Source organism: Danio rerio, chromosome 1, assembly GCF_052040795.2.
Source record: "Danio rerio strain M-AB ecotype USA chromosome 1, GRCz13ab, whole genome shotgun sequence".
Lineage (NCBI taxonomy): Eukaryota > Metazoa > Chordata > Actinopteri > Cypriniformes > Danionidae > Danio > Danio rerio.
The window spans coordinates 24757693-24879331 of record NC_141021.1 but is presented as its reverse complement, the minus strand read 5'-3'; the positions used below and the strand labels follow the sequence as shown (position 1 = coordinate 24879331).

Sequence of the window (121639 nt, the reverse complement as noted above, 5' to 3'; positions counted from 1 at the left end):
TATTAATCTGGGATCGTCACAGCGGAATGAATCGCCAACATATTCAGCACATGTTCTACACAGCAGATGCCCTTCCAGCTGCAACCCATACACATCTCAATCACATCCATACACACTCATTCACACACATACACTACGGCCAATTTAGCTTACCCAATTCACCTAGCGGGGGGGGGGTGGGACCCAATTCACCTAGCGGGGGGGTGGGGAGGGGGGAAACGAGCACCCGGAGGAAACCCACGCGAACGCAGGTAGAACATGCAAACTCCACACAGAAATGACAACTGACCCAGCCGAGACTCAAACAGCACCCTTTTTGTTGTGAGCTTCTTCTTCTTTTCACGCTATTTAGGCTATTTGTAAAAAAAATACTTAAATGTTCATTGAACTTTAGTTCTCTCTTTGGAGGTTCCAGAACACTTTGAAAACGTAAATCTACCCTTACGCTTAATGAGAACACTCAAAAAAAGAAGAAAGCATTTATTTTACGTTCATTTAGATCATACTGCAGTTCTCAGTTACTTTTGTTTATTATAAAACGATTTAATCTTTAAACATCATGTGAATGCGAGTAGCTGTGGTTACTGTAACGAAACTAAGGCGTGGAACCTGCGCGTGCTTGTGTTTGTTGTGCTGTTGCGCGTGCTGCTGTTCAGGGGAGGGGCCATGATTACACTGCAGTACCCGTGACTCCTAATGTTAGACGGTAGTCACGCCCCGGGTAAAAGACAGGTGTCCGGACTGGGGGCACATGCCGTCAGCGAGTTGTGTACCGCGGGGTGGTGGATCACCGATGGCATTATTTTGTGAGCTGTGCGCTCACCGGGAGCAGCTTCATGGCGGAGCGGTGGGGTGTTCGCCGGTCGCTGCAGCATGCAGAATGCTTTCGGCTGTCGTAAGGACACTACCTTCAGGATCACGTAAAGACGACCAGGGTGTTGCGCAGCCCAGTTTGTGATTGATCAGCGTGATCTAACGGGTTATTATGGCTTCCAGCTCTGGTAAGATGAACCATCCCCCCGGCGGCAGCGGTGCATGCAACGGGACTGCTATTGCGGACATCCCCAGTGTGAATGTAGAACAGGAATTGTATGATTATCAAATGCACACGAAAATGTGCAAGAAAATAGCACAGCTAACCAAGGTAAGCGCATAGTTTTTTTTCCCCTCAAGTATCATTTAACTGTTTCCTGGATATCAGATAGATAGATAGATAGATAGATAGATAGATAGATAGATAGATAGATAGATAGATAGATAGATAGATAGATGTACGCGTGCATGTGTGTTAATCACCCTTTCTACTGCACACATTTACGTTACATTAATATTTACATATACTTGGCACTACAAGACAGTGTAGTGTGTAAATATAAATGGTTGACACATCAGAATTTTATGCTGCCTGATGACCCACTGGCTTTTTTAAGGAATGCAACAGGGTTTTAATGTACTGGGCGTCGCATCACTGTATTTCCATTACAGATGCAGAACCTGGCAGAAGGTAATCCAAGACAGTCACGATTTCAATAGACACTGCAAATGCGATTATATGGAGTTTATCATTCAAACTCATGCTACAAATTGCTCATCAAAAAATAACGTGACCCGTGGGTGATCACTGGCAGCAGAAATCAGATTTGGATGTCTGTGTATCCATCAGATCGCATGCAGCATTCAGTGACCCGAATAAGTAAACGTGACAGAGTTCGGCTTAGCAAAAGACAATTCTACTAACGGAACTTTTTTTTGCTTTTACAATTTATGCTTGTTCATTAAACAGGGTTGGATAAAATAATTATTAGGCTATTTTTGTTAAAGTTAGCAGTTCATTCCGCTACGGCGAACCCTGACAAATCAGGAACTAAAGCTGAAGGAAAGTGAATGAACGAATGAATGTTAATTCGTAGTGGTGTTGTGGTTTGTTACACCATTTTTGAACTACACGAAAACTAATCTTGCAGCAGCTTAAATACATTTTTTGATTTATTATATTTTTGGCCATCTTTAGTACAATGTTATTGCTTAAATTAAACACAACAAAACTCAGCCTTCAGAAATCATGCCAAACACTCCTCGCAGACCTCTGGCTAAACATCTGATGCATACAGCACAGTCTTATGGAAACACTTAGATTCTAAGTCGGCCTCTGATTGGTTTAAACATGATTGCAGGTAGGGATGGGATAATAAATCAATGCTTTATGAATCATGGATTGATCTAAAAATAAATTAAATGCAATTGTGATTCTCTCTGTATTTGATTCTGAGATTTTAACTGCAGATGATACTCTAGGCTAGTTTTCAATTGTACACGTTTAGTGAGTGAGTGTGCTTTTAGTCATGTACTGTAAGTGGTATTTGCACCACAGCTTTTATTGCATAGGAGACATGAGTGTGGCTATTTGTAAAGCATAAATCCCCATCTGGTGGTAAAACCTAAGCTTAGAATTGGTTCAAAAGAGAATCACAAGACATTCAGAAAATTTTAGAATAAATGCAGAATCATTGCTTGATTTGCAATGCATCAATTTTGTGTCCTATTCGTAATTTCTTGGAATCATACAGTGATAGGACAATGAAACTGTAACATTGGCCAATTTAGTCTTGGAGGTTTCATGGCCAATGCCATAATATTTTTCACCCCTTCCATTCATATAAATACAAATGCAGCAGATCAGAAATGCAAGCTTGTGCAACAAGTTTCACATGTCTCTGCATTTAAAAGTTCAAGCTTGGTGAACTCTGACCTGTGAAATCACATCCCGTGTTTGCGTTAGACCAATGGAAGATCAAAATATGACCTGTCTGTACAGAAATGTAAAATATGGAGCAATTGCTCTTTTTAAATATCTAATTAACTTGTTTAATCCCGCCCCCGCTCAAACTCTAGTGTGACCATAGCTTAAATTTGACCAGCCTGGTTGCCAATTTTCATTGATTGCACATTCCACCAGTAAAGCTGTGGTCACACTGCGCTTTTCTTCTTATAGACTTCTATTTATACGCACGCAAATGCATCAGACCAGAAATGCAAGCTTGTGCGACAAGTTTTTGTAGTTCGCTGCATTGGAAAGTTCAAGCTTGGTGAGCTCTGACCTGCGAAATCGCATCACATGTGTGCGGGAGACCAATAGAAGTTCAAAACATGACTTCTCTGGACAGAAATTTAAAACATGGACCAATTGTTCGCTTTTTTTAAATGTCTAATCATCTTGTTTAATCCAGCCCCTTTTCGCAGCACCATAGAACAGAATTTCGCACGCAAAAACTGTAGTGTGACCGCAGCATAAGAGCAGAGTGTGAAGGTTTAATTAGCAGAGTGATAGCACAATTAAAACATAAATAAAAATCTGTTAAAACTTTGAATGCACACAACATGGATGACATATCAGAGTACAAAAGAGGACAAATTGTTGATGCGTATTGTGGGAAAAAAGGAATTTATTTTTATTACTTTTGTGTCTTTATTTTTTATTAGTAAAATGTTTAGACCAACAACAGATTAATCAATCTTTCTCTTTTGTATTAGATCACTTATTGACCAGACACACTTCCTCTTATTTACCGTGCTGTATACTTTTAGAGGAACAGCTGACCAGAGGATATCGCAGAATAAGGATAAATTTAGGGTTGGGGCCCTTGTTCAAGAATGCTGTCTGGACATGTCATAAGTTGTCATGATGCTTGTAGAAGTTGTGAAATATATCAAAGATTCACATAACAGTTCTGGTATGCAGAGAGGGGATGCAGAATGAGGAAGTATGTCTGAGGTAGAAGAGCCAAAGGACTGCAGAATGACTGATAAGTGACTAAACCAAAACTCCACCTATTAATATCAGTTGTGTATATATGCTGGAGTCAGGAAATGTATATTAGTTGTGAACCTCTTGAATGTAATTCTTGTATTGCATTGGGGTAACGTAACCCGGAGCGCTGTCATTAAATTATTCATTTGTATCTAATAAATTTCTAATAATTCCTAATATTTACGGCATTGAAGAAAACACTCTCCAGACCTTTTCTTATTGAACACGCATGGAATTGGCTTGATATTCCAACAGTATCTCACTGGTGCATCTATGACCAAGACAGCAATTCTTTGTAATTATCAAGAGCAAGGGTATCCAGTGTAATGTCAGCATACCACCAAGGATCATCAAGGATGAATCACTTTCAACAGGAGTAATTGTGGACGCAAGAGCAAGCTGTCTGAAAGGGATGCCCAGGTGCTAAACTTTGTATTCAAAACATACAACCCCAACTCACTGCATAACTAAAACCTGGTGGAATTTGATAGATTTTTATTTAATAAAATCCAGGTAAAGTTGGATATGTCACCCATAATTGCATTGCAATATTTTAATTTTAAGCAAAACCCGCTGAGTGCCTCGGGCTCAGACATGTGCATATGCTGCAGAGCATGACAGAGTGTGTGTGTGGTCACGTGATGTGCGTTTTTAGCGGTGTAGTGTGGATGGAAGATTTTTTCAAAAGTGCTAGATGCAACACCAGTGTGTTTCCCGCAATTACTCTGCACCTTTTTCCATTTCTTCTTCATTTCTTTGACTCTCGACTATTTTGACAAATACACATTGACGCTGCACACTCACACAGGGCCCAAAATAGAAGCGTGATTGGGTCAGCCCAATGTCAATTAAGAAAAGCATCAATGGGCTGCAGATTATGTGACATGGGCCGGTCTGTCCAAAAAAAAAAAACATCCTGCTTTCAGAGCATCACAGATCAGAGCATTGTCAATTAATAATGCAGAAAAAAGCCAAAGGCTGCTAAGCATTTTATAGGCCGATCAGATCACAAGAAGATGATCAGCCTGGCCCAAAAATACGTTGGCCCAGCGGGAACCTGCCCGGTCTGCCAGATGGCCAGTCCCCCCCAGAATTCTACTACTATACTGTTTCTTTAGACGAAATGGGTCTACTAAAATACCTGAAAGGTACATTAATTAATTTATTCATTCATTCATTCATTCATTCATTCAATTTCCTTCAGTTTAGTCCTTTTCTTATCAGAGGTCGCAAAGAGCTGAATGAACCAACTTCTGGCATATGGTTTATGCAGTGAATGCCCTTCCAATCAAAACCAATTACTGGGAAACACCTATTCACTCTCATGTTCACACACACACTCATACACAGTACGGCCAATTTAGTTTATTCAGTACACCTGTAGCGCATGTCTTCGGACTGTGGGGTAAACCGGAGCACCCGGAGGAAACCCATGTGAACACAGGGAGATCATGCAAACTCCCCAGAGAGATGCCAACTGGCAAGGCCAGGAATCAAACCAGTGACCTTCTTGCTGTGAGGCGACAACGCTAAGCACTGTGCCACCATACCACCCATGTAAATTTTAATTTATATTTTTCCACACAGAACTGCCAACTGGCACAGCCGGGACTTTCTTTTTGCTGTGAGGTGAAAGTACTAACCACTTAGTCACTGTGCCACCCCTAAAAATTAGATCTTTTTTTTTTTCATAAAAAAAAACATTGCTAATAGAATTTTAATGTAGTCTCCTAATTTTTGCTAACCTTTGTAAGTTTAGTTGGAATTAGTTTTGGTTAAACTTTACCTTATGATGTATGATAAATTAAATAGCCATGACTATTAGGGCTAGACAGTATATCATTTCAGCATCAACATGGAAATTTGCAAATCCTCTATAGTCATATCACAGAATCTGCAATGTCAGGTCAGTTTAAGTTCAGCTATAGCTTACTCATCCTAAGGTAATGACGTTTAAGCTTAGAAGGGTGAAAGTTTTTTATTAGCTTGTTAGCTTTGATTTTAAGGCCTGTGACTGTGAGATTTCAAGTGTATTTGAACCATTCGTGTATAAGACATTATAACATTGTAACAAAGATCAACTGCTTATTATTTATACAACAAAGACTATTATATGTTATCTTTTATATTTGATATTGAATTTCTGTACCTGAATACAGTTAGAATAATTTATGCAATATGTTTAATTTTATGCAGATTATTTGTCCTATGAAATCATTCCATCCATTCATTCATTTTCTTGTCGGCTTAGTCCCTTTATTAATCCGAGGTCGCCACAGCGGAATGAACCGCCAACTTATCCAGCACATTTTCACGCAGCGGATGCCCTTCCGGCTGCAACCTCTCTGGGAAACATCCACACACACAAACACTCATACACTAAGGACAATTTAGCCTAACCAATTCACCTGTACAACACCCGGAGGAAACCCACGTGAACACAGTGAGAACATGCAAACTCCACACAGAATTGCCAACTGAGCCGAGGTTCGAACCAGCGACTCAGCGACCTTCTTGCTGTGAGGAGACAGCACTACCTACTCTGCCAATGCATCGCCTGAAATCGTTCCAATCAAAATAAAATTATGAATTCTTTCCAAATCTAGCCATACAAAATCATCCGGTGAAGTTTTGCAAGATATTGCAAAATATGTGACAGAAAAGCAAAACATTTGCAATGTCAGTTTTTTCCAGTATTATGCAGCCCTTTATCTAACAATGTATGAAAAATGATTATCCTCCAGGCCAACTATAACTTATAACTATTAAACACTGATATAACAGGCTGTAATATCTACACACTATTAATGGCTCATGCACCATCATCTGGATCTGTAAATTCAGGAGAATGAAAGTGAGAGTATGTGTATCAAGTTTTATTAGTACAGACCAGTTAGGAAAGATGCCATATGTACTGAGAAGACTGAAGAATATAAGTCATTTTTATTAGTAGTTTTCCTTTGGAAATTGTGTGGATAGCAGTTTTTGCAGTGTTTGATTTAAGAGAGGCTGTACATATGCTTGTTCCTCGAACCTCATTTTCATTCTTGTTAAATAAAAAAATGGTGCTTGCCCTGACTAAAGTCCACTGGGGTTAGGAACATGGAAATGGCAGCACAGTTACTAACGAAATAGGTCAGGGCTCGAAACTTAAACCTGCCACAGTGTATGTATCCATGCGGGTATGTGAATATAAGAGTATGTCTGTGAGCTTGAATGTCACAGCTGTGTGGAATCCCTCTCACCATCATCATGTAAACATACTCCTGCAGTTATCTTTAGCTGTGTGTATGTTGTCTCTCTCTGTGTGTGTGTGTGTGTGTGTGTGTGTGTGTGTGTGTGTGTGTGTGTGTGTGTGTGTGTGTGTGTGTGTGTGTGTGTGTGTGTGTGTGTGTGAATATGTAAGAACAGATGTGTGAGTCATACCCTTTGTGATGCTTGCTAACACTACACACCAAGCCACACTATTTTTACAGACCAGTAGTGTATGAGATTTGATCTACTTCGGTCTTGTATTGATATGAAACTAAATTGTATGGATGAAGAAACCAAATTGTTTGTAGGATACCAGATTAATATAAGAAATATTTGTCAGGATTAACCAATCATTGGACTTACAAGTACCTGTAATATTTGTTACTTCTGATCTTTGAAAGACGTTTAGAATGTTGTTGGAAGCACATAGAGAAAGCAAATTAAATAAAATATATTTTTAAAGCAGTTCTTTATCCATGAATAAAATAGTACTGGTTACTTTCAGTACTTACAGTGTGTTGTTGTCCCATTATCTATAGATTTATAACAAAACAATGTTTACATTATATATCTGATGGTCATGGGGAGTTCTTGACCAGAATATAGCAAAATTTTTCAGTGACAATTAAAAAAAGAGCTCCTAACAGGGCATATCTAGTCACTGATTGCCTTGATTAATCAACCATTCTGTTGTGTTAAATGACCGTAACTATAAAAATCAACTACAAAATATAAAGTTGAATTAATCCTTCTAATTCTATAAAAATGGAAGAAAATATATCAAAGGAACTACATTGTTGCAGTGTAAATTTAGTCAATGAAAAATTTTCTACTGGTGAAAACTAGATGAAAAATAAAAAAAATGAGGTGATGACGACTACAACTATAATAAGAATATACTGACATTTTTGCTGACTAACAAAAACGAGACGAGAATGTGATTAGGGGACGTTTTTTGGAAAATATCCAATCAAAATTAATACAGCATGTCTTTGGACTGTGGGGGAAACCGGAGCACCTGGAGGAAACCCATGTGAACACAGGGAGAACATGCAAACTTCACACAGAAATGCCAACTGACCCTGCAATCTTTTTGCTGTGAGGTGAAAGTACTAACCTCTTAGCCCCCGTGCCACCCCTAAAAATTAGATAATTAGTCCTTCTAATTCTTTTTTTTATTTATTTATTTTATTTTTTATAATCATTTTTAGGGGTTTTCACCTTTATTCGATAGGACAGTGGAGAGAATTGACAGGAAAGCATAGGGAGCAGAGAAAGTGGAAGGATCGGCATAGGACCGCGAGGCAGAATCGAACTCGGGTCGCCGTGAGCACCGGAGTGCATGTGTCAACGCACCAACCACCACACCACTGGCGCCAACAATCCTTCTAATTCTATAAAAAAAATTTCATCATAATTTTAGTGATGAACAAGTCTCTACTGGATAAAACTAGACGAAAACTTAATAAAAATGACAACTACAACTATAATAAAAATATACTGACATTTTTGCTGACTAATAAAAACAAGATGAGAATGTGATTAGGGGACGTTTTTTGGAAAATATCCAATCAAAATTAATCTTGGTGTGTGTGATGCATGACGCACGCACACATTTAAAAAGTAACTGATCCACAGTAGACACAAGATGCGATTACATTATCATTAGAGTAGATTTAGTCAACTAAAATTGTATAACTGTGATGGTTGGGTTAAGGGTTGGGGTAGATGTAGACATTAATAACTGTGATGGTTGGGTTGAGGTAGGTGTAGACATTCTATGATGGTTGGGTTTAGGTTTAGGGAAGATATAGATGTTAATAACTGATGGTTGGGTTTAGGTTTAGGTTTAGGAAAAGTGTAGACGTTAATAACTGTGATGGTTGGGTTTGGGGTTGGGGTAAGTGTAGGTGTAGACATTCTATGATGGTTGGGTTTAGGTTTAAGGAAGGTGTAGACATTAATAACTGTCATGGTTGGGTTTGGGGTAGGTGTAGACATTCTTTGATGGTTGGGTTTAGGTTTAGGGAAGATATAGACGTTTATAACTGTGATGGTTGGGTTAAAGGTTGGGGTAGGTGTAGACATTCTTTGATGGCTGGGTTTATGTTTAGGGATGGTATAGACATAATAACTGTGATGGTTGGGTTTGGGGTTGGGGTAGAAGTTAAAAACTGATGTACAGCGCCATCTAGCCGACAAAATAGTTTAGCTCAATAACTTTAGGTTATGCCTCTAATGTACTTCAAGTTACGCCCCTGTCTTGCAGTTCACTGACAGATCCTACTCCAATGCTGTTCTGTTTACTGTAACTTCAGCAGCTCTGTGCACATGAACAAAAGTGCCAATCTGATTGGTGGAGAAGGTTTTTGAGATTCTCTCTTTAAAAATCATGCTTTAACGCCTGGTGTTTTGCATGTTGGTGTGCACGATCACATTGGCGCCCTTAATTTAGTCAAGGGACGTTAAACATAGATGGAAAACGCTAGCAAAAAGTGTCCCGGTGTGAATAGGTCTTAAGACTAAAACTAAATCAAAATCTGCTGTCAAAATAAACACTTCTTTGTTGAAATCCCACACAGATATTTTTCTCCAGTCAATGAATGATCAGAATACACTGAAAGTTAAACAGCTAGACCATTTAATGTGCTGATATCATAACTGCAGTGCATGCTATTCACAGAAAGTTTTGGTTTGTTGGTGTTATGTGTTAATGTAGTTAAAGTTATTTTTTTAATAAACAGGCCTCTCACACCCAATAATTTTTCTAGGCGTGTCAGAAATGACTTTGTATGCAGTTTTTGAAATGCTGACAAATGGATAGAGAAACAGACACAGGTGCTTCTGTCATTTGCGTTTGTTCAGGAGGGAGAAGGAAAATAAGACAGTGTGTATCAGATTTCATTAGTATGGATTTTAGTTTGGCAAGACGCCATATTTGCAGACAATGAAAACAAGGACAAATAGAGGAAGAGAGGTCTTTCAGCACTTTCTATTTGTATAAATAATGGCTTGCGTAAACACAAAAAACAATCTGTTGTCTTCCTCAGTCTGCTCTTTATCCTAATATTGTTTCAATCGCAGTCCATTCTAGTCTGCTAGATAAGTTATGAGTGCTGTCGCTCTATATAAAGCAGACATTTCAGTCGCACAGATATATGACATTACTTTCCCTTTTATTCTGTGCACCATTAAACATGAGAGTAAATGTTCAAGGTCTTAGAGAGAGGGGGCAAGAATAGAAAGAGGGTGAAAGTTATAAAGGGGAGTCAGAGGAAGTGAGAGGGGGTAAAAGAGTGAGCACAACTTAAGAAACACTGTAGGGTACAAAGAAGGAGAGCAAGATCAGTGAGTGAAGAGAGAGAAAGAGAGAGAGAGAGAGAGAGAGAGACTTCCGGATAGTTTGTCATAGGGAATGAGCAGCACTGCTGTGTTTGCGATTAATGACAGACAGTCAGGCGTCATGGTAGCACACGACCCGCAGGAGGGATGAGTGAGACGTTGGGAATCTGATGACACCCCAGGCATGGGGACTTGTGGGTAGGACGCATTGATGGAAAGCTAAAGTGACACATAATATTAGTACTCTCTCATATGCCTACAGTATGCACTGGGATACACAAACAGCCTGCACAAAAAACACTACAATGAAGGGACATTTTCAACAAAGAGGGTAAAATGTACATGATTAACAAAGTAATAGTGTTTATTTTCTTTTCAATTCATAAAAGGTTTGCAATTTCCGAAAGTCCCTCTATTAGGTTATATTTAAGCTTCTTAATTAAGCCAGAGTTCACATTATAATTTTATACTATATTCAACTCTTGTTACAGGAGATCAACTGCTGTGGAAAGTACTCTGATAGAGTAGGCTCTCATTCGTTTTGTTTTAAAGTTATGAAGCCCACATTCGACAACATAACCACACATTTAGCATGTTCTTATCTTATTAATTTGTGAAAATACTTTTTGTGAAATTAAATCTAAATTCCAACTCTAATGGGCAAAACTTTCATATCTTTGATTTAATTATTGCGAGCAAAATCATCCGTGTACAACAAACATAAAATTAACTAAACTAAACATGAAATCAACACAATTAAGTTTTTGATTCTTTGTTTTCTGTTAAATGTAACATTTAATTAGTATTTTTATCATTAGCAACTTATATTAATAGAATGCCAAGGAAAGAAAGGATAAAAATAAAATTTAAAAACTGAAGGCTCGATTTCTCTCTTTTTTAGTGCCCTTTTCATTATTATTATTATGATGGCAACATGGTGGTACAGTAGGTAGTGCTGTCACCTCACAGCAAGAAGGTCGCTGGTTCGAGCCCTGGCTTTGTCAGTTGGCGTTTCTGTGTGGAGTTTGCATGTCCTACCCGTGTTCACGCGGGTTTCTTCCGGGTGCCCCGGTTTACCCTACAGTAAGAAAGGCATGCGAGACAGGTGAATTGGGTAGGGTAAATTGTCCATAGTGTATGAGTGTGTAAGAGTGTGTATGAGATGGATGTTGACCCCAGATTATTGAAGGGACTGAGCCGAAAAGAAAATGAATAAATGAATGAATATTATTATCATCATAATCTTTTTTCATTTAATGTGTGCATTTTATTTTGTATCAATTTCTATTAATAGAATGCCAGGAAGAGGAAGGATGAAAATGAAATAAAAAAACAAAAGGAACAATTTTCCACTTTTTAGTGCCCTTTCTGGTCCTTCTGCCCCTGTCAGGGCACATACAAGACATACAGTTGAAGTCAGAATTATTAGCCCGCCTGAATTATTCGCCCCCTTGTTTAATTTTTTTTCACAATTTCTGTTTAATGGAGAGAAGATTTTTTTTCAGCACATTTCTAAACATAATAGTTTTGATAATTCATTTCTAATGACTGATTTATTTTATCTTTGCCATGATGACAGTAAATAATATTTTACTAGATATTTTTCAAGACACTTCTATACAGCTTAAAGTGACATTTTAAAGCTTAACTAGGTTAATTAGGTTAACTGGGCAGGTTAGGGTAATTAGGCAAGTTAATGTATAACGATGGATTGTTCTGTAGACTATCGGGAAAAAATAGCTTAAAGGGGCTAATAATTTTGTCCCTAAAATGTTTTTTTTTTTTTTCAAATTTCATAAATAATCAGACATACTGTGAAAAATTCCTTGCTCTGTTAAACATAATTTAGGAAATATTAAAAAAGAAAAAAAAATCAATGGGGGGCTAATAATTCTGACTTCAACTGTATATGACCTTCAAAAAGAAACAGCAATGGATGTAAAGAGTGAGAGAAAAAAATTACAAATCTTCAGAAATTAAACAACACTATTAGTCTTTTTGGCGTTTTAGAAAAAAAACTGGATCCCACATTTTTATCAAATTTTGCAGTTACCAGAGGTGGTATATCTAATTGTTTCCAAATGTAAAGTGGAGGTGAGTCCAAGAAGTCAGTCAGAAAAAAGAGGCTTAACATTTTTCTTTCAGAAACAAAAGATAACTTTTTAGCCATAATCATGCCCTACTGGACAGAAACCATACATTTCAGTTGAGAGTCTTCAGAAAATCTCACCAGCCAAAAATTGCTATCATTATGTCAGGGAGTAAAACACAATCTTAAACCTTAGCAAAGAACTGAAATATTTCTAACCAAAGACTCTGAATTTGAACACAGGACCAAAAAAGATGTGCTAAGGTACCCTCAGCAGCTTAACATTTGTCGCATGTGGGGGAAACCGAGGGATAGAATTTACTAAGCTATGTATTTGAATAGTTAAATCTGTGTAATACTTTGTACTGAATGAGGTTGTGTCTAGAATGTATAAAACATGTATAAACTGATAAAAAGGCATTGATCCCAATCAGTCTCAAAGTTTATCCCTAGGTCTTCTTTCCAAGCAACTTTTTCAAATGAAAAATCTGTTTTGTTTTTAAAAGCCTTAACAAATAAAGAGGTCAGGCCCCTAGCATTTGGAGAGTTTAAAATAAATCAAATAATTTGCCTTCTAAGGAGAAGTCTGGAATATTTAGACCAGGGGTGGCCAACCCTGTTCCTGGAGATCGACCTTCCTGCAGATTTCAGTTGCAACCCATATTAAACACACCTGCCTATAATTATCAAGTGCTGTTCAGGTCCTGATTAATTGATTCAGGTGTGTTTGATCAGGGTCAGAGCTGAACTCTCTAGGAAGGTCGATCTCAAGGAGCAGTGTTGAGCACCCCTGATTTAGACAGACTCTTTGTTAAGGTGGTGTGCTGAAAGAAGTAAAGCAGAAAGAGAAGAATGGAAAGCACTTTTTTCAATTGCTAACCAAGCGGGAGTGTCTGCTCAAATAATACATAAATAAAGAATCCTGCCAGTACGTTAAAATCCTGCAATTTGCTGGTAAACCCAGACCCCTTAAATGCTTAGGTTTTACACGTGAGTCTTGGATATACAAGCACTTTCAAAACCCCATATAAAAGGCATTATAATGGAGTCATTAGATTTAAAGCATGACTTAGGTAGAAGAACAGGTACATTGTGAAAAAAATATTAAAATCCTGCGAGGCTCACCATTGTAATTGTGTTGATGAGGCCGCTCATTAATAAGGCCAAACACTGCAAGAACACTGAATCTATATGATGGCTAATAGGCATGATTTCACTTTTTTGCCAATTAATGAAATAACCTGAAATATAACTAAAAGCTTAATAACTCCAAAAAGGAATGCACTGGATCTGAAAGATACAAAAGAATATGATCAGCGTAAAGAGATATAACATGATCTACTTGACCTATACTTAAGGGTGAAATCTGTGGATGATGTCTTATTGCAATTGCCAGAGATTCTATGGCTATGGCAAACAACAGGGCTAAAAGTGGAAACCCCTGGCGTGTGCCCCTGTGTAGCTCAATCTTTAGTGATTTGTCAAGATTAGCTAGATAAAACAGATGCACATGGGTTATGATGTAACACACTGAGCCAAGATAAAAACCTATCTAAGTTAAAGTATATAAGTTAAATTCTTTGAAAGTGGCTAAGATATATGTCCATTTAACTAGATCAAAACCTTTTATACATTCAATGCAACAATTGCCAATTTAGAATTTGATTTAAGCTTGGAATAGATTCAATTTAGAAGACATCTGATACTGAAGAAGGAAAATCTATTAGGGAGAAAGCCGACTTGATAAGGGTGAATAATAGTTGAGATACATTTGTTTAATCTAGCTGTTAAAATCTTGGTAAACACTTTTAAATCAGTATTAAGAAGAGCAACTGGGCAAAAGACGACACGTTAGTCTTATCCTTGCCCTTTTTAATAAGTAAAGAAGTGTTAGCAAAATGGAAAGATGGCAGGAATTTCTGCTCAGAGAGTGATTAAACATTCGTAACATAAAAGGTGCAATCTTTACTGCATATGTTTATTAAATTCATTGCAAAAGCCATCAGGTCCAATAGCCTTCCCATAAGAAAAGGCATTTAATCATCTATTATCTCTTGAATGGTAATATTGGCATTCAGCATATTCTGATCGCTTTCCCTTAATTTTGGAAGGGAAAGTGAATGAAGAAAGTCTACAATAGCCTCAGTGGTAACAGAAGTATTATACTTAGTACAAATCCATGTAGAATTCCATAAAGCAATTACTAATGTCTATTGGATTAGTCAAAATGTTGCAATCCTTATCAGCAATACTGTGAATTGATCTACTAGCATAGGAGCTCCAGTTGAGCTAATAATTTGTCGGGTTTATACACAATTTAAAAATGCAGAAATTTACATGTAGAAACGTTAGGCTGGTGTGGGGTTAGGTGGTGGATCTAAGTGAATTGGAAATTTATCCAAAGCGGAATTCAATATGCAGTTAAAATCACCATCAACTATTCACCTTATTCTCCGCCGACGAGCGGGCGCTGCCATTTGAATCTTTTTGGCTTGAGACTTCCGGTCTCATTCACTTTCATTCATTATTTGACGTAAAAAACTGCTCGTTACCCTGCTTGATGTTGCAATTTGATATTTCCTTATTATATTATTCTACTTGGTCTGTATAGTCATGCAAACATTTGTTTGTAGAGCAAATAGTTTGACCGTTTTCTGCCTTTTATTATTCCTAGTCATTTCTCCCATAGGCGACTGAATCGGAAGTTCTAAGACAATCGCAAAAACAGGCGCACTTCCGCATTTTAGAATAAGGTCAATAAACTGAATATCAGGAAAAGAAGGTAGAAGGTTAAACACCTTACAAAAAAAAGCTGTTTTGTCATAATTATGGGCAAAGCAATTCAGGAAAAGTAAAATGGTTAGAACCAATTAAGCCAGTGACAAGAATGGGCTATTTTATATCAATTTCTTAATGAGAAAATTCATATATATATATATATATATATATATATATATATATATATATATATATATATATATATATATATATATATATATATATATATATATATATATATATATATTTATATATATATATATATTTTTTTTTTTTTTTTTTTTTTTTTATGGGGTAAAACCTTTAACTGCTTTTGTATTAAGAGTTCTCCTGTGTAAGTGTGCATTACTGGATCATTGATTTTGGCATTTTAGATTTTTTAACAGATTGATAAAAAAATGCTATGTCCATACCTTTAGAAATACTGTTGTTGGCTATTCCAGCTCCTTAATTTCTTTGGTCAAACAAAATGCACATATCAAATCTTAAATAACTATCTGTATCTAGTCTATAATAATAATAATAATACATTTTTGCTATGATGCGATTTTCTTAAACTCAAAGCACTACTCAAAGATCTACTATAACAAACAAAAAATGCAGATGATTACATGCTTGCCTAAAATCCCAATAAGAAGCCAAAAGTCATACCGCAATAATTAAACAATAAAGAACAATAAATAAGAAAAATGTTACAAATTGCATAAAAGTGACAGTGATGATCACAAATGACAGTAAAATCACTGTAAAAATGTTTGTTTGAACTTGTTCAGCAAGCAAATATATTATTTGTTATTTATTTTTAAATAAAATGCATTATAATGAATTATATACCTGGAATTAGTAAATGCCAAGCGATACCACTGTGAAAGTGTAAATGCGTACGAACATCAGTGCTCAAATCACACTAATAAGTTTAAAACGACCATGTGCAGAGCATAAACATAAACACGTAATAGAAAGATACATTGCAGATAACTGTGGGGTAGTAACTGATTTGATCTGAGTGAAAGAGATTGTCAGTAAATAACTGTTGGACTGTTTGATTAGTGGTTCATATAAAACATGTGTTGTCCAGCTGTGTATGACTTATATCTATGTTTGTGTGTTTGATGTATAGGTCATATATTCTTTAAACACAAAAAATGAGGAACAAGAGGCAACTCTGCAATCATTACGCCGTGTTGCTACAGAGACGCAGGGCAGCCTCCAGCCAACCACAGGTCAGGATGAGGAAGAGGAGGAATCAGCATCTATTTTAAGGACACGCCTCCTAGAGCTGCAGGCCACCGTAGAGGAAGTAAACATAAGTGGTCACACATACATATGAGGGCTTTTCACACTTGATTCCTTTAACCTTGGTTCAGTCTGAACCTGAGTTAATGAAACACTGCCTTGTCTTGCTCATGTTTCACATTGCTCATACTTTACGCAGGGTACACATATATTTCTGGGTATTCATATGCTGACGTTTCACACTTTACAACACTGATGATTGGCTTAACATTTGTCAGTGCATAATTGCAGTGTCAATGCCATTGATTGGATAATTGCAACCAACTATTGTAGCCGTGTGTCCACCAAAACATTTCAAAATGCGAGTGCTCTTATAAAAACCAACAAGTGTTTCTTTGATGCAGCTTTTTCAGTAAAGAGTCATGCTCTTTGGCTGGTATGAGACACCAAATATCCACAGTTTTTAACTAACTAAATTGTCTGTCTGAAAATGTCAGCAAAATGTTCAACACTTGATTTCTCTGCCAATTTTAGTGTGCTTAATGTATGGAATTAATTAATACATTTTCTTAATGCCATTCTTGAATATATGGCTATATTCAAGATAAATTAATTCACAGGTAATTCTCGTACATGACTTTCTTAAACCTTTTGTTTTAAAGGTCAATTTCAAATCTTTAGATGTTCAAAATCGTTGTGATGTGGGATTAAACCATAGAGACCCCAGAAAAAACCAACACTGACCAGGGGACCTTCTTGCTTTGAGACACTGACTACATTAAAATGAACAGTAATCAGTAATTAAATTATTTACCTTAATCTGAATTAGACAATAATATGATTAAGGAGTTTGCATGATTTGCTTTTTGAATGTACCTTTCATGATCCCATTTTACATGTTATGGAACATAATTGGACTAACATCATCGTGTCTTCATACTATACACAATTCCTTTAGAATTTCATGTAATTTCGGGTGTTTTTTTTTTTTTTTTTTTTTTGACTTTAACTGCAGTTTGCTACTTTTACTTTCATTGATGAACATTTAATGCATGCCCGCCTTGACAAACAATATTGGATGTGAGTATGAACTGCTGGAAGAGTGTTGTTTTAATAGAATTTGATACCGCACACCGTATGGGGAAAAAACTCCACACTTTGGGATGCAGATGTCTGTAGTCCTTTACTGACTCGGTGGGTGCAGAGAGTAGTGTCCAACAGCCGTGTGTGTATGGAATATCCTGTCGCAAATGCGGTGAAAATTCTACAATGATGGTAATAGTGTGCGGTGTTTACATGTCTGTTCTGCACTTCAAGAATGCGACTATAATCAGCATTCTCCACATGTCCTAATTCGATTTCAGTTTAGTTAGATTATGACTTCAATCGGATGAAGGTAATCCAAAATCGTTGTTTACATGGTAGACTCTTACTCAGAGTTTTGTTTTAATCATATTATTTGTGTCCATGTAAACTCAGTGTGGTGTTTGATCCATCCTTCCTACTCTGTGATTGGATGGCTGGTTCAAAACTGCAAGCTGAACTGCCGCTCTAGGCTAAGGACGGTTATGCCGCCCTCAACCCTTAAAGTGACAGCGGGTGCTGAGGGAGCTGTCGCTGGTGCCGCCCTTTCTATTCTGCCGCCCTAGACGCGGATATAATTGAGGGCTCGGGTGGTAAGGGTAGTGACGCTGACGCCGCCCTAGACGCGGATATAACTGATGGCATGGGTGGTGCGGGTAGTGTCGCGGACACCGCTCTAGACACGGAAATAACTGAGGGCGCGGGTGGTGAGGGTAGTGTCACGGACGCCGCCCTAGATGCGAATATAACTGAGGGCGCGGGTGGTGAGGGTAGTGTCACGGACGCCGCCCTAGATGCGAATATAACTGAGGGCACGGGTGGTGAGGGTAGTGTCACGGACGCCGCCCTAGACGCGAATATAACTGAGGGCGGGAGAGGTGAGGGTTGTGTCGGGGATGCCGCCCTCTGTATTCTGCCGCCCTAGGCGGCCGCCTAGGTCGCCTCTATGGACGTGCCGGCCCTGGCTGCATTTTACTAAAAGTTGGCTATAATTCAGGTCTTCGGGCACATGGTAAAATCCCAGAAATAGACATTCATCTAATCATCACACCATTGACATTGTCAAAAAATGATTTTCTCGACTTGAACCCAGGGGTTACATTTTTTTATTCCCAGTACCGACAAGAGTTTTAGGTTTAAGGAGTGTGAACAGTGGTCTCTTCTACCCACGGCAGAGGTGCTTCGGTGTGTGTGTTTACCACTCACTGCTTCGGATGTGTGTGTACTAATGTAAATCTAATTTAGATCAAATTCAGAGTACTTGGCCTTCACATCACTTCACTTACACTAACTGTATTGCCAACTGTACTTGTTTCAAGTACTTGTTTCAGAATTTTTGGTCTATAAAGATAAGGCTGCATATTATTAACTGCAAATCATATGTTCCCTATAGCAATTAAACATTTTGTCAAAATGATACGTTTTTTTCTGTGACAAGTTACTTACATTTTTATAGCCATGTTTACTTTTGGAACTTTTTATTTAGAAAACTTGATCCCCATTTGACAAATTAGTCATAAGCTCATTTTTTATACATCATTTGGCAATTTATATTGGCAAATATATATTTGTGCAACATAAGACATGAGCTTTTGTCAGCCAGGGTCACATATAAAAATTTTAAAACTCTAACTCTAATAATTTTCAAGTAGCAATTTATTTCCACTCAAACGCTTAAATGACTATTCACTGCACTCTTTTTTCATAACTGTCTAAAACATATGAAAATTACATTATTGCCTATTGGTTGCTAAGCATCAAGTTGTAACATTCACTGCATTATTTCATGCTGTACAAGTTTGGCACTACAATGAGTGGAAAACACCAGATAAAACCCTGAGATTATAGCTGCGTCCCAAATGGCACACTATACACTATGCACTCATGCACTATGTACTTATGCACTTACACACTCAACAGGATAGTATATGTATAAAGTGGCGTCCCAAATGGCACACTAATGTTTTTTTACTAAGCGGAAATTCACACCGTTTCCCTGATGACGTTTGACGGTTGCCAAATCAGTGAAATAAACGACAGAGTTTTCAAATAATACCTGCCGTGAGCATTGCCGCATTCACCATCGGGAGGCGCTATAATCACTCTCGTAGGAGAATTTTGCTTTCACCATTCAAAATAAATAAAGTTATTCAACATGTGCGTCCGATAGCTCCGCTCCTTCCGCTACGTAAGCAAACCTGCGGTCCTTGAGTGCGTGAAGTGTCCATCATTACACACATTTTAGCGGCTGAATGAGTGCATCATCTGGGTAATTAAAGTGCACTTATTATTTTCAGAGTTTTCAGTGTGAACACACTACTTACACTATTTATACTACAAAATGGCGTAGAATAGTGCATAAGTATGCGATTTGGGACGCAGCTTATCATTTTCTGTTTATCATTTTCTACTTTTTTCTGTTTAGAAAAATTCATAATTTACTCACCCTACTTGTTTAAAAAATGTTTGAGATCCTTTCTCCTATTGGACACAAAAGAATCTAAATCTAATTTGAATGTTGGAAATTGGCAGTTTATAAGTATATATATATATATATATATATATATATATATATATATATATATATATATATATATATATATATATATATATATTATGTTTGTATAGGTTTGACAATGAATCTGATACACTTTATCACTACAAAATTAACCGACTTTCACAGTTTGTTGGGATCTCCACAGGGTCAGTATATATAGCTAAACTTTTGGTCATTCATGGCATGCCAATGCCAAAGTCATTTTCAATGGTGCCAGAAGCAAAAATTTTGGGCTGTTAATGATATAAAACATTTATTGTTCTCTGATGGGTCCACCTTTACTGTCTTTCCCACATCCAGCAGAGTTACGATGTGGAGAAGCCCTAAAGATGCATACCACCCAGACTGCGGCATGCCCTAAGTAAAGCATGGGGGTGGATCAGTGATTGTTTGGCCTGCAATATTATGGCATTCCCAATACTTATGCTAGAGATCACGTCACTGCCAAGGATTAACAAACTATTCTGGTGGACCATGTGCACCCAATGGTTCAAGTTTGTATCCTGAAGGTGGTGCTGTGTATCAGGATGATAATGCACCAATACACACTTCAAGACTGGTGACATAGTGGTTTGATCAACATGAAAGTGAATTCTACCGTGTGCTGCACAGGTCTAAACATTATTGAGTGTACTGGAGGATTGAGTCAGGAAACATTTTCCTCCGCCTGGCCACTATTCTGCAAAAAGAATGACTCAAAATCCCTCTCGCCACTGTGCAGGACTGGATCTGCCTAGACAAATTGAATTTTACTAATGAATTATTGTGGTCCAAAACCAGGCAATTTTCTTTAATAGTCCTCTTTGTGTGTGTTTTGTTGTGCATGTCAGTGTTTTTTTTTTTTTTTTTTTTACCGAAGAAAGAAGCTCATAGACATTTAGAAACACATCAGTGAGTAGATTTAGGTTTTTGAATGAACTTTCCCTTTAAATGCAGTGTGAAAAGCCCTACACTTTATCTTGTTTGTATGGACTCAAATAAGTTATATACAAGATGAATAGATTCACTTTCTTTAACCTGGGAAATGTATCCATCTTAGGTGGAGGAGCGTGGTCAGAGGGCTGAAATAGAGTATGCAGAGCGCATAGCTGTGTTGACCCAAGAGACATCAGATCTGCGCAGAGACTACCAGAATCTGCAAACAGATAGAGACAACCAACACAAATTACTGCAACAAACACAGGATGAAAAAAAGCACTTGGAGAACGAGTGCCAAGAGCTACGGAGAGCCAGAGATGAAGAGAGAAAGCGAGAAGAGGAGGAGAAGATGCAAAGAGTGGAGGAGGAGAGGAAGAAAGAGATGGAGGAGAAGAACAGAGAAACGGAGGAAAGGAATAGAGTGTCACAGGAAAGAAAAAGAGTAGAAGAAGAATGTGAGGTAAAGTTGAAAACGGCAAGAAAGGAGGTACAGGTTCTGAGGGAGGAGAAGGAGAGCATGGAGAAACAACTTAAGAGCGACATGGAGGAGTGGAAGAAGAGAGTGAAGGAGATGGAAGACGAGAGGAAGGACGAGCAAGAAGCGGCAAAGAAGGCACTACAGCAGAGCCTCAATGAACACATCAACCAGTGGCACCAGAGAGAGCAAGAAAACCGCAAATCCCAGAATTCAACACTTCAGCAGAGGCTGAGAAAAGCTGAGGCGGATTTGGAGGTTCGAGAACAGAGGCTGAATGAGAGCAACAGACACTGCAGCAAGCTTCAGGAGAGAGTCGAGGTACGCATGTGTACATGAACAGTCAAACATTTACAGAATTTAGGAAAATTGGCAAGAGAATGTTGGTCTTATTGGCCATAAAAACAATGCTTTTCAATCTTTTATTACATAAATATAAACATCAGATTTTTAATTTTATTTTAAACAGTCATCTTAAGATAATTACTTGATAATTAATGGAGAATTATGTGGTAAATCTAAAATGTGCTACATTTTAGATTTACCACATATTTCTCCATTAATTAAAATATTTCTCCATTAATTAAAAAAAAGTGCTACATTTTAGATTTACCACATATTTCTCCATTAATTAAAATATTTCTCCATTAATTAAAAAAAAAAAAAATATATATATATATATATATATATATATATATATATATATATATAGAAACAAATTAGTATTGTTTTATAGGCCAGTTCACATATATACATTTGAGTGACCATGTGTAACTGACCATTCAGCAGGGTGTTTGTCTCAGTGAAAAAGGGCAGTAATTACTGCTGTGACTGACATTTCCGAATCTAATTGAGACAGAGATTAGAGGGATCAGACAAACACCCACAATTACCATCACTCAGACACACACAGCTGTGCAGAAACAGATGGCAGAGCCGACTTTAACAGTCTTTGACAATACCCCACAGATCTGTAGCCAGATTTTCCAGCAACGTCTGAGCAGAACCTGCAGACAATAACAATAATATAGGCTTTTTTTAAGTGGGACACAAAATAAATCTTTCCTCTCGGTGTTTAAATAGGGTAAAGACAAATGATTAAATTAGTAAGAGTTGCAGAATTGACTCTTAAATCTGCTATCACACAGCTTTTAATGTACACTAAAGCAAAATAGATGTGCTTAAAAATGCCAGATGCACAGTGAGATGAGTAACACCCAGTCTGCTGTAGCTCGAAAAAGATTAACAGGAAAATTAATCGGTTGCACCTCAGACATGTGAACTCAGAGCAGCTGCTGTGATGTCATCAAAAGGTTCGTAGCTTTAAAAGTGTTCATGGAAAAGTCATAACTGACTGATTAAATGGGTATTTTTAATCTTTAAGATGTCACGGTCATAAAAATAAATGCTATACATGGATCTAAACTATTATTTGGAAAATATCTTGTTTGTTTAAAGTTACATTAGTCTTTTTCTCACTGTAGTGTCATGTTTGTACATTTAATTTGTATCATTCACATAGATCTAATTGATATTAATTTAGATTTAAAAATTGAATATATATATATATATATATATATATATATATATATATATGTTTAATTTACATTATTGCTTTTTATCTACACAATGTAGTATAGTATCATATTTGTGTATGTAATTTAATGAATTATTCATGTTAAATTAATCAAAAAAAATTATAATATTTTGTTGCTTTTTATCTTAAAAAGAACTCATGGTTCTTGTAGTTATATTTAGTATTTTATTTATGAAGCTATTAATATTTTTTTAAATGTGATTGATGTTTTTTTCTCCAACTATTTCCATGGACACTCCTTCCTTGTGGTCCTTGGGTTTCCCCTGAAATGAAGTCATCTTGGGCTTTAAGGGTCTGCGAGATGATGTTGTTTCAGAAGTTCATAACTGATCTGATTTTTTTCAATAAGTGGACACATTGAGATAATGGAGATCCTTTAATTCTTAGTAAGATGTGAGTAGTGATCAGTTTATTGCCAGGTTGTTGTTATGCAGATGCTAAACAGTTCACTATGGGTTTTTTTTGTGTGTGTGTGTGCTTCTATTCTGGGTAGTTTATTCATTCATTTATTAATTTTTTTGTTGGCTTAGTCCCTTTATTAACCCGGGGTTGCCACAGCGGAATGAACCACCAACTTATCCAGCTAGTTTTTACGCAGCGGATGCCCTTCCAGCTGCAACCCATCTCTGGGAAAATTCTTGGTAGTTGCTTATGTAAAAGATCCTATGGACAAATGATATTCTGGGGTCGTGAAAATCTGCTTAAGAAAGAAGTTAAGAATGTCATAAGAAGACACTTTTCTAGTGCATATTTTAATAAGCTCTATGATATTTTCTTAAGAACATCTTTTTTTTTAAGAGTGACGTTATCTGGTATGACAGCTCCTCTTGAAAACTTACCCGTTACCTGAAGATTACCATCATATTCATAATACACTGTAACTACACCAACGTGCTGCAAACATCTTCAATGTAATCTGTAAATTCTGGAAATTTAATTATCAGAGCCCACATAATTTTATGGAATACGGATTGTCACTTGATCTGCTAAAGGCAGTTTTAACATAGGCACCAATGCTGTTATTAAGCTAAAGTCAGTTCTGTGTTGATTTAGTTTAGCTCAACACTAATTTTTCAAGATGTGATTGAGCTGTAAGGAAGCATTCACTTCAAGTTTAGCTGGTGTAAATAATTACACTTAGTCAAAAAAATTGTAAAAACATGGACATTTTTTAATTATTTTCACATTCACTGTCTAATGGGCAGTTGCTGACCAGATAAATTAGGCTTTTACTTTTTTTTTGGCATCTTATGCTGCAGGAATGCAAAAATTACATATATTTTGAATGCTTCATGAAGGCTAAACATCTTATCTTTGAATATTTAAGACAAGTGGCAACTTACTTCTAACTTGGAGAGATTACGTATAGTTTTCCGAAAAACAAACTTTTCAGGAGTTCAAAAAGTTTGTTTAGAACATGAATGATAATATTTATTTATTAACTTTGTTCAGAAATTAGAAGAATAAATACATTTAATGTGAATCTGAGTCTTAAGAATCTTTCATTCTGAGGACCAAAATTAAGAACCACTTCTCTAACCCCATCCATAATCAACAGTTACGCTTATTCAGTGAATCATTTCTCTTATAGGATCTCGAGGAGCAGTTGGAGGATGGACGTCACCGGGTGGCTGAGGCTGAAAGTGTGGCAAAGAAAGCAGAGGAAGAGTTAGCTGTAGCCAAAGAACGATTATTGCTGCAAGAGAATGAGCTACAGAGCAAGTCAGGTACAGATCAAAGAAAGACATGCCGCACTGTGAAAAATGTGTTGCTGCCTTTAAGTTTTGTGTTGATTCAAGTGTTTTCAGTTGTCTGTCTGAACTGTTATACTTCAAGTTTGAATTGCCTTGAGAGTAGGAAATTCCTTTTCACACAAAAAGTGAATTAATTAAATGCTACAATTTCTTTGCATCATATTGTATATAATTAATTCTACTAATTTAATGTTCAATTAAGAGCCTTATTTATAATAGAAATGTCTACTATCTTTGATTTGTATATAAAGGGATAGTTTACCCAAAAAAAAAAATTCTGTCATCATTCAGTTTAACTTGAGATTCTTTTAAACACTTCCTTTCAAAGATATTTAAAAAAGCTGGAAACCTATAACCATTAACTTACATGGTATTTGTTTGTTCTACTGTTGATGTCTATGGCTACAACAGGCTGTCTGCAGGTTCCTTAAAAGTCTTCAATTCACTTAAAGGTGGAGTAGTGATCTGGCAAAATGCTAATCGGTTAGCATATTAGCTTTGGACGGTAGGGGAGGGATTGTGTTTTAAAGCCACAACTCCTGAAATCATGAACGCGCACACTGCAACACAACAGCAGACAATCCACTAGTTCATGTCATTTGCCAGTTAAGTCTATGTAGTGGTTGGCTCGGTGGCGTGCAGGAATTTCACTTATTACTAAGCCACACTTACATGCTATTTCAGAGCAAATATTCAGAGTAGCATGGTAAACAATATCGGAAGCGTGTCACAGGCTGCCATTGTTCAGAAATGAACTAATGTAAATATAAAAGCAACTTCAGCTCAGTAAAGCAGGCTAGACAGTAGTGCTATTTACTGATGTCTTGTTGTTAAACTAAATATAAATCTACATTATTGATTCTGTAAAATTACCTTATGAAACTGAAAACAGTCACATTAATCTTTCGCCGAAAGATTTCAGTTGCTGAACAACACTTCTGTGCAGATAACCCAATTATAACACAACAGACTTTACATCAGCTCAGCGTGAGGCCAAAATAGTTTTAAAATAGAACATTACCTGTCTAACAGAAATCCTTCAGCCATGGTGTCATCCTTCCTCCAGCGTGCAAAAGTAACTCCAATATTAATTCAGGAATTTAAAAAGTTTTAATTCAGCATTTGATTTTGCCGCAACTGTCTCGTGTGCAAGTGTTGTGAACCCGCGGCACTCATTCAGGCGTGCACGCGCTAATGGCGGATATGCATGAACAGAGATGCACAAAAGCCCAAATCTGCATTTGTTGACAGACAGTTTGTGCTACTTATCGGAATTATGGGAGATGTCGGCCTGACAATATTTAATTGGATGAACATTTTTTTGTTTTATGCCTTAACCAGAATATGAAAATACATATGAACACATTTAGATCATTTACTTTATTCATTTCTATTGGACTGTGAAGAGACTTTCAATCAGCACAACAAAAAATGTTTCTGAAGACAATCACCTACTGCACCTTTAAATAATGTGTTGTAGCTTAATTTATTTTAAAGACCTCTTAATTTTCCTATGTTCATGTTAAGCTATCAGGCACTAACAATCCATCTCAATAAAACTTTAAGCAAACTTTATTCATCATGTTTACTATAATGTCATCAATATGTTTAATTATCTTCCTTACAATGGAACATGGACCAAATATGGTGTGGACACTGACCTCTACAGACTTATATGCATACATTTTGTTTACTATAGTATACATGTTTTTTACAAAGAAAAGAAAGAAAGATGTTTTGTATACAACTAGAGTTTTCTTGACTAGAGTCATTGTTTAAAAATAAATATTTTAGATTTTTTTTTTTTTAATGGGACAAGTACTGTAAAAATCTTTTCCACTGCCCCAAGCGTACCAGTAGACAAAAAATCTTAAGCATTTAGTGTTGTGTAAGTCTGAAATTTCATTCTTAATGGTCTTAAAATTTGACTTAAACTAAGTACAGGTTTTCAGCTTTCTTCAAATCTTTTTTAGAGTTCAACAAAGTAAGCAAACTCATAACAATTTGAGGGTGAGTAAATTGTGAGTACAAATTCATGTTTGGGTGAAAGGCCCCTTCTGTGCAGTTATATCCTAATTGCCCAACTGTTTATCCGTACATCTCTTTTGAAATTATTGTCTTTCCCATTTGGTCATGATTACTAGCTAGTTTCCTGATTGTTTTGCTTTCTTTGATCTAATCATCATCTTTCTGATTTCTGCAGACGAGTTAATGAGTCAGAGTTCATCTCAGGTGAGATTCTCTGCTGAAGTGGAAGACCTGAGGTCTCAACTCAGTCGTCTCAACATTAGAAACAAAGAGCTGGAGCTTCAGAACAGTGGCCGATCCAATGACCATGCCCGCATGCTCAAACAGGCAAGCCAAACCCACATGCTTTAATGATGCATTCAGATCATGTAGGAAAGATTTTATTTACTGGTTGAATGCACCCCAATGCTGTAATTACTCTGCAGTCTCTGCTGCAAAGATAATCTTAAATTTAAAAAAGGAGAAATGTGCAAGCACAGTTAAAGGGGTGGCCCACTACGATATCATATTTGAAACTTTAGTTGATGTGTAATGTAGCTCAAACTTCAATGCAAAGGGAGACATTGGCTTTTACAGAGTTAGCTTAGCAAAGCCTACAGTTTGGGGACTACAAACAAATACATCTAGGCTAGTGAGATCACAAAATGCTTCAGGTTCCGCTTATTCACCACATGCATACAACCCTGTGCAGCAAAGGGGTGTGGCCAGTGGCACTGTAATGTTATAACAGAGAAAGCTAAAATGCCGTTCAAATGCTGCTATTTTCACCGAGCTTGTTCTTTTTCTGAATTAGGGTTTCCAAAGGACATGACACAAAGTGAGTCATGCTTACAATTTAATTTTGAAATCGTGGTGCTTTTCCTGGTGAAGTGGAGCTGATCAACGAATCACAGTGCATTAGGTGTTAGCTAACCAATCAGAGCATCTTTTGGGGGTGGGCCTTTCAGAGGAAGTAGGAAATATTACAGACAGCTGAGTGTTCAAAATAATCCAAAACAGATAAATAAAAAAAATGGTCACACTATACAATGTTTCATTAATTAATATTAGAGAATGTATTAACTAACAGAAACAAAGAATGTGCAATGCTCATACAGCATTTTTTAATAATAGTTCAACATTTTAAAATATGCATGGGCGTCCCTGGAAAAGAAGGCAGCGTATTATGCTCCAAAATCTCGATGTACTTTTCAGCATTAATAGTGCTATCACAGACGTGCAATTTACTTTTGCCTTTGGCACTGACACAATTCAATACCTTAACAGACCCTGGCTTTTGGGCTTAGTCACAGTCTGGATGATCCTTTTCTCCTTTGGTCTGGAGCACACAGGGTTCATTTCTCCCAAAAAATACCTGAATATTGATTCCTCTGAACACAGTACACGTTTCCACTGTGTGATGGTCCATCCCAGATGCCTCTTAGCCCAGAGAAGGCGACGGCGCTGTTAACATTGGACTTTTTTTTAACATTTGGCACAGTACAGTTTTCATTGGCATTTGTTGAAGAACCTTTGTATTGTGGTACTTGACACAGGTTTGCCAAAGTACTTCTAAGCCCATGTGGTGATATTGCTTTTAGATGAATGGCTATAATTCTTGATGCAGTGCCGCCTGAGGAATTGGAGATCATGGTTGTTGTCAGGCTTGTGCCCTTGTCCTTTAGGTACTGAAATTATCTAAATTCCTCCACATTTCTTGAATCTTTTTATTATGTTATGCACTGTTGAAGTTGAAATATCCAAATGTCTTTCTATCTTTCTTTGAGGAACATTGTTTTTAAACATTTTTAAAAATGTCTTACGTATTTGTTGGCAAACTGGTGGTCCTCAGCCGATCTTTGCTTCTAAAGGATTAGACCTTTTTTGGATGCTACTTTTGTACCAAATCATAATGTCAATTATATGTTGACATCACCTGTTTCAAATCACATCATTATTTAACCAATTTACCTGATCACTAGCCATAAATTACTCCTACTTTTACAATGAATGAAGAAATGTTTTTCAATGCTTGAAATTTCTATGAAACTGAAAAAGGCACAACATGCTGCTGTTTTTTTTAATACATCCACTATTCTCCGCAGTGACTAATAATAAAACATACTGTATAAGATTGAATAAACAACAGGAGGAAATCCTGGTGAAATTCCATTCCATATGAGTCCTGCAAGCTTAGAGATAAAAGCCAGAAACACATATACAAATGATTTTTTTAAAGCATTTGTGTGCAGAAAATATATCAAGCAGGACACTTCAGAGGCTGATTGGTGTAGTGACATCCTTTTGAAATTACAGGATCACAGTTTTACATTGCTATTTTCATTATTGCGTGTGTGTGTGTGTGTTTTAGCATGCAGACACTCTATCCTCTATGCGGCTGGAGCTGCAGCGCGCTCACACTGAGGAGATCAGACGCCTTCAACAGGAGGTGGAGAACGAAAGAAAGAATGACAGGCAGGAGTTGGAAGAAGAGAAGAAACAAGTGCAGCAGAAGATGGAAGAAGAAAAAGTGAGGCTGAAAGAACAGCTTAGAAAAGCACTAGAAGAAGTGATACGCAAACATGCCAGTGAGCTGCGACATGCTCACACGATGCTGGATGCTGAGAAGAAGAAGACGCAGCAGGTACGACAACAGGTTTCAGCTGCTGCCATGGAATCTTACATATTGACAGAAATGTTGATTCATTGGCTTTGCTACTAGAATGCTTTATTGGCTCATGTTACTGCTCATATCAATCCGGTTGTCGTAATTCAGTTTAGTAATACAAATATTTCATTTTATCCATGCAAAAGCGACATGTGTACACATCTGTACGAATCTCTGCTTGTGTTACTATACTGCTACAGGGAACATGAACAACTCCTTTGTGACATGCATTATTATACACAATCCAAATGTTGGAACTCAAGGCATTTTGATTCATTTTTAACACTAAGCTCCAAATATGGATCATTCTGAATTCAGAACCATATGGCGCAAATGTCTGCATTAGAAAATGTGGCCCACACTTTGAAACATGCAGAGACTGGCTCTTATTTCACAATACATCAGCTGCATTAAGTTGTGCAGAAGCTAAAAACATTAATTAAATGTTTAGGTGACCCAGAAATGAAATGTGACATTTCTCACTTATGACTTTTATTTTATTTTATTTTATTTTATTGTTTCCTTAAAACACAAAACCTGTGGTTAGGATAGCATTGGTTAGGAGTAAACAAACTAGCACAAAATGGAAAGAACAAAACAAAACTTAAGACATAAAACTCAACATTGTTGTATACAATGAGCACTATCCCGCCCTGAAAATTTCTTTAAGATGGCCATACACATATTTAAAATGACTCGACATATATATTTTTGGAGTAATAGTTCTAAATAAAATGCCTTGTCATGTTATGGCTTTTAGATATAAAAAGTGTACCTGTACAAGCTGAAATATTAATAAAAATAATAATTATATATGCTTCAAAACATCATGATTTCATGGTACAAATGAACTGAAAAAGGTAGACACTTTAAACAAGATTTAATTTATTAAGATTAATCGGTGCAAATGTAGTGGTTAGTGCGTCGATACATGCAGTCTGGTGGCGACCAGAGTTTGATTCAGCCTCGCGGTCCTATGCCGATCCTTCCGATATATATCTATAGCTCATTGTTAATTTATAATTGATATATGATAATACCAGAAGAATCTTACTGTAAAGTGTTACAGAATTGTATACATAAATGCAACATCAGTTTTGGATGAAAGCAATTAATGATAAGAATGTAAAGATAGGCTATATGCCCCTTAAAACAGGATAGAATAAAATAAAATAATAACATGCTAAATCATTATTTAAAATATTTGATGTTATCATCTACTAATTTTGTTATTATGGAGATAAAAAGCACTTGTATTTCGATGTTGGTTTGAATACAGGCTGAGGAGCAGATGAAAAGCACTGAAGAAGACAGAAAGCTTTTAGAGACAGAGAGGGAAGAGCTGTGCAACCAGCTACAACTGTCCAAAACAGAGGTAAGTTATCACAATGTATGCCACACACAAACAGACATCTTCCTTTGCTTTTTCTCTCAAAAACCACAACAGTCTTGGAGATATTGCAAAACATTGTTGACCTACTACTGAATCGGGTCACCATTAAGAAGATCTATATACATATCAAGCTCAGGCTAAGAGAACAGACTCAGTCCTTCTGCTTAAATACACAGAGACAGACTGAGAGGCCCAGAGCTCTCCACATGACCATGATAAATGAGAAAACAAAAGGAACATTTGTAGTGCCCAAGGCACAGGGCTTCATGTAATGCATCATCTAATCTGCCAGCAGGCTTGGAACTAGGTTATGATTACAGAGCACTACTTAATAAGTGATAGATAAGAAAAAGAGTGTTTTTTTCAGTGCTCAGTTGCAGCAGTGAAGAAAATCATTACAGTTCCTTCTCTATATAAGAAAACTGTGTGCTACAGCCTAATTTGCTTACTTTTGTTATGCCCAAGTCTTGAAAATAGAAAAGTAGAAGTGCTGGTGTACCTGATTTATTCTTATTATTTGTGAGTATAAAACAATTGCATATTTTGCAATAATCACGGTGCGAAAGATATCTGTAAAGTTTTATTGGCTTTTATGTCAGGTGTAAAAATTGAGGTCACACTTTATTTTGGTGGTCCATTTGTTGAATTTAAGTTACATTGCAACTAATTCTCATTAGATTATAAGTAGACTATTAGGTTGGGGTTGGGTTGGGGTTGGGGTTTGGGTAAGTGTAAGTTGACATGTACTTGCAAAGTTTCTTAAAGTCAAATTAAGCAGACAGTCTACTAATACTCAAATGGACCATCAAAATAAAGTGTTACCAAATAGACGGATATTTTTTAAGATAAGAAGTGCTTGTGGTGACCCAGTGACCTTTCTTATTTTCACAATTCTAGCTTTTGTGGTATTTGTGATCTCTAAGAGAGCACGAATGTAACAAAAATTAAAATGGTAAATAATTGAAAAGTGAATGGGTGCCACTATGGCTTAGCAGGTAGCACTGTGGCCTCACAGCAAGATTTCTGTTTCGAGTGATGGCTGGGGGTGAAGGCAGAGTTTGTGTGCAGAGTTTGTATGTTCTCTTTTCATGTGGGTTTCCGCCAGGTGCTGCAGTTTCCCTCCACAGTCCAAAGACATGCGATATAGATGAATTGGCTAAACTTAATTGGCCTTAGTGTGTAATGAGAGAGTGTGTGGGTGTTTCCCAGTGCTGGGTTATGGCAGGAAAGATAAATTCTGCTGTGACAATCCCTGATTAAGCAGGAAATTGACTAAGGAAAGTGAGTAAAAAGGGCAACTGTAATTCCTTCATAATATAAAAAGTTGAGGCCAGCAAAGAAGGCTTTCGATGAAGTGTTTTCTTCTCATACAGAATGCATTTATTCACCGAAATGTACTTTAATTTTGAAATATTGTTACAATCTATTCTTTTAATATATTTGAAGTGTATTTTTAACAGCTTATACTTCAGGCTTCAGTTTCTGTCTCACCATTCTTCAGAAATCATTTAGAATTCATGTCAATCATCAGAATAGAAATGTCCTCCATGCAATATATTCTTTACACTAAATTTGTTTCAGTGTAGTTTTTTTGGCTTGCAGATGACAAAATTGGAAGAGATGATTCAGACTCTGGAGAGAGAGAGAGAAGAGGAGAAGGAAAGGGCAAAAAAGAGAGAGAAGGAGTGCGCAGAGGTGGAGCAGCAGTCAGCATGTGGTCTGGAGTGTGTGCGGATGAGAGAGGAACTGGAAAACACACACAGCAGTATGCAGCAAATACAGGTCCCCACTCTTGTTTGCTCAACACACACTTACCTCTGATATGTGGATGGAGTTTTAGAGATGTCTCTTTCCATTACTGCACAGCTGTATCATGCATACTCACAAGCACACGCAGATATGCAGTTCCCTTATGGCAGCACAAGGTTCTGCTGATCTCAGCAGATCTGTTCCACTCAGAGGAAAGACTCCAGCATTCATTCGGCAACCGATTCACTTCTTTTTTCCCCTTAATCTCAGAAACTCTCCATTCATCCATTGATCCATCTGTTCTTGTTCCCCTTTTCTTTTTACGTCTCTCACAGGAAGAGTTTACTGCACAGAAGGAAGTGTTACAGGCAGAGATTTCAGCTCTACAGCAAGAGAGAGACATTCTGCAACAATCCAATCATGGTTTAGAGGAGAGGATCAGGTGTGTTGTATGACACTGGTTATGTTTCCATTCACCTATTTTTATGCCCATTTGGGAATGTCACATAAATACGGAGACCCGGAAGAGACGTGATGGTGGGAAAAATGGTATAAGAAAAAGAAAAAAAAAAAGGTGATAGAAAAGGTATTTGCGTTCCCTCGCAAAGATGTTTTGCTTTCCCTCGCAAAACTGTTTTTCCACAAACACTTCCTTTTCACTTCATGCACCTCAACCCTTCCGTTTTTGCCAGGATTCTCCCGTATTTTACCATTCTATCCCGCTATCATCCTACCCTAGTATTTTCCCATATTTCTCATATATTTTTAACAACCTCTGTAAAAGCGAATGCATGTATAAGCGCCGACTGACGGATGCGCTTGGTATGATAAACTGATGCCAGATCAGCTTCTGTACACCCCATTTAAAGAGGAGCTAAAATGCAGGACACTTTGGGATTTGGGTGTGTGTTTAAACAGACAAATACGCTTAATAACATGTAAACATATCTGTCCTGAGTGTTTTATTTTTTAAACACAAGTAATTTTCTCTTAAATGAGCACAAACAGTTACTAAAGTAATCAAATGCTATAATTATAGATCTCTGCATTCTTACAGTGACACCTCGGTTTTTAAACAAAACAAAACGAGATAATTATTTGCTGCTCTTCACTTGTTAAAAACATGTCACTTTAAATAGTGTGTACAGAAGCTGATCTGGGATCAGTTTGTCATATGGAGCATGTCTGTCAGTCGGCAGTTGTACATGAATTCGCTGATTCAGAGGTTTTTTAGGAAGGGCGACGATCGACGCACAGCTTTAATAAAAAAAAGTGAATACAGACAATATGGGAAAATACTTAATGATGGGTAGCGGGATAGAATAGTAAAATACGGGAGAATCCTGGCAAAAACGGGAGGGTTGACATGTATGTAGTGAACAGCAAGTGTTTGTGGAAAAACATCTTTGCGAGATAACCCTAAAGGCTAATTTGTACTAATCTTAAGTTTATTTTATTAAGTTATTAAATTTTCACGGAGACAGCAAGATACTTTCTAAAAACTATTTTACATATATAAAAATAATCTACATGTATTGCCACATATTTTTTAATAATCTGTAATATATTTGAACGTGCATTTTTTTCTTATTCAACACATGTATGTAGACATTACATAAAGCATGAAACAAGATCATGAATATTTACCTGAAAGTTTTGGAAAAGTCATTGAAACGTCCTGGAATTTTAGTAGTAATAATGTGTATCACTCTTGAATTATGGATGTGGATATGTATGAGGTTGTTGAATGCTTGATTCTGATAGGTGCAAATAGCCTTGACTACATTACAGTTCCATACTTTCATACATTTTACTTTGCCAAATGAATTAAGTTATTTTAAAGGTCCTTACGCAGAAATATACAATGACACAGAAAAATATTTTATCATTAAAATAGACTAGCAGCTTAAATTGTACACAACATTTCACACCAGTGATGTAACAATTGTGTGTGTGTGTGTGTGTGTGTGTGTGTGTGTGTGTGTGTGTGTGTGTTTAGGCTACAGTTTGAGAAGCAGTTTTCTGATCAGATCGTAGAACTGAAGAGAGAAAAAGAGGAAGAGATCAGAAAGATGAACCAACAGTGGCAACACAGAGTAGAAGAACTGCAAACACAGGTAACGCGCATTGTTCTTTTCCCTCAGACTCATCATACACAAGTTTCAGTCTATCAACATTATTTCTCTGTGTGCGTGCAGTTGGAAGAGAGGAGAGTTCTCTCAGAGAAGATGGAGGGAGAGAGAGAGAGACGTTATGGCAATGGAGAGATGGAACGGATGAAGCAGGAGATCCAAAAGACACGAGAAATGAACAGTTCACTCAGAGCGCAGCTTCACTCCACCATTCAGGAGAAGGAGAGAATGATGAGGCAGCAGCTACAGGTGTGTATACAACATTTTGCCATTCTTTACACACCCTCATCTAATTTCAAACCTGTAATTCTTTCTTTATAGATTTGAACACAAAAGAAAATTGTTCTGCAACAAAAATACACTGAAATACCTGATTAATTTTCATTGTGATTATAAGGTTCAAAATTACACTAAAAAAACTAAATCATTCTGAAATTAGAAAGAAGGCTTATAAAGCACTAAATAAAATGAAACATGAGCATGTATTTCAGTTCCCATCACTTCACAACAAACCCTTTGAATTAAATATTGTCACAGAATAACAGAAAGAAAAAAGTATGAACGTATAAAACAAAGATACATTTTTTCTGACATTTTTTATAAACAAAATCATTTGTAAATGTCAGACCTAAACAAATGTATTTTAAAAGCTAGTGGGAAATGTGCTTTACAAATACCCATCCAAATGTGTGTGTTCTTTACAGGTGTTTGAACCCCATTGGTTTTTATTGTTTGGATAAAAGAAGTTGAACTGATGACAGAAGACATTTCTGTGGAAAGACCTCTTTATATCAGCAATTTGTGTTGTCTCTCTGTATTGCAGGTAGTAAAAGAGGAAGATGAGGACGAGGAGGATGGAAAGAGTACAAGAGAGAGGGAAGAGGAGAGGGACAAGCGGGGGTGGCGTGAGCGAGAGGAGGAGCTGTTGCGTGTGGAGAGGTTAAATCACCAGCGAGCTCTTCAGGTCCTGGAAACACAAGCCAATGAAGAACTTCAGGCAGAAAGACAACGCTTGCTCACACAGCACAAACTCCAGCTGGGTAATCGTCACGGCTCATACAGAATGCTTTTTTTAATCTCAGCAAGATATCTAGTCCTCTAAAAAAAAAAACTAAAAACTAGTCGCTTTATATCAAGGAAAGAAAATATGCTGATTGGCCTATGGAAGTAGTTTTCCATATGAGGGCCGAAACACACTAGGGGGCTTCGTCACACTATTCAACGGGCTGCAAGTTAGCTAAAATAAGTTTTAAACAGGAAAAAGTCAAGATAAATTGGGTTCTATAATCTATAATGGGTTCATACGGTCATGGAAAATTCATGGAATTTTTACATGACATTTTCCAAGCCTGAAAACGTTTGGGTAAATCAGAAAAGTTATGGAGAACCAATATCTATATACTTAAATATGGGTTAGTTGTCTTTATTTCTTTTCTGTCCTTGGCCAATCACATACTCTGACATTATTAGTGTGGTGTAAGCATTATCTAAGTCAATTTTACATAGATATACATATAATTTAAACTAAATGGACTGTTGCATGTTTTACGTTATGCTGTAATAAATTTGAACATGCATTGTTTTTAACCACACATATGTAGACATTGCATGAAACATTAGGTCATGAAAATGTACTTAAAATTAAAATCATGGAAAAGTCATGGAATTGTAGTAGTTAAAATGTGTATGTGTATGAAATGCAATTTTCAAAATGTGGTAGTATATAGTATATTTTGTATATCAGTATTTTTTATATCAGTATTTCCCAACCCTGTTCTTGCAGCACTAGACATTTAAAAAAAAAATTCCTAATTAAATACATCTGAATCAACCCATCAAAACATTAGAAGAGCTTCCAGAAACTAAATGAATGGGTCAGATACGGGAAACATGAAAAATATGTAATGTTGGTGTAACAGTAACAGCCCGGCCTGTCTGGCTCAAATAACCATCCCATGTTCAAAGTCACTTAAATCCTATTGCTTCCCCATTCTGATGCTCGGTTTGAACTGCAGCAGATCATCTTGACCATGGCTGTGACCAAAACCGCATATTTCCAAACTGTATAGTACGCTAAAATCAGTATACGAGCTGAGTAGTATGTGCAGGGTGCAGGACCCTAATATTTTAGAGATTCTGAAGTGCGCATCCCATGCATGCTGCGCTATCCCATGATGCTCCGTGAGAGAATTCATGAATGAGAGTGATTAGCGACGCAACTGACGCGTGTAGCTCACGTGACCATGACAAAATGGTGGATGTAGTACGACAGAACTCCATTCATACTGCTCACATTCATACTGTATAGAACGTCTAACAGCCGAGTAGGACATTTAAATTCAAATGCAGTACCTACTAAGCAGTAGGCGGTTTCGAACGCAGCACATGTCTACATGCCTAAAGAAGAGTTACTGCCATGTGATTGGCTAATTAGAAATTTATGTTAATGAGCAGTTGGATAGGTGTACCTAAAAAAGTGGCGTGGGAGTGTATATTTTCATGTAATGCCTATATAACCCAGGAAACAATAATATATTGGGTGTCTTCAAATAGTGTATTTGACAATGGTGTGCCTATGCATCCTAGGCCAAGACCACAAGCACATAAACAGAAAACACAGTCTTTCTCACTACAGAGAATGCAGCTCATTAGTAACACATCAACAAGTAGCATGACACACCAATGTGTTCTTGGAGGGCCTCAGCCCCGCACAGTTTAGCTTTTACCCTAATTAAACACAGGCTTTTTTAAAACCTACAGTTCACACTGTTTTCTTTCAAAATCGTTGAATCTTCATTGCTTTCACATTGCTTGACTATCTGTGGTAGCATTCAGTTGCTGCTGTGTTCACCCTGCATGATGGATCAGCAACTGGATGATGCACACTGCATGACTACACTATATAAACATTTATTGCTGACAACCCGCAAACACACGCAAGAAGTGATAAGGAAACAATCCAAGACCACAGGCTAGACTGGAAATGATTGGCCTACCCTACATTAAGCATTTATAGTAATCTATTATTCAAATGGTCTGTGTGCTGATATACAGGTTAATGGCAAAAAAAGATATGGGGGGAGGAAATTGGGAAATACAGGGAACAAGGACTGTGCATTGTGCAAAGAAAAAAAGATCAATGAATAGCTTTGCAACATGCTGCTGATGTGGCTTACCAAGCAATTGTATCTTCTTTATTTTCTGTTTATTATTATTTTTAAAAATTATTTTAAGATTGTGGTCTATAACTGCTCCCAAAACTTTTGCGGTTCTGTCCTCTCCTATCTTTGGCTGTAGGTGATCACAGCATGACTTGAATGAATTGCAGACAGGTTCAGATATTTAGCTTGGCAAATATTTTATGGGCATCTGCAACTCTCTCTGATCACACTGCATGATTGTCACTCTAAATATTTGCCTCCTATTTAGGGGATTGTCAACCAGCAAAAATTAGGGTTAAATGGTGCAGTGTCTTAAAGCAAGCGTGTTGAAGCATGGTATGAATTAAACTATGCAGGGCTATGACACCTCTAATTTAAGTTTTGTCAGTATAGTTTGTCAAGAATACATACGTTAAAATAAATTAAAAAATTAATCAATATACCATAATGTGTTTTTAAAGCTGTAAGCTGTTGTTAGGGGTATGAATAAGAATTCATGTTAGTTAAAAGACTAAAATGTAGCCTATTCAATCACAATAGCATTCGGAGAAGAATAGCAGTGTATGAAAATATGTATTAATGATATGCTAATTAGCACATTTACAGTTGTTCATTCATTTTCTTGTCGGCTTAGTCCCTTTATTAATCCGGGGTTTCCACAGCGGAATGAACCGCCAACTTATCCAGCAAGTTTTTGCGGATGCCCTTCCAGGGAAACATCTCTGGGAAACATCCACACACACATTCACAGGTTCAAACCAGCCGAGGTTCGAACCAGCAACCCTCTTGCTGGGAGGTGACAGCACTGCCTACTGCCCCACTGCCTCGCCACATTTACAGATGTATTCCAAAAAAAATTTAAGTAGCAAATCTGTTTTGGTCACTTAGCTCAAAAACATAGCATTCATCAATAAATTCAGCAACAAAAAAACTAAACATCTATATACATTTAAAGCCTTGCTATACATTTTTATTTTATTTATTTTTTAGCTTTTTTCCAACAGGGAAAACCAGCAACAATCAAGAATGCCTGATTATATGGTGTCATGGTTGTGCAATAACAAATGCCATTATAATGGAAGTCAATATGGCAAATACAGCCACGAACATAACAAAAGGGCAGTACGCTTGCCCAGAGCATGTTGTTGAATTTTTGAAAGATTTCAAAGCATTTTCCCAATTTATGTCAAAAAAAGATTTGTCTCCAAAAATCACTCAATTTTCTAAAATACAGAGAAAGTTGTGGCCAAATTAAGATTCAAAATCACCTTAAAGTGGATAAAAACATCCCTAACAGCACACAAGGGTTAAAGTACAGATAATTGACTCTTTGCTAAGCCCCGCCCTCCTTAGTTACTGTTGTTATGCCTGTAACGTCTATTACAATATGTATGCGTCGGTATTAGACATTGACAGGGACATGATTAGTCATTTTTTGGCAAACAGGTGAGATGTCTTAGAAAGCCAGACAAAAAAGGACTGTAGTATGCATTACAGTGGTTTATTCATGACATAATAGGCAACCCATTAGAAAATAACTTAATTAGAATTGAAGCTAGGTAAGCCTAGCCGCCTCATACGCTGACCATTCAACAGCTTAGTTCATGCACAGCAGGAGAGGTGAAATAAAAAAAAAATAACTAAATCTAATAACTAAACTGTGATTTCTCTTTTTTTAGCCAAAAAACCTGATAGATTAATTGTTGTGCACTGAAATATAATGTTACTAACCGACAAGGAAACACACATGGACAGTGCTTCTACATGATTCATTCATAAAAAGAAGAGCCAGAAAGTGGAAATTGATGGATTTGTGCTGAATATTAGCATAATTGCTCTAAAACAATGTAAAGTACCTATAACTGTCAGTATGTGTGTGTGCTTTTTATACTGTTTCTATTCTAATTTGCAGTTAAGTAAAACAAAATAAGTAAATTGAAATGGAAATTAAAGTAGAAATAGCAGAAGTGAACCGATAGATTTTCCCTACCAGCAAATATAAAAGCAGACACTAACCCGCTATATTGTCATCACCAATGACTAAATCTTTAAAAGACAAAACTGTATTTTGAATTGTAGCTCTGACATGGGCATGAGGGATTTAAATGACTGAAAAATAGCTGCGGGTGAAGTATATTGATCAGTTTGTGCTCAGTTTGTGATCACATCTCAGTTTTGTTCTGTTGATATGTAATTTTAAATATTCGTAGCTTGAAACAGAGGGAAATATGACTGCTGTTAGTATGACTACTATGACAAGGGCTTAAACGGAGAAGTGCTCTTATTATCGAGCGAAAAAAAACACAGCTGGGAAACATAATCTGCTTTGTATTTTTGTAGGAAACAGTTACAATTTTTTCAGGGTAAGAGGTGTGTTCACTGAATGTGTCAGGAATGTCGAAAACAAAACCAGCTTAACCCCACTCTTAAAGCGCCCCTCACACAGCTTGATCCATGCTGGCATTTCTCCCCTTGGGTTTTAGGTTTTGGAAAGGAAAAAAAAAATTCCACCACCCCGTCTAAACTTTCAGGTACCGGGTATCAGGTTTGCACAATCCACATGCACAACGCGTTGGCTTGTTTCCCTCGCTCAAAAGCTTGACAGGCCTCCTTTGCGTTGCTACGGTTGCTAAGCCACAATTGGTGTTTGGTGGTGTGGCTTAGCGAAGGTCAATAATGCATAGGTTTCAGTTTTTGCTATTCGCGTTGTACAGTAATTGCAGGTTGTAACCAGCATCTAAACAGTGAATTGAGTTAGAGTGTACTTTTCATACAGTGATTAGAGCAGAGATTTTAGCTGTTTCAGTGGAATAAAAGCAATATGAAGAAAATGAACTGAACCACTGAACTGCTGCTGATTGAGGTGCTTTGCTAATGCCCTGTTCCACTGATCCATAATTGGTGTTCGGGGCACATTCGCACAGATGTAATAATTACATAAAAAATGCATTTGTTAGACCTTCACCATACAAAATATAATAGAAATATGTTATATATCATTTATAGGAACTTTTAGGTATTTGCTGGGAGCCCCCAGATTTCCTGTGGCCCCAAGAGGCCATTTACCTCACTGAATGGTCTTTGTAATTTGCAGATTTTATCTTTGTGTGTGTTCTATCAGCAATATTATCCATAATAGGAAGTTAAAGATGTTTAAAAAAACAACTTAGCAGAACATGCATTGTATTTTGCACAATAGCACCATCTAGTGCCAACTAGTCGTGAAGTAAAGCAGGAGTGAAGCCAGAGAGTAAGCATGTCTGATCCAATGTGACGTCCTGTATGTGTGTGTGTAGACAAGCAGAAGGCAGAGCTGACCCAGCAGCACACTGAGTGGGTGAGACAGGTCACCCAGAGACACATGCAGCAGATCGAGGACCTTCAGAACGAGATACACACACACACACAAATGATGGCCCTGCAGCAGGTACACACATACCCAAATAGACACACACTTCTACATCAACTCAAGGGGTGTCTCATCCCATGACTCTCTTCCTGTCTTTTTTCCAGGATCTGAAGCAGCAAAACCGCTTACAGTCATTAGAGAGACAGCTAGATGAGAAGAGCAGCGAGGTTCAGGAGCTGAAAAGAGAGAACGAAGATCTAAAAGAACGGATAAATGCATTGAGCTCACGAAGAGAGGAACAGGATGACTATAAACAAAAACACAAGAGGTCAGTGCCAATATGAAAATGAGCCCAATCACACACAATAAATCAGTAAAAAGATTTATTAAAAATAAACACACACACAGAGACAGAAGGCATTTAATTTTTTTTTGAAAGACATGGTGTAGTGTGAGGCTGCCTTAAGGCTTTAATCCCCATCCTGTTCATCTTATTTAATGTTTATTTATGGAACTATGTTAATCAATGTTTAAAGGGCACCTATGGTGAAAAATCTACCTTTCAAGCTATTTGGACAGACATATGTGTATATATATAGTGTATAGACCATCATATCGGGGTGATATAAACACACCCAGTCCTTTTTTTTTTTCAATTTAACAACATAAAAACGGTGGACCAATTGGATCGGTTTTCAGACCGACCGCAACTTTATGTAGGAGTGCTGTCCCCCCGCCCACCGAATTGATTGACAGCTGCGTGCATTAACATGTTCCAGTAGTCAAGTGTATATGTCAATAAGACCAGGCAGACATACGCAAAGCAACCGGGAATAAAAGGTCTGTTCTGTTCACTAGGATCAGCAATCATCATCAAATGTGATTAAGAGTAAGTTTCACATGTTTAAAGTGTTTTAAAACAGTGCACGTGTGTAATGAAGTACAACGATTTACTTCAGCTTTACTTTATCATCAGAGCCGCGTGTCAGAACAATTATAAAAGAAGATGCTTCAATCCCGGTTTGTGGACATTAAATCAGGTTTATTGTGTACAATAACATAACAGATATCCACACAGCAGTGGAGGTTAGCCTGTATCCTGTCACATTTGAATGCAAAAACAGTGCAAAGCTAAGCGCGCTCTGTCTGTCAGCCTGTCTGTATGTGCGTGTGTATCTGTGTGTGTGTGTGCTCGCACGCACGTGAACTTTGTAACGATATTGAATGTGACTCATCAATGCAACTTCACAACAAATACTAATTAGTAAAGCTCTTACTGTAGTATTTCTCACAAACGCTACGTGAGACCTTCTTCCTTTTAGTATGTCTGTTGTCTGATGCAGCCGAGGGAGGAGATTAAAGCACGCGGGAAGACACGTAGAAACAGTAGGCGGGGAAGACTCGTCCTAAAGGCGCAGTACGACAAAACCACCCCCTGGTAGAAATAAATATAAAACAGGATCTTGTAAAAGGTATAATGAAAAATCTGATGGGTGTTTTGAGCTGAAACTTTATATACACATTCTAGAGACGCAAAAGACTTATATTAAATTTGAAAAAGGGGTAACTTAGGTGCCCTTTAAATGATGTGAATAAATGGCTAACAAATTCTGTCATAATGTAAATCAATTGTCTCTTCAGAGGACCTAAAGGGATAGTTCAGGGATAGATGCACATGAAGATACATACATACAGTGCATTCGGTATTTATAGCGCTTCACTTTTACTCATTTGTTTATGTTACAGCCTTAATCCAAAATGAATTAAATTCATTTATTTCCTCAAAATTCTACACACAATACTTCATAATGACAATGGGAAAAAAAAAGATTATTGAAATTGCTGCAAATTTATTAAAAATAAAAAACCTGAAAAATCACATGTACAGGAGTATTCACAGCCTTTGCTCAATACTTTGTTGATGCACTTTTGGCAGCAATTACAGCCTCAAGTCTTTTTGAATATGATGCCACAAGCTTGGCACACCTGTCTTCGGGAATTTTTGCCCATTCCTCATTGCAGTGCCTCTCAAGCTCTACCAGGTTGAGTGGGAAGCGGTACAGAGTACAGCCATTTTCAGATCTCTCCAGACATGTTCTAAAGGATTTATGTCTGGAGCTGTTGTGAAGCCACTGGTGATGAGCGGTGCTTGGTTTTCTCCAAACGTAACGCCTGGCATTCACTCCAAAGAGTTCAATTTTAGTCTCATCAAACCAGAGAATTTAGCTTCTTATTTTCTGCGAGTCCTTCAGATGCCTTTTGGCAAATTCCAGGCGGGGAGTGGCTTCAGTCTGGCCACTCTATCATGCAGGCCTGATTAGTGGATTGCTGCACTGATGGTTTTCCTTCTATAAGGTTGTCCTCTCTCCAAAAAGGAACACTGAAGCTCCCTGACTAAGGCCCTTCTCCCCCGATTACTCAGCTTAGATGGCTGGTCAGCTCTAGGAATAGTCCTGGTGGTTTTAAACATCTTCCAGTTACAGGTGATGGAGGCCACTGTGCTCATTGAAACTTTCAGAGCAGCAGAAATTTTTCTGCAACCTTCCCCAGCCTTGTGCCATTAGACAATCCTGCCTTGGAGGTCCACAGACAATTCCTTTGTCTTCATGCTTGGTTTTTGCTTTGACATGCACTATCAACCCTGGGACCTTATATAGACAGATGTATGCCTTTTCAAATCAGGTATAATCAACTAAATTTACCATAGGTGAACTCAAATTAAGCTGCTGAATCATCTCAAGAATGATCAGTGGAAACAGAATGTACCTGAGCTCAATTTAGAGCTTCAAGGCTAAAGGCTGTCAATACTTAAGTACATGTGATTTTTCAGCTTTTTTATTTTGAATAAATTTGCAACAATTTAATTTTTTTTTAAACAAGTCATTATGGGGTATTGTGTGTAGAATTTTGAGGACATAAAAGAATTGAATCCACTCCATTTGTACAATATTTTTTTCTGTCATTTCATTTTACTAAACATATTTTAATTTCTGCATATATTAAATTAATGTATTGTATGAATATTTTACATTTTGCACAATCCAATTTATTAATTTATTTAAAAAAATTCTATACTGTTATTTACAATAATATATTTTTAATAATATATTTGTGCTATATGTTTGAGTCCAAAAATTAGTACCCCCAAATGAATATCTTGGGGGGAAAATGTTAAATAAATTTGTAACAGGAAATATCAAGAGAAACCTAAAAAGAAAAACAAATTTAGTTGAAGTTTTGTAGTTTGTAATTGTTTTTTAATACATCTGTTACATTTAAATGTGTTATATTTCTATTCCTGAAGATGTTATGTGACCAAACTCTTATTTTAATGGATATAACGCTTTAATAGAAGCTTAAATGCACAAACATGTGTTGTCTATATTCACTCAGAAACAGTTTTTAAAAAAACATTTTCAAAAGGGGTGTACTCACTTATGCATTATATACGCACTATATGACTTGAGGTTAGTTTTTGGGTGTGCAAACTCTTTTAACCTACTAGTGTCAAACCAGGACACACTGACATGAACGTCCTCATCAAGTAGTGTTTCTAAACAATAGTAAATTAATCTGGAAGATTGGCACAGTTGAAGCACAGTGTGCAGAGATAAGATATAAACTCTGTTAATTGAATTCCTTTTCCCCCCAATTACTATCTAAATCTGAAGATCCATGAAGATTTTGGTTCAAAAGTATTTTAAAGGACAAAAGCATCTTAACAGAAACTGACCAACATTCTGCATTTTAATATTAAATGTCTTGGAAATAAATCTGATTTAACCTTGGGAGAAAATTTAAATATACATGTATTTGTGTCTGATGTGCAGTTTCCCAGAGGAAAAACATGAGGATGGTGAAGCGGATGGGTCAGATCACAGGAATAACATGGAGACTGTGAAGAAAGAGCACAGAATGGAGATCCAGACCATAATATCAGACTTCAGCACCGCCCAAACACGACTACAGGCCCGCATAGTTGCCTTGGAAACAGAGTACCTGCTCCTCCCACATCAATAATGCAAAATACAAACCACACATACATTCAGAAATGTAGGCAAGCTAGGCAATCTATAAAGATGCCTCATTATTAGGATTTCCTACTGACTTTCACAGAATTAGAGAATGTTTAAAAATTCCCACATCTACATACCTTGCATGCTAATTTTACAATAGAGTACTAAAATCATTGATATGTACAGTTGACATCAAAATTTGAAAACAGCTTCTAATTTCCTCTAATTGAATGTTCCTTTGTACTAACTACATCATCCTTATATGAAAAAAAACAGCAGGCATTTTATTCCATGAATTAGACAGCATAAACATCTTGAATTGGATATTTGAAAAAGTATACTGATTAAAATTAGAAACCGCTTTCTGATACATTGCAGTTCTTGGTGTTATTCTGGCACTTGATAGTAATTTCCCTAATTTTCAGAGAATCTGAAACTATTTAACTGGCAGCCTAACGTTACAATTTTTTTTTTACTGAATTTGGAGAATGGTGAGTCATTCTAAAGTGACTGAAACCATCTGATAGCAGGTTGCCAATGTTATTATTTTATTTCTCAAAAAGGCTAGCAGGGTTTCTGCAGGTTTCATCAAATCAAATTTAAGACTTTTTAAGACCATTATGAATGACATTTCAGACTTATACACGGCTAAACACTAATGATTATTTCTAATGGAAATAATAATTATTAATTATAATTAGTAATTATTTCTTAGCGACATTCTTTAATGTGTCAAAACAAACTAGTTGTATATACTATTTTCTCTTTTTTAAAAATGATACGTTTAACATTGTTTAAAGTATAATTGTTGTGGAGGCAATTACGTTAATAATCAAAAATATATGTATTTAGCTTTTGGTTCAAATTGATTGAGTATAATTTCTATTCAATTTAATGCATTTCTGTTATAAAACCTTAAGTTTCGTGTCTTTTTTTAAATATGATTTTTACTCACCCTTCTGTAAAAAGTTTTTGTATGAATGGTAGATAATGTAAAGGGACATGCTGCTTTGTCATTATCATAAGGAACTGTATAAATATTTTAAGTTTTCTTGATTTTATTTAGATGAATTGTTGGTGAATGTATGGATGTCGGCCCGATTGGGTAGCTTTACTTGGACAATTAAGGAAAATTAAGACTGGTTTAAAATTATTTAAGACATACAACACTATATTTCAGTGAATATAAGACTTTTTAGGGCCTAAAATTTAGTTTTAAAATTTAACACATTTTAAGAATTTTTTAAGACCCCGAGGATAACCTGGACTAGTCGACCACTAAAGTCAAATCCACCATTGAAAACAATAGCGAGAAAATTCCCAATGGCCAGTCAGTTTAACACTGCAATTGGACCATGACATCATAGAATGGGTACAGAGGTTCTTTAAGGCTGAAAACCTTAAAATAAAGTTTTCTGTGTATTCATCACGCAATCAGCCAGCAAAATCTCCACTGCATATTTTGTTTAAATAGGACATTTGTAGTATAGTATTATTCAATTATTATGTGTTAACTCGTTTTTTTTTTTTTTTACTTTTAGGTTGAGAGAAAGGGAAGAAAGGGGGAAAAGGAGAGTAGAAGACCTGCATACTATTGCTAAACTACAGGACAAGCTAAGCGAGAGAGACCAACTCATCAAAAATCTCGTGGTTAGACACACAAACACTCAAACCACAGGATGCTGACTCCTTTCTATATCATTAGCACAGTATTTCTCTATTTCAGGAAGACCTCCACCAGCTTTCCCAGCATCCACCTCTGTGCAGTGATGAAATACTGAAGCCTCATGAATCTAGGACACAAGCAGGAACCCTGACACCTAACATGAAGGTATGAACAGGGTTCCTACTTGAAGCCAAATATCAAATTCCCTGATGTTTACTGACTAAAGAGCTGCATTTCCATGGCATTTAATGGATACTTGACTGTTGTTTCTTATTGTTATATTTCATTATCAATATATATGTTAAATAATAACAATGTTAAAATTGAATCTTATTTTGTGATACTTTAATAGCCACAATGAGAACAACAATGGATAATTTACATCAGATACATTTTATTATTAAAAATAATAAATACATTTTAAAAAGGGCAGCACGGTGGCGCAGTGGGTAGCACTCTCACCTCACAGCAACAAGGTCACTGGTTTAAGCTTTGGCTGGGTCAGTTGGCATTTCTGTGTGGTGTTTACATATTCTCCCCATGTTTGCGTGGGTTTCCTCCAGGTGCTCCGCTTTCCCCCACAAATCCAAAGACGTGCTATAGGTGAATTGGGTTAGCTAAAATTGTCCATATCGATATGTGTGAATGGAAGTGTATGGGTGTTTCCAAGTGATTTGCAGCTGGAAGGGCATCCGCTGCGTAAAACATATGCTGGATAAGTTGGCGGTTCATTTTGCTGTGGCATCCACAGATTAATAAAGGGACTAAGCCAAAAAGAAAATGATTGAATGGAAAAAAAAATTCAATGAGTTTTATAAACTTTACATTAAGCTTTTAACTAAACTTATTTAACAGGCAGTTTTCGAAGTGGTCATAAATATGGTATAGAAAAAACAAAACCAATTTTAATGGCAAAACCAACATTTTAAGTGGCAATGGAAAATCCCCGACATTCCATGACTTGGATATTTAACTCTGTCTTTCAATGTCTGGAATAAACTAATTTCAAATTACATATAACAGAAATTCCTTGACCCTTCTGAAACCCTTTATAAACACACACACTTCATCCAAGAGCTTATAACTTTACCAGCTGGTTATTGGCTTTAATTTAAAAATTGGGATTCATTAAAGAGTGCCTTTGCGTTCCACCAGTGCTGATATACAGCCATATCGCACTGCTACTCGTGTAATATTGCGTTTATACAACAGTTCGACGGCACAATCGTGCATATAAATAAGAAAATCAAACATGGAGAGTCTAAAAACCCCTTTTTATTAGGAACTACTTTCTTCCGCAATTCATTCACATCTACAGCTGACGTCAGAACAAAAGCCTTTACTTACTTACCAGTGTCACTTTAAAGCTAGTGTTTTAATAACTCTCTATAGCTTGATGTCTGTACAGACTGTACCATAGTGTGTGTCTGGGGGGGGTGAAATTGCGGGAGTTGTCCGGAAGAAAGAAAAACAAACGGGATGGATGTGGGAGATTGGTCTGAAATACAAGATACTCCCAGGAAAAACTGGAGTGTTGGCAGGTATGCTTACCAGTTTAATAATGATTTTACCAGCTATAGTTAAAAATCAGACTGTTATAATCTTCCTAAGCGTAAGGGCTTATTATGCGGTTCTGTCGCCATCTTGCGGATAGAAAACATCAACCGTCTTTGGTCTACTCTATGGCAGGCTAATGGCCGCTGACGAGCTCTCACAGAAATTGTAAATATTTTAAAATAAGCACTATTCTTATAAATAAACTGCACAGTTGCAATCTAAACTACATTCTTGGCTAAAAAAAAAAAAGCCTCAAAAGTACATTTTGTTTTTTTTACAGCAGTAATATTTGTCAAACTGTCGCGTCTCTGCTTGTTGCTGGCTGTATGTGGGCGGAGTAATACACAGTGAAGGGTAAAGAGGCCTTTGTGTGATGTTACTGGCAAAATATTGCACGGCTATCAGCCAATCAGATCCAAAAACCAGACAGAACTGTTGTATAAATATATATATTGTACTTTCTCCAGTTTATTCAAAATATGTTAGCACTTTTTGTCTAAAGTCTTTGGCATTATGCTATTTTGTAATATGAATCTCCTTTTCACAGAAAAAGACAGTTGAGGATGCTAGCATCCCAAACCTCTGCTCATATGATGGGGGGTCACCCAAGGCCAAATGCTCACCAGTTATGGAGCGTGTATTACCCAGTCTGGAACAGAGTGGGAGAGGGACCCCACTAACCAGGACACACACACCCACCTCCCCTCATGCTGAACACAGAGCCTCTGTCAGACACAGCCGTCCATCATCACAAGAGCTGCGACATCAGCCCCAGCTTAAAATCAACTACAACCAGCACATTAGGTAATCAGCAGCAGACCTAATCAGCTCGTTCTCAGAGTTCCTCAGAGGCACGAAGAGAAACACTGCTTTCTGAAATCCTGTTTTGAGTGTGCTCCAAACTGCCATTTAATTTTGCAAGTTTTCAAATTATTATTGGTTTAATAAAACAAAGCTTTGATAAAGCAAACCCTTGAATTGAATGAAAAGACATCAGACCCTTTATATTAAATGTTATCAGTTGCTAACTGGATTTAATATTACCAGATCACACTGTTGAATTGTTAATGGAATTTGTTTGCACCATTTTTGTAGTCTTTTTCCTAACACTGTTGTTGAATTTAGTTTTTTTCTGATTAGCACTTGTCACCAGTTTACTCACCTGTTTTTTTTTTGTGTGCTTCTAAATGGTGAATCATATCACAAAAAAATCAGTACACGTTTTAAAACCTTTTAGATATTTCAAATACAAACAAGCTTTTATGAATTTGATGATTTTAAATATTTAAAAAAAAGTCAACAACATAGATCAATTTGTAAAGTTAAAACAACTCACAATATAAGTCCAAGTTTAAAAAAAAAAAAAAAAAGGTTGCACCAGGTTAAGAGATAAGTGCCTACTACACTACAACCTCTGGTCTTATGAAGGTATTAAAATAAAAAGATGTTATTGTTTTGTTTTATCCCCTTGACAATGTTTAACATGTAATAATCTTGTGCTTTAGGACTCCTGCTGAGCAGAGGGTTATTGAAACAGGGCCTGATGGACAAGACCCTCAAAAACAGGAGTGGTTCACCAAATATTTCTCATTCTGAGGTCCCACTGAACATTTCGACGACAGGCTCACCAAAGTCTCCTTTTTGTGCATAATAACTCTCAACTGCAAGCTAACACCAAATAAGCTTTTCTACAGGATGCATCTCATTTTAACTTGTTTGACAACAGCAGCAGCACACAGGCCCAATGTCTTAATGTTACAAAATCAAGAGATTATGCACTCAACCAATCATTAGAACAGTGAAGGACAACGATTGCAGAGATGGTGAATGTCAAAGCGCTGAAAAAAAGAATGTTAATGTGCAGAGGCTTCCATTATTGATGTATCACTTGTGTTTTCTTCTTGCACATTATGCCTCCAGCACAAAGGCGATCATACAAGGTCTAAAAAAAAAAAAAAAAAACTGAACAGTTCTCCTTCAAATCCAACATGGACATCTATTCATTTATAGAATGAACTGCCAAGTTTTGATTGCTGGAAATGTGGTGTGGAATGCTGAAACTTTTCCTAATTAAAAGAGAATGCAAGAATAGCTGGTTTTGCCGTACTATGCCAAAAGTGTTACTATGTCAAGATGATGTATCAATAAATTAATTTTTTTTAATTGCATGATTGCACATTTTCTTTATTTGTTTTTTAAATATATTTTGTACAAAATAGTAGAACATTCTATCTGTTCTGGATTAATCATTCTAAATATACAGGTCTATTTACTGTGGTAATTAAAACAGCCGTTTCACTGAAAGAAACTGCATTTCATAAGAGCTTCTGTCGCTGACGGATAATTCATTATCTCTGACTTAAAAGCATTGAGGGCACTCTTCAGTGTCCTCTGCTGGCTGGACTGGGTTTTGTTCCTGTAGTTCATGCTCAAAAGTTTATCAGCCAGATAGTGCAGCCACAGCACGTTGGAATGAGGATTATACGCTGACCAACAGTTTCTGAAACAGAGAGGAAAACTCATCATAAATGCAGAATTAAGAATGAAAGAATATTGAAAATATTTTAGTTTGAGGCTATAGCGCACACACTTGTTTTCTTTCTTCATAAGACGGTAGATTTCAAACTGATAATCTCCCTGACCCATAAACAACTCCTCATCGGAAGAGATGTCGCATGATACAGTCAGTCCATCTGAGGAGACAAAAAAGGGTTTGCAAACATTTTACCATTTATATCAAGTTCACAGCTTCTTCAACTCCATCACCTGAACTTAAACCATGTCTAAACAGTTAAAAAAAGTGTGATTTTGTTATAGTCATAACTTTTGGATAGCATTCATAACGGTTAATGATGTTTAACATAAATACAATAAGATTAATATATAAATGGACACAAAATGTAAAAGCATATTAAAAGTTTGTTTTGGCAAGTAGTTTTAAACTGAACAAGCTCCAAATAAAATCCCTGGTCAAATTCTGCTTGAAATGACATACATGGCTCATCTTTAAATTGCTTGATGGATATTAGGGCCTGTAGTGTAGTGTACCCTCACTGGCCACTTTATTACTAGTGCTGTTTTGGACCCCCTTTTGCCTTCAGAACTGCTTTAATCCTTCATGGCATATATTCAACAAGGTACTGGAAATATTCCTGAGATTTTGGTCCATATTGATATGATTGCATCACACAGTTGCTGCAGATTTGTCAGCTGCACATCCATGATGCAAATCTCCTATTCCACCACATCGCAAATGTGCTCTTTTGGATTGAGGATCTGGTGACTGCGGAGGCCATTTGAGTACAGTGTACTCATTGTCATGTTTAAGAAACCAGTCTGACATCATTCATGCTTAATGAAATGGCATGTTATCCTGCTTGAACTATCTGGATGGGTACACTGTGGTCATAAAGGGATGGACATGGTCAGCAACAGTACTCAGGAAGGCTGTGGCTTTGACACTGCTCAATTGGTGCTAATGGGCCAAAAGTATGCCAAGAAAACACCCCCCACACCATTACACCACCACCACAAGCCTGAACAGTTGATGCAAAACACGATGGATCCATGGTTTCATGTTGTTGACACCAAATTCTGACCCTACCATCCAAATTAGACCAGGCAACCTTTTTTCAATCTTCTATTGTCCAATTTTGGTGAGCCTGTGCGAACTGTAGCCTCAGTTTCCTGTTCTTAGCTGACAGGAGTGGCACCCAGTGTGGTCTTCTGCTGCTGTAGCCCATTCACCTCAAGGTTGGATGTGTTGTACGTTCAGAGATGCTCTTCTGCATACCTCAGTTATAACAAGTGGTTATTTGAGTCACTGTTCCCTTTCTATCAGCTGGAACCAGTATGGCCATTCTCCTCTGACATTTACAAGGCATTTTCGCCCACAGAATTGCCGCTCACTGGATATTTTCTCTTTTTCGGACCATTCTCTGTAAACCCTAGAAATGTTTGAGCGCAAAAATCCCAGTAAATCAGCAGTTTATGAATTACTCAGACCAGCCCATCTGGCACCAACAACTATGACACATTCAAAGTAACTTAAATCACCTTTCTTCCCCATTCTGATGCTCGGTTTGAACTGAGGCAGATTATCTTGACCATGTCCACACGCTTAAATTCATTGAGTTGCTGCCGTGTGATTGGCTGATATGAAATTTGCATTCAACTGCTCGTTTACAGGTGTAACCAATAAAGTGGCTGGTGAGTGTATATCCAGAATACATTTAATGCTGGAAAACAATATCTCCAATATTTAATAAGTGCTACATTTGGAATACTTTAAACATGAAACATAAATATTTGTGGCAAAAAAGTGAAACAAATAGAGTTGCATCTTTGACTGACCGATTTCCAGGCGTGAGAGCGAGTAGTCAATAATATTGACGTGAACTCCTCGTGTCTCAATGCAATGAACTGTTCCATTCAGAATGAATTCGTTGTGCTTGTGCTTGACGTTCTTCACCAGTATGTTCCCCCAATGAAGATCTCTGAAATGTCAGTACACACCATTTGCATCAGCTTATGTTTATGGCACAAACAGTAGAATTTGTATACATTTGATTCTTTTACTCCTGATCTTCAAAACTTACCTGTGTTCAAAGCAAAGCGCTTGCTCGGCTACAGCCAAGGATGCAGTGACTTGATGTAGCACACTTTTGGCCTGGGCCATAGAGGATAGCTGCAATAAAACTAAATGTCAGCTAGCTGGTCATTATATAAAAAAAGCATTTTCACCTTTTACATGCAAAGGTGAAAGTTTTCACAACAGCACCCACATGCTCAACTATTTGCCTTTTTACACCCTGGTAAAGCACAACAACCATTTATATAACGCAGTTATGTGTATATAAACAATTTCCATCAGTGTCTTTAGGACCATAGATAGAGCAGCTGAAAAGATATTTAAAAGAACCAGTGAACAAACTGAAGGGTTGCAAGGAGTTTGGCAGACCTGTTATTGCATAACTTTTTAGTTGTGAGATAATAATAATAATTCCTTACATTTATATAGCGCTTTTCTGGGCACTCAAAGCGCTTTACACAGTGGGGGGAATCTCCTCATCCACCACCAGTGTGCAGCATCCACCTGGATGACGCGACGGCAGCCATTTTGCGCCAGACCGCACACCACACACCAGCTGATTGGTGGAGAGGAGACAGTGATGCAGCCAATTGAATATGGGGATGGTTAGGAGGCCATGATGGACAGAGGCCAGTGGGCAGATTTGGCCAGGATGCCGGGGTTAAACCCCTACTCTTTTCGAAGGACATCCTGGGATTTTTAACGACCACAGAGAGTCGGGACCTCGGTTTAACGTCTCATCCGAAAGACGGCGCTCACTGAGCAGTATAGCGTCCCCATCACTATACTGGGGCATTAGGACCCACACAGACCGCAGGTTGGCGCCCCCTGCTGGCCTCACTAACACCACTTCCGGCAGCAACCTAGCTTTCCCATGTGGTCTCCCATCCAGGTACTGACCGGGCGCAGCCCTGCTTAGCTTTAGTGGGCGACCATGTGAGAGTTGCAGAGAGCTAGCTGCCGGCTGAGATCCAAGTTTAATTCTTTAAGTTAATTCAAAATGACCTTGCTTAACAAGCAATATGTCTAGATCAGTGGGACCCCCCGAGGGGTTGCAGGACAATGAAGGGAGGGCCGACTGGTGATTTTCAAAAATCTATTTTTATTAAACCATAAGAATTACTTTATTTCATCCATAACCAACTGAAGAGAAAAAAAATAGTCACTTATAGTTACTATAGTAGCGTATAGTTACTAGTTCTATTGGATTGCGACCCCTGGGTTAATTACATTACATTAAAGACCCATTGTAAATGGCCCATTTACAGCACTTAAAAAATTAAATGTAGAATAGACTTGGGTCTATTGGTGTTTGTGCGCCAAGGTTTCTGTATTTTTAACCACCTCAGAGGATATTGGGGGTCGTGAGTCAATGGCATTGTTATTTTAGGGGTCGTGGGCTGAAAAGTTTGGGAACCCCTGGTCTAGATGATGTAATCTAAAAGGCGCAAAATAACAGTGTCCACACCTTTTCAGAGCCGTTGCTTCATAGCAGCTGCTAGTAATGCAGACAGTACTGTTTTAACAACAAAAGACTATTTGTGCTGACGCAAGCAGCAAGTAAATCTGCCCCAAAGTGTCTAAAAAGGGGATCATCAAGTGCAACTTCAAGCTGTTGTGTGTCTTTAGACAATTTGGATTAAACTACAGGATATATGGATATCCTTTATACATGTCCTTAAATTTTTGGCAGAATGAAATTGCAATGGAAAAAAGAAAACAAGTTTTGTTAAAGTATCTTAATGTATTTCAAGATGATTGGAAGTCTTATGGCTTTAGAGCAACAAGAGCATAGAGCCTTGTTTACACTAGGTATAAAGATACATTTTGGTCAGTCGGAATGAAAGTAGAGAAGGGAAGTAGAAGAAATATTAAGGAACCTCCTTAGTTATCTAAGTCCTTAGCAGCCATTTCACCTTAATACATTTAAAGGACCCAGAAAGCTCCACTAAGTCAACTTGAACTCAGAATATATACAATTAAAAAAATAAAGCAATTATAAAACTGTTCGAAAACAAACTCCATAATTATTTGTGCAAATGAGAGATTGATAGGTTACAGCAACTTTGAAGTGTATTTGTTTTTGTGTGTGAATTCTTCCATTCTATGTTGAGATTGGTTTATGTTTTTTGGTTTTCTGTGATGTTTTTAGCAAAATAAATGAAAACAACTGGGGTTTTGAAGTTTGTTATTTTCTGCTTATGGGAGATGATGAGATACTGGGACCTTAACAACTACAGCAGCACTCATTGCCATAAGACTACAGTGAAATGTTTGGTAAAACATTTTAAAAACACAATTTCATGCAACTGGGCCTTGGACACACTGATCCCATGGTCGATTGTTGGGCAGCTTTAGCCATCAATAAGCATCTGTCAGGCTAGTTTGTTTGGTGTGTTCCATACACAACCTGCTGCATTTTGTTGCATTTCTCAATTATTTGCACATGATCTGGATTATCAAATAATCAGACATATTTGCAGATTCTTCTGGAGTAATTGAGAAGTACTGTTAAAAATGGTACATAAATGCTGCTTGGTATATGGTGTGTGTATATAACCAGTTCCAAATTCCTGTTGTGGAATGACAATACAGACTACTGCATTGAAAACAGGGTTCTCACACATTTTTCACAGCAAGTTAAATGTAATGATTTTTACATAAATATACTGTTAAAGTCAAAATTCTTAACACTTATATTATATTTTTCTCAATTCACAGTATTTGCTATATTTGTCTTCTAAAAATGCATTTTTTAGTTTGGCTGGAATAAGAGCATTTTTAATAATATTAATTTAAAAATATATATATATTTAAATATTGTTAGCACCTTTGAGAAACATTTTACAGCGGTCTACAGAACAAGCCCCAGTTGTCAAATGACTTCCCTAATAACCTAACTTGCCTAGTTCACCTTGTTAAACCTTTAAATTGATCTTTAGATGGAATACTAGCATCTTGCAAAACAAGTAGAAAAAAATAGTATGTACTCTTACCATGGTAAAAAAAAAACTATTATGCTTAATATGTTGAAAAAAATCTCTTCTTGGTTAAACAACCAATTTCACAAGAAAAGTTAATAATAGTTACTTCAACTGTACACATTTGTAGTAACCCAAAAAAACTTTGATGGCACATTTTTTCCAAGTCCAACATTGAATTACTGACATTTTCTGTCAATTATTACTAAACTATTATGTAAGCAACACAACAGTTTCAAGCAATTTATCCAAAATCCATCCTCACGCAGACACATAATGAACATTCTTATTTGAAGCAACGGTCATACAATTGCCGTGTTCACTTGCAGATTTTTGGTGCAGATGTGAGTCATGTATTTATTGACTAATGTTTATTATATATCTATTTACTTTATGTGTTCATGAAGAGAGGGTTGTCTAGAAACGTGTTGTTTTTGGGATTTTGTTTGAGTTTGTAAAACTAGTTTGAGAGCTCAAATACAGTGCATGTATAGCATATTAAATGCTAAAGCAATGTACTTTAACCCTACTTTGGTGCAACAATTTTATTTTGAGACTTCTGCACAAGGGAATTAAAGGAAAATAGCAAAAGTCACATTGTTATTTTTAGTGACATGGTGGCTCAACATGCCGAACCAGTGATTTCCGTTTTTATAACATACAGCTTTATGAATGTTTTATTTAATGTGCATAGTCTTTGTGTTTTTAATAATTTTATTTTATTCAAGGATGCAGCTAAGTCTGTGATCGATTCATTCGAGTGGTCAATATGGTATATGCAGAAGGACTTTTAATTTTCAGTAACCCAGTTAAAGCGCTTCTGGTTGACTATATGCATTTAAATAAAAAATAAAACGCAGCGTTTAACATCCAATTTCTTTCATAATTAACAATCCTTACTGCCTGATGGATATAGGATCTAACGTAGGTCTTAGACAGAAAAAAGCACTGCATTAAATTCCATTTTTTCACACGATGTCTTCAAAACATACCTATTTTATTCCAGTATTTTCAATGGGAGTTTCTGCGCTTGCCTGCTGATTCTGACGGTGTGTGCAGCTTTTCATCTCACTTTACACTCGAACAACTAAATGAATGCTTCAGTCTATTTAACTGATTATGTTTAATTACATTACAACATCGATGCTGTAAAAGGAACCCTATCAATTTGAAAAAGAGTCACATTAAACGTTACTGAAAAAAAAAAGAAAAAAAAAACAATAGCTGTGCATATGCCCTATATTATTGTTTTATATAATAAAACAAATTTTATATAAAAAAAAGAATATATACATGTTAACATTTTAAAACAGAATAACGTTTTAAATACACACGGCCTGTTTACACAATAGGTCGGAGTTTTAAAATGGCACTTTAGAATGAAAACAATCCATGTCCACACTGTCGTTTCACCAAGCTTTTCTGAAAACCCCTTCTTCCACACTATAACGCTGAAAACGCACACCACTGGACCACACACACACACACGCTCTGTCATGCACCGCAGTGTAGGCTATGCACGCATCTGACTCTTAGATCCAGCAGAGCACTTCGGACAGTTAATTAGGGATGTACCGCTGGATTGCGTCTCCCTATAGTTGTAAAGCGTGATATTTAATTAATCCTGTCTCTATCTAACGACTCTTGTTGTTTTTAATCTATCAGGTAACGTGTCACAGCGTCAGTACACTGCTTCTATCTTTCGCTTTATTGCTTGTACTTAGTAATTTTAGCGAAAACCTTAGATACTGTTGATTGGTCGATTGCTGTTGGTTGTGCACCTTTTTTAGGAACCGAGTTTGTTGACACCATTATAACAACACAGATCACTTTATTCATGCAAGAATTCTGCGAAAAAAGTGATTGACAGGTGGTTATTTGTGTGTAACCTATTTTTTTACTTTATTTATTTATGATTTGGTTATGGGTAAAACAAAATCCATACATTCATACGTTATGAATTTATTAATTATTCATAAATAATTAATTCAACGCTGGCTACGACGATAATGCCATCGTCCATCGTGATGTTTCAAACTAGAAATCGTACGATGTCAAATTGGTCGACATCGCCCAACCCTAGTTAGAAATAAAATATCCATTTAGAATTTTATTATCTAGATTAATTGATCTGGTCATTTTAATAAAACTTTTATTTATTTATTGGGAAAATTATGAATTGTGCTAGCTTTCACAGTATTAAATTGAAAGTTTAGAATTTACATGCGCACACATGACCTCACTCGTAGGCTCAGCCTTGCTCCCTCTTCCTTTGTCTTTCACAGCTGATTCAATTGGAACTAGAGTGAACAATTGATGGAAATGCAGTCATATGTTGTGCTATATAAAGAGCAAAACTAATTTTAACTTGACTAGAACTAAGCAAATGACCATGGAATAAGCAACGGCATGACGTGCATTAAAGGATTTTAAATGCACTTTGCGGAGGCCTCCGCTAATGCGTCAGTTGGTTATTCACTTCCACGTCGTGCAATTAAATTCTTTTAACATGCCAAACTGATTATCCATTACATAATGAAGCGTTTATAAAACAAAACTATCTGCACACGTACCTTGCCATTCATGTTTTCCAGATCACTTCCTCCAAATTCGAACTCCAGGATTAAAAACAGCTGTTCGTCATCAAAGAAATCTGTACAAACATTAACGGACAGTAAATATCAAGATAGAATTCCATAACCTTTTTTGTTAATAATTTTACTTACCAGGTCGATCGTTCTCTGACCCTTTCTGATGGTCAAACTTGTCCCATGCTTTAAGCAGAGCTTCAGGATAACATCCACGGACACAATGTAGGCTAAAAGGTAAATTGACAGCTCACCCATAAAGAAAAATGAAACTTTCTTTGAAAAATGTTGGTATTCATGTGTGCAATCTTAACACTATATAACATTTTCATACTTTCAAGCACCTAACTTCTCAATTGAGTTAGCCAAACAGAGGAATGAATAAATAAGACTTACTTGTTAAGTCCAATGAAACCATCCGACTTGTTAAACTCCTTCAGGTTAAGGCTGCTCAGCTCTCTGTAAGAACATTTTAGATAATTTTGAAAACTGACACAACATCATATTGTAAAATTTGTTTGCTTATCAATGCCTGATGTCCTACTTGGAAATGATGATTTCATGAAGGATTTCCCCAAATGTTTTCTGATGTTCACCATTTACCTGCTGACTGCCTTCTACTGGGATGATCTACAGAAATTATATTTATGTGAATCTGTGTATGCTTTTCAAATCAGACTTTGGTTTACATCTATAGAGAAGTTCACAATTCAAGTTTGTATTCATCCTGTGATGTGACAGACACAAGTTACTATGCTTCACAATGACATTGTATATTACTACTAAATTGTACACTTACTTTGAGAGCAACACTCTCATTGGAATCATTTATAGTTGAGAAGACCTCTCCAAATGTCCCTTCACCAATTTTATTGAGGTGCTTCATGCGAGCAGGAGGGATGCAGTCGCTAAACGAAAGTGGGCCGCTCTGCTGACATTCCTGATACACCTTTTCTGCATCACTGATATCCTCTTGAAATGTAGTCTGGATCAGACAAAGAAAAATTGTTAGCTGAATTTGACCTGGACTTGTACATAACCGTTTATTAGTGACAAAGAGAGAATGCAAAACTCTCGAGTCCTTACCATGGGGGTGTTCATAGTGGACTGGAGCATCTGTGAACTTTTCATTCTGGATGGGGTGCAGAAAGGCGAAGCAAAAAGGTCTAGACTGTTGTCTGCTGGAAATCCAATGCCAGGGGACTTCAGGTGAGACTGAGCAAAGCGCCGTGGGGTGGGAAATGCTGCAAAAACATAAATACATACACATTTTGTAGCAATTTACATACATGCTTAAAGGTTATTGGCTTCACTATAGTAATTAGGCAAGTCACTGTATAACAGTAGTTTCTTCTGCAGACAATCAAAAACATATTGCTTAAGGGGGCTAATAATATTGACCTTAAAATGGCTTTCAAAATATTTGAACCTGCTTTTATTCTAGCTAAAATAAAACAAATAAGCCTAGAAGAAAAAGTATTAAAGGAAATACTGTTAAAATTCCTTGCTCTGTTAAACATCATTTGGGAAATTTTTTTTTTTTAATATTCTCAGGAGCGCTAATAATTTTGACTTAAACTGATAATCGCTTTTATTAATCGTGATTACAATTATGACCAAAATAATCGTAATTATGATTTTTCCCAAAATCGAACAGCCCTATTTTAGGTGACATTTATTACCATACTAACTGCAGCAGAGTATTGCAATACTGAACGCAATTTCTCTCATATATACTTCAAAATTGAACTTTAGAGCTGCCTCGATGCAAACCTACAAATATCAGCCACTCAACATGTACTTTTATTAATGTTAAAAAAAAGGTTTGATAAGTATTAATTAGATTCTAAATGCTTCTAAATGGCCCTATTTAAATATTTCTGTCATGTTGCATCTGAAGCGGACAGACAAATTGCTTACCACTGCAAATCTTGATATGTTGCATGTTGTTAAGACACAGTGTTACAATGCAAGCTACTCTGCTAATGTTTATGTTTGCAATAATTATATTTTTTGCCAATTAAAACTCATTTCGGAGGCTGCTGCTATCTCACGGTCACCTGCATACACTGATGCAGCCTTCAAGACTGAGGCCCCATTTACACTAATAGGTTTTAGTTTTAAACAGCGTTTTAGAATGAAAAGGATCCGCTTCCACGCTGGCATTTCCCCCAGCATTTCAACAATGGATGGAAACAACTTTCCATCCACACTATAATGCGCAAAAACACACAACACGTGACCACGAACATACTCTGGCATGCACTGCAGCGATGAGAGCTGTTCACACCAGCCTGTTCATCAAAGATCTACCGCTGTATCTAATCTCACTATATTTGTTAAATGTGATATTTAATTTATCTTGTTGTCTATATCTAACTACATATTCCCCAACTTTTGTCTTTTGAATCTATTACTTGTTCCCAGGAAATGTGTTTTGGCTGAGCGCAAAGATAAGTTAGGTTAATAAATTAAATAATTTAGCCACAGACACAGATTCAGGATATTGACTGATTGCTTGCATTTATTTCCTATAATGTATAAACTTACTGTATGGTATACTTTTACAATGACCATTGTTGATTATTAAAACTGATATTCTGCAAAAGAAAGGATATGTTTCATATTTTCAAAGAAAATTAAAGGAGGCGGTAATGTTATAGGCCCGTTTTGTTATAAATACGCATAAAGAGAAGATGATGGTCATATAAATATGTAGCTACACAACGCCTCAACATTTTTGGTGTCTGTTAAGTTGCTAATATTAAAATGTAAATAGGCAGTTCTTTATATCACATTTTCATTGTATTGTAGGGATGTAACGGTATCAGAATTTCACGGTACGATAATACCTCAGTATGAATGGCACGGTACGGTATTTATTGAATAATTTACAGGAAAAACAAAGCCATGAGTAAGATAGAGGTCTCTTTGCGGTACAAATCAATGTCTGCATTAATCTAACAAGTGTGCTGTAGTAACAAGTCTGCAATCCCCATGACTGTTTTTAGTCGTATTCCCAGAGTTATTTCACCACAGTCTGGCAGTACCTGCATACTGTTTTTTTCTTTGTCTGTCACCTTTTCTCCTTTTTCGTATCTTTTTAGAAAGAAACCAAAATGCTGCCACACATCCGATTTAAAACCCGCTTTAGGTTCAATCATTTCTAGCTCTTTTTCTTCCCCGCTACTTGCAATACATTCCATTTCCGCATTACTGGATCTGTAGTGACAACAGACCGCAAAGGATGATGGCCACGCCTAGGCTGATGGGAATTGTAGTTCCTGCTACCTCCCGTTCGCTTCATTCGCCTAAGCCAGGGGTCGGCAACCCACGGCTCTAGAGCCGCATGCGCTCTTTAGCGCTGCCCTAGTGGCTCCCTGGAACTTTTTCAAAAAATGTTTGAAAATGGAAAACGATGAGGGAGGTAAATATATTTTTTGTTTTAATATGGTTTCTATAGGAGGACAAACAATCTTAACGTTTTCCAATGCTGTAAAAGTGTGTAGAATATTTAATTTCAACATTTCTGTCAACGAAGATTTGCGTCATAGGCTGCGACACACGTTTCTATCAGCAGGGCGGGATGCCAGGCAGGTAGCTGTTGTAAACAAACCGGCGGCTGTGTGATGCGCCATGGAGCGCAAGTTGTCTTTGCCAAAGATGTACAGCGGGGCACGCTTTCTCATTTTCCCTCCCTGAGAGAATTCAAAGAAGCCCATCCCGATCACTCACTCAACGTTGATTATTTACAAGGTGCGATCGTTGATATGCAAACTGCATTTGGGAGCAGATTTTGCGAGTTGCGAAAGGAAAAAACGAGACTGTCTTTCCTTGACACACACCCCTGGAGATTGACCCTTCCTTGTTGAGCACATTCCCAGGAATGACTCGAGCTGATCTTGAAATGGAAATGGCAGGCTGCGTTTTATTGCACTGTTTGTTGCCCAGATAAGGGGCACGTTGTGCACCTTCATTTTGATGTTGTTTTTTGAATCCTCAAAATAAAAAAAACATTAAAAAATCTGATTTCTTTATTGCATTTCTTTAATTTCATCAAAGCAAAACATAATGCAATAATATTGTAATGAAGTTAAACTTGATCATTAAACATAATTCATTAATATTGTAATGAAGTTAAACTTGAACATTAAACATAATTCATTAATATTGTAATGAAGTTAAACTTGATCATTAAACATAATTCATTAATATTGTAATGAAGTTAAACTTGATAATTAAACATAATGCATTAATATTGTAATGAAGTTAAACTTGATAATTTAACATAATGCATTAATATTGTAATGAAGTTAAACTTGATCATTAAACATAATTCATTAATATTGTAATGAAGTTAAACTTGAACATTAAACATAATGCATTAATATTGTAATGAAGTTAAACTTGATCATTAAACATAATTCATTAATATTGTAATGAAGTTAAACTTGATCATTAAACATAATTCATTAATATTGTAATGAAGTTAAACTTGATCATTAAACATAATTCATTAATATTGTAATGAAGTTAAACTTGATCATTAAACATAATGCATTAATATTGTAATGAAGTTAAACTTGATCATTAAACATAATGCATTAATATTGTAATGAAGTTAAACTTGATCATTAAGCATAATGCATTAATATTGTAATGAAGTTAAACTTAATAATTAAACATAATGCATTAATATTGTAATGAAGTTAAACTTGATAATTAAACATAATGCATTAATATTGTAATGAAGTTAAACTTGATCATTAAACATAATGCATTAATATTGTAATGAAGTTAAACTTGATCATTAAACATAATGCATTAATATTGTAATGAAGTTAAACTTGATCATTAAACAATTCATTAATATTGTAATGAAGTTAAACTTGATAATTAAACATAATGCATTAATATTGTAATGAAGTTAAACTTGATAATTAAACATAATGCATTAATATTGTAAGGAAGTTAAACTTGATAATTAAACATAATGCATTAATATTGTAATGAAGTTAAACTTGATCATTAAACAATTCATTAATATTGTAATGAAGTTAAACTTGATAATTAAACATAATGCATTAATATTGTAATGAAGTTAAACTTGATAATTAAACATAATGCATTAATATTGTAATGAAGTTAAACTTGATAATTAAACATAATGCATTAATATTGTAATGAAGTTAAACTTGATAATTTAACATAATGCATTAATATTGTAATGAAGTTAAACTTGATCATTAAACATAATGCATTAATATTGTAATGAAGTTAAACTTGAACATTAAACATAATGCATTAATATTGTAATGAAGTTAAACTTGATCATTAAACATAATGCATTAATATTGTAATGAAGTTAAACTTGATCATTAAACAATTCATTAATATACTGTAATTAAGTTAAACTTGAGACGGCATCGTACAACAGAGTAGTCACGTGGCGCGTCATTCTCTACAGGATGCACTGCAGGGAAATGAACATTTAATCATGAAGGCTCAGTATGTATTTGTAGCCAATGAAGTAATTTTTATAGTAGGCTAATATAGCTAATATAAATACATACAGCATGTGTAGCCATAATTATAAGGCTTATAAGGCTTTTAATTTTTTGCGGCTCCAGACATATTTGTTTTTGTTTTTTTTGGTCCAATATGGCTCTTTCAACATTTTGGGTTGCCGACCCCTGGCCTAAGCAAACTTTTCTCAGAAATGTAGTTTTATTGAGTCATGCGCCTAAGGTTATATTGAAAAAAATTACTATTGTGGTATGACGGTTTTTACAAAATTGTTACATCCCTATTGTATTGTTAAGAAAGTGAAACAACATAGCCAGGGTGATGTGAATGAGGATACAAACTACATTGTTCCCTTTGAAGATTCATCCAACGTTTCTCCAGGAGTTTGTTTTCCATATTAAATTTGCGAAGTCTGAACTTACAAGAGGATGCAAGACTAAACTCTGTTGAGGCTACATAATATTGAGGAAATTGCCCCATTTCAGACAGGCAAATAAATGTCTCTATCAGATTTCTCAGTTTTCCCCCATCTAACAAACTGACAAAACTGACACGGAGCAGCAGCATTTTAAAATGGAAACAGCCTCTTCAGCAATTTGAAAAAGCTCAGTTTTCGGCGCTCAAAAACTCTGGTGTTGTGTGGACAAATACGCTTAACTGCAGCAAAACTTATGTGTTTTTTTAAAACAAAAATGTATTAGTGTAAACAAGGCCTGAAATGAAGTTCGCTGTTTTCCACCAAGGCAACCCGAGGTGCTAAAATATAATTGGGTAATCTGGCAATGGGCGAGTTATAAAGACTAAAAGACAGACATGGAATGCGTAGTTTTAAAGGAGAGTTGTATTGTCTAGCATTAGTATGACTTTAGCATTGTTTTTCAAATAAACAAGTATGTTTACTTAGCATATTTCCTAAATATCTGCAAGCATATTATGGTTAGATGAATAATAAACGTACGTACAACACCTTTAAAGCATACACTATTTATATTTTTTATAACAGATCAGACCAAATATTGTCCATAACGTCTCTTCAAAATTTGGTTAGTTTTGTGCAACAATAAAAGATTTGTTCATCTCTGCTGAGTGCAAATAAGTTTCTAAATAATAACATACCAGTTTTTTTCTTATGCAGGGAAAGTGCTGCCTTTAGTCTGCCCCAGGAGTGTGTTGTGAGATTGTCAGGAGTGAAGTTGGCCAGAAAAGAAGAGAGATTCATTTGCTCAAGTCTGAGAGGTGTCACAGCCAGACTCATCCCACTGGTGCCCTGCACCATGCCACATGCGGATTCCTGCATGAATTCACAGACACCACATTTCAGTTACAATCAATTTCTTTTACAAAACAATATTTTTTTTCACAAGTGGCCACAGCACAGCCAATTTTCTGTAATGGGGTTACTCTCAATCTTTCTACTATATCAATAAGCTTTTGCTTGGTTGCCAGATGTTGGTCTGGAATAGAACTTATATTATTTCTTTAATTTAAACGTTTTTGTGTGACAAATTGTATGCACTTCATGTATTTTTTGTTAAAAGATTTTTATTTTTAGTAACAAATGTTTTACATTTTCTAAAATCATTCACATCTTAATCTTGATACATATTTTGTTGGTGAATTATGTTTAAAAGTCAGGAAGATCAAAATGAAGTGCTTTTCAAACAAAATCCATTACCATGCTTCCACAGGTAGATCAAAAAGCCGGAACATTGGCCCTTAGCACATGTAACTAAACATGTTATGGCACAATAAAAATAAACTATAAAATAGATTACTTCCTTTTTTACAAATATATATAAACACAACCAGGTTATAAATTAGATAAAACATTTGCAATTACTTAAAAAAAGGTGTAAATATTGCAAAAATATAGTAACCAACCTTTACAAAGGTGTCTGCTCCAGTAGACAACATACTGCCCCATGAACTGTAGTCTCCTGAAGCAGCCTTTGTTCGGCCTTCCCTTTTCCTTCTTTTGTCTTGGAATTCTCCAGCACCCTTCTTAGACCACCGGCTAACATTCAGTCCACTCACACAAACTTTACGACCCGTGCCAGTACCAGCGCGTTCTTTAGTCACAACAGGCGGTCGTGTTTTGCTATTAGCTACAGAGGCAGGTGGAGAGACCGTAGGTAGTTGAAGTGGTAGAAACAAGTGTTGGACAACCGCTTTCAAATTACCAGGAGTCCTGTGATTAATTGGACTGTCTGGCATAACATGCTCTGCCTTCTTTAAAGTTGGGGAAGTGGCAGAGTCCTTGTCAGTGCAGGGTGCTTTTGTCACTCCATGTGGAATAAAAGAATACATGCCCAAGTCAAGACGAGGAATGCAGACAGCAAGGGATGATAACAGACATTCAGCCTTAAGACGTTCAATAAGAGACTGGTTTGCTTCTGGTAAATGGGAAGGGGAGAGTGATTTAGAGGAAGAGAAATAGATGGATGCTTTCGATGGTGTAGAGCAGCTGGATGATACAGTTACATAAGTTTGGCTGTTCAGAATTTCTGCCGGCATGATCGACTCCAAAGAGTTTAAAGCAGTCCTCTCTTCCTGTTTCTTGCTGCAGCCCAGCAGTGATGAATGGTCTGAGATGTTAATTTTTTTGAGCATTACAGCCGTCTCCACTTTGTGACACCTATATAAAATCAAAATAGAAAAAAATGAACAGGAAGCCATTAATTTAAAAACCAAAATTGACCATTTATAAACATACACACACACACACACTACCTGTCAGTTTAGACATACCTTGGTATTCTATAATGTTACAGCATTCCACATTCAAAAATAATTATAAGATCATCAAAATGTTTAAACAGGGTTCCCAGTCTTGCAATGGGTTACATATGCACATGGACTTTTAAATTCCTGTCAGCAAGCCCAAGTGCAACCGATGAACTGTCTTTCCATTACAAAATTTCTGTACAAATCAGTGCTCTTCAGTGCCTGTTGGATATACTACATAAAGGGAGTCTGGACAGGCACTGCACTAACTTCCATTTCCCCCTGCTATGTCTTTAAAATATGAACATTTGTCCATTTAATTGCCACAAATTTCATTTGTATACAAAGGACAATGTTTGAATTAATTATGTGCCATCTGCATTGTTTTATAATAAATAACATTGTATTTGCATATAGAAAGTGTTTATCTGGTGTGTGTTACCCTGATTTGTCATACACAGCACAGCAGTGTGTGACTTACTTTAGACATGGTTTGTGACATTATCATAATGCCCATTCAGCAAAAGCCTATTTGAACAAGGTTATGTTCCTTTTATTAGAAATGAACATGATATGTCTAATGCTGTTGCAAATTTTTTTTACAGTTTTGTTGTTTTGACCATTAAGAGTCATTCATGTATCAAATATGAGGCTCTTTGTTTCAGTTTCCTATTACAAATGGTTATTGAGGTCAAAAAGTAATTTAAAAAAAATCAAGATGTGTATATTTTCACAACAAAACAAAAGGCCAAACTATTACTGTAAATTTAGACAATTCACTACCAAATCAGACACTTTATGTTGCTGATATTCCATGACTTAAACTAAAAAAATATATCTACATATAAAATCCCTGACTTTCGATGACTAGAATGGCTTTTTAAAATTCCATGATAATCTTGAAATTCCATGACTCTTGGGAACCCTGTTAAATGTCAGTAACAAAGTATTTATTTTGCTTTAAAAGCAGTCACTTCCCTTTAAAATCGTCATAAACTTATGCTACCAAATAGCTGAAAAATAGGGTAACATGCTCTGTCTCTATAGAAATAATGAAATAGAAAAATGCTGCGAACGCCTCAGCTATTAAGTTCTTCATGTCCAAGTAGTAACTAACTTTTTAAATGAGATTTACATTTTTTAATATTTGTCAATGAGTGTTTTTGCTCTCAGCTACAATTTGTTTAAGGCTAACAGTTGTAAAAGCTGCCGCATTAAGTTTTTTTTTGATCACACAGTCTTGAAATTATTTGTAAACAATAGATTAAGCCTATGTTTTTTATGCTTATGTATGGTATTTCTAAATGGCATTTAACACACCCACACTCAGTTGAAATCAGAAGAATTAGCAGTGGTCTTGTATATCTATATACATACCACGTATTTGCTATAACTTGTTTCAGAGAGTATCTTTTATAAGTTTGTAAAACCAGTTTTCCACCCATTTGGTTTTTTAAATAATAAACCTTTACTTGCCTCTCTTTTAACTCTTCTTCTAAAGATTGTAGTTGTGACTGTGGTGACACACAACCAAAACCTGTGTGTGTCTGAGCAGACATGGCCACTGAGAATCCTCTTTTATGTTGAACCATCTCTCTATAATCATCTTTCCTTTTCTCAGTTACATCCTTTTCTCCCTCTTTCAGTTCTATGACTCTCTCAGAAGAGACACCTGGGTTTTGGAGCTGTTGCTTAGTGTTTGCCTGTGGAATGATATCGCATTCTTTGACATAGTCCAAACCATTAGAATTGTTGTTGTTTTCGGCAGGTTGTCCAGATTCATCAAAGCTAAGGGAGGAGATCTCACTGATGGAGGGCTCTGGTAGGTTTTTCAGCTGTCTGCAGACTACAGAAGGGGTGCTGGACAGAAGGGGACATTTACTTGGGAGATGCTGGTCATCGCTGTCATTAAAAGATACCTCAGCCAGAGGCACACGGTTCTGTAAGCATTTGCGAGCAGCATGTTTATTTGAGTCATAGTTTTTCATGCACACAGTCTTCCTGCGCTTGTTTTGGAAGGATGAAGGGAGGAAATCATCAGATGAATTTAATGTGTGGTGAAGAACAGCCTAGAACAAAGGAAAATATTTCAACGAAAATCGTCCAGTATTTTCTATTCTAGTATCAATGCTCCAATCAGTATTTTTGCAGATGATACTGGTTAAAATAATTAGCCTATTTTAATTTTGATCGATTGGGTTAAATTAGGGATGCTCATTTCGGTTATTTTTGCTAACCGACAACCGCCGCTCATTAATCGGTTATTACTGGTTAACTGGTCAGATTACTATTAATTTTATATTAAACAAATTGACGTGACTATTTTGTGTCCGACAAATTAAATATTGCATAAAATACTGATTTATTTTTATATGCTAGCATATTAATAACAGAACAAAACAACAGAGCATTTTCACGCACCTGCAGTGTTTAGCACAGAAGAACAGAATAAACTAAATAAAATAAATAGGACTGCCCTAAATTTTTTTCACTTACATAATTAAGTTATATTACAAAACGAAAATACTGACTGATTCTTTTTAATAACCGGCATAGGCTGTTTTTTTTCCAATCATATGTTTTTTTTCTTCCGTCAAATAAAAATAGCAGACTTCCTCAAATCGCTCTCTCCACGGAAAATATGCATTTATTTAATGCCCCGCTGTTATTATTATAATCACAAAACCTTTTTACATTTTTAATAGAAATCATTATTTTAAAGAATATGTCCTGATGTATGGTTTCCTTTCTCTCCCTCACGGTTCAAGTGCGCGCACTGCGTGATGAAAAGACAACAACGCACGCATATGTTGACTTTTTGTAAACAGTTGTGTTGTTTAAATATGATATTGCATTAATCTGCGTACATGCTTTATAAGCTGTAAAATAAAAGGTAAAGCCTAATTGTTGCATTTATGACGCAGATCCAGGTCAACATCAACGATTTTTTTGGCATCAACACGTCTGTTTCAAACAGCAATATTCTTCTTCCATTTTGCTTCTTTGGCAAATGTGTCTGTAAGCACGGGTTATACGTTATCGTCCCGCAAAGTTAAGTATGTCTTGCAGTTGAACAAGTGGCCGACCACAGCTAACGTGTTTTTTTTTCATTCCAAAAACGCGAGGCGCACCTGCCTTTATATGTTGACAAGGAAAAAAGAAGAGAAGAAGCGCGCTCCTCTTATGAAATGACTGAATCAGCTGGGTATTGATTGTGCAAAAGTGTTGCTGTCTATGTTGTTACAATTGTAATATTTAATAATATTGTGATATTCAGGATTTGTACATTCATCCAGCTCTGGATAACTTAAAACAGCGATTAGACCGGCATTAATGCATCCTGAAGTAAAGCGAAACGGCTATAAACTACAACAAGATAGAGTGATTACAGAGACATACAGAGTCATACTTTATCTTTAAATAAAGTATAACTATAGAAACTGTGTTCATCTTAACTGAAAGCTTCTGCGTGTTTGCTGACCTCACGCATCGCGCACCTGTCAGTCAGTCAGCATGTAACCCCAAAGGATTAAACAGACAGCGCACAGCACTATTCACCTTATTCTCAGCTGACGAGTGGGCGCTGCCATTTGAATCTTTTTGTCTCGCGACTTCCGGTCACATTCACTTCCATTCATTTTTTGACGTTAACAACTGCTCGTTACGCTGCTTGATTTTGCAATTTAATACTTTCTTATTATATTATGCTACTTGGTCTGTGTAGTCATGCAAACATTTGTTTGTTGAGCAAGTAGTTTGGCCATTTTCTGCCGTTTATTATTCCTAGTCATTTCTCCCATAGGCGACTGAATCGGAAGTTCTAAGACAATCGCGAAAACAGGCGCACTTCCGCATTTTAGAATGAGGTCAATACGGTAACAGAAAAGTTTGCGCTGTTATAATCCACTTACCTTTTAATACGTTTGGTGTGATCATAATCCGCTATTAAAAACAACAACAACAACAATAACTGAATGTTTTGAAAGGGTAATGTAGCTCTGTAGTTGTCTTGACAACACAAACTGCTGCTCTGGGATGAGCCGCGTGCAAAAGATGCCCCTCTTAACGCAAAGGCGCATTCAATCGGCCCCTTATGCAGTCAAAATAAAAATATATAAAATAATATTTTTATCGTTTAACTGATAGCCTTAATCGGTCACAAACGCACCCTTTCGGTTAACGGTTAATCGATTATTTTGAGCATCCCTAGGTTAAATACAAGTCACGCCTTTTTTTCCAGATAAAGTGAAACTATAAGTTTTAAAACAAGGCTGTTTTTCCATATAGTTGTTATGTGTGGAAAATAATGCACATCACTTTACAGCAACAGAGAAGACAGTAGCATAATTACTTACAATTTGCTTGGTTTGGATGGGTGGCAGTGGTCTTCTGCGACTTGTGACAAACTTGCCCAAATAAGGAGGATTTAAAACTTTCTTGTCATTACTAAATAGACAAAACATCAGTTTATGAATTTACATAGCAGAAATGGTTTACAGATTTATTATTTGTACTGCATTAGAGGACTTACCCAGCACATTCATTAGCAGCAGTTTTGGAACTGACATGGTTTATCATAATGGAGTCGTCATCATTTTCACTGCTGCTGAGATTTAATTGTGTACTTTTTTTTGCCCTCTTTGTGGTTCGAGGCTTTCTCATGGCTGTAGTCTTTACTGAGGGTTTTGCATGTATCTTCTTTCTATAATAACACAGACAAATGAGCAAACACTGAAGGTAAATATAACAGCTGTTCTGTAACATGAGTAATAACGGCTTTTAGAGTTTAAAGCACAAGTGTCAAACTCAGTTCCTGGAGGGCCGCAGCTTACCACAGTTTAGTTCCAACCATAATTAAACACACCCAAGTAAACTGATTGAGCGCGTTAGGCTTGTTGATACCTACAAATAGGTGTATTGAAGCAGGGCTGGAACTTAACTCCACAGGGCTGCGACCCTCCAGGAATTGAGTTTGATACCCCTGATTCAAAGGGCTTCAAGCAAAGTGCTAAATATCTGTTCTGAAGTGTTTTAATATATGTTATATTATTTCAATACAGTCCTGACCTGGAAGGTAAGGATGGTGAATAGTTTTCTTCATCACTTTTATTTTCCTTTATGGCAGCCATCACTTTGGTCTTAGCAGTGCGGGAGGAAGTTTCTTTTATTTTCCTTGGAACAAAGAAATGGATGTGTGAATCTGATATAGTGAATCATAACCACCTGCTTTTCAACAGTCAAAAGCTTTTTCTAGCAAAAAAAATACATATATAATAAATTATATGATATATATACATTCATATATAATGTTTTAATTAGTACATTTTACCTTTTCTTGGGCTTTGGGGTCTCTTGTATCGACTGATCTGATGAAAAAGTGCTTGAAAAAGAGAAAGCCGCTTTTCTTAGGTCAGGGGAGATCCAAGGCTCCAACTTTCGCATTCGTTTACTGTATGTCTTGATAAATACCGGCCCGTTTTTTCCTCTTGCGTTCATCTTGGACGTTTACTACAAAGATCAAAATAAAAATAATCGTTTATTAAATAAAACTCTTGGGTGGACATGGGTTTGACAATTTAGTTCAATAGGAAAAATGGAATAGATGTGTGGTAAAAATGGAAAAAAGTCCCTAGGAAAGGCTAAACTACTAAATGAAAAAAGTAAACATTGTAAGTCGCTAAATTGTAAGAAGTACGAATGTAATGTTAATTGCTCTGCTAATCTGCAATTGAGACACAAAGGTTTTCCGTTCTTAACAGCTCCCTGATAATGTTTTGTTAAACTGCAATAACATAACTAAAATTGCTGCCTGAAAAAAAAAAACACTTCTGACATTTATCGTCTTTTGGCTATATCAAGATATTAATCTTTAGAGATCGAGATCTATATTCTCTTCACATTGATGTTACATAGCGTTAGCTGAAAATAATTCTTTACTGACAAACGTTAACGTTAAGAGAATTTCCAAACCCTAAAGAATTGTCAAGTAAAAAAAACTCCTTTAGTTTGTATAGCAAGACTAAAAAACTAACGCTAAGCTATAATAATACACTAAAAACCAACACAAGTAAGGAATGAAGAGAACATAGTGAAAAACAGTGGCATTTCGCAGTTTTCAAATGTACACATCTTTAATACAATGCCCTAACGTTACATTAGAAACGTTTTGTAACTTAGTTGGTAAAAACAGCACTGTAGCTAACGTTAGTCTAAACGTTCAGTTACCGTCAATTATTCAGATAATTAAAAAAATAAAAGCGTTATGTTTAATGTTAACAGTTTACCTTGCGATCGTGTTTTCGACATGCAGATCCCTTCCAGAGATTATTTAAATAACGTTATAACTTCTGTAAAAGCAACACAATATTAAACCGCTTCACGTTCAAACTGAGAGGAGTCGCTGATTGGGTTCTTCTGTTCTTCTTCTTCTGATGTTTGTTATGGCGGAATGGTAATCCAACGCACAATGTGCGTTATCGCCACCTTGTGATCTGGAGCAAAGAAATTACACTTGCTCACTAGAAGTCGTCCACAGACCCCGAGCATGCGTCAATAGTGCCGCCACGTTTGTACAGTGCTCCCAGCACAAGTGTCATTGTAGTAACGAGGAAACAAAGAAAACAAAACACAAAAGCAGAACATTTCATGGGTAAGATTGTTTTTTTTTTTGTACGTTTTTGTATGATATAAACTTAACATGTAACGTTAATACAGTCACTAAATGCATTCGCCATAAGGCAAAGTAACTGTTAACTCGCACTAAATACTCAGCTCATGCTAGTTTTGTTGAATAAAATCAGCAAACAATGTGAATGAATTAAATATGTCAACAAGATGCTGCGGTACCAGTACTTGTATTATTATTATTGGCTAAGTGAACGAGTATCCCTCCGTTATATATCCGGTATAGCTCCCTCCGTGATAATGAGAAGTGAAAGCAGGAGAGTTTCAGAACAAGGGTTAGATCAAATCAAACAGTGGGAGGATAATACGTTCCCATACACACAAACACATGCTTTTTGTCAGCAATGCGGTCACATGCATCGATGAGAGAAGTGATGTAAAATTATCATTTTCATAATCTAAATAGATATTATCATACTAAGCAGCGGCAAAACTCCCGATCATAGATATGTGTGTATATCTCTGGCTCTGGATAGCCAAAGTCCTCCACTGCACCTTGGTCCCTTCATGTCAAAGAAGCGCTACCCTGTACTAAATCGGCGGCTTCATTGACGTATTCCTTCCAATAGACAACAACAGGGTAAGCGACATCTAATGTAAATACCTATGACACTTGCTTGGTATTCTTTTGTCTGGAATAAGTAGTCAGTGTTTATGATCAGTGAGCATAATTGTGATTAACTACAGTTTATGAAAGAGAGAGAGAGAGAGAGAGAGAGAGATTAAATTAGTGACAATTATATATTTATCAAATAAATAAATACACTACATATAAATAAAACACCTTTAATGTATATTATTTTCATATGTCCTATCTTTTAAAATATTTAATCAATTTCTATATTTTTCTGTTGCATTTGTCCACTCCTTAATGATTTAGAGGAATTATTTCATATTTTTATGCATTGCATTATAGAAACTTTGTGCAACATAAAGGGCACATATTTATGTCCATCTGACATAGTTTTGGCTCAAACTATAACTGGAGCCAAGAATGTAATTGGTTTAAATCTGAATAATGTCTAATGAAAGTCAAATGTCAAACTAACAGTACTCAATACTTATTACAGTACTCAACACGCCTTCGCTGATGGGATATTACCAATTAAATGTAACATTTCCACCAGAGGATGAAGCTTTCAAAAAGTACTATCAGCACTGAAAATCATGAAAACCACGACTGAGCACCAATATTAAACTCACCAATTTAGAATGATATTTGAAGGATCACCTGACATTAAAGTTTGAAGTATGAACCCTGGAAAATATTTTGGGATAAAAGAGTTTTTTTTTTTTTCAAATTAAAGCAATGTTTCATAATATAGATGATTTTTCACACCTGTCCAAATACCACAGGTGTGATACCTGCACTCAACTGACCTTTAACCTTACCACTCAACTGAAACCGATTCCATTCCATGAAAGATTTCAGAATTGTACATGGAAGAACAGGTGCTTCTTTGTTGTTAATATATTGCAATAAACAACCTCGTCAGTCGTCACCGCAGCAATGCTTGGTCTCCATATGTGTACAGAAAGAATATCATTTTTTATTAATTTGTTTGCAAAAAAAAAAAAAAAAACTTGTTTAACCCAGTCAACAATCGTGTGGTGTTTTACTAGCAGATGTTGGATCTCCCTGATGAACACTAAGCTAAACTTTCTTAACGCCAACTAAAAGCTTTACATTCTGACCCAGATAGTACATTGGTTCTACAGCACTAATGTTTGTTCATCATTTCTATATTAACGTATTGAGCATTTTCTTTTTTTATTTCTGTATGGCAATGCTGGTGTGAAGCCCTTACAAAAATAACTGCAGTAAACTGAAGTAAAACTGCAGTATAACAGCAGTATAGAAGTATGACTGCAATAAATTTAAGTATAATTGCAAAATTGCAATACAATGAAGCATAAACACAGTTCAAATACAGTACAATAAAGTTCAACAGCAGTATAAGCTGCAGTAAATTGGGGTAAAAACAAGTAAACTCCGTCTTTACTGCACCTGTGCAGTATGCCAATGTATAATATGCCAATGGTGTGGTAAGAACTGTACTGCACTTGTGTTCCAAAGGGTTTGTTCTTCAACATCTTTCAAGAATATTTTGTACTTTTTCACAGATGTTTTTTGGATTAAAGTAATTTTTTAATAAGAATTTTAAGAGTTTATTTGCAAAAACGAAAAATAAAAAATAACTGTAGTGAACTGAACAGTAAAACAGCTGTAACCTATATATTTTTATTTGATTTATTTATTTTCAAACAAAAATATCATATATAAAAAATACATAAAATTTCTTCTTTTACTTGTCTCTTCTTTGTACATGATACATGTTTTATCCTTTTGGCATCTTTGATAAATTATATGTTTGATTCCATTTTTTACCTTTACATTTTGTAACATAGACCCAAAGGAAAGAAAAAATACATGGAACTGCAAATAGAAAAAAAAAAAAAACATAGTACTGCAAATAGCCATTAATTAAAATTTCATAATACCTTTCTCTTTTTATCCTTTTTCAATCACCTTCATCATTATATTACTTTAATAATATATATTTATACCGTTTTTTTTATTTGAATATTATCCTGACATTGTTTGAGAGTCTGATCTAGACTGTTCCATAGTTTCACAACACAAACAGACATACACAAACTTTTTAAAGTTGTTCTTGTTTTCAACCTCCTGAAATTTAGTTCTTCTCTCAGATTATACCCCCTTGGTCATCCTTCAAAAAACTTTTGTATGCATTTCGGAAGTAGTTTATTCCTAGTTTTAAAGAGCCCATATTATGGGTTTTTGAAAAGGTGGTCTCGGCTCGATTGAAACGAACCCTGGAGCGGTTCGATTACAGTGAGAAACCGATCCGATCCGAGCGCGGTTATATCACAGTGTTTTATGCATATGTAATAGGCTTACGGCTATATGAAGAGAGAGTTATGAGTAGGACGGGAAGTTTCGCGAGTCTCCGGATGCCTGCAAACGAGTGATGATCTCCCGGTAATCTTGCGTCTCCCTCCCTCAAATAGGCATCGTCGCGCACACTTCTCACCCCTCCCCACCGCGTCTCTCCTCAGACATGTCGCGCGCGCACCCTGTCAATCACCACCAAACCCCCACCTCTCCTGACAGCTGAGCGGGACGCTGCAAAATAAACCCTGACACTCTGATCAATGTAAGGAGAGTTTACTCGCACGAGACTTGTTTTAGCTCTTTTGGTCCGTTTAGAAACTTTGCAGTGTGAAAGCGAACCGCTCCAAGAGCAAAGAGCAACAATGTAACAATTGTAATCTCTGTTTCGGAACAACTGAATCGATTCACAGGTGTGAAAGCACCCTTAGACACACACAGATGCCGCTGTGCTCAGCTGGAAATTATTGAAAGTCTACCCAAAGATGAAACTGTGAAGAGTCTGTGGTTGAGGTTTATTTTGCAAAAATACCTCAGCATTATAGCCCAGCCTTGTGCAGTGCCTCGGAAAACTACATGCTTACATAGAATTCATTGGCCGTTTGTTAAAGGAAGGATCAGAAAAGACCACTGATGTAACTTGAGGGACTATGTCAGAACATGGATCAGTGCATCATGGACCAGTTTCTTCCTCCACTTCACAAGTGTAAGTACGTGCGATTAAAATTGTTGCCTCGTTTACTCTAGCTTGCAAATGATGTATTTAGTTGTGTTTTGTCACTTGTAACCGCGTGTACTGTATCAGGTTAACTCTTTATATTCTCATATCGCGTGTAAAGCCACGTTGAAAATGCGATGCATGCCGTTTTGTTTACAGGTCGTCAGCTGTTTCTACACACGTGCAACGGTCAAGTTTCAAAATAGTTCAGCTCAGGTTTGAGGTGAGCTCTAGGCGAACTACAATCACGTCGCCCTCAACCCGAAAGTGCATTCTATGTATTCTGTTTTTTAATGTTTCTGTTAAGGACTTTTGTTTTGGTGTTGTGTCCTCTGAGGAGGAGGGTAATGTGCGTGTGTGTGAAAAAAGAGCAGGTAGAGTGTGAGGGGCTAGTATCAATCTCCTCAGTTCTTCTGAGGAGGAAGGTAGTGTGTGTGCGCGTGCGTGCGTGCGTGCGTGCGTGTGTGTGTGTGTGTGTGTGTGTGTGTGTGTGTGTGTGTGTGAAAAAAGAGCAGGTAGAGTCTTATGGGCTAGGAGACTCTTGTTGATCTCCTCCCCAGTTCTTGGAGTTTTCGCTCAATAAAAATAGTTAGTCGTTGGTATTTTCAAGTCCATCATCTGTATTTACATTCACCTACTTGCAGCCAAAATCCACACCTTACTCTATAAAGCGGGTGTACACTGTGACTACTTTTATATTGTTGATTAGCTGCTGGGCATTTCACTCTGTCTTGCGCTGAAGGCTGTCAGTGTCAACCAATCGGAGCAGACTGTCATTGGTCCAATCAGCGCAACTTAGCTTAGCGCTAAGGAGGTGTTTGGGAACAACTGAATCACTGAACGATTCATATGGCAGTCGCTGGGATAATTAGGTAAAAATAAATGCATATTATTAGACCATGAAAGTGTTTTTTGACCTTGCATGCATATTAGACTGTTGTTGGAGACCCTTACAACCAGAATGTGACCCTATTTCATGCATAATAGGGGCTCTTTAAACATAAATTGTGCTGTTTTAAATTTAACCAAATCATTGAACTTAAATATTTTTAATAAAAAAATAAAGGATTTGTATGCTCCAGATACCGCACATGTTCTATTAGTCTAATTACTTTTTTTCTGCATTCTGCAGATGGATCGTAAATTTGATTTATATATATTTCCCTAAATTTCAATACAATAACTCATATATTGTAACATAAAATTGTGTTATATAATATATACATTGATTTATTGTCCAGGATAAATCTTGCTTTATACACTATTGCTAGTTTTTACTAATTTTGATATCACATTGTTTATTTGTGTTTTCCAACTAATTTTATGATTCAGTAAACACCAAGAAGCTTAATTGCATATACTCTTTCTATAACTTCATTATCAATATGTAAATCTATATTACAACAACTTTTTAATTTCCCAAAAAACATAACCTTAGTTTTACTAATATTTAATAACAGTTTGTTTACATCAAACCATAATTTAAATTTATTAATTTCTGTTTTAATCAACTCCATAAGTTTTGGTGAATTATTCCCAAAACAAAAGATACTGGTATCATCTGCAAAAAAAGTAAACGTAAACAGCTCTGATTTCTTACACATATCATTAATTTGAATTATAAACAATATTGGACATAAAACTGATCTTTGTGGTATGCCACACTTTACATTTGGATATGATGATTTATGATTGCCAATTTTAACTAACTGTTGCCTATTTTTTAAATAACAGCTTATCCAGTCCAAGGCTACTCCTCTAATACCATACCATTTATTGTATCAAATGCCTTTTTCAAATCTATACAAATTCATACTACCTTCTCTTTTTTATCTATCTTATTAAAAATTTCATCAATAATTTCTGTTAATGCCAGAGATGTTGATCTATTTTTCCTGCAACCATATTGTTCATCAGCTAAAAGGTTATGCGTTTCTATAAAATTATTAAGCCTGTCTACAAAGAGTTTTTCTAAAATTTTTGAACACTGAGATAGTATAGAAACTGGCCTATGATTTGTAAAGTATTGTTTATCTCCAGATTTATAAAGTGGAATTACCTTTGCAATTTTCATTTTATGTGGAAATTTACCAGATTGGAAATATCTATTACAAATATAGATTAATGGTTCTACAATGTCTTCTATCACTTTCTTAATTATATTCATATAAATATTATTCCAATCCATCGACTATTTATTTTTTTAATTTATTTTCAATACCTATTATTTCCTTTTTATCTACTACTTTAACAAAAACAGTGTAACAAATATGGCCTACAGACACATAATTGTTTTGCTTTTATTCAACAACTGAGCCAACTTTTGCCCAGGGAAGACGCAACACCAAAAAATGGCCCAGTGGCCTAATGGATAAGGCACCAACCTTCAAAGCTGAGGATTGTGGGTTCAAGTCCCACCTGGGTTGTCTTTGATGCAGTTCCTTTTAAGTTGGCTGTGCAAGACAATCCAGTGTGATCTTCAAAAGGCTGCTTTATACCCTTAGGTCGAAAAGACATGACTCTGAGTTACAAGAACTTCCTGAGCCATACAACAGATATGGCAAATGAAAGTATTGGCCCAGTTCCCTAATGGATAAGGCATCTGCCTTCTGAAGCTGGGGATTGTAGGTTCAAGTCCCATCTGGGTTGTGTTTGTTAGGTTACATTTAAGTTGTGTGAAAAAAATCCCGACTTGTCTCCTCAAAGCTTAGCCGTGATGATCTGAGGACAATAGTTAGCTTCGAATTCTCAGACTTGCTGCACACTTCAATTAAGATTCATCCAATCTTGCTTGAATGTGACGTTACAAACCTAAAAGGTTCCGCTAAGCTCTGGTAATGGAGATCTTGACTTCAAGTACCCCGTGGCTTTCAACTAATGGTCTCATGTTAGGTGGATGATGATGAAATGCAAACAAGAAAATAGCTGCAGAAAGGATGTGATCTCAAGTTAATGAGAGTGGCCTTTTCTGGAATTTGAAACTCAAGACCAGACACACCATACGCGAGAACCATACCCCAGGACCAATGAGACACGAATGTGGATGATTGCACAAAGAAAATGTTTGTCCATTAGTTGCACACATCTCATTTGACCAAATGCAAACTGGCATCGAGATCCTAAAGTGCAGTTTTCCATGCGTTGACATCTTATTGAAGGCATACAAGAGATCCATGACAAAAGGCTGGCAACATGGCCCAGTGGCCTAATGGATAAGGCATCAGCCTCCGGAGCTGGGGATTGTGGGTTCAAGTCCCACCTGGGTCGTATTTGAAGGTCTCACTTCAAGTTGGGAGCAATGTTTGGTGGATGAAACACAGTAGCTGTGAAAACCTTCTTGGGATGTGCTTGCATGTCATGAACTTCCTGCATTGGCATGCATAATACCTGTTGTGATTAAAAGGGTAACGAGATACCTAACGCCAAAGTCCTTTTTGAATCCTGCATGGTGCCTACAGAGAAGAGACTGCGTACAAACACAAAAATGGTGCTTACATATTAAGCTGATGGTTTGTTCAAGATCCATAAACAAATGTAACAATCGCATCTTTGACGCTCCTTTTTTTTGTCTGTATAATTGTACATGTTAGGGGGATTTAGATCAGAAGTCCACTAAATTTTCATTAACTAAAGTGACAGCAAAAGTTGCTTCAACTAACATAGAAAGCACAGCACCGCTGCTTTTTCTGTGACTGACGTAAGGCTCATCCGGGAATTGAACCCGGGACCTCTCGTACCCTAAACGAGAATCATTCCCCTATACCCAGGAGCCCTGTAAAACCACTCTGCAGTGTCACAAAAAAATTCAGTGAAAATTATCTAATATACTTTATGTTCATGTTGTTTTTGTTACGTGTGTTGTTTTTGTTACGTGTGTCAGCAACTCCCTGGAGGCATAGTACAGTTCACAGGCAGCAAATGTTTGTCCATTAGTTGCTCACATCTTATTTGACCGAATGCAAACTGATATCGAGATCCTAAAGTGCAGTTTTCCATGCGTTGACATCTTGTTGAAGGCATAAAAGAGATCCATGACAAATGCCAGGCAACATGGCCCAGTGGCCTAATGGATAAGGCATCAGCCTCCGGAGCTGGGGATTGTGGGTTCAAGTCCCACCTGGGTCGTCTTTGAAGGTGTCATTTTAAATTGGGAGCAATGTTAGGTGGATGAAACACAGTACCTGTAAAAAAAACTTCTTGGGATGTGCTTGCATGACATGAACTTCTGGCATTGGCATGCATAATACCTGTTGTGACTAAAAGGGTAACGAGATACCTAACGTCACAGGCCTTTTTGAATCCTGCATGGTTCCAACAGAGAAGAGACTGCATACAAAAACAAAAATGGTGCTTACATATAGAGCTGGTGGGTTGTTCGAGATCCATAAACAAATGTAACAACCGAATCTTTGCCGCTCCTTTTTTTTTGTCTGTATAATTGTACATGTTAGATGGATTTAGATCAGAAGTCCACTTAATGTTCATTAACTAAAGTCACAGCAAAAGTTGCTTCAACTAACAGAAGCACCGTAGAGAACACAGCACCACTGCTTTTTCTGCATTGCTCATCCAGAATTTGAAGCTGGGACCTCTCGCACCAGAAGCGAGAATAATACCCCTAGACCAACAAGCCCTTTAAAATCACTCTGCAGTGTCACAAAAAATTCAGTGAAAATGATCCAATATACTTTTTGTTTATGGTGTTTTTGTTACGTTTGTCAGCAACTCCCTGGAGGCATATTACAGTTCACAGGCATCAGAAACAGCCCAGTGGCCTAATGGATAAGGCACCAGCCTTCGAAGCTGGGGATTGTGGGTTCAAGTCCCACCTGGGTTGTCTTTGATACAGTTCCTTTTAAGTTGGCTGTGCAAGACAATCCAGTGTGATCTTCAATTAGCTAGCTTTATACCCTTAGGTCGAAAAGACATGACAATGGAAAACTCCTCAGTGAAACCTTTTTTGTCATTAGGTGTACACACCAGATCGTCCGAATCCAATATGGCATAGGGATCCTAAAGTGCTGTTTTCTGAGTTACAAGAACTTCCTGAGCCATACAACAAATATAGCAAATGCTAGTTTTGGCCTAGTGGCCTAATGGTTAAGACATCTGCCTTCTGAAGCTGGTTATTGTTGGTTCAAGTCCCATCTAGGTCATGTTTGTTGGGTTACATTTAAGTTGTGTGAAAAAAATCCCGACTTGTCTCCTCAAAGCTTAGGCGTGATGATCTGAAGACAATAGTTAGCTTTGAATTGTCAGACTTGCTGCAAATTTGAATTAAGATTCATCCAATCTTGCTTGAATCTCACTGTCACGTTACAAACCTAAAAGGTTACGCTAAGCTCTAGTAGTGGAGATCTTGACTTCAAGTACCTGTGGCTTTCAACTGATGGTCTCATGTTAGGTAGATGATGATAAAATGCAAACAAGAAAATAGCTGCAGAAAGGTTGTGATGTCAAGTTAATGAGAGTAGCCTTTTCTGTAATTTGAAACTCAAGACCAGACACACCATACGCGAGAATCATACCCCAGGACCAATGAGACACGAATGTGGATGATTGCACAAAGAAAATGTTTGTTCATTAGTTGCACACATCTTATTTGACCGAATGCAAACTGGCAGCGAGATCCTAAAGTGCAGTTTTCCAAGCGTTGACATCTTGTTGAAGGCATACAAGAGATCCATGACAAAAGGCTAGTAACATGGCCCAGTGGCCTAATGGATAAGGCATCAGCCTCTGGAGCTGGGGATTGTGGGTTCAAGTCCCACCTGTGTCTTTTTTGAAGTTCTCACTTCAAGTTGGGAGCAATGTTTGGTGGATGAAACACAGTAGCTGTGAAAACCTTCTTGGGATGTGCTTGCATGTCATTAACTTCCCGCATTGGCATGCATAATACCTGTTGTGACTAAAAGGGTAACGTGATACCTAACGCCAAAGTTCTTTTTGAATCCTGCATGGTGCCTACAGAGAAGAGACTGCGTACAAACACAAAAATGGTGCTTACATATTGAGCTGATGGTTTGTTCAAGATCCATAAACAAATGTAACAATCGCATCTTTGCCACTCCTTTTTTTTTGTCTGTATAATTGTACATGTTAGGGGGATTTAGATCAGAAGTCCACTAAATTTTCATTAACTAAAGTCACAGTAAAAGTTGCTTCAACTAACATATAAACACCGTAGAGTGGACATCACAGCTGCTTTTTCTGTGACTGACGTAGGGCTCATCCAGGATTTAAACCCAGGACCTCTCGCACCCTAAGAAAGAGTCATACCACTAGACCCACGAGCCCTGTAAAACCACTCAGCAGTGTCACAAAAAATTCTGTGAAAATGATCCAATCTACTTTTTGTTCATGTTGTTTTTGTTACGTGTGTCAGCAACTCCCAGGACGCATATTACAGTTCACAGGCACCAAAAAATGGCCCAGTGGCCTAATGGATAAGGCACCAGCCTTTGAAGCTGGGGATTGTGGGTTCAAGTCTAACCTGGGTTGTCTTTGATGCAGTTCCTTTTAAGTTGGCTGTGCAAGACAATCCAGTGTGATCTTCAAAAGGCTGCTTTATACCCTTAGGTCAAAAAGACATGACTCTGAGTTACAAGAACTTCCTGAGCCATACAACAGATAAGGCAAATGAAAGTATTGGCCCAGTGGCCTAATGGATAAGGCATCTGCCTTCTGAAGCTGGGGATTGTTGGTTCAAGTCCCATCTGGGTTGTGTTTGTTGGGTTACATTTAAGTTGTGTGAAAAAAAAATCCTGACTTGTCTCCTCAAAGCTTAGGCGTGATGATCTGAAGACAATAGTTAGCTTTGAATTCTCAGACTTGCTGCACATTTGAATTAAGATTCATCCAATCTTGCTTGAATCTCACTGTCACCTTACAAACCTAAAAGGTTACGCTAAGCTCTAGTAGTGGAGATCTTGACTTCAAGTACCTGTGGCTTTCAACTAATGGTCTCATGTTAGGTGGATGATGATGAAATGCAAACAAGAAAATAGCTGCAGAAAGGTTGTGATGTCAAGTTAATGAGAGTAGCCTTTTCTGGAATTTGAAACTCAAGACCAGACCCACCATACGCGAGAATCATACCCCAGGACCAATGAGACACGAATGTGGATGATTGCACAAAGAAAATGTTTGTCCATTAGTTGCACACATCTTATTTGACCGAATGCAAACTGGCTGCGAGATCCTAAAGTGCAGTTTTTCATGCGTTGACATCTTTTTGAAGGCATACAAGAGATCCATGACAAAAGGCTAGAAACATGTCCCAGTGGCCTAATGGATAAGGCATCAGCCTCCGGAGCTGGGGATTGTGGGTTCAAGTCCCACCTGGGTCGTCTTTGAAGTTCTCACTTCAAGTTGGGAGCAATGTTTGGTGGATGAAACACAGTAGCTGTGAAAACCTTCCTGGGATGTGCTTGCATGTCATTAACTTCCCGCATTGGCATGCATAATACCTGTTGTGACTAAAAGGGTAACGAGATACCTAACGCCAAAGTCCTTTTTGAATCCTGCATGGTGCCTACAGAGAAGAGACTGCGTACAAACACAAAAATGGTGCTTACATATTAAGCTGATGGTTTGTTCAAGATCCATAAACAAATGTAACAATCGCATCTTTGCCGCTCCTTTTTTTTTTGTCTGTATAATTGTACATGTTAAACGGATTTAGATCAGAAGTCAACTAAATGTTCATTAACTAAAGTCACAGTAAAAGTTGCTTCAACTTACATAGAAACACTGTAGAGAGCACAGGACCGCTGCTTTTTCTGTGACTGACATAGGGCTCATGCAGGATTTAAATCCAGGACCTCTCGCACCCTAAGCAAGAGTCATACCCCTAGACCCACGAGCACTGCAAAACCACTCTGCAGTGTCACAAAAAATTCAAGTCCCACCTGGGTCATCTTTGAAGTTCTCACTTCAAATTGGGAGCAATGTTTGGTGGATGAAACACAGTAGCTGTGAAAACCTTCTTGGGATGTGCTTGCATGTCATTGACTTCCTGCATTGGCATGCATAATACCTGTTGTGACTAAAAGGGTAACGAGATACCTAAGGCCAAAATCTTATTTGAATCCTGCATGGTGCCTACAGAGAAGAGACTGCGTACAAACACAAAAATGGTGCTTACATATTAAGCTGATGGTTTGTTCAAGATCCATAAACAAATGTAACAATCGCATCTTTGCCACTCCTTTTTTTTGTCTGTATAATTGTACATGTTAAACGGATTTAGATCAGAAGTCTACTAAATGTTCATTAACTAAAGTCACAGTAAAAGTTGCTTCAACTAACATAGAAACACCATAGAGAGCACAGCACCACTGCTTTTTCTGTGACTGACGTAGGGCTCATCCAGGATTTAAACCCAGGACCTCTCGCACCCTAAGCAAGAGTCATACCCCTAGACCCACGAGCACTGCAAAACCACTCTGCAGTGTCACAAAAAATTCTGTGAAAATGATCCAATCTACTTTTTGTTCATGTTGTTTTTGTTACGTGTGTTGTTTTTGTTACGTGTGTCAGCAACTCCCAGGAGGCATGTTACGGTTCACAGGCACCAAATAATGGCCCAGTGGCCTAATGGATAAGGCACCAGCCTTTGAAGCTGGGGATTGTGGGTTCAAGTCCTACCTGGGTTGTCTTTGATGCACTTCCTTTTAAGTTGGCTGTGCAAGACAATCCAGTGTGATCTTCAAAAGGCTGCTTTATACCCTTAGGTCGAAAAGACATGACTCTGAGTTACAAGAACTTCCTGAGCCATACAACAGATATGGCAAATGAAAGTATTGGCCAAGTGGCCTAATGGATAAGGCATCTGCCTTCTTAAGCTATGGATTGTTGGTTCAAGTCCCATCTGGGTTGTGTTTGTTGGGTTACATTTAAGTTGTGTGAAAAAAATCCCGACTTGTCTCCTCAAAGCTTAGGCGTGATGATCTGAAGACAATAGTTAGCTTCGAATTCTCAGACTTGCTGCACATTTGAATTAAGATTCATCCAATCTTGCTTGAATCTCACTGTCACCTTACAAACCTAAAAGGTTACGCTAAGCTCTAGTAGTGGAGATCTTGACTTCAAGTACCTGTGGCTTTCAACTAATGGTCTCATGTTAGGTGGATGATGATGAAATGCAAACAAGAAAATAGCTGCAGAAAGGTTGTGATGTCAAGTTAATGAAAGTAGCCTTTTCTGGAATTTGAAACTCAAGACCAGACCCACCATACGCGAGAATCATACCCCAGGACCAATGAGACACGAATGTGGATGATTGCACAAAGAAAATGTTTGTCCATTAGTTGCACACATCTTATTTGACCGAATGCAAACTGGCTGCGAGATCCTAAAGTGCAGTTTTTCATGCGTTGACATCTTTTTGAAGGCATACAAGAGATCCATGACAAAAGGCTAGAAACATGTCCCAGTGGCCTAATGGATAAGGCATCAGCCTCCGGAGCTGGGGATTGTGGGTTCAAGTCCCACCTGGGTCGTCTTTGAAGTTCTTGCTTCAAGTTGGGAGCAATGTTTGGTGGATGAAACACAGTAGCCGTGAAAACCTTCTTGGGATGTGCTTGCATGTCATTAACTTCCCGCATTGGCATGCATAATACCTGTTGTGACTAAAAGGGTAACGAGATACCTAACGCCAAAATCTTATTTGAATCCTGCATGGTGCCTACAGAGAAGAGACTGCGTACAAACACAAAAATGGTGCTTACATATTAAGCTGATGGTTTGTTCAAAATCCATAAACAAATGTAACAATCGCATCTTTGCCGCTCCTTTTTTTTTGTCTGTATAATTGTACATGTTAAACGGATTTAGATCAGAAGTCAACTAAATGTTCATTAACTAAAGTCACAGTAAAAGTTGCTTCAACTTACATAGAAACACTGTAGAGAGCACAGGACCGCTGCTTTTTCTGTGACTGACATAGGGCTCATGCAGGATTTAAATCCAGGACCTCTCGCACCCTAAGCAAGAGTCATACCCCTAGACCCACGAGCACTGCAAAACCACTCTGCAGTGTCACAAAAAATTCAGTGAAAATGATCCAATCTACTTTTTGTTCATGTTGTTTTTGTTACGTGTGTTGTTTTTGTTACGTGTGTCAGCAACTCCCTGGAGGCATATTACAGTTGACAGGCAGCAAATGTTTGTCCATTAGTTGCTCACATCTTATTTGACCGAATGCAAACTGGCATCGAGATCCTAAAGTGCAGTTTTCCATGCGTTGACATCTTGTTGAAGGCATAAACGAGATCCATGACAAATGCCAGGCAACATGGCCCAGTGGCCTAATGGATAAGGCATCAGCCTCCGGAACTAGGGATTGTGGGTTCAAGTCCCACCTGGGTCGTCTTTTAAGGTGTCATTTCAAGTTGGGAGCAATGTTAGGTGGATGAAACACAGTACCTGTGAAAATCTTCTTGGGATGTGCTTGCATGACATGAACTTCTGGCATTGGCATGCATAATACCTGTTACAACTAAAAGGGTAACGAGATACCTAACGTCACAGGCCTTTTTGAATCCTGCATGGTTTCAACAGAGAAGAGACTGCATACAAAAACAAAAATGGTGCTTACATACAGAGCTGGTGGGTTGTTCGAGATCCATAAACAAATGTAACAACCGAATCTTTGCCGCTCCTTTTTTTGTCTGTATAATTGTACATGTTAGATGGATTTAGATCAGAAGTCCACTTAATGTTCCTTAACTAAAGTCACAGCAAAAGTTGCTTTAACTAACAGAAGCACCGTAGAGAACACAGCAACACTGCTTTTTCTGCATTGCTCATCCAGAACTTGGGACCTCTCGCACCAGAAGCGAGAATAATACCCCTAGACCAACGAGCCCTTTGAAATCACTCTGCAGTGTCACAAAAAATTCAGTGAAAATGATCCAATCTATTTTTTGTTCATGGTGTTTTTGTTACGTGTGTCAGCAACTCCCTGGAGGCATATTACAGTTCAATGGCATCAAAAACAGCCCAGTGGCCTAATGGATAAGGCACCAGCCTTCGAAGCTGGGGATTGTGGGTTCAAGTCCCACCTGGGTTGTCTTTGATACAGTTCCTTTTAAGTTGGCTGTGCAAGACAATCCAGTGTGATCTTCAATAAGCTAGCTTTATACCCTTAGGTCGAAAAGACATGACAATGGAAAACTCCTCAGTGAAACCTTTTTTGTCATTAGGTGTACACACCAGATTGTCCGAATCCAATATGGCATAGGGATCCTAAAGTGCTGTTATCTGAGTTACAAGAACTTCCTGAGCCATACAACAGATATGGCAAATGCTAGTTTTGGCCTAGTTGCCTAATGGTTAAGACATCTGCCTTCTGAAGCTGGTTATTGTTGGTTCAAGTCCCATCTGGGTCATGTTTGTTGGGTTACATTTAAGTTGTGTAAATAAAAAATCCTGACTTGTCTCCTCAAAGCTTAGCCGTGATGATCTAAGGACAATAGTTAGCTTCGAATTCTCAGACTTGCTGCACACTTCAATAAAGATTCATCTAATCTTGCTTGAATTTTACTGCCACGTTACAAACCAAAAAGGTTCCGCTAAGCTCTGGTATTGGAGATCTTGACTTCAAGTACCTGTGGCTTTCAACTAATGGTCTCATGTTAGGTGGATGATGATGAAATGCAAACAAGAAAATAGCTGCAAAAAGTATGGGATTTCAAGTTAATGAGAGTGGCCTTTTCTGGAATTTGAAACTCAAGACCAGACACATCATACGCGAGAATCATACCCCAGGACCAATGAGACACGAATGTGGATGATTGCACAAAGAAAATGTTTGTCCATTAGTTGCACACATCTCATTTGACCGAATGCAAACTGGCATCGAGATCCTAAAGTGCAGTTTTCCATGCGTTTGAATCGTGTTGAAGGCATACAAGAGATCCATGACAAAAGCAAACCAACATGGCCCAGTGGCCTGATGGATAAGGCATCAGCCTCCGGAGTTGGGGATTGTGGGTTCAAGTCCCACCTGGGTTGTCTTTGATACAGTTCCTTTTAAGTTGGCTGGGCAAGACAATCCAGTGTGATCTTCAAAAAGCTAGCTTTATACCCTTAGGTCGAAAAGACATGACAATGGAAAACTCCTCAGAGAAGTCTTTTTTTGTCATTAGGTGTACACACCAGCTCGTCCGAATGCAATATGGCATAAGGATCCTAAAGTGCCGTTTTCTGAGTTACAAGAACTTCCTAAGCCATACAACAGGTATGGCAAATACTAGTATTGGCCCAGTGGCCTAATGGATAAGGCATCTGCCTTCTGAAGCTGGTTTTTTTTGGTTCAAGTCCCATCTGAGTCATGTTTGTTGAGTTACATTTAAGTTGTGTTTTACTAATTGTTTTGATGTTTTATGCTGATCATGTTGTATAATCATTTTGTGCAGATGTAACTGGCCAGCATACTGACTCTAAACGACTCGCTCACACTTGACCACTCGCACTTGCTCTCTATCTCTCTCCTTTTCCACACATTCACACTCTCTGTCAGTGACAGTGCTGCGCATATCAGTTTCCCCGCATTTGTCAGAAGTTAACCCCCAAATCAGGCCCGGCGCCAGGATGTCATAACTGAGAGGGCATTTTAATCCCATAGGGGGTCACTAGACCTGCTGATTTTGATCCCTCTTGTTTCTTTCATTTAGGCTAGTTATTCACGTATTTCTTTGCATTACTCCCTAAGTTACTGACTTAAGGCAATAATATACTTTTTATGGTAATAATAATAATAATATGTACAGTTTCACTATTATTGATTTCATCAATGAAGGTAAATGCAATGATACCAATTATTAATGCAGACGGACATGGCTTCAGCGTTAACGAGTGCTTAAAATTAAACTTTATTCTCCTTATTTCTTTCTGCTTTTTTCAATTAGTATAAATGTTTAAAGATTAAGGTTTAAAGTTTAATGTTTAAAGTCACACTAGCCCTGATGGAAGAAATTGTCTTGTTTTTAGCTCTGCGAAATATGCGAAGTGTAGTACAAGCAATAAATGGTTTAGTCCAGATTTACCCCCTCGCAGTTTATGTAATGGTATGGCCCTGATGTGTGTACTTGAAGATGTAGTCTTTGCCTGTGTGTGCACTAGAGAGAATAAAGTTGTTCTATGTGTAGCCTGCAGGGCGTGTATTAATAGCGTCAAAGCATTAGTTACAACAAGAAGTTCACCCAACTTTAAAATGAGTTTGAGGCAGAGGTGAGAAAGGGCCGTCATCGCAGCTTTCGCTTATGGTTTATATGCTTTAATGACGTCCTCCAACATTCAGAGGAATTTGTGGGTACGAGAGAGGTCTCAGGTCTGGTGGGAGCAAATTGTGGCGACTGACCACTTTCCTCCTCTGTGTTTCCTCTGATGTCGTTTACCGCTTCGGCATCTCCACACACGCTCTTCTTTCTGTCATTAAACCGTGGAGAAGCACCACATTGTCGCAAGTTTAATGATGTACAGAACGGAATGCCTAAATAAATCCGATCTGCCTGTTTACATGACAGTCGCATTGTCACATATCCAATCTATATCTGATTTATTTCCACATATGAAGGAGGCCTGAAACCGATCTCTGAATATCCGAATGCATGCGTTTTTTCATGTTTACACGGTCATAGAACAGATCCGACCTGTGTCACATATGAGCAAAAAATCAGAATTTGGTCACATTTAACTGGCAGTGTAAATGAGGCCTAAGTGCGGCACAGTAGAACACTGTATCGGTGAAGGCAAGAAACATCAGATGATACCTGCTAGAGGATGTTGACCAGCAAGAGGTAAATGATAGTGGATAGGAAAAGTTTATCTTCAAGAGGATCGCTACAGTGATTGACGCAGCAGTCGGGAGAAAGGTTGAAGAAAGCAAGCACATAAAAGATAGTACTTAGAAGCAACACAAAGGTTTGTGAACTGTTGTTGAAATTTAAGTAGTGCTGGTATTTCCAACATCTTCATTTAAGAATAAAACTGGGCATTTTCCTATAATTTTTGGATTATTGAACTTTATAAACTGAAGGGACAAACTAATGCATAACTTATATTATTAAAAGACTGAAATAGACAGTTCTGTGTTTTTGTATACATTATAGTTTTTCATTGATCATATTTTACAATCTGTATCCATATTTTTGGTACTTCCAATACATAAGTTTAAATTTATATAGTTAAGATATAAGTCTCCTTGAGCTATTTTCGTTATTAAATTTCAATTACACAAGATTAGCTCAAATAGTTGGCCATATTGAAACTTATGATACACTCCTATGAATATCATATTATAGTAAATACAGAATTGTCATGTCAGAAACAAGTGAAAAAAAGGGATGTCCATTAAAGAAGCTGTGTGTGCAGATCTAGTAGCAAAGAAAAGCTATAATGCAGAACAGACTCTACCATCACAACAGGGTGAAATGGCTGAGCAGGATAAAGTAGTTGCACAAGTAAAACAACTTCAGGTCAGTGCGGATAAAACACAGACCTCAGATAGAAAAAAGCCAACGTGTGCGTATACTCACTGATAAGGGTAAAATGTTGCAAGAAGCTAGACTGAACAATCTAAAAGGAAGCTTTGAGCAGAAATATAAAAGATGGAAGTATCACATCAACGATTGAAAAGAATTAGATTTTTGAGGTTTTGAGCACCATTAATGCCCTTCAGTCTGAGGTTGACAAGATTTATGACGAAAAAAGAAAACATCACAAGCCCTGAGCCAGAAATTCGAAGAAAAAACGATACCTATCTTGCCATTACTAGTGCTGCAAATAAGAAGGCTCAATGAAGAAGCTGAGAATTCACCCCGGCCTCATTCAGATTCAGTGTTTGAAGCCACTGAGTCCAGCATAATTTCAGCAACTTCCAATTTGTCAAGGTCTGTTTCTAAGATGTTCAGCCAGTCTTCCAATGATTATTTTCAGAAAAAACAGGAAGCAACAGCTGAAGTAGCAGCTACACAAGAGGTGCTTAAAATAATGAAGACTCAGCATCAATACGAAGAGGAAATTAAGATACTTGAGGCAGAAGATGAAAGAATTACTGCTGAGAGAGAAGCTCAAGAAAGAGAAATGGAAGCTGAGAAGGCGAGAAGAAAGGCTAAATTTTTCTCAGAGAGTACAACCAGAAAATAAGGTTGGAAGAGAAGAAAAAGTAAGTGGAACGATTGGAAGAACTTAAAAAAAACAATGCAAGGCTACAGGTTTATGCTGAAAGCATCAATGATGATGAAGTGAAATCACTTTTTTCTTCCACTTTTTCACAAAAAACAAGGAGATTATGTTTCTCCACCAAACCTTCATACTTCTCTCTTACAACCGCTAATGCATCAACCTTCCCAAGCTCAAATAGCAAAGTCCGACACATCTGCTGCTCCCAATGGAGTTTCTGACCTTGTTAAGGCTCTTGCTGAAGCAATTACAGCCAATAGAATTCCAATTCCAGAACCTGTTGTTTTCTCAGGAGACCTTTTGACGCACAGTGACTGGAAACTGTCCTTTCAGACTTTAATTGATCATAAGAACTTAACGGCTTAAGAAATTATTTTCTTTCTATGCAAGTATGTAAGTGGCTCAGCCAAGAAGGCTATAGAAGGGCACTTCCTGATTAGGACAGAAGCAGCATACATAGCAGCCTGGAAAGAACTTGAGGACAGGTTTGGCTATCTGTTTGTAGTTAGCAAGTTGTATCGTGACAAAATAGAGTCATGGCACAAGATTGGTAGTAAGGACAACAAAGACCTTCAGGAATTTGTCGATTTCCTAAGCAGCAATGCCTTATCTTCAAGGCTTACAAGCTCTAAATGACTGTGTTGAAAACCAAATAATATCTGCTAAGTTGCCAGAGTGGTTAAGTTTACGCTGGAATAGAGCAGTTACTAAGTTCCAAGATGAGTACAACAGATTTCCAGACTTCAAATTCTTTGTTGAATTTCACAATAAGGAAGCTAGAATCGCATGCAATCCTATCAGTATCCAGCAGAACAAGAGAGATTTAACTAGTTTGACCAACATCACCCTAAGCTTCAAAGGAATCGAAATTCAAGTGCCAAGACATTCACTATTAGTTCCAGTGAAAAAACCAGCATGTTGTGTATCTTTTGCAAGAGTTATAGCCACAGTCTTCATGAGTGTCGCAAGAAAAGACAAATTGAAGAAACATTAAAGTAGGCTTGCCACGATAGACGGTGTTGACGGTGATACCGGTGTTAAGACACAACACCAGTGACATCACTTTTCCACTGTGACACCGTCCCCACATTTGTTTTTTTAAGTATTCGGTTTTTTTTTTTTATTAAACATTTATTTGAAATAAATGGAAAATATAATTATAAATAATTGACTTAATACGAGAGCATGCTCTATAATTATCATCTGAACATAGCTACAATGCGTCATATTTCATTTATCACGTGAGGAGAAAAGAGGAATCAAATTTACAGAAAGAGGATGGCGGACAATTTATTTTCAAAACACAATGCAAAAGGACCTGTTTGGCAATATTTTGGGTTCAACGCAAATGCAAAAGAGAACCTGAAGACAATAAGGAGGCAATCTGCAAACTTTGCCTGACAAAGGTGGCAGCATCTAGAGGAAACGTTACTAATTTATACACGCACCTTCATGTTTAACTATAAGTGGGTCGCGGATAGATCAATGGCTATAAATACGCAACGCATACTCTCATTTTAAAAACCACGCAACCATTATCTCACAATGTTTAATAATAAATATCTTATTATTTTATTAAAACGAGTGATTTAGCAATGCCGCCACTGACAATCCAACTGCAGAGAAACAACAACATCGTGAGCACTTTTTCCGAAGTTCAGCTGTTCTTTTTTCCTCTTGATTATTATGTGTTTAATGTTAATGTTAAAATTCATAATGAATAGGCCGACAAAAGCGCATCCTGTGTGTGCGCGCATCATTTATAACTGAGGCCGCTCTTCAAAAACCGAAAGTTGCTTCGTCTGTCTGGAAATATTGAAAAGTTTATTTAGATGAGCCAATATTAAAAATTGCAATAAAGTAACTGAGACGTACAGCCACACATCGAATCTGAGGACTGATCTCTCTCTCTCTCTCTTTCTCTCTCATTCAGACATTGAGCCGCAACACAAGTCAAGTCGCAAAACTTAGACTGGTACAGCTGACAGGTAGAATAGCTGAAGCCTTTGCGAAATCTGTCAAAATACACCACTGAAATTAACAAGCATAAATGTCTTTGAGCCAAAAAAGTCTATTGGTAGGATATCTGTAAAAACGCAATTGGAGCCAAAGATATTTGTGTAGCCTATAAATTATAGGCCTATTAATTCGAATAAAATGAATAAAATGAAAACCAAAATAAACAATTCATTACATTTTTCGTTTGATAAAAATATACGTTAACGAAAAAAAATCAATGGGTGGCTAATTTGTATTAATGTGTTTTAATATTAATGAAAATATGCTTAGCCTATTTAATTAATGGCTATATACGCCGTCAATAGACAAGCCATTCAAAACATATTATTTTACTGTGTACTGGGTTATAATGTATATCTTACAATAAAAACTAAACGTAGCATGTCTCGCTGTCATTTAAAACATGTAAGTCATAACCACACCAGAGCTGTGGACCTGTACAGTCTATGCAGTCTGTAAACTTACAGGTCGGTGTTGGTCAATAGTCTTACTGCGCACTGAACTCCAATCCGAGGGAGATTATGTTACTCGATAGACAACATTACTTGAGAGATTTAAAAAATAAAAGGTAGGCCTATTTTTTGAAAAGGAACAAAGCGCAAATCTGCAACAAATAAAACTAAAAATAAAACGTCTTGCCAGTGCTGTGTGTATTCCGCCACTGACAGTTTGACATCCTTATGCAGCGCCTGTAACTGCCGCTTGTAAGAGAGATCAAAGGCGATATAACCAAAAAGCAAGATAATATAGTTATAAATATTCCATAACAATACTTATCGAAATATTTATACATGTACATGTTGTTTATTAAGATTGTGTGATCTGTATATGTTGTCTGATCTTTACAGAAGCTGTAAACTGACACGTTTGCGGTGATGTTTAGCTCTGACGAGGTGCTTTTATTTAGCCTGTAGATTTTTTTACATAATGTTCCAATTCTTGAAATTTTTTATTCATAGTTTATATATAAAATGAGTGCCAGCTTGTTTAGTTGTGATCATTATGCAAGGATCATATTTCATATTCGGTTTATTCTTCAAAAGCCTACAGATTCGTTAATAGTGTATTTTATAAACGGATTGTTTATAAGGACTAAGCTGTTATATAATATAGGCATTTATGGTTGTTATTTGTATGATTCCAACTTCCACAGTTTTTTCAGCGTGTAGCATTGTTGTGTTTTATTCGTTATGTTATTAAAAGTCATGTTTTGTGTAATAACAGTGATTTTTTTTGTAGTTTCCATTTCGTCCATTCAAACAATTGACGCCGAATTGGCAACTCCCGTAAAACTGAAAGTGAAAGTATTATCCGCACGCATTTATAAGCTATTTAAAAGCAGAAAAAAAGAGGAAAAAAAGAAACGCCCACTTCCACGGTGATACCGGTATTACCGGTGTTGTCACATATCGATTAACCGGTGGGGAAATTTCCTCACTGTCACAACCCTACATTAAAGTTTTTACAATCAGAGAAGTTGTGTTTTAGCTGCCTCAGGGCAGGTCATAACTCTAAGGGATGTACCTCTAAGAGTGTGTGTGGAAAATGTGAAGGACATCATCCAAAATGCTTACATCAAGATAGGGTGTGTAAGGATTCAGCACAAAGAGCTAGAATCAATCAAGATCAGTCAAGGGGTAACCCGAAGGCAGCAAGCAAAACAACTGAATCACAGAGGATACAAGAATCTGAGTCTGCGACATCAAACAAAGTGATCCAAGAAAGGAGTGGCACTTATACTTCATCCATTGTTACAGTATATGTTTCGATAATAACTGAACTAAGGACGGAGACTTCAGTGTATGCCTTGCTTGATACTCAAAGTGATACCACTTTCATTCTGAAGGACATTGCTGAGTTACTTGGAGCAAAAACTCAAAATTTCTACAATATTTATAGTATTGTAATATTTATAGCATCAATTAGAGCATCTGGCAGATAAAATGGCTCCTGCACTTAATTGTGAAATAGGCTTGTCAATAGGCTATAACTGTCTTCAAGCCTTACCTTCTAGAGAAGTTCTCAGAGGTAATGAAGATCAGCCATTTGCTCAAAGATCTGTGTTGGGCTGGACTATAATCGGAAACAATCACTGTGTTGGGGACTATGAGGATGAGATTAGCACGAGCCATAGGATCATCACAAAACAAGTTTTACCAGCTGACAAACCTTCTCGCAAGCTTAAGTCAAAAGTGAGCTTTGTTTATAGAAACAAGGTTAAGGTGATGACTCCAGCATAGATCTTAAAGGTGTTTGAGTCAGACTTTGTTGAAAGGTACAATGAAGAAGTTTCTACATCACAAGAAGATCTACGGTTTCTTGCAAAGTTGAATGAAAGTATTAAGCAACAACAGGATGGGCACTATGAGGTGACATTGCCTTTCAAGGGTGAAAGACCAACCTTACCGAACAACAAGGTGTGTGCAGAATGCTGACTCAAATCCTTGGAGAAGCGCTTGAAAAGAGATGAACAGTATTATAAGGATTATCTAGCCTTCGTGAAGGAGGTAATAGCAAGAGGCGATGCTGAAAAGGTTCCAGAAAAGGAATAAGGAAATCAGCCTGCATGGTATATCCCTCACAATGGGGTTTACAACCCACAAAAGCCAGGCAAGATTCGTGTTGTCTTTAATTGCTCTGAAAGATTTCCAAACACTTCTCTGAATGATAACTTGTTGACAGGACCCAATCTCACAAACACCCTTGTTGGAGTCTTGTTTCGCTTCCGGAAGGGGAAAATATCCAATATGTGTGATGTAGAGCAGATGTTCCATTAGTTTTATGTTGCCCCAAAGGATCGTTACTCCCTCAGGTTTTTGTGGTGGGAAGAAGGTAAAATGGCATGTCCACCATCAGTTTTTTGTATGAAGGTCCACTTGTTCGGAGCTGCCTTCTCACCAAGATGTGCGAACTTCGTCCTTAGATTCCTCGCCTCACAAGGTGAAGGCAAGTTTAATCAAGCCACAGTGAAGTTCATACAGCAACATTTTTATGTTGCAATGGCTTGGTGAGTGTGGAGATAGAAGCAGAGGCAATCCAGCTGGTGAAAGAGGCTAGGGAGCTCTGCAATACTGGGAAGCTTCACTTGCACAAATTCATAACCAACAACAAAAGGGTGATTATTACAATCCCAAGAGAGGAATGTACTGAAAGTGCAACTGACTTCGATTTGGCTCTAGGAGAACCTAAAATGAAAGGGCACTAAGAGTACATAGGTGCATCACTTGAAGTGCTGTCTACACTTGCCTCCATCTTTGATCCTCTTAGATTTATTCCACCTTTCTTCCTTGTTGGAAAGAGAACCTGGCAAAGAATGTGTAATGACAAGATTAAGAAGGCTGGGATGAACCACTTCCTGATGACCTCAGGCTGCATTGGGAAGAGTGGCTATGTGATCTGCATAACCTGTATTTGGTAAAGATACCACATTGTTACATGCTTTCAACATTCAAGGATGTCCAACAATATGAACTGCATCATTTCGATGATGCCAGTGTGTCAGGTTATGGAGTATGTTCATACCTCAGGATAGTGACCAAGTCTGGAGAAGTTCATTGCACTCTTGCTATGGGTAAGGCCAGGGTGGCACTAGCAAAGGTGACAACAATTCCAAGATTGGAGCTCACAGCTGCAGTTGTAGCCACAAGAACTGGTAATCTTCTTAAAGGAGAAATCGAATTGGATTGTGTTCGTGAATACTACTGGACTGATTCCAAGGTTGTGCTTGGTTACATCAATAATGATGCAAGACACTTCCATGTCTTTGTAGCCAACTGGATTTAGCAGATCAGGACCAACACAGAGCCTAGTCAGTGGAGATATGTTGCTTCAGATTAAAATCCAGCTGACCATGCTTCTCGTGGACTTGCAGTGAAAGAACTTATGGAATCGAACTGGTTTACAAGTCCTATGGCATTCCTATGGCAAAGAGAACTCCCCAAGGAAGACATTAAAGTAAAGGAAGTTGATGTGGGAGAGCCAGAACTCAAAAGAAAACAAGTTTTTACCACAGAGGCCAAGGAAGAATTTTCTTTGTCCAAACACCTGCAATGGTTTTCAGACTGGAAGAGGGCAGTCAAGGCCATAGCTAGAATCAGATGAACTGTGTGAAGGTAGTGAAAGGTTTGGTGGAAGGATCCAACAAAGCCACAAAACTTGAAGAAAGACACAATGCTGAGCAATTTATAATATGTTCAGTCCAAGAGGAAGTGATCAGTGATAAAATTAAGTCTCTTAGACAATTAAAGGAAGTCAATTCAAAGGGGTCCTTTAAGCTGTACAAGTTAAACCCTTTTACTGATGATGTCGATATCTTACCGGTGGGAGGAAGATTCACACCAGCTGAGCTTCACCCTCATGTCAAGCATCTAGCCATTCTTCCTAGGGTCATTATGTATCTCATCTTCTCATAAAACACTTTCATGAGAAAGTGCAACATCAGGGTCGATGCATTACCTTAAATGAAATTTGCTCTAATGGCATTTGTATTTTGGGATGCAGCAGCTAAGTTTCATCTCTTATCTACAAATGTGTGAAGTGCAGAAACCTAAGGAAATGCAATCAAGAGCAGAAGATGGCTGACCTGCCTCTAGATAGGATGGAAACCACCGCACCATTAACACTCTGCATTGTTTCATTGAAATACGTGGCAATGTGAGTAAGCTGTACAGTGATCAAGGTACCAACTTTGTTGGTGCTAAGCGAGAGTTTGAAGAGTTAATGAAAGGGATGAATGAGGAACGTCTGAAAGGGCTTGCATGTACTATCAGCATGAATTCACCAGAACCATTGACGCCTAATCACATACTGACAAAGAAGACCACTATCATTGCACCACCTCCCGGAGAGTTTGTAAGGGAAGATCTATATCTTCACAAAAGATGGAAGAGGGTTCAGTTTCTGGCGAATGAGTTTTGGACCAGGTGGAGAAAGGAATATCTGATGAGTCTACAGCAGAAAAATAAGTGGCATAAGAGCAGGAGAAATGCTCAGAAAAAAAATTCTGCTAAGATTTTGTTCTGCTAGAAGATGACTTAGCACCTCGAAATCAGTGGAAGCTAGCCAAGGTAGTAGAAATTGTTCCAGGAGCTGATGATAGAGAGAGAAGGCTTAAAGGGTCACGAAACACCAAAACACATTTTTTGAGCTGTTGACAGTCGTATTGACCTTATTCTAAAATGCGGAAGTGCGCCTGCTTTCGCGATTGTCTTAGAACTTCCGATTCAGTCGCCTATGGGAAAAATGACTAGGAATAATAAACGGCAGAAAATGGTCAAACTACTTGCTCAACAAACAAATGTTTGCATGACTACACAGACCAAGTAGCATAATATAATAAGAAAACATTAAATTGCAACATCAAGCAGCGTAACGAGCAGTTGTTAACGTCAAAAAATGAATGGAAGTGAATGTGACCGGAAGTCGCGAGACAAAAAGATTCAAATGGCAGCGCCCACTTGCCAGCTGAGAATAAGGTGAATATGTGTCCCACACTGCTAAAAACACTTTTAGGACACCTATATTTCACTAAAAAGTGTAAATTGGTTGTTTTTGCGTTATTTCAAGTAAATTCGTACTTCCGGTTTGAAACAAATTTTTGAAGCTGCGTCACGGTCATGACATAATAGCATTGTATTCCAGCGTGCAGACTGGACGTCTGTGCCAGAGTGTGTCTTATTACGTCTTACAGCCTGCTGCATTAATGCATGAGTAAAGCTTGGTTCAAACCAATCAGCGCGCTCTATTGTGCAACTTCATTAATATTCATTATTGTCACCGTGTTTACACGACAGAGACGCCACGTTGACGCTACCTGCCGTGTGCATCTAAGTTTCCGGGAAATGCGGAGGTTTTTTTTCTCTCATTCACCGTGCGGTATCAAACATTGCATGAAAAATACACGCTTAGAGCAGATCCTCGAATCAAATATCTCGTTTGTCGCGAGGGGCATGAATGAATTCCCTGAATGAAAGAGCCAAACTGCTGTTAAAGTCCAACATTTAATAATTTGGCAAATAATTCGACTACAGATGTCCATGTAGGTTAAACACCATCACTTTCTCCTGTGTGTTTATTTTGACTCTGAAACTGGCGCGTGCCCAAATAGACACTCCCACACCCTCCCACTTTAGTTCCTCCGACACTCCCCCCTAAACAGAGCTGGACACGCCCACTTTTCTGGCTTTTTCCAAAATAGAGGTGTGAAAACACCCTGCTGAAACAAGGGGGTTTCATGGCCCTTTAAGCTACTTGTCAGTAATGCAACACTCGATAGTAAAGGTGCACGCACAAGTAAGCCAGTTTATTTAGAAAGACCGATACACAAAACAGTAATCATTGTTAAAGATGATTAGGGAGTTAAACAGAGGGAAATTACTTTGTGTAAACCTAACTTGTGCAAAGGTTCACTAAAATTCTTTAATATGCATAACTTAGTAATGTAATGATCCCACATAGTGTGATGGTGGGAGTGTAACTGCTGTCAAAGCAGTGATATTTTATTTCCACTAGATGGCACTTATGTACTTTAAACGTTAAACGTTTACTTCAATAACTTGTGATTAGCTTAATATGTATAATTTTTGATAATTTTAAAATGCTTATTGTTGATTTATTTACTGATCTATGGTTTATTTGAGCAAAATCTTTTCATTCTAAAGGTTTTGGACATATTTTAATTTCATTCCCATCTTGCCCAGCAAAAATACTACTTCTGGGTTGGGCACTCGCATAAAAGTGAAACAGGAAAGTAACAGCAAGATTTAAGGATGTTTTTTGTGAGTTAAAAAGTGATATAATCAAGAAATCAAAGGATGTACCCCTCCTCTCTTAGTTTACAAGCAGGCAAAGTGGTATGTGAATGAATTTTTGTTCATTAATGACTTTAAAGGGCATTTATGGTGGAAAATCTACTTTTCAAGCTGTTTGAACAGACATGTGTGTAAGTATAGTGTGTAGACTGTCATGTTTGGGTGATATAAACACACCCAGTTCTTTTATTTTCAATTTAACAACATAAAAATGGTAGACCCAGTAAAGCGGTTTTTAGATTGACTGCAACTTGACATAGGAGTGCGTTCCCCCGCCACAAATATTGACTGACAGGCACGCATCACCTAATCCTCAGTTTGTCGTTTCACGTCCGCCATTTTCAGCGTGTGAGTCAAAGCAATGTCACAAAAGGAACACCTTTGCTCTATTTTTAGATGTAAGGCTCATTGGGCTCAACACAAGATCAGCATTCACCACATGATCGCTCTAATCGGAATTATTGTTTTTAACTTTGTTTGTAGGTAGGTTTGGAAACTAATGTACTTTTCATTGCGTCTATCTTAAACCTTAGGTGTTTGCATTTCTCGAGGTCACAGAAGCTCCCTGTGAGTGTGATCTTAACAAGGTGCAGCTGTAAAGTGCAAGCATCTTTGACTCACATGAGTGTTGCTCCATTGGAAATAAAATAGCAAACTTGCCTGCAGGTCGCAAACCAGAAGTGCCGCTCGGTGACACACAGCGTCGCGCCACGCAGCGCCATGCATTTTAGAATTCTAAACATAGGTTTCTATCAGGGTACACACAATGGCGCTTCAAGTCGGTGGCTGTCTGTGGCACCCAGCCAGGATTTGGGACACTTCATGTTTCTGCCACACCACAGAGCGCCATCTGAACATGCAAATGTCCATGTCTAAGCAGGTCAACCGGTGCCTCAGTCAAAGTTAATTCAGTTATTAGTTCTTATTAATTGGTTATTAGTAGGGATGTAACGGTATCAGAATTTCACGGTATGGTAATACCTCGGTATGAATGGCACGGTACGGTATTTATTGAATCATTTACAGGAAAAACAAAACTCATGAAAATACCCCAAAAAAAGTGCCAAAAGTGTCAATGACAAATAAATTAGCCATCTATCTGTAAGCTTTGAAACAGGAACTTCAATTTTTCAATTTTAATAACAAAAAATTATTAAACCATGTAAAAAAAATAAAGTTTCAATTTAGTATTGTTGAAAACTCATCACATTCAACATTTAATCACTCACTCACTCACTTAGATAGAGATGGGTTTTAAGTAAAATTATCATATAACTATAATCTGGTAAAAGCTGGTATCTCTGGGCTTTTACAATGTCCCCTGCAACAGAAAAAAAACCTCTCATTTGGGACTGAGGTTTCTGGGACAGAGATATGACTTGGCCCAGGTTGACAGCAGTGGGTAACGTTGTGCATTGTCTTTCCACCACTTGAGAGGACAAGCCATGAGTGAGATAGAGGTCTCTTTGCGGTACTAGTCAATGTCTGCATCAATCTGAACAGTGTGCTAGTCATGTGACTACGGTAATATAAAAAAAAAATTGCTATTGCTAATTGCTATTAACAATACCGTTAAATCCCTAGTTATTAGTCTTGGTGTACAAGCTCAGACCTTTAAACTAGCACACAGTTGGCTGTAAAACTATACAAAGACACAAATGATTTTGTACTCTCTGCTTGGTCTGTGTCCGAGTCATACATGTACGGCTGAATGCTGATCCTCTCATTCATGCTGCTTGCTTCTCTCTGTCTGCCTGTTTGTTGCCAAACACAGAGTGGGGGAGCTCTTGGCTCCACCCCCTTGTTACGTTGGGCGGGAATTTGAAACAAATATTCATGTGAAGCAACACACCCCTAAAATAGCGAGCTGTGTACACGCCCCCAAAATAACACTTTTTACACATTATAATAAAAACTTCTGAATTGTGTTTTGAACTGAACCTAAACTGGCACACTCAGAAGAACCATAATATTAATATTAAATCATAAAATAAGGGGTAAACTATGTACCCTTTAAGGTTGTATGCTTAATTCTTATGTATGTGAATGTGTCTGATGTTGTTATTGTATTAATTTATTCAGTTCTACTGTGTTGATGTCAGCATCTGTGTCGATAAGTGCATTAAACATCTCTGAAAAAAGGAACCTCAGCCCAGAGGTCGCGTTAATTGAATATTTTCCGTCATTGACAGATTTTTTTCAGCAGTGACGAAAAAATCTGAAGGTGATCCATCATTTTGACGGATTATGCTGAGGATGATCTATTGTAATTTGTAGCGAGGCAAAGACACAGAATTTAATGACAATTGCCTCTGCATCAGTTTCTCTTGATGCGTTTGATTACGCACAGGCAAGCACCCGGTTCAGGTCGACGCAGGAGGACGATATGAGGTAAGGCAGATATGGGTTATTGTTCATTTGTCGAATAAATAAATGAATAATTTAGCCTATATGCTCGTCGTGCAAGTTCATCATTAAAATGAATGAAAAAAGCGATTAGAAAAATGCAAATTATGCAAATTAATTGACGGTCAATAATAGGTTATGATGAAATTTTTACAAACCTCTCCGTCAAAATGACGGAAAATGTCTAACCTGACCTCTGCCTCAGCCTTTGCGTTGTGACTAAGGGCGGCATAATTATTAATAGCAGTATTATTTATTATATGCATATTTATATTTGTTTTATTAAAAACAAGCTTAGATTTGCCCACCTGTCAGGTTTTAGACTAAATGAGGCATAGCATGTGTATTTGGATAAAACTTGGATAAAAGTTTTTTGAGCACACTTTATTATTATTGTTCATTTATTCATTTGCTGAAAATAAGAACTGAATTTAGAAAGAGATTTAAAACAAATCTTTATGCTTAACAAACAAAATTATAGGCTAATGGATGTCTATGCGTACAACACGTTTCCCTATCCATGAGAGTGAAAGTGAAGGTAAAGAATGAGGAGGCTCATTTCTCATTCTCGCACTGTAAATGGTCTGTTTAACTGTTATCTATGTTCCACTTACAAAGTCCGCCATGTAAATAGCAAATGCACCATGGTGCAACGCAACTGACTCTTAAAGGAAATGGGAGATGAGACTCTGATTGGTTTATTCTCAAAACACACCTATAACTCATTAAGAGAATAAGCTACAAAACAAAAACTACATGTTACAAGTCACAATGAATGCTCAATGATAATAAAACCGAATTATAAACTAAATGTGCGAAATCGCTACTTTTTTAAGTTCATATTGATAAATTAAGACAGCATGAAAAACACCTACTCACAGGATCTGATGTGTTACGTCACTTCCTGTCTAACTTGTATGTCTGCAGTACCCCAAATGAACCACATGAGGGCACCCTTACATCATAAAATACACATAACTGCTGCATAATTCAGGAAAATTCACAATGAAAAACCTAACCTTATTACATTCACCCCCACTGTATTCTGCTGAATGATGGCAGCAATCTTTACATTGTACCGATAAGAGATACCATTAACAGGTATGCCAGATACAAGGTTATCTAAAAAAAAATGAAGTGGAATGTGAGGAGCGCATCAACCAACATCTGGCTGTAAGACCTGGGCACTAGACCTGGTGTCTGATTTTCATCTCTCTTGTTCCTTTCATTTAGGCTATTTATTCACATTTATTAATACTTTGCATTACTGCCTAAGTTACTGACCTAAGGCAGTAATATACGTTTTAATAGTACTAATAATGTTACTATTACAGTTTCGCTATTACTAATTTTATTAATAATGCAATAATGCATACCGCTTATTAATGCAGATGGATCATGGCTTCAGTCTCAAACGAGTGCTTTATATCATATGTTATTCTCCTTATTTATTTCCGTTTTATTTCAAATAACAGGCCAATGAATGTTTAAAGATTTAGGTAAAGACGTCAAATTATGCCCACACATGCAAGCTGACCCACGATCAGACTATTCATATAACTGGTAAATAAATAGTGAAATCAGCACAACCGAGTCATCGTGCTTCACGTAGCCTATTACCTAACCAACATCAGTGTTAGGAAAAAGCAAAATGTTACAATCTAATGTCATTTAAAACAATTACTTAGTTACATTTTAAGGCATTAGTGTAGCCAAAAAATACCTAAAAAAGATACCAAAATTCAGAGTTATTACCGTGAAAATTGCTTACATTTTGGCACTGATAACACGCAACTCAGGCTATATAACTTTTTTCATAATTTTAAAATGTAAAAATAAAATTTATCTTAGGCTATCATAAGTGTGTTTTTTTTTTGTGATATTGTCTAGTTGTCATTTGTAAACCATCACAAACCATTAGGTTACTAGGCCTACCCGTCATTTTATTTATCTATTAAGCCTATTTTCATAACTTGTTTTCAGGTTATTTTCATTTTAGGGCCGAGCTACAAGTCAAAACAAACTCGATATGCTAACTGTATTTTAGCTCTTAAAATAGATCTACAATATATTTTATGTTGTTAAATTTTGCATGAGCATATAGCAGTATAGCCTATAAATTACATATTTTTAAAAGATTATCATTCAGCCTACCTGCAGCATGTGAGAGGTTTCTCGGTTGATCCACAGCAAATCCACTTAAGCAATATATACCTATTCCATTCATAACACTGCAAACTTGACGTCGCAGGCCGATCATTTTTAAACGCAAAAGGCATTCATTAAGTGTTATACCTTGACTGCTGTTGCATAATGGGATGTTTCTCTTCACAACTGTAAAAGTGCGCTTTTTAGCAAAATGAAAGCAAACATTCAAAGGGTTGTGCGTTTTGTCAATTTTAGCTTAATTGTAATAATATTAATAATAATATTAATGAATAAATTTAAATATTATTTATAGTGTAGCCTACTGTGGGACTGTGCAGTGAACTATTTATTTTTATTAATACATTTTTAGGCTACATCTTTCCAAATAACTAATGTGAAAATGACTGGGAGTTGCATCTCTGCTAAAATTAATTTAACAGCAGATTGCTTATGTGTTTCTTCCATTTAGAGCTCAAGAGAGTTGTGTTTAAATAAATGGTTAACGTCACCCACTTTTCTCCCTTGTGAGTTAAGTGCACCTCCATCGCCTTGTGCGCGTTTTAAAGGCTATTTCAAGAGTTTACACTTAGCTCATGATTTATACATAGCTTGTTTGGCATGCTGTCCCGGGAGAGAGCCCTAAGCTCAAGGGATCCTCGAGCCCAGGGCCCCCCCTTTTGCAGGGCGAGTGGAGATTGAGCTCAGGTCTATCTCAAACTCCCCCGCTGCTGAGGCCAAGGTGAACTTCCTGAGAGCAAGACATTATAAAAAAAGGTTTAGGCTTATTTTATCTATAATATAGAGCACATTTGGATGGTGGGAGGAAACCGGGGAACCCGGGGGAAATCCACACGGACACGGGGAGAACATGCAAACTCCACACAGAAATACCAGATGGCTCAGCGAGGACCCAACACCATTGGTATTCTTGCTGTGAGCCAACAGTGCTAGTCACTGAGCCACCGTGCCGCCCATTCTGGAAAAAGGAGGAAGAAGAGGAGGAGGGGGGTTTCTTCCAGACGAAGATAGTTGTAGAAAGGAAATGAGGATATATGTAGTGACTGATGCAGCATAAGCACTCAATGCTGGCAGTGGAAACAGGAAGGTGAGGATGATAGGTGAGGCTCTTGCAAGAGCCGAAGCCTGTGTTGACCCCTGTGGGGGTCTGAGCTTAGGGTGATGCTAAGATGGAGCAAAATGGTTAGCTGAGAGTCAAGGCAAGGAGTAAAGAGCTTGGAGGGAACAGCAGAAGCGCTCATCGCTGGCAGGGGAAACAGAAAGGAGAGGTTGATAGGTGAGGTTCTTATGAGAGCCAAAGCTCGTGTTGACCCCTGCGGGAGTCTGAGCTTAGGGTGATGCAGATAGAGCAAGAAGGTTATGAGAGGGCCAAAGGCAAGGCGTAAAGAGCTAGGAGGAAACAGCGGAAGTACTCAACGCTGGCGGGGGTAACAGAAAAGAGAGGGTGAAAGGGGAGGCTCTTGGGATAGCCAAAGCTTGTGTTGACCCCTGCGTGAATCTGAGCTTAGGGTGATGCTGATGTAGCAAGGAGGTTACATGAGAGTCAAAGGCGGGGAGTAAAGAACTAGGAGGGAACAGCAGAAGCACTCAATGCTGGCAGGGGGAACAGAAAGTTAAGGGTTAGGTTAGGCTCTGCGAGAGCCTAAGCTCATATTTACTCCTGCGGGAGTCTAAGCCGTGAGGGGCTTTGCTAGAGATGGACAGATAGATGGCTTTGGCTAGAGAATAAAGGGGTGGCCAAGATTGGGCTGAGAGGTTTAAAAGAAACAACTTGGGTTATTTGGGATGAAAAGACTGAGGCAAATGTAGGATTTGAAAGGCTTCAGAGAACCAATGACCGAGGGTCTGGATATGGTGCTGGGAAAGCCTTTTAATAATGCCAATTCTGAATGAATGGCTGGAGAATGGTTCAGGAGGAAATCCTGAGAGGCAGACAACTTTGAGGTGTTTCTGGAACCAGAGACGTAATACTGGACGATTAGCGTCGTCAGTAAAAAAGGGGGACTAGGGGGTTTGTTTCTTGTGATCTCCTTAAGTGTAGGGATGCTAGAGAGTTTGGAGGGGGTGGGTGAGGGCAGGAATGTTAAAGATGTAAATGAAATGTTCTTTGTCAAATTCATCTATCTTACTTTGCCGGATGAGGAAACCCTTTCTTTCCTCATCACACAAAATTAGATCTGCTATGGTGGATTGGAGTGAGGGTCTCATGCATTATGCTGTGTCTTCCTCATCACAATGAATGAGAATTCTAGAGGTGGACCATTCGTCTCCCCATAGTATGGCGGCAGCGACTATTGGGTACAGTTTGAAGAAAGCTGATGAACAATGGTTTTCTAGAGTGGAAATCGATTGAGGGGACCATGTGGTGGCAAACCAGTGGCCTCTGAGTACCCTTCGAATCCAACTGATGGGGTAGCACCAGTAAATAGGCGAATATCTAATGGGGGTGCAAACAATCTCTGCAGACGAAGGAACAGCCGTTCCATAGCTTAAGGAAGCAATCCATAAGCGGAGTTCATTGTGGGTGGGTTTTGAGAGAAAAATTGTGCCTTTTAAATCGTGACTTGTGGTAGGGAGCTGGAGTAGGCAAGTTTGAGGTAAATTTGCAATATGAATTTTAGGTGGCCGAGGATAGATAACAGTACGTGTTTAATTCAAGGCTCTTTCTTATAATATAAGCGAAAGAGAAATTATTCAGCCAATTTTCTCTTTAGGAAGAGAAGCTTGGAATTTGTGCGAATCCAAGTTGATGCCTAGAATTTCGATAAATGTATTGGGTCCAGCCTTCTGCAAGCAGAATACCTAGATTGGCGAAAACCTTTTGGTTGATCTCTAGGTGTTTGGCTGGAGGCAATGTGTGTGTGTGGGGGGGGGGGGGGGGGGGGGGGTGATTAGAACATCATCTAAAGTTGGATAAGATGGGAAATTTTGCAATTGTTAAAAAGAAACCATTGTTGTAGAATTTGCGAGTTGCACTTCTTATGGGACAAATGCATGAAACCTTGAGTGGTGGGGGAGAGAATGGTCCAATCATAAAGTGGTTGTCGATCTCTTTTTAAATAAGATGATCGACAATTTTTGCTGATTGAATATTAGGACAGGAAGGGAGAGCTGAGATGCCCGGGTGGAATCCATAGGTTAGACCTGAAATGAGAAAATCAGAAAAAATTAGTGGTGAGAACGCAGTTCTCTAGCGAGGTGAGGAATCGACAGACAAATAATGTTTTAAAAATGTTTTGGTAGACGTTCATTTCCCCACAGGATAGTGGAGGGCTAAGGATATTGAGCATGGCTTGGCTGGTGATCCTAAAAATACCTCTTTAAAGTGGAGTAGGTTAAATGGCTATTGGAGGTGGTGGGGTTTGATTATTTATTTGTTTATTTATTTATTTTAACTATTATTTAATTATTTGTTTATTTTATTTATTTATTTAACTTCTAAAATGATGTTATCATATAATTTGTATTTGAACCATACTTTAAAAAAAATTTAAAAAATAATACTTTCCTTAGACTTTACAGACCTGAAACTTGCCTATAGCACTTATTTGTTGTTGCTCTTATAGTTGTGTATATTGCTTCCTCGTCCTCATTTGTAAGTCGCTTTGGATAAAAGCCTCTGCAAAATGACTAAATATAAATGTAAATGTTATTAAACTGTGTCAATGTAATGTTTGCTATGGGCTTTACTTTAATCCATGATTAAATAATTTTACATTAGGAATCTTAACATGATTGAAATCAGAAGCATAACTGGCCCAATTCATTTACAAAGTCTTTGCAACTAAGTCTGTTCATAACTATCGTAAGAGAGGGCAGGACCATCTCATGTTCTGACAGCTCTTGGATGGTGACACTTCTCTTTTCAGCTATTGGCTCAATGAAGTGTCAATCAAAAGGTCGGCGGCCATTTTGTTGACCATATTGCCAGTGTTTTCGTCTGAAAGATACTACTTTACTGAAAGCACTCCAGCAACAAGTTTGGATGACAGCAGTGTATCCATGGATGTTTATCAACATATACAGTATTCATGTTGTGGACTAATGTTTTATGGATTGGATTGCTTTGATCCTTGCAGTTAAATCAACTAGGCTGTTAAAATGTTATGGACCTGTGGACAGACAGCAAGCTTGAAAGGTGGGTTTATTTGGTTTGTTATAATCTCTGCATGTTTACAGTTTAACAGAGGATGTTAAGTCCATAGTGTTTGTGTCTTTTAAATGGTTTAAATTATTTTAGTTATGAGAGTTTTGCTTTTCTAAAGACACAAAATGTTTAGTCTTGTTGGAGATTAGTTTCTCATTAAAGAGAGAAGCTTCCCCTTAAAGCATACTACATTACGACAGGTGGACCGCTAAGAGCGGTGAGAGTTTGGCTTCATTGCAGTGGCTGTGGTTGAAGTCTTAGGGAGAGCAGTGCTTTCAATTTTCAGTGCTTAGGGGCACAATTTCTTTCTGAGGCGTCGTTCCATGTTTTCTCTCAGCTCTACCAGCCCACGATGTTGTTGTTGGTGGAGGACCATGAGCGCCTGAATGATATCCGCACATGCATCGGTAGACGGAGTAACCATTATGGCAGAGAAGTTTCTTCTTCTTTGTGGGTTTCGGCACCACTGTTGCAAAGTTCGTTGTTGTGTGGGAAGAAGAATACAGGGTCGGTGATATAAGGTAAGGTCAAGTTTTTATTTTTATATACGTGCACAACACCAGTAGCTCTGTGTGTGTGTGCTCTCTCCCTCTTCTCCCGACTGCTCCTCCCGTTCTCCTTAAGAAGGGAATCTTTCCGGCCCAATCACTAGAATAAACAGGTGTTATTAATTATTTCTAATTAGCCGCCGGGCTCTGAGCATGCTCTCCCCCCTGGGTGTTCGATCCTGCTTACCTCTCCACAATTATGAAATGAGTTTGGCGTGCTGTCCCAAGAGAGAGCCCGTAGCACATAAGATCCTTCAGCCCGGAGTTCCCTCCCATTAGCAGGACGAGAGGAGAGTTTGAGCTCAAGTAGGTCTCGAGAACTCCCCCCTTTGTTAAGGGCTGATAACATAATTGCTATGTAGAGATATACTGCTGGTTAAGAGCTCGACTATAGTGCTAATTTAAATTGATCAATTCACTTATGACACGTTTTTGGACTGTGAGAGGAAACTGGAGAACCTGGGGGGAACCCACGCGAGCACAGGAAGTACATGTAAACTCCACACAGAAACGAGAGCTGGCTGGTTAAAGATTTGAACCAGTGACATTTTTGCTGTGAGGCAACAGTGCTAAACACTGGTCTGTAACGACGGGGTGGAGTGACAAAGACAACTGGAGGTAAGATCCAATATGCAGGTTTATTCAGCGTCAGGCAAGCAGTGGTCATACAGGTGTTAACAGGTATATGCAGGCAAATCCAAAATCGTAATCAATATTCAGGCAATAGGTCATAGGGCAGGCGGCTAAACTAGAGAACAAGGGTAAACAAGGCTGGAAGCAGTGCATGTATGAAAATGTAGTCCTGGGAAATGCGGAAATGTAGTTCTGAGAGTTTGTGTGAGAACCAGTGATCTTCTGGAAAGCGATCGCTGGTTGTGTGACATAGCCCCCCCTCTAGAGTGGATTCCAGACACTCCACTACTGTTCAGGTGGGAGGCGGAGCGGAGGCAGAACAGGGGGAGGGATGGAGGGCCAGGACCATGCAGCTGGGGCGTACCTGGGGCGTGGAGCTGCGGAGGGCCTGGAGAGTGGAGCTGCGGAAGACCCGGAGAGTGGAGCTGCAGTGGTCCTGGATCGTGTGGCATCGAAGGACCTGGAGTACATCTTGTGAGCTGGCTGACTGGGAGCGACCATCTTGTGAGCTGGCTGTGGCGACTGAGTCGCAAGCCCCGTTGCCAGCGGGTCTTGCTCTCTATAGCCCCCCCCCCCAAAAGATTATTAGGATTTTCGTCCACCTCGCAAATGGTGAAGGATTATCCACTCATTTGGAGAGCCAAATCAATATAGTTCATAATGGAGCAATGGGGATTTTTCAGTGGCATTTGGGAGTATAGGGGCTCAGACAGTCCGCCATGAAAGAAAATCATAAGGCATACCTCACTCAGGGTTGTTCGGTGGGCCAGATTAATAAATTCCTCCACATACTCTTCGATGGATCGTGCTCCCTGACGCAGGCGCATTATCTGGGTTCCCGCTGGATCCATCATCTTGGCCGAGTCTTCTGTAACGACTGGGGGGAGTGACACTCACAACAGAAGGTAAGATCCAATATGCAGGTTTATTCAGCGTCAGGCAAGCAGTGGTCATACAGGTGTTAACAGGTATATGCAGGCAAATCCAAAATCGTAATCAATATTCAGGCAATAGGTCATAAGGCAGGCGGCTAAACTAGAGAACAAGGGTAAACAAGGCTAAGATCTAACACGGAGAAACAAGACAGGGAAACGTGTTGTAATGTCACAAAATGCAAACAAGACTCGGCAAACTGGAAGGGTGAAAGAGTGGCTTATGAATGGTGTGATATCAGTCTGTGACAAGGTTCAGCTGGTGATTGCAATCAGGATAGATGAATGAACAGGCGTGCATGTCTGGGAGCAGTGCATGTATGAATATGTAGTCCTGGGAAATGCGGAAATGTAGTTGTGAGAGTTCGTGTGAGAACCAGCGATCTTCTGGAAAGAGATCGCTGGTTGTGTGACATGGGCCACCATGCTGCCCTACAGAGGGAAAGGTGGAGGAGTTGGGGTGAAAGGGGGATTCTTCAAAGCAAAGATAACTGTAGTAAGAAACTGTATATTTATAGGGAGTTAGGAATCATCTGATTGGTGAATCATACGTTAGTTAATGCGAGACCAGCTGTGCTCAATTATAATCACGTGCTCCTCCCGAAATTAGTTAAGAAATAAACTTCATTTTATGGAGTAATATGCATTGCTGGTGCATTGCTGTTTTGAGGCAACTGAAATAGAACACATCATTGAACAGCTAAAAGTTGGTCTAAAGTCAATGACACTGTAACGATGGAGAGTGACACTGACAACAGAAAGTTTGGATCCACATGCAGGTTTATTCACAGTCAGGCAAGTGGTGGTCAATACGGGTTCAAACAGGAATGTGAGGACAATCCAGAATCACAGTCGAATATAGGCAAGAGGTCAGAAAGGCAGGCGGCAGGCAAAGACAAAGAGGCTATTAAGGCTAACGGTCTGTGTAGAGGCTAAGCCTATTGCTTGAAGTCCCTGAGATGTTGTTAGACAGGCACCCAGCTGACGCACACTGTCCTCTGGCTGATGTAGTGTAAATGAAATGAACAGTCTTACTTGTTTCCGAAGATGTTTACGTTTATTGCAGTTGCAAACTCCAATAGTTCACAAATTTCCTTCCAGGTAAGTTTCCGTTCGTAGAAGTCAAACACTGCCACATATCGTGACTTACAAACAAAACAACCGTCATGCTAAAGCATGAATGAATGTGTGTGGCTCTCTGTGTGAATGCGCGTGAGCGTTTGTTTGTGGGTGTGTGTGTGAAAGTGTGTGTGTTTGAAAGTGTGTGTGTTTGAAAGTGTGTGTGGTCAAACTGTATGTGCTCCCTTCCGTCTAGCAACACCTGTTACCTGAATGTTCGTTCCCACTTATAAAGTCTGTTTAAGGAGCACCACCTAGTGGAACAATGAGCAAAGTTGCCAAATGGCTCCTACAGTCTGTACACAAGAAAACAAGACTGTGAAACGCGTTGTAATGCTACTGTGACAGATAACAAGACTCGGCAACTGGATGGGTGAATGAGTGGCTTAAGTAGTGAGTGAAATCAATCTCTGACAAGGCTCAGGTGGTGAGAATGTAATCAGTCTAGATGAGTGAGCATGTGTGAATGTGACCGGAGAGCATGTATGAATATGTAGTCCAGGAGAAGGCGGAAGTGTAGTCCATGGTTATAGTGTGGGAGAAGCAGCGATCGTAACAGACACAAAGTTTTTGTAATTTAAAAAGCATGTTAGTGCGTTAAAAACAAATACACATTGCTTAATTTACAGGATGTACAGCAATACACAAGTATCTTTACAGTTTTTCTCAGTGGCTTAGATGCATTTCTCACAACACTATTTATATATGCACAACAGTTAATGCATTTCTCAAAACAATTAGTCATTTGTGCACATCACAGTAGCAGTTTATTATTCTTTCCAAAAAATTGCAAATGCTTTTGAACATGCATCAATTGCTTTCATACAACTCTCTGCTGTTTATAACATTATCATTTGCTAATTATCTGGTCAGTGAAAATTAACTAAACTTGTGAATGCTGAATAGTCATTCCATTCCACACTAATTGTCCTCATTTCATTACTTGAGTCATTCCATACAAAAATGTTGAACTAGTTGTCAAAATCTGTCTAGCAAGCTTTATTAAAAATTTTAAATATTTTTTACCCTGAAAATGTCTTCTAAATCAAACAATTTCCTGAATGATTTACAGTCCGGTGTATGTTGTAGGTTCAGTTCCAATTTGTACGGCAAGATTGTTTACAGTTGTTCACAGCTCTACCCAAAGAAGGTTTATGTTTGTTGTAAATAGGGGTGTATTTACAGTTTTTGTCAGTCGCTTTGGTGCATTTTTCACAACACTATTTAAATTTGCACAACAGGTCATGCATTTCTCAAAACTATTAGTCATTTGTGCACATCCTAGTAGCAGTTTCTCATTCCTTTCAACAAATTGCAAATGCTTTCGGATATTCATCAATTGCTTTCATACAACTCTCTGCTATTTCAAGAGTTCACACTTAGCTGATGATTTATAAAAGCTTGTTTGGCATGCTGTCCCGGGAGAGAGCCCTGAGCTCAAGGGCTCCTCGAGCCCGGGGATTCCTCCCTTTGGCAGAGCGAGAGGGGAGCCTGAGCTTGGTGGATCTCAGAACTCCCCTGCTACGGTAGCTAAGGGAACACAAGGGGTTAGATAAAGCTTAATTGTTATGTATGTTGAATGTCTTTGGATGGTGGGAGGAAACCGGAGAACCCGGGGAAAACCCACGCGGACACGGGGAGAACATACAAACTCCTCACAGAAACACCCACCGGTCCTGTGGAACCAGGGCTGGCAGTGTTCTTGCTGTGGGGCTCAAAGTGCTATCCACTGGGCCGCCATGCCGCCCAATCAGAGGTAAAGGAGGAGAATAGGGGAGGAGGGGGGTTTCTTACAAACAAAGAAAAAGTGTACTGAAAACTGTGGCTATTTATAGTAGCTTAGGGCTCATATGATTGGAAGATAGTGATTAGCAAATGCGAGACCGGCCGTGATAAATCATAACTAGTGATCCTCTTGAAATTAGTTTATGAATAAACTTCACTTATAACATTATCATCTGCTTATGTCATGTCAGTCAAAATAAACTTCACTTGTAAATGCTGAATATAGATCCCATATAAAACTAATAGTCCCCATTTCATTACTTGAGTCATTACATACAAAAATGTTAAACTTGATGTCAAAATCGGTCAAGCAAACTTTATAAAAAAAAAAAAAAATCTTTATTTTCCTGAAAATGTCTTTAAAATTGAACAATTTTTATAAATGATTTACAGACCTGTGTATGTTGCAGGTTCAGGTCCAATATGTACTGCAATATTGTTTACAGTTGTGCACAGCTCTACCCAAAGGGAGTTTATGTTTGTTGTAAATAAGGTTGTGTTTATTCTTTTGCACAATGCTGTCAATAAATTAGGATTTTTAAGAGCAAATGCAGAGTAAAAATGTGAAACATACATATTCAGTGTCTTGTACTTAGATACCTCACTAAATGCAGTGATGTCTAACTTTACTGTAGTTTTCAAATGGCTGTGCAAATACAGTCGCTTTGGTGCATTTCTCACTACACTGTTTACATTTGCACAACAGGTAATGCATTTCTCAAAACAATTAGTCATTTGTGCAAATCCTAGTAGCAGTTTCTCATTCTTTTCAACAAATTGCGAATGCTTTTGGAGATGCATCAATTGCTTTTATACAACTCTCTGCTGTTCAGAACATTATCATCTGCTTATGTCATGTCAGTCAAAATGAACTAAACTTGTAAATGTTGAATAGTCATTCGATATAAAACGAGTAATCCTCATTTCATTACTTGAGTCATTACATCCAAAAATGTTGAACTAGTTGTAAAAATCTGTCAAGCTAATTTTTTAAGCAAATTTAAATCTTTATTTTCCTGAAAATGTCTTTAAAATTAAACAATTTGATGAATGATTTACAGACCTGTGTATGTTGTAGGCTCAGTTCCAATATGTACTGCAATATTATGTGCACAGCTCTTCCTAAAGGGAGTTTAGGTTTGTTGTAAATAAGGGTGTGTTTATTCTTTTGCACAATGCTGTCAATAAATTAGGATTTTTAAGAGCAAATGCAGAGTAAAAATGTGAAACATACATATTCAGTGTCTTGTACTTAGATACCTCACTAAATGCAGTGATGTCTAACTTTACTGTAGCTTTCAAATGGCTGTGCAAATAGTATAGAGTGCTGTCTTGAGCATTTTCAGGAAGTGTCACCAACATCTGACTTTTTTGCATTGAAAAAATGTAGAGAGTAAACTGTTATAATGAAAACATGACTAAGCCATTTGACTATCTTGTTCATAAACAATGTTGACAGGACTTTTCATTTTGATGACACTGACACTTTGATTGACATGAATACTTGCTTTTGAGGAATGAACTATCCATTTTGAGCATGTGACATGCTTTTGCAGGTTATCAGCTAGGTTTTTCAGTTTGTACTAATTGTTTTTAGAAAATCATTAAATGTTTTGCAAAAATGCACTAGTGTTGTGAGAAACGCACTAAAGCGACTGAGAAAAACTGTAGTATAAAGGCCTGTCTTGAGCATTTTCAGGAAGTGTCACCAACATCTGACTTTTTGCATTTAAAAAAATGTACAGAGTAAATGAAAACATGACAAAGCCATTTGACTATCTTGTTCATAAACAACGGTGTCAGGCCTTTATCTTGATGACAATAATACTGCCATTGACATGAATACTTGCTTTTGAAGAATGAGCTATCCATGTTGAGCAAGTGACACGCTTTTGCAGGTTATCAATTAGGTTTTGCATTTTGTACTAATTGTTATGAAAACTGCATTAACTGTTGTGCAAATGAGAATAGTGTTGTGACAAATGTACCAAAGCCACTGAGAAAAACTGTAAATATAAAATTAATTAAATGATTAAAATTTTTAAAATGTAGTATTTTCTACAAATGAAATATAAAAGCTACTAGCTCTGTACCTTCTTCACAATTTAAGAAATCAGAAATTATGTCTTATTTCAGTGCAATTGATGGTAAAATCTTGGAAGAGATCATACAGATTATGAATACGTCATCCTGCTGCCTTGACCCACTCCCCACATATTTCTTCAAAATGATGTTTAACTGTTTAACTCCTAAAAGTGTTAAATGCTTCATGTCTTTCTCGAACTTTTCCAAACTCCCTTTAATCTGCAGTCTGTAAAAGAGCAACCATGATAACAGCACAAATGATTTAAAATTCTCCTTTTTATTGGCAAAATTATTGCCAAATGGTTTTAACCAGATTAACAAATGTCTAGGTTCTAAGAGATGTTTAGACATTTTTCAATTTTAATTCTGACCATATCATAGTACAAATGATGCCCTCATAAAAATAATCAATGATATTTGTCTTACAAATACAAATTCAGGCAAACAAACAGTGCTGATATTTATTGATTTCAGTGCTGCATTTGACACTGTCGATTACAGCATACTTCATATGCTGTAAAACTGGGTTGGCATTCTGGGACAGTCCTTAAATGGTTCAGATCATTTCTTGAAGGTAGAGGTTACTATGTCAGTATAAGTGACCATAGGTAGAGGCAGACACCCATGACATGTGAAATCCCACAAGGTTCAATTCTGGTACCTCTTATGTGGAACCTTTTAATGCTAAAACCTAAATTTCTTTCCACAGCTATGGGGGGTCTAGGGGTCAAACAATAAAAAATAATGTCAAGAATCTTGGTGTGATTCTGGATTCAGATCTTTGTTTTGGTCATTATGTCAAAGCAGTAACTAAATCAGCAGACTATCATCTCAAAAACAATGCAAGAATTAGATTCTTTGTTTACAGTGGGGATAAACCGTCACACCCGGAGAGACTGATCCAAACGCAAATGCTGTTAACACAAAAGGATTTTATTAACTCTTCAAAACAATGACGAGCCGAGGCTCGTAACTCAAATGAAAATGATGAGATCGCTCGGCGAGAGCGAAAGATAACATGGCAACAGTGTCCAAATCGGCGGGCGTGAGAGATCACAGGCAGGTGAGCATTGATCGGGAGGCAGATGGGATTACGGAGGAAATTCAAGTTCAGCATCGGACAGGCGAAGTAGAAGGTAGGTGGCTGGCCAGGGAGAATCCAAAATGAAACAGAAAAAACACAGGCAACCAAGCAAAAACTGGGCAGAAGAGAAAAACAGAATCAGAACATGAAGTAATGCATGACAATGACAGGAATCAGGACAACGTAGCGAGATAGCCTGAATAATGACAGTACACACTAGCGACCAGAAAGTGGGAAAAGGAGAGCTTAAATAGCAAGGAAATTAATGGAGACTGGTAACAGGTGCAGCAAGCCGTGTGCGCACTAATCAGTAATAAAGAGTGCACACTGCAAGAATGAAAAGCAGGAAGAAAGAGAAATCAAAAGATCAAGTCAAGATCAAGATCAGAGTGGGTTACTATAATGGACTCCACGCTGGCCTTTCTAAAAAGACAGTCAGACATTTATTACTCATCCAGAATGCTGCTGCCAGGATTCTGACCGGAACCAGAAAATCAGAGCACATCACACCTGTCCTCAGGTCTTTACACAGTTACACTGTTCTAGTTACATTCATAATAATTTTTTTTTTATTAGTATTATTATTAAGTATTATTATTGTTTATAAATCACTAAATGGCCTAGGACCACAATAAATTACAGATATGCTCACTGAATACAACCTAGCAGATCACTCAGATCAAGGACTGATTAAATTAGAAATTCCAAGAGTTTGCCTTTTTTGCCCCTACTGCTGGAATCATCTTCCAGAAATGATCAGATGTGCTTCAACAGTAGGCAAATTAGACTCATAACACTGACTTAGAACTCAAATCTGTTAAACTGTGTCTTTACTGAATGAGCACTGTGCTCTGTGTGTGCTTTGTCTTTCTTTTCCTTTATTGTCATTCCTTTTAAACCTGTTTTATTAGTAATTATGATTTAATATACTTGTATTTAATGATTTTTTTTCTTTATGTAAAGCACTTTAAATTACCATTGTGCATAAAATGTGCAATATAAATAAACTTGCCTTGCCTTGCTATCCTTGATTGTAAGAGACAAAAATTTACAAAAATGAGAAGGGCATATTGCCACATTTTGCAGATAAATGTGTAAATGTACGTGTAAAATAATCAGAAAACATCAAGGTCACTTTAAGGCTGAAAAGTCTCTTGGCAGATATTAAAAAAAGCACTGTACAACTATGAAAAGACTGAGGGCCCTATCATTCACCCGGCACAATAATGTGCAAGACGTGTTTGGCGCAATTTTTAGACCAGCGCAAACTTTAATTTTCTCATTTTTTGCCTCGTTGTTTAAATAGCAAATTCAATTTGTGCCACTTTGTAGACTCATCGGTGTTCCGACTAAAGAAGAAGTGTATTAAAGTTCATTGTTGTTGCATTTAAAAAAAAAACTGAAACAGGACCAAATAAACCCCGGTCTAAAGTCCAGCGCAGACTGCTGTAATTATGGATCTATGCAGGTCCAAAACCTGTACACATTGTTTGATACACTCAGGATGTAAAGCAAGACACAAATATCTTCACATATGAAAAAAATAAAGGATTAATGTTACAATTTTTTTTTTTTTCAATATGAATATAAAAATCACTACCCCCGTGCCTTTTTCATGACTCAGACACGCACGTAATGCTGTTGTGCCTTGTGCTTTAGACTTTGTGGCTAGATTGTTAAAATAGAGCCCTATGACATTTTCAGTTCCGTTTCAGTTTAAGTAATGTTGGGTTGAGGGGTTTTGGCCAGGACATTTTCAAGTCTTTGAATGGTATTTTTATATAAAGCTTGGTTTATTAATGGTGCAGTAACTGACTCTTGTTTCAAGATTTGTTACAGCATTTGAGGTTGCACTCCTAATTTCTATGTATCCTTTTTCTCAAGTTGATTCCTTTTTCGATCAGTAGGTCTTTCTAAAATTCTAGGATTTTGTGATTAAGGATTTATTTGTGTAGCACTGTTGTAAAGTATACTGTGAACAAAGAAAAAATCAAGAGACAACCACAGCAAATCAAACAAGTCAACAATAGGTGACAGTAAGCAAATATAGAAGTTGCAAATGTTGCTTCTAGGATAGATTGGTACACTAGCATTGGTATAGGATGCAAGATGCACGTGTTCAATATTCAGGACAGGTCTATTGATGCATTTTTAATGTGTGTTAGTGTCAATGTCTGCCCATACGCATGTGCGGGGTTAATTGTGCATTATTAATGTGTGTCCATGCTGGACAAAGATTGTGTTACTCTATGTACACTTGTGGGAACACTTCTACACCTGAAATATTAATGCCATTTCTTTAACTTTTACCAACTACAAAAAAAGGAGTGGAAAAAACAAAGACAGCAATGAATAAAGGAAGATATTCAAACAACTAAAACACATGCTGTAACTGTAATTCACATTTTAATCTGAATGCATTTGCCAACAAATACAGGATTGCAGAACAGAATTACAGTCTTTTGACACATAGATTTACTTATTATGTAATTTACCAATTGCATCAAGTTGTAAACTTTCCTAGGTTGCCTTGGCCAAGACAAGAATACTCATGAGGAAGACCATGATGAAAAACACCCACATGAAGAACCTGTCCATCACCTTGGCAACCTTCTTCCACTCGGCCCCTTTGGCCTGGTGTCCCCTCTGCTCTCTGAAACAGTTAGCTATGTACTCAATGTTTCGCACCAATTTCTGATGTTTTCCACAGACACACCCTGTGCCAGTAGTTGTCTTATTGTAGCTATCTGCTCCAAAGGTTTTGCTGTAGCCATTATCGTGAAGGTAGCCGACTCCATTGAGATACCCATTGCCCTGATCATATGTGTATCCGTTAATTTTTTCTGGAATGGAGATTTCACTGTCTTTGAGTTTTTCCTGACTTGTTAGTGGGAGCTTTTCGCTTCCATCTCGACCGATGAAGTGTGTATATTTTGGATGATGGGAACTCTGTCGAACAGGGGAATTTGATGACGATCGGGTTCTTCTTTGCTGCTCATGCCTATGTTGCCGATAGCTGCTGTTTTTGTGATGGTACCCATTCCCATGTCGGTGGTCTCTGTGACTGTACCCATTAAACTGACTGCGGATTCTCTCATCAAGGTGACAGTCTTCATAAAACCCTTTGTCAAAATACCCATCTCTCTCCAGGCTAGCCAGTGGATCTTCAGAGAAAAATGGGCCTCGATCACTTTCAGGTGTTGTGCAGTTCTCTCCTACCTCATACACAAAGAAGATCTTTGACATGTAATCTATTATCAGGACTTTGGCCCAGTGGGGCACAGGTTTAGCTTCTGCTCCACAGAAGTGTATATTCATAATGAATATAGTCAAAGATGTAGAGGCTGTTATCATGGTCATTGTTGCAATGTAATATTTTCCTATAAGAAACACAAAACAAG

At 37.6% G+C, this 121639-nt stretch overlaps 3 protein-coding genes and 7 non-coding genes across 14 annotated transcripts in view; 8 read left to right on the top strand and 2 right to left on the bottom strand.

Annotated features, from left to right (window-relative positions):
* The first annotated feature begins 701 nt into the window (after positions 1-701).
* fam184b (family with sequence similarity 184 member B) lies at positions 702-50751 on the top strand. Of its 3 annotated transcripts, XM_087235778.1 has the most exons (19): positions 702-1144; positions 16393-16572; positions 21188-21862; positions 24730-24865; positions 27096-27247; positions 29271-29543; positions 30847-30942; positions 32563-32742; positions 33045-33151; positions 34709-34826; positions 34908-35090; positions 35665-35881; positions 41299-41429; positions 41516-41679; positions 45182-45346; positions 46909-47017; positions 47094-47198; positions 49138-49394; positions 50096-50751. In XM_087235778.1, the coding sequence occupies exons 1-19, from the start codon at positions 986-988 to the stop codon at positions 50184-50186; spliced, it is 3498 nt and encodes a 1165-aa protein (XP_087091904.1). In that variant the 5' UTR covers positions 702-985; the 3' UTR covers positions 50187-50751. The 3 variants fall into 3 exon arrangements, with proteins under 3 accessions (XP_087091904.1, XP_087091905.1, NP_001188459.2); XM_087235779.1 differs by lacking the exons at positions 49138-49394; positions 50096-50751 and adding an exon at positions 48442-48574; NM_001201530.2 differs by lacking the exon at positions 16393-16572 and having other exon boundaries at positions 807-1144; positions 50096-50646.
* haspin (histone H3 associated protein kinase) lies at positions 50744-73406 on the bottom strand. Of its 2 annotated transcripts, XM_087237177.1 has the most exons (18): positions 73285-73406; positions 72330-72508; positions 72068-72172; positions 71532-71702; positions 71356-71446; positions 68477-69069; positions 66158-66911; positions 65393-65567; positions 59837-59994; positions 59550-59735; positions 59295-59380; positions 59147-59209; positions 58889-58980; positions 58736-58815; positions 53189-53277; positions 52944-53086; positions 51181-51283; positions 50744-51090 (listed from the first exon to the last, which is right to left on the bottom strand). In XM_087237177.1, exons 2-18 carry the CDS (start codon positions 72494-72496, stop codon positions 50886-50888), a joined length of 3261 nt encoding a protein of 1086 aa, XP_087093303.1. In that variant the 5' UTR covers positions 72497-72508; positions 73285-73406; the 3' UTR covers positions 50744-50885. The 2 variants fall into 2 exon arrangements, 1 of the variants encoding a protein (XP_087093303.1); XR_015476580.1 differs by lacking the exons at positions 50744-51090; positions 51181-51283; positions 52944-53086; ... (5 more) ...; positions 59550-59735; positions 59837-59994 and adding an exon at positions 61840-62061 and having other exon boundaries at positions 64586-65567.
* A 7104-nt stretch (positions 73407-80510) lies between these two features.
* Positions 80511-80583, top strand: trnaq-cug (transfer RNA glutamine (anticodon CUG)). The gene has a single exon. It is a non-coding gene; the product is annotated as a tRNA-Arg (tRNA).
* A 785-nt stretch (positions 80584-81368) lies between these two features.
* Positions 81369-81441, top strand: trnar-ccg (transfer RNA arginine (anticodon CCG)). The gene has a single exon. It is a non-coding gene; the product is annotated as a tRNA-Arg (tRNA).
* A 639-nt stretch (positions 81442-82080) lies between these two features.
* Positions 82081-82153, top strand: trnar-ucg (transfer RNA arginine (anticodon UCG)). The gene has a single exon. It is a non-coding gene; the product is annotated as a tRNA-Arg (tRNA).
* Positions 82154-84592: 2439 nt separating this feature from the next.
* Positions 84593-84665, top strand: trnar-ccg (transfer RNA arginine (anticodon CCG)). Its single transcript has one exon. It is a non-coding gene; the product is annotated as a tRNA-Arg (tRNA).
* Positions 84666-85900: 1235 nt separating this feature from the next.
* trnaq-uug (transfer RNA glutamine (anticodon UUG)) lies at positions 85901-85973 on the top strand. Its single transcript has one exon. It is a non-coding gene; the product is annotated as a tRNA-Gln (tRNA).
* A 773-nt stretch (positions 85974-86746) lies between these two features.
* trnar-ccg (transfer RNA arginine (anticodon CCG)) lies at positions 86747-86819 on the top strand. Its single transcript has one exon. It is a non-coding gene; the product is annotated as a tRNA-Arg (tRNA).
* A 1498-nt stretch (positions 86820-88317) lies between these two features.
* Positions 88318-88390, top strand: trnar-ucg (transfer RNA arginine (anticodon UCG)). The gene has a single exon. It is a non-coding gene; the product is annotated as a tRNA-Arg (tRNA).
* Positions 88391-119121: 30731 nt separating this feature from the next.
* The window catches only part of chrna9a (cholinergic receptor, nicotinic, alpha 9a), a 10935-nt gene continuing 8417 nt past the window's right edge, over positions 119122-121639 (bottom strand). For both annotated transcript variants that reach the window (XM_087237178.1, XM_087237179.1), the window contains exon 6: positions 119122-121618. In XM_087237178.1, coding sequence (XP_087093304.1) covers positions 120759-121618 — 860 coding nt within the window. In that variant the 3' untranslated portion in view covers positions 119122-120758. The remainder of the gene's footprint in view (positions 121619-121639) is intronic.

Coding starts and splice junctions, on each gene's coding strand:
- fam184b (XM_087235778.1), top strand. CDS start 986: ATGGCTTCCAGCTCTGGTAAGATGAACCATCCCCCCGGCGGCAGCGGT. Junction 16,573..21,187: donor TGCAGGCCACCGTAGAGGAA/GTAAACATAAGT, acceptor TATCCATCTTAG/GTGGAGGAGCGTGGTCAGAG. Junction 49,395..50,095: donor AACTACAACCAGCACATTAG/GTAATCAGCAGC, acceptor CTTGTGCTTTAG/GACTCCTGCTGAGCAGAGGG.
- haspin (XM_087237177.1), bottom strand. CDS start 72,496: ATGAACGCAAGAGGAAAAAACGGGCCGGTATTTATCAAGACATACAGT. Junction 71,703..72,067: donor TCACCATCCTTACCTTCCAG/GTCAGGACTGTA, acceptor GTGTTATTATAG/AAAGAAGATACATGCAAAAC. Junction 59,736..59,836: donor CCACTATGAACACCCCCATG/GTAAGGACTCGA, acceptor TGTCTGATCCAG/ACTACATTTCAAGAGGATAT.